This window comes from Marmota flaviventris, chromosome 6 (genome assembly GCF_047511675.1).
Source record: "Marmota flaviventris isolate mMarFla1 chromosome 6, mMarFla1.hap1, whole genome shotgun sequence".
NCBI lineage: Eukaryota > Metazoa > Chordata > Mammalia > Rodentia > Sciuridae > Marmota > Marmota flaviventris.
In genome coordinates, this window is record NC_092503.1 from 53,220,169 (window position 1) to 53,342,558 (window position 122,390).

The 122,390-nt window shown below is 38.8% G+C and overlaps 1 protein-coding gene across 1 annotated transcript; it reads left to right on the forward strand.

The window, feature by feature from the left end:
* The first annotated feature begins 11,708 nt into the window (after positions 1 to 11,708).
* Mettl24 (methyltransferase like 24) lies at positions 11,709 to 118,106 on the forward strand. Its single transcript, XM_027928011.2, has 5 exons — positions 11,709 to 12,099; positions 54,713 to 54,811; positions 61,756 to 61,895; positions 71,675 to 71,903; positions 112,360 to 118,106. The coding sequence occupies exons 1-5, from the start codon at positions 11,782 to 11,784 to the stop codon at positions 112,672 to 112,674; spliced, it is 1,101 nt and encodes a 366-aa protein (XP_027783812.1). The 5' UTR covers positions 11,709 to 11,781; the 3' UTR covers positions 112,675 to 118,106.
* Positions 118,107 to 122,390: the final 4,284 nt, after the last annotated feature.

Genomic DNA, 122,390 nt, shown 5'->3' on the forward strand with positions numbered 1-122,390 from the left:
CAGGTTTGGGAGGAGAAGTGCTCCCTAGGTGGTTCTATGAAACTGGCAGTGTTTTGGTCATTGTTAACTTAAGCCCCTTTATTGTCATAAAATCTAGGAATATCTCATTGTGAGAGTTAATGCCTGTAAATAAACCTTTCTAACAATGCCAGAGATGTGTTTTCCTGAACACACTCAGGAAAGTGTGTCCACGCACGCTCAAGTTGCATCTTTTGTCAGACTTACAGCCAGAGACTGGAAGGACAAAGGTTTAGCTCAGAGCCATCAACCACCCCAGTTTTCATCGTGTCTGGGCATGGCGCTGTCCACACTCATATCTTTAACCTGGGAGTTTTTTTCTGCCAAGGATTCCCGTGACACATTTCCTGATTCTTCCCAAGGTCGTGCAGGGCAAAAAAAAAAAAAAAAAAAAAAAAAAGATACCATGTTGGAGATGTTTTTGTGAGCCAGCCATATTTGTTTGACTATGATTTTTTTTTTTTTTTTTGGTTGAGTTAGATGAGCAACAGGAACTGCTGGAAGAACTGTGGTATCTTGCATCTGACCTCAGTAGGATGGGAGTGTGATGTCTGCTGTTTGTCAGTAATTCCTGAGACATGATTGAAACCCATCCCATGCAAGACATGGTTGGGGGTACCAGAGGAGTGGGGCCCTCATCTCTATGCTTGAGAAACATCCCAGGTAGGAAAAAGATAAAGCAAGTCCACAAATGAAAGATTGGGAGAACACCTTGGGAGGCAAAAGAGGCTCTCTCTCCAATGAAAGGCAGGACAAAGACATCCCCCAGGTGTTTCTCCATCAGACTAGTCTAGAGCTTTATTAGGTTGTGGAGTGGGCTCTGGTGTGGTTTTAGGCAGGGTTCCTAGCCTCAAGTAGCAGATCTTGTGTCTGTCGTTCTATTATAACATTATTCCTCTAGGAATGAGAGCTTCCATCTTGGTGAGTTTTTTCTTTAAGGTGGATGCTGCTGATGCGGCCATAAGTCATGTTGAGCTAGTATTTATTATTTAGCTACATCTCTGGAAGGGGAGGAGAAAACTAATGGACAATCCAGTGAAACCAAATCCCATTTGGGATGTGGCTTAGAAGAGAGGCATTTGAGGAGAGTTCAAAAGTGGATTTAAGTGCGGTGATGAAATAAGTGGGAGGAAAACAAACATAAACTTTGCTTAGTTTGTCCTATTAGGGGCTGGCTCAAGGCTATCCTTTGATGTTTCCCAATAATAACAGAGGAATCTTTGATGCTCTTTAAATGGGATTACAGCCTTGTTTGTTGGACTTAAAAATTAATAATAGTATTTATTATCAAAAGACTTAAAGTTTTGCCTTAGCAGTCCACTCTTAAGACTTCAATGTGGGCTGGGAATGTGGCTCAAGTGGTAGCGCGCTCGCCTGGCATGCGTGCGGCCTGGGTTCGATCCTCAGCACCACATACAAACAAAGATGTTGTGTCTGCCGATAACTAAAAAATAAATATTAAAAAATAAATAAATAAATAAAGCATGCTGGCTGGACTGGCATCTTGTTCCAGGGAGTTTAAAAAAAAAAAAAAGACTTCAATGTGACAAAAATAATTATAAATGCACACAGACTGGATCTATTCTTCACTCTTTAATTCAACAGTTATTTATTGAGTACATACCATATGCCAGCCACTGTTCTAAGCACCAGAATTATAGTAATAACAGAGATAAACAAAGTGCCCTACCTCAGGGAGCTTGCATTCTAGACGGAGAAGAAAGATAATAAACAAAGCATCATGTGATCAAACCTCACGGGCAGTTTTAAGTCCACAGAATATTAGACTTCTTCATTTTTCCTTCTAGAAATATTTTCTTCATTTGGTCTCTGGGATACCACATTCTCTTACTTCTCTGTGTATCTCTCTCAGTATCCTTTGTTAGATCCTCCTCATCTGATTTTAAATTGGTGAATACCAAAGTTGAGTTTTTAAATATTTCTTACCTCCTTCACATCTATATGCTGATGATTTAAATTTGTATTTCCAGCCCTCACCACTCCTACTAATTCCAGTTTTTTAAATGCAACTGCCTACTCACATCTCTACCTAGATTTCTAATAGATGTCCCAAACGTAACAAAATCAATCTCTTTATTTCTTCCCCCAACTACTCATACTTGAATCGTTCCCTTCTCTGATAATGGCAATGTCATTCTTCTAATTACTCAGAAAAAAACTTTAATTCTTTCTTTCTCTTATTCTCCATATCTGATCCTTTATATATTTAGCTACAAAGATGTCCATTACAGTATTATTTGTGAAAATGAAATCTTGAAAATGTTCTAATAATTCGACATTGGAAGAATGATTAAAGTATGGTACATGCAGTCATTAAAAATGATGTTGGGGGCTGGGGTTGTGGCTCAGTGGTAGAGCACTTGCCTAGCATGTGTGAAGTACTGGGTTCGATTCTCAGCACCACATATAAATATACATAAAATAAAGGTCCATTGACAACTAAAAAAAAATTTTTTTAAAAATGATGTTGGAATCACTCATCATCTGAGAAAGCAGGTTAAAACCACTATGAGAGATCACTTCTTACCGGTAAGGATGGCTGTTATCACAAAGATGATTTAACAACTGTTGATAACGACTGTTGGTGAGAGTATGGAAACCCAAATACGTTGTTGGTAGGAATATAAATTGGTACATCCAATATGGAAAATAGGATAGAAACTCCTAAAGAAGTTAAAAGAGCCTCCACATGATCCAGTAATTCCACTTCAAAGTGTACCCAAAAGAGATGAACTCCCCACCTTGTAAAAATATTTGCATTCCCATGTTCATTGCACCATTATTTACAATAACCAAGAAATCGAAATGTCAAAAAATGAATGAATAAAGAAAATGTGGTTCATTTATGCAGTGAATATTATCAGCTTTTTGAAAGGAAGAGATCCTGCCATTTCCCACAACATGCATTAGCCTGAAGGACATTATGCTAAGTGAAATAAGACAGAAAAATATTACAAGATCTCACTATTGATAAAATAACCCAAATACACAGAAATAGAGAATGAAACAATGGCGACCACTGGCTGAGGAAGAGAGGAAAGAAAAAGGGGAGATTTAAGTCAAAAGATATAAAACTGCAGACATGTGGGGGGGGGGGAGAAAAGTTTAGAGAGCTAATGTCTAACGTGAGGACTATAGTTTAATATAGTTCTATTGCATTAGATTATTGAACTTATGTTATTAAATAAGTCCAAAGCCATTGATTTTTATTTCCATGGTTTCAGTTACCTGAGGTCTACTGTGGTCTAAAAATATTAAATGGAAATATACCAGAAAATTTCCAGAAATAAACAGTTCATAAATTTTAAATTATATGCTGTTTTGGTAGCATAATGAAATCTTGTGCCATCCATTGTGGGACATGAATCATCCCTTTGTCCAGTGTGTATCCATGCTGTACATATGGCCTACAAATTAGATACTTAATTATCAAACAGATAGTCATGGTATTGGTGTTTTGATATAGGGTTCTATAGTTTCAGGTATCCACTGGAGATCTTGAAATGCATCCTCTGTGGATAAAAAGAGACTACTATAGATTTTGGCTACTCTTGTCTTCCTCCCACACCCCCAACACACACACACACACAAACACACATACACTATGTGAGATTAGAGATATGTTAATCTGCTTCACTATAGTAACCATTTTACTATCTATATCCTATAACATCATGTTGTAAATCCTAATATATATGATAAAGTTACTCCAGTCAGAATGGCAATCATCAAGAATACAGGCAATAATAAATGTTGGTGAAATTCCTCAATAGGACACCCATAGCACAAAAGTTAATAACTAGAATCAACAAATGGGACTTACTCAAACTAAAAAGTTTTTTCTCAGCAAAAGAAACAATAAGAGAGGTAAATAGGGAGCCTACATCCTGGGAACAAATCTTTACTCCTCACACTTCAGATAGAGCCCTAATATCTAGAGTATACAAAGAACTCAAAAAATTAGACAATAAGATAACAAATAACCCAATCAACAAATGGGCCAAGGACCTGAACAGACACTTCTCAGAGGAGGACATACAATCAATCAACAAGTACATGAAAAAATGCTCACCATCTCTAGCAGTCAGAGAAATGCAAATCAAAACCACCCTAAGATACCATCTCACTCCAGTAAGATTGGCAGCCATTAGGAAGTCAAACAACAACAAGTGCTGGCGAGGATGTGGGGAAAAGGGTACACTTGTACATTGCTGGTGGGACTGCAAATTGGTGCAGCCAATTTGGAAAGCAGTATGGAGATTTCTTGGAAAGCTGGGAATGGAACCATTTGACCCAGCTATTCCCCTTCTTGGTCTATTCCCTAAAGACCTAAAAAGAGCATGCTACAGGGACACTGCTACATCGATGTTCATAGCAGCACAATTCACAATAGCAAGACTGTGGAACCAACCTAGATGCCATTCAATAGACGAATGGATAAAAAAAAAATGTGGCATTTATACACAATGGAGTATTACTCTGCATTAAAAAATGACAAAATCATAGAATTTGCAGGGAAATGGATGGCATTAGAGCAGATTATGCTAAGTGAAGCTAGCCAATCCCTAAAAAACAAATGCCAAATGTCTTCTTTGATATAAGGAGAGTAACTAAGAACAGAGTAGGGACGAAGAGCATGAGAAGAAGATAAACATTAAACAGGGATGAGAGGTGGGAGGGAAAGGGAGAGAGAAGGGAAATTACATGGAAATGGAAGGAGACCCTCAGGGTTATACAAAATTTCATACAAGAGGAAGTGAGGGGAAAGGGGAAAATAATACAAGGGGGAGAAATGAATGACAGTAGAGGGGGTAGAAAGAGAAGAGGGGAGGGGAGGGGAGGGGAGGGGGGATAGTAGAGGATAGGAAAGGCAGCAGAATACAACAGACACTAGTATGGCAATATGTAAATCAATGGATGTGTAACTGATGTGATTCTGCAATTTGTATACGGGGTAAAAATGGGAGTTCATAACCCACTTGAATCAAAGTGTGAAATATGATATATCAAGAACTATGTAATGTTTTGAACAACCAAGAATAAAAAAATTTAAAAAAAAAGAAGTCCCCTCATAGACATCACCCCACTAGCTGATGGCAGTGCTGAGCCTAAGACCCATGTCTCTTCCTAAGTCCCAAAACCATTTCCATAACAGCTGCTGGGATCACATAAGCAGTCACTGGGCCGTGGGCGGAACAGGCAGATTCAGAAAGAGGGTCATCTTCTTGCCCATGTCCCACTTCCCTGTAAGGCTCAAGTGCTCCCTCTTCCCACACTGATAAGCCCAATGCAAGAACTATAATTAAAACAGTTAATGTCAGGTTATTTCCTCCATACCAAAGTTCTCAAACTGATTTTTTTATTCTCTTTAGACACTTTTATTAGTTTCAGTGAGAACTTCCTGGCTTTTCTCTATTTGCCCTTCTCCTTTAAATAAAAAGGAAAACTCTCAGTAGGAAAGGAAAAGTCCTGCAGGCACAAAACAAGGTGCTGGTTCCTGTGAGAATCCCCATGCAGTGGAAGGAGGAAGGAGACCTAAATTCCTGCCTCAACTATACCTTCCTACGCCATTGCAAGCAAGGCACTAAATAAATAAATAAATGTTGGTGAGGATGTGGGGAAAAAGGTACACTCATACATTGCTTGTGGGACTGCAAATTGGTATAACCACTATGGAGAGCAGAATGGAGATTCCTCAGAAAACTTGGAATGGAACCACCATTTGACTCAGCTATCTCACTCCTCTGTTTATACCCAAAGAACTTATAATCAGCACACTACAGTGATGCAGCCAGGTCAATGTTTATAGCAGCTCAATTCACACTAGCTACACTATGGAACCAACCTAGGTGTCTTTTAATAGGTGAATGGATAAAGAAAATGTGGTATATATGTTCAGTGGAATATTATTTAGCCTTAAAGAAGAATGAAATTATGGCATTTGCCAGTAAGTGGATGGAGTTGGAGTATATCATGCTAAGCGAAATAAGCCAATCCCAAAGATCCAAAGGCTGAATGTTTTTTCTAATATGCTAGTTCACAATAAGAGGGGTGGGGCACTGGAGAAGACTTAAGGTACCTTAGAGGGAAGTAAAGGGAGGGGAGGGGAAGGGAGGGGATGTGGGGATTGGAAGAATAGTAGAATGAAACAGACAATATTACTTTATGTATATATGTGACTGCATGACCAATGTGAGTCTACAGCTGCACACTCAGAAAAATGAGAAATTATATCCCATCTATGTATTATATATCAAAGTGCATAAATTCATTCTACTGCCATGTATGACTAATTAAAACAAATAAAATATTTAAAAAAGATGTTATAGTTAGCAGGCTACTGCTTAAGGACATTTTTATATTATGGAAAATTTCAAAGATGCTCAATAAGAGAGAGCTGTGAACCTGATACCCAGCTACAACAATGATCAACTCACAGACATTCTTAATTCATTTATACCCCCTCTCATGTCCCACCTGTCCTGTCTCTACAGGATTATTTTAAAGCAAATATCAGACATTGCATTATTTAATATATCCTTTATATAACACAATAAGCAGATCACAAGGAAATATGCTTTATATGATTTTATCTTGGTAAACTGTATGTATATAGGAAAAAGTCAGATAGAATAGTGATCTCTGAATGAAAATATTATGAATGATTATTGATATCTTCATTTACTTGTGTATATTTCCCACAGTGGACCTGTGAGAAAAGGTGATGGGGGTGGAGGAAGATGCTGACACTCCAGCTCCATTTCTCTTGTAAATTTGATTACTTTAATTCAGGCTGGGTACTTCACATTGTGAAACAGAAATAACCACTCAGCAGAGGATTCTTTCTGTCAGCCTGTTTTCTCCTTGGAGAGTCGGTAATTAAAATGAGCCACATTAGCTAGGTATGGTGGGGCATATCTGTTATACCAGCAAACTTGGAAGGCAGGAGGATCTCAAGTTCAAAGCCAGCCTCAGCAACTTATCAAGGTCCTAAGCAATTTTGAAAGATCCTGTCTTGAAATAAAAAAATAAAATGACTGGGAATGTGGCTCAATGGTTAAGCATCTCTGGGTTTAATCCCTGGTAACAACAACAACAACAAAATTAGTCACATTAGCATCTAACATTACAGCATGGTTTTTCAAACTTCAGCTCTATTGACATTTTTAGTTCGATGATTCTGTATTGTGGAAAGCTACCTGTCTCGTGGGAGAACGTTTAGTGTCTATCTCTTAAGTGTTGGTGTCTATCTCTTAAGTGCCAGTAATGCCTTCCCCCTCCCTCACTTGCAAACGTCCCAAGGGAGGCAAAATTATGCCTGGCTGGGAACCATTGCTCTATAGCATGTGTGCAAGTTGCAATGCATGGTGTCTAAAAGATTGCAGTAAAAAGTTCTGTTTCACTGGTTTTGTTGGCTGAAACCTTAAGGGGGATGTAATTTGTGCTCTGATGAAAGCTGTTATTGTGGTTAACTGACCCACACATTTAATTAACCAACCTATGACACAGCAATTAATGATCATCTGCATTTTTTGAAACATATCCAGACATGACCAAGATAAGTTCAACTCTATGAGAAAAGCAGAGGTCATGAATGAAAGATGGCTTGTCAGCCACGGTGGAGATCAGTTAGATTTGCCTTTCCAGCTTACCAACAGACCCATTTCACTATTCATTATTATCCAAGACACAGGGACATATTGTGTGGAAGTTAAAAATGGGAGATTTCTTTCCAGAAAATGAATGATGCTACATACAAACAGAATTTTTTGATTACTAATAAACACATAGACATAGTTGCAAAAGATAAGGGAAAAAGATATTTAAATATTGCATTTAAGTTTTTTTCCATAATGGAAACATTTTATTGGAGAACCATAGAAATGAGACAGGGAAAATATGAGCTCATCTTGCTCATTCTTTTCAAGAGCTGTACTGTTTTGTATGCATCATTGCTTCCCCACCCTGTTCTCCCCCCCAGTCCAGAGTCTTATCAAATACCCCCATTTTAATGATTTGAAATATTCCTCATGTTTCTCTTATAGAGAGAAACCCAACAATGAATGGAGGTTAAACGTTAGTAGTATCATGATCTTAAAAAAAAAAGATTATTTCTTTAGTACTATTGTTGATTGCATAGAATATAAAACTTCTAGCAAAGTCTACATCAGACATTGCTGATCCAGGTTTATAAAGCATTGTACAAATTGTGTCTTAAATAGTATTATGCAATTATAGAACTTAATAGAGTACATTTGTGGTTTATTGAGTCTTAATGGTTGTTTTCTTTTTTTAATTTTTATTGTTGGTTGTTCAAAACATTACATAGTTCTTGATATATCATATTTTACACTTTGATTCAAGTGGGTTATGAACTCCCATCTTTACCCCGTATACAGATTGCAGAATCACATCGGTTACACATCCATTGATTTACATATTGCCATACTAGTGTCTGTTGTATTCTGCTGCCTTTCCTATCCTCTACCATCCCCCCTCCCCTCCCCTCCCCTCCCATCTTCTCTCTCTACCCCATCTACTGTAATTCATTTCTCCCCCTTGTATTTTTTTCCCTTTCCCCTCACTTCCTCTTGTATGTAATTTTGTATAACCCTGAGGGTCTCCTTCCATTTCCATGTAATTTCCCTTCTCTCTCCCTTTCCCTCCCACCTCTCATCCCTGTTTAATGTTTATCTTCTTCTCATGCTCTTCGTCCCTACTCTGTTCTTAGTTACTCTCCTTATATCAAAGAAGATATTTGGCATTTGTTTTTTAGGGATTGGCTAGCTTCACTTAGCATAATCTGCTCTAATGCCATCCATTTCCCTGCAAATTCTATGATTTTGTCATTTTTTAATGCAGAGTAATACTCCATTGTGTATAAATGCCACAGTTTTTTTATCCATTCGTCTATTGAATGGCATCTAGGTTGGTTCCACAGTCTTGCTATTGTGAATTGTGCTGCTATGAACATCGATGTAGCAGTGTCCCTGTAGCATGCTCTTTTTAGGTCTTTAGGGAATAGACCGAGAAGGGGAATAGCTGGGTCAAATGGTGGTTCCATTCCCAGCTTTCCAAGAAATCTCCATACTGCTTTCCAAATTGGCTGCACCAATTTGCAGTCCCACCAGCAATGTACAAGTGTACCCTTTTCCCCACATCCTCGCCAGCACTTGTTGTTGTTTGACTTCCTAATGGCTGCCAATCTTACTGGAGTGAGATGGTATCTTAGGGTGGTTTTGATTTGCATTTCTCTGACTGCTAGAGATGGTGAGCATTTTTTCATGTACTTGTTGATTGATTGTATGTCCTCCTCTGAGAAGTGTCTGTTCAGGTCCTTGGCCCATTTGTTGATTGGGTTATTTGTTTTCTTATTGTTTAATTTTTTGAGTTCTTTGTATACTCTGGATATTAGGGCTCTATCTGAAGTGTGAGGAGTAAAGATTTGTTCCCAGGATGTAGGCTCCTTATTTACCTCTCTTATTGTTTCTTTTGCTGAGAAAAAACTTTTTAGTTTGAGTAAGTCCCATTTGTTGATTCTAGTTATTAACTCTTGTGCTATGGGTGTCCTATTGAGGAATTTGGAGCCCGACCCCACAGTATGTAGATCGTAGCCAACTTTTTCTTCTATCAGACGCCGTGTCTCTGGTTTGATATCAAGCTCCTTGATCCATTTTGAGTTAACTTTTGTGCATGGCGAGAGAAAGGGATTCAGTTTCATTTTGTTGCATATGGATTTCCAGTTTTCCCAGCACCATTTGTTGAAGATGCTATCCTTCCTCCATTGCATGCTTTTAGCCCCTTTATCAAATATAAGATAGTTGTAGTTTTGTGGATTGGTTTCTGTGTCCTCTATTCTGTACCATTGGTCCACCCGCCTGTTTTGATACCAGTACTTAATGGTTGTTTTCTTGAAATTGTTAGAGACTCCTAATTCCAAAGAAAACTGTGTAAGCTACTTGTAAATCTAAACTTTATTTACTGACTTTAAACTATGCTTTCTTTTTGTTTTTCATGACAACATTTGGGATTTTCTTTAATAATAAGTAATTTTTAAAATTACTATTGAGTATTTTTTGTGGACCAGGTATCATGTAGGTTCTAAGCATATAATAGTTTTGCAATACTTATAATCCTACTATATATGTAGGTTTATTTATCCACAGAGAAACTGAGGCTCAGCGAGGTTAAGTACTTTATCTACAAGCTTCACATTGCTGACTGGCAGGGTCCTGATTCAAATACAATTTCAAGTAACTAGTCACAAGACGTAAGACTGTTTCTTATAGTTTGTGTGCAGAAAATGTACTTGTTTGAATCCATTAAAACACAGCCTGTATGCAACTTTCCTGGGGACTGTATCTTAAAAAAAAAAAAAAAGGGTTAATCATAATGAAAGGTTCAGGAGCCTAAGGATGTGGAGTGGTCAGAGAATGGACTAGTTTGGGTCAAGAAATCATGTCAGATGTAGAGAAAGAGTGTAAGTGCATTGTTCAGTGACAAAGAATAAATTAGGTCTTTCTTAAGCCAGAAAGGAAAGAGAATTTTAGGGAGGAGAGCTCCCTATGGAAAATTCCCAAAATTCAAACGGGGAGGGGGCTAGGACTCAGTACTTGGTCTCTGTTGTCCATGCATAGACTTAAGGGAAAGAGAAGAGAGGTCAGCAGGGGCAACCTCACATAATAGCATGAAAAATGCAAGCATAAAGCCTCAGGGTGGGGGAGGACCTGGCTATGGTTTAAAAAAAAAAACAAACCAAAAATGACCCAAACCTAAACCTAATTCAAACCCACTTCAAACTGAAGGTGGGAAAGAATTCTACCGGCAACTGAAAATGGAACATGCAACACTGGACTGCAGGCTGTGAGCGTTCAGTCTGATTAATTAAGGTCAAGGTGATGATGGCAATACCAGCTGGGGAGTATTTTGCCCAAAGATAAATTTGTCCCTCTGTATCTCTGCAAGACAGCAGGGAGGTGTGTGTTTGGAGCTAAATTAATTTGATTTACATCATGCCATGGTAACTTCTGTTCTCTCTCCCTGCTGTCAGATGTCTTAGCTGGCTTTTCCCTCTCCTTCTTCACCCCCACACATTTCATAACACAGAGAGAAAGCACGGATTGGCTTCAGGCAGAATTTAGAAATGGAATAACTAATTTGATTATTCTGCAATGAGTGCTATTCTCTCTCCTCCTCTTCCCCACCCCCACCCCTATGCCTTTCTCAAGGGAGAGAAGTTGTAAACCCGAGCATAAGTATGATTTGTTTTTATATCTCACTTAGTGGCACAAACTGCTCGACAATCAGAGCTTGTTCCTTGTAGCAAAACCTGGCTGCTCACCTATCCGCCTCCCGTTTGTCTTCCAATAATACCAATACCAGAAAATGAAATTATGGCCAAGGATTCTATTAGAAACGAGCTTTTCCTGGCCTTGTGTCTTTCACCTCGGCCCGGCTCTGGAGATCAGGGCGGAGGTCGCTTCTTGAGGGTCCCCTGGTTAGTCCAAGCCGCTTGCAGCCCGGGGACCGCGCCTCGCCCCTTCCACCGGCCGGTTGCGCCCGGCTGGGCAGGATAAGGTTACGCTGGGGCTTCCCCGGTCGGAAGGGAGGGAGGCGGGTCCGAGCCCGTGCCCCGGCCCGAGGGGGAGTTTCCAGAGTTGGCAGCTCGGGCCTGCGGGGCCATCCCTGCTGGGCCAGGAGCTGCCTGCGGGACCCTGAGTGCAGTCCCGGCCCACCCCCGCCATGGTCCGGGAGAGGCCTCCCGGGAGGAGCTGCGGCGCCCTGCACCGGTGCCTGCTCGGCGCCGCGCTGCTGCTGGGCCTGCGACTCTGCGTCGAGCTGAGACGCGCCGGGTCGGGACCCTCAGTCCACAGCGCCCCGCGAGGCCACATCCCCCGACCACCCGGGCCGCACCTGCCACCAGCGCCCGTCCCGCCACGCGGTGCAAGCAAGAGACAGGTGACCTACGTGCGCAGCGGGCGCAGAGCACCGCCGGGGGGCGGCGGGAGCGGGACGCCGGAGCCAAGCTGCTGCGCCCCTCGCGGGCGGCCCCGCCAGAAGGTCAGTTGCAAACCCAGCAGTCTTGGGCCTTGGACCAGAATCCCCCACCCAGGCCCTGCTAAGGAGTTCTCCGCCCTGGGTATGGCAGCCCGCCCTACGGGGACCTCAGAGTCTTCTCTTCTGTGCTCACTCAGGCGACTTCACTGGTAGCATCCTTCAGTGCCCGATGGAATGAAGCGGAACTGAGTTTGATCCATATTCAATCAGTGTTTGCTGAACATAGAGGATGTGTGCCAGGCCCCTTTCTGGGCTCCAGGCATCCAGCAATGAAGGACGAAGCCCTGTTTACTTTAGTGAGCGAAGGCTTTGAGTGATAGGCAGGAAAGGGAAAGGAAGCAGTCGTGGTTACCATTACGGGCTTGCCTGTTTTCCCCATGGAGGTCTGATAGTGGGTGGGTATCCACAGTGAGTGGCTTGTCTCCCACCTTCATTGCAGCGATGAAGTTCCACCCCCTAGCCAAATTTCCCTGGAATCCCACCCCAGGTATTGATAGGGTGGCCGGACGGTGGTAAGAAGTCAAGCCCCCAGCGCCACTTAATGGCAAATTAATTGGATCTTCGAGGACCTAAGTAATAACTTGGGTTTGTCTTACAACGCTGTACTCTGTTGCTCTTCTTACCTCATTGATCTCTCACCGCACACCTCATTGAGTCGTCCAGTTTTAACCTCTGATTAAGCCTCTGGCCTCCCAGCCTTCTTCATGGAACTCAAGAGTGGAAAGGTTAAGAACTGCAGGTGTCAGCCTGCCTTGTTCTTGGGCACATCACTCCCAATCCCAACACCAATTGTATCCTCTGAAGCAAACTCTCTCCTGCCTGGTGTTTCCTCTGTTCTAAGTATCACAAACCCCACACCTCACTCAAACCATGCTCTCCCATTGGCTCTGCTGCTTTCTCCGGCTGCCCATTTCTATCTACCCTACTTTTCAATACCCTCCACCATTTATTTATTTATTTATTCTTTCTTTCTTTCTTTTCTTCTTTTTTTGTAGCAATTGGCATCTTTAATATTCAAGAAAATTAAGTCTATCATATGCATTAAAAATATAGGAAATTTTATGCAGACATGAAGCTTCCAATTCAGCCTTTGTGGCAACTTTTTGAAGGATAACTTCCTTTTCAGGCCTTGTCCTCTGTCTTCCCCCACCATTGCTGTTCCTTTCCAGGCCATCCATGTTATCTTCCTGGATAAACCCAGTTGTTGTTGTTGTTTTTTCTTCCTCTTTTTTCTATCTCTAAAACAGTACATCTTATGTAAAGTTTTAATTAGCTCTTTCATAAGAGAGCAGCCACTTCTTTCTCATGCTCCCCAGGTACTTTCCATGTCACTGTATTATGCATTCAACACACTTGCCAGGAGCTTGTCAGGTACCCAATTCTGGGGGCACAAGATGAGCTCAAAGTCTAGAAGGGGAGATGGTTAGTAGAGACATCTAGTGCTGTGAACAGTCTGCTAATTCAAATTTAGGCCTGGAAACTAAAGAAGGAAGAGTCAGGAGGGCAAACAGAGGAGGGGACGTTTGAGCCAGGACTTGACATTTCTTAAGAGTTTGGCTTCTTTTGTTCCTCTGTAGGTATCCTCAAATGTTGTATCCTTGATATACTTTACTACTCCCTGTCCCTTTTCTTTCAGATTCACTGTCAACATCTGTTGTTTCTGCTGTCACCTGTCCAAGAATTACTTTTAAGACTTTGTCTCTATTTCAGACAATTGGAGCCTGTCTACAAATGGCAAGGTTTGGAATGCATAAACTCAGAGTCATAAGGGGGCAAGTTCACATACATTCCCTTTAGTGGGATGCCCCAGAGATCCAGGCTGGAGACAGGAGTGGCTTAGGCAGGTCCATAGATGTGGAGGTGGTGAGCAGTGATGTGACACTGGATACATGTAGAAGATACATGGAGGAGCAGTTAGCTTCTGTTTGTTTTGCTTTGGTCGATGGACAGAAAGGAGAAGCTTGGTTTCAGGAATGTTAGGTTTGGGATATCCTTTAGACATTCAAGTGAACAATATCAAATAGGCAGTTGGACATATGAATCTGGGATTGAAGGAAAGGTCCAGGCTGAAGTAGTAATTTGGGGGTCATTCAGGTTCAGGTGGCACTCAAACCATGAGACTGAATGAGATCAACTAGGGAGGGAATGTGGCTAATAAGGACAAAAGACCCAAGTCTGAACCCTGGGACTCAATTTTATTAAAAATTAGATTAGAAAGAAAATAAAAAGGAAATATTTAGCATAGTGCCTAATGTGTCCAAGCACTCAATAATGGTAGCATTAATTTTCACAAATCTGACTCAGCTCTATAGCCTCAGCCATTCTTCAAATGTAATTTGTTAAAACCTATTTCTGTTCCGACTCATGCTGACTCCTTTTCCTGCAAGGTCCCCATCCTCCTTTCTTCCATCCTCCTGCCCTTTCCATCCTTGAATGCTCAGGTCAAGGTTTATGGCCTGGAAACCTTCCCATACCAATCCTATTTCCATGCTGATCTTGCCCCAGTTTGGGATGACAACAGCTATACCTTCTGTGAGCTGTGAGTTGTTTTGTGCATGTTGAGACCTGATAATTCATTTCAAATGGAATGTTTTGTCTCCAAGTTGTTCTCAATGGGAAGGATCGCATTTCCCATAGTGACCTCTAGCAAGGACTCCAGAGATTGAAGCGTAAAAATATAATCATCTTACTATTAGCTGATCATAGGTATGTCTTTGGTTATATTTGTTATATATTATATAAGAAAGAAGCAAATGGACTTAGTATTATTGTAAAAATATTAGGTTCTTAGCCACTTAAGGAAAAAGTTTCCCTGGATTTCCTTCTCTCTAAACATTTACTTACTTTCAGATATACATCTAACTTCCCCAAGTTCCTAGAGAGCTAGGATCTTGAATTTGTTTCATTTTCCCATTATATCACAGTTGAATTAAAATATTCCTCAAAACTGGAAAAACCAGTTACTAATCTGTCTTCCCACTTCTGAGAACCACACTTAATATTCTATCTCTCTGGGGACAAATCTTGTTCCTTTTGAGCCTCACATCAAGACATGGTGTAATATAAGCTGAATGCACCATTAAATAATTGAAATAACATTTGGCAGTTATTTTTTAGGCTCTTGGGATTTTATTTTATTTAAATTTTGCTTGTTGGGAATACTGATCAACAATGTTATGAAGTTCTTGATTACTTTGCCCCAGGCACCTACCAGACTGGTAAAGGAGAGCAAGTTCCATTCTATTTTGAGGACAGCTTTTTGGGTGGATGAAAACCTGCATGAAATAATTGGGTTGCCAGCGTTTCTTGTCACCATGCTTCCTTCGCAGGTGTGAGAGGCACAAAAATTCAGCAATTATATTGCCACTTTAATCATAGCTTATGCTACTCTTAAATAAAACATTCTGTTATAAAAAAGAAAAGTGTAGTCCTCATAAAATTCCTTCCCTCTTCTTGCATCCCCCTTTTTTCATCAAGCTGCATAGAAACTACCTGTTATTAAGTCCTCTTGTACACCAGGAGTTACAATCTTAGAACTTTATGAAATGAGGACAAATGAGAAATGATGGATAAATAAATTCTGCCCTTTTTGATTGTGACTACCCTGGAAGCTATATATTCTTGTATGTTACAGATTTCTTTAAGCATTCCATCAGAGCTCTTAATCTCTGAATTTTGTATACTGAATATTCATAAAAATATCACTATGATTATTTTTCTTTCCCTTCTCTCTCTTTTCCATCTGTGTATTATTATTATTATTATTATTATTATTAAACACATTTACTATAGTTCCCATAGGTGAAGTTCTTGGGGGGAGTGAATTTATAGAGGACTCAATATGGTCTCTGTGATTTATGCTTCTTCATGTAGCTCTTGGGTGTATGCTGTATCTCTTAGAGCCTGGAACTCCATCTAAAAGACAACAGCTTTTAAAATAGAGGGTTCATCATATGCACAGGAGAGACACTTGCTCAGGGGCCAAGCTTCCTAAAGAAATGTCTTCTCTCTTATCAGAGACACGTAATTTGACATTTAATATGTTGGCTAGGAGAGTGACTTCTGAGTCACTGAGCTGCAAAATCCAGCAATGTGCTGGCTTGGTTTGTGAGTTATAGCTCCTTTGGAACAATGTGTCAGGGTGGGGGTGTGTGGTGGGGGGAGAGCTGTTTCCTCTTCTTCTGAAAACCCATATGGCAAAATTTGGTCTTTCTCATTTCTTGTCATCCTCCTCTTAGTTTTCTAATTCTGATTGTCAGCAAGAAGAATGAGGAAAAGTGATATAGCATGCCCCCCTGATATATCCAACTGCATCGAGAGTCCTTGTTCTTTAAAAAATACTTGGAGGTAAGTTTGAATTTCTTGTGAAATATGGCTCAGCAGTAGTTTAGAGCCCCTCAGGTTTGCACATGTACCTACACTTCTGTTCTTCAGGAAGTAGCATGAATCAGTCCTCTCACACTGTCCTCAGGAGGCAAAGTATTTTCATTTTAAACAAAGTCATTGAGGGTAATTGAATGAGCTCCAGCAATATGTGGGTGTGAAATAGCAGTTGCTTAGTTTCATAAAGAAAAGCAGGTTTTTATTACAACTTTGATGTGCCTGCAACAGGGAATAGGGCTCTGCACTCTTTCCATACCCTGCAGTTAGTTCTCAGAGGGCACTCTGTGGGTAAAGGAACTGCTAATGGAGGCTGTATTGTTTTTCAACAACCGCTGGTTGAGATTTTAGGTTTTTGTGTGTAATTTGTCCAGTCCATTTTCTCTAAGGGAAAGAATGCCTTGTCAGTACTCTCAAATAGAATTAGATTTCCTATTTAGTCTGTGAAGAGAATCAGGGCCTCAGAGTTAAACTGGACACTGTCAAGGCTGGTAGGCGTTTGAGATTTTCCATCTGTGCAATGATACCTTTGGAGTTCTTGTGTTTATAAGGAGTTTGGCTCTCTGTTCTATGATTCATAGAAAGTAACAGGTGCCTGTTTAATTTGCTATGAGACATACATACACAGAGGAGGAGTCTACAAAGGGTTGATAAGCTTCTTTGAAAAGCAGCAGTAGGGTCCTCTGAATATCTCATATTGGTCCCCATTAATGGCCTGTGGAGTCTCTGCTAAAAGAGGGTGAGAAGATTTGCTATTCAAGAAGCATTTTTATCCTGCCAAATACCTGAAAAGAAACTGAGTTTTAGGAGCCTTATGATTCGGGGCCATATATAATTTAAATAAATAGCAAGCTGGGCTGCTAGTTGATGGTGTAGGAGGTAAACTTAGACTATGATTTTGGTCCTAGCCACATAGCATTTTATGTTTTTTGAAAGTAAATATCCCTTTTTTTTTTTTTTTTTTTGGTACTGAGGATAAAACCCAGGGCTTTATGCCTTCCAGGTAGGTGCTTTACCACTAAGCTACAGCCCCAACCCTGTCTTGAATATCTTTAGGTGAAGCATCTAGTGGGATCCAGCTTATCATTTTTTCCATTTATATTACCTGTCTGATCTCTGAAGGCATTTAAAGTTACAACCATAAGCCAGATGTTCTCAAATTAACAGTTGTTCTTCCTAAAAAGTGACAAGCAAGATTAATGCTGCTCAGTGGCAACTCTTCACATAACAGGTAAAGAGAAGCTCAAGGTCCATTTGAACTCTTCCTATTAAGAAAGACAGTCACATTAAGACTGGAGCTGCGGCTCAGTGGTGGAGCACTTGCCTAGCATGTGTGAAGCACTGGGTTCGATTCTCGGCACTGCATATAAATAAATAAATAAAATAAAGGTCCATGAGCATCTAAATAATACATACATATAAAAAATTTAAAAAGACTGGCGCTGGACATTGGGGAGGGTTAGTTTGAAGGGAATATACAAATATTATTAATATTAATGTTAATATAATATTAATATGAATTAATATTAATACAATATTAATGTAACATTCTTTTGATTGTGGAGGAATAGGGCTAGTCTGGAAATCCTGGCTTTCTGAGTTCTTTCTCCTTCTCCCTCCAATGCCACCAGAGTGACTAACCTGACTCCACTCCAGGGCCTTGGGTTGACTGGTTCTGGCCACTTTCCCCAAACATGGTACAACCGTACCCCTCCCTGTGTTGGGCACCCATTTTTAGAGACAGGGAAACGTCATCTAATTTACCCCAAAAAGTCAAGGCCTTGGCATTCCCTAACTATTGAATATTATTTTTTGCACAGTATTTTATTCTCTTATTTCAACTAGCCCATTTTGGAAATCTTGGACCTGAGCACCTAAAATAGATTACAGGGTTTGGGTTTTTGTTTTTATGTTTTAATAATCCCAGACCCTAGCATATGTGTGAGTTTGTATATATATATGTACCTATTTATCTTTATTTCTTAATTACTTCTGTCGAGATGTTTTCTTATAGATAACCTTATTTCCAAGTAGAATTTGGCAATAAGTTGGTACCTTGAATATATATGATTGTACATGATTTTTTATTCAGTGGTATATGCCTACAAGATCTATGTATATGTAATTCTGCCCCCTTGCTTTTTTAAAAAGTAAAAAGTTATATGTGAAGATTTTTAGTAGAGAAAGTAAATATCAGTAATTCAGTCTATGATCCCAATTAGAGTTCTCAAACCTAAGTTATAGTCTTACATTCTTTGATTTTCTTTTTCTGTCAATGCAGAGTTACTTTTAAGAAAAAAAAATCATTCAAATAATTCTTCAGGCATCTGCTTATTTACAATCCCTTTTCCAACTGACTAGTTTGGGATTCCAAAGTGTATGTTACTTCTATACCAGTTAGGACTCTCCAGGTTGTAAGTGACAGACCCAACTAGATATAGTAAAGCCAGAGACTGATTTTCAGGTACTAGATGAAAAAGGAGACCTGCAGAAACCAGGTCTCTGGGAACCCAATTATGAACTAAAACTAGCCCTGAAGAACATAGTTATATAATACCATAGGTTTACTGGGTACTTACAAAGTGGGTACTTTTCTTGGCCACATCTTCCCTTCCTTTATTTGAGGAATTCTCTACCTTTTCAAGAAAAGAGCCAATCCTTCCCCGCCATTTTCCCTTGCACTTAAAGTGCATTCATGACTGGGTATGGTTGTACATGTTTGTAATCCCAATGACTTGGGAGTCTGAGGCAGGAGGATCACAAGTTCAAAGCCAGCCCCAGCAACTTAATGAGGCCCTAAATAACCTAATAAGACCCTGTCTCAAAAAAAAATTAAATAACAGGCTGGGGTTCAATTTCTGGTAAAGAAAGAAAGGAAGGAGGAAAAGAAGGAAGGAAGGATGGACGGACAGACATGCATGGGACCTAGGCACATCACTATTCAATATACCTGCATGAGAGTTTGGATTGCACCTCACAGATGAAAGAAGTAGATGGTATGAGGACCACAGAATGGCTCAGTGGCTGGAGTTCTAGCAATGGTGAAGTGAGCTATGCGTGGCATCTGCCCAACAATGAGGCAGTATAGTCTACAGCTACGTGTCAGGAGGTGGTGTTCCTGCCCTGTAGATTCTGCAAGTTAATAAATCTTTAATCAATTCCTTTTCTGCTTAACTAGCCAGAGTGGTTTCTATTGTTTACAACTAAGAACCTTGACAGACCAATAAATTAGAACTGGCAGTTCGGAAGGTTACAACTGTAACTTTCCTTTTTCAATTTCCAATTGTAAATAGGTCTATTTAATTCAGATTTTGGAACATGATGGCTGGGGCCATGTGAACTGTGGGCTGAGGAGCCTTTCCCTGACAAGATAATAACATTTAGCTTCAGATACTAAATTACACGGATCTGCTAACTTATCTCTAGAGTCACCAAGCCCTTTTCATGATACCATTTGCCTGAGGTATCAGGCAGGAAAAGGCCAATTTATGCTGCAGTCATAAACAAAGCTCATACTGACATAGATTGATTTCTTGCTGGTGCTCTGTATTCACTGATTCATTGAAGGTTGGCTAGGGGACAGGTGCCTATCATTGTGCTATCATTGGCCTCTCTCCAGGCCCCAAGCTGGCAGCACAGCCACCATCTGGAACATTTCTCATCACCTTGGCAGAAGAGGGAGTGCTCTGGAGGGTCTTACATGGTAGTGTTAAAAGCCCTGGCCTGGAAGTGATGCATGTCACACCTGTTCTAGATCCAATGGCCAGAGTCTGTTTCTCTCCCATCAAAGCCAGAGGTCCCACCCTGCTGTGTGCCTGAAGTCAGAGTTGGAAATATTTGGTGACAAGCACCTAGGGCTATCATAGTATGGTGACCTTTCAATCATCCGTATGTAAATGGACATTGTGTAGGTCATGTTTCACATTTGTGTTTTGATGCCTCACTGAATCTGCACACTTGACAGTATTGGATAAAGCCTGGTTGGCTCTTTTCAGGGGGCTGAGATCTAAAATGAAGCAGACGTTTGAATTTAGCTGCACACTAAAATAAAAACCAGTCTTGATTTACATCTTATAAACAGTGCTGGGGCACATCTTGGAGTTTGTTAAACACAATGATTCTTGTTGACATTGTTTATCTTAGGTTCTTTGCACAGGGCAGTAATGGAAGGATGGTCTGCCAGTCTTTTTTTTTTTTAAATCCCCCTGGGGGTGGGGAGAAGCAGCAAGTTATTTGAATAAATAAAGCCATGAGTGTAAATGAGCCCAAGGCCTCTGATGAGAGAGTCAAACTCTGTGTCTAAATCCATCTTCATGGCGATCACCGCCTCATTTTTATTCGAAGCTTGTTGAAAGACTTCCAAATGTATTTTCAGAATCTAACCAGAAATCAGAGGCAATACTCGTGTTGAATAGCATTTACTCTTATGCACAATATGACAGCAAGCAATTTTAGTTTATATTTCATCTACTTTGAGTGGAGCACAACAAATCACTTAAAAATCCTAATTAGCAAAATACAGGCTCGTTGAGCTCAGCTGATGAGGCTGTGGAAAGCAGCTTCTTTTGTCAGCAGTTTTGGGGGTAGAATATGGGAGAAGCCAGTGAAGGTAATACCCGGGATCTTTGGACTCGTCTTTATGTGGAGTTACAAATGGCATGAAAATACTTGAGCATGTTGCAGCTTCACCTGTAAGATGAGCTCATGTCTGTTGTTTTGTTAGTTTGCATTGCTAGGGATGGACCCTGGGGCCTGGCACATGCTAGGCAAGCTCTCGGCCGCTGAGCCTCTCCTCCAGTCCTCTTTTTACACTGGAGGTCGCAAGTTTAGATGCTGCTCCTCTGCTCTCTGAATGTGGACACGTGGCATGCCTCCCTCCTCTGAACCTGAGTTCCTTCCTCTGTAAAAAATGAGTCGTAATAACTCACAGGATTGTTGTGAAGATGAAATGAGAGCATAGAGGTGAAAGCACTGAGAGTGTTCTGGAGCACAGAAACAGTCCAGCAAATGAGGGTCATCTATGTTCAACCTGGTGTGTCACCACCTGTGACACTGGTTTATGAGGATCTGGAAGTTATAGGCACATGGGCCTGTGGTATATAAAGCCCAGTATTCTGAGATTGAATCCAGGGGTGCTTAAGCACTGAGCCACATCCTCAGCCTTTTTTGTATCTTAGAGACAGGGTCTAGACAAGTAGCTGAGGGCCTCATTAAGTTGCTGAGACTGGTTTGAAACTCTTAATCCTCCTGCCTCAGCCTCCCAAGCTGCTGGGATTTTTAATATTAAAATATTAACTATTTTAATATTTTATTCTTCTTGAAATTTAAAATATATGTAATATACTCAAGAATCAGAGGAGCTGGTATATACATATGTGTGTATAATATATACGTATATATATATATTTTATAATATAAATATATATATATTTTAATCTGAAATAAAGGCTAGAAGTAACTAGGACATTTTTGTTAGTGTGTGTATTATACATTTGTTCCCCATATCACTCACTTGTGAAGTTGTAAGTCTTACCTATTTGCATCAGTTTGATTTCTTTTTTCCTTAAAACTAATTACAAGTATCTTTTACAAAATGCTGTTAAATAATTTTGGTTTGAATAAGGATTGACTGCATAAATGTGATTCCAAGCTCTTGAGAGAGAGTTTTCCCTCAAAAGACTGTTTGCAAATCTCCCGTAACTACCACTGTTGTGGGTCACCTACTACCACTCCATTACTTCTTTATTTTTATTTAGTTATTTATTTTTAATTTTTTATTGTTGGTTGTTCAAAACATTACAAATTTCTTGATATATCATATTTCACACTTTGATTCAAGTGGGTTATGAACTCCCATTTTTACCCCATATACAAATTGCAGAATCACATCAGTTACACATCCATTGATTTACATATTGCCATACTAGTGTCTGTTGTGTTCTGCTGCCTTTCCTATCCTCTACTATTCCCCCTCCCCTCCCCTCCCCTCCCCTCTTCTCTCTCTACCCCCTCTACTGTCATTCATTTCTCCCCCTTGTATTATTTTTCCCTTTCCCCTCACTTCCTCTTGTATGTACTTTTGTATAACCCTGAGGGTCTCCTTCCATTTCCATGCAATTTCCCTTCTCTCTCCCTTTCCCTCCCACCTCTCATCCCTGTTTAATGTTAATCTTCTTCTCCTGCTCTTCGTCCCTACTCTGTTCTTAGTTACTCTCCTTATATCAAAGAAGACATTTGGCATTTGTTTTTTAGGGATTGGCTAGCTTCACTTAGCATAATCTGCTCTAATGCCGTCCATTTCCCTGCAAATTCTATGATTTTGTCATTTTTTAATGCAGAGTAATACTCCATTGTGTATAAATGCCACATTTTTTTTTATCCATTCGTCTATTGAAGGGCATCTAGGTTGGTTCCACAGTCTTGCTATTGTGAATTGTGCTGCTATGAACATCGATGTAGCAGTGTCCCTGTAGTATGCTCTTTTTAGGTCTTTAGGGAATAGACTGAGAAGGGGAATAGCTGGGTCAAATGGTGGTTCCATTCCCAGCTTTCCAAGAAATCTCCATACTGCTTTCCAAATTGGCCGCACCAATTTGCAGTCCCACCAGCAATGTACAAGTGTACCCTTTTCCCCACATCCTCGCCAGCACTTGTTGTTGTTTGACTTCCTAATGGCTGCCAATCTTATTGGAGTGAGATGGTATCTTAGGGTGGTTTTGATTTGCATTTCTCTGACTGCTAGAGATGGTGAGCATTTTTTCATGTACTTGTTGATTGATTGTATGTCCTCCTCTGAGAAGTGTCTGTTTAGGTCCTTGGCCCATTTGTTGATTGGGTTATTTGTTTTCTTATTGTTTAATTTTTTGAGTTCTTTGTATACTCTGGATATTAGGGCTCTATCTGAAGTGTGAGGAGTAAAGATTTGTTCCCAGGATGTAGGCTCCCTATTTACCTCTCTTATTGTTTCTTTTGCTGAGAAAAAACTTTTTAGTTTAAGTAAGTCCCATTTGTTGATTCTAGTTATTAACACTTGTGCTATGGGTGTCCTATTGAGGAATTTGGAGCCCGACCCCACCGTATGTAGATCGTAGCCAACTTTTTCTTCTATCAGACGGCGTGTCTCTGATTTGATATCAAGCTCCTTGATCCATTTTGAATTCACTTTTGTGCATGGCGAGAGAAAGGGATTCAGTTTCATTTTGTTGCATATGGATTTCTAGTTTTCCCAGCACCATTTGTTGAAGACGCTATCCTTCCTCCATTGCATGCTTTTAGCCCCTTTATCAAATATAAGATAGTTGTAGTTTTGTGGATTGGTTTCTGTGTCCTCTATTCTGTACCATTGGTCCACCAGCCTGTTTTGGTACCAGTACCATGCTGTTTTTGTTACTATTGCTCTGTAGTATAGTTTGAAGTCTGGTATCGCTATACCGCCTGATTCACACTTCCTGCTTAGCATTGTTTTTGCTATTCTGGGTCTTTTATTTTTCCATATGAATTTCATGATTGCTTTCTTTATTTCTACAAGAAATGCTGTTGGTATTTTGATTGGCATTGCATTAAACCTATAGAGAACTTTTGGTAATATCGCCATTTTGATAATGTTAGTTCTGCCTATCCATGAACAGGGTATATTTTTCCATCTTCTAAGATCTTCTTCTATTTCTCTCTTTAGGGTTCTGTAGTTTTCATTGTATAAGTCTTTCACCTCTTTTGTTAGGTTGATTCCCAAGTATTTTATTTTTTTTGAAGATATTGTGAATGGAGTGGTTGTCCTCATTTCCATTTCAGAGGATTTGTAGCTGATATACAGGAATGCCTTTGATTTATGCATGTTGATTTTATATCCTGCCACTTTGCTGAATTCATTTATTAGCTCTAATAGTTTTTTTGTAGACCCTTTTGGGTCTGCTAGGTATAGAATCATGTCACCTGCAAATAGTGATAATTTAAGTTCTTCTTTTCCTATTTTTATGCCTTTAATTTCTTTCATCTGTCTAATTGCTCTGGCCAGTGTTTTGAGAACTGTTGAACAGAAGTGGAGAGAGAGGGCATCCCTGTCTTGTTCCAGATTTTAGAGGGAATGCCTTCAATTTTTCTCCATTCAGAATGATGCTAGCCTGAGGCTTAGCATAGATTGCTTTTACAATATTGAGGTATGTTCCTGTTATCCCTAGTTTTTCTAGAGTTTTGAACATAAAGGGATGCTGTACTTTGTCGAATGCTTTTTCCGCATCTATCGAAATGATCATTTGGTTCTTATTTTTAAGTCTATTGATGTGGTGAATAACATTTATTGATTTCCGTATACTGAACCAGCCTTGCATCCCAGGGATGAATCCTACTTGATCATGGTGCACAATTTTTTTGATGTGCCTTTGTATCCGAGTGGCCAGAATTTTATTGAGGATTTTTCCATCTAGGTTCATTAGAGATATTGGTCTGTAGTTTTCTTTCTTTGAAGTGTCTTTGTCTGGTTTAGGTATCAGGGTGATGTTGGCCTCGTACAATGAATTTGGAAGTTCTCCCTCTTTTTCTATTTCCTGAAGTAGCTTGAAAAGTATTGGTATTAGTTCCTCTTTAAAGGTTTTGTAAAACTCTGCTGTATACCCATCCGGTCCTGGGCTTTTCTTAGTTGGTAGTCTTTTGATGGTTTCTTCTATTTCCTCAATTGATATTGGTCTGTTTAGGTTGTCTATATCCTCCTGACTCAATCTGGGCAGATCATATGACTTAAGAAATTTATCGATGCCTTCACTATCTTCTAATTTATTGGAGTATAAGGATTCAAAATAATTTTTGATTATCTTCTGTATTTCTGAAGTGTCTGTTGTGATATTGCCTTTTTCATCCCGTATGCTAGTAATTTGAGTTCTCTCTCTTCTTCTCTTCGCTAGCATGGCTAAGGGTCTGTCGATTTTGTTTATTTTTTCAAAGAACCAACTTTTAGTTTTGTCAATTTTTTCAATTGTTTCTTTTGTTTCGATTTCATTAATTTCAGCTCTGATTTTAATTATTTCTTGCCTTCTGCTTCTTTTGCTGTTGTTTTGCTCTTCTTTTTCAAGGATTTTGAGATGAAGTATGAGATCATTTATTTGTTGGTTTTTTCTTTTTTTAAGGAATGAACTCCAAGCAATGAATTTTCCTCTTAGAAGTGCTTTCAATGTGTCCCATAGATTCCGATATGTTATGTCTGTGTTTTCTTTTATCTCTAAGAATTTTTTAATTTCCTCCTTGATGTCTTCTATAACTCATTGATCATTCAGTAACCTATTGTTCATTCTCCAAGTGATGTATTCTTTTTCCTTCCTTCTTTTATCGTTGATTTTCAGTTTCATTCCATTATGATCAGATAAGATGCATGGTATTATCTCTACTCCTTTATATTGTCTAAGAGTTGCCCTGTGACATAATATATGATCTATTTTTGAGAAGGATCCATGTGATGCTGAGAAAAAAGTGTAACTGCTTGATGTTGGGTGGTATATTCTATATATGTCAATTAAGTCTAGGTTATTAATTATGTTATTGAGTTCTATAGTTTCCTTATTCAACTTTTGTTTGGAAGATCTGTCCAGTGGCGAGAGAGGTGTGTTGAAGTCTCCCATGATTATTGTATGGTGGTCTATTAGACTCTTGAACTTGAGAAGAGTTTGTTTGATGAACATAGCTGCACCATTGTTTGGGGCATATATATTTATGATTGTTATGTCTTGTTGGTGTATGGTTCCCTTAAGCAGTATGTAGTGTCCCTCTTTATCCCTTTTGATTAACTTTGGCTTGAAATCTATTTTATTTGATATGAGTATGGACACTCCTGCTTGTTTCTGAAGTCCATATGAGTGATATGATTTTTCCCAACCTTTCACCTTCAGCCTATGTATGTTTTTCCTATCAAATGCGTCTCCTGTAGGCAGCATATTGTTGTGTCTTGTTTTGTGATCCATTCTACTAGCCTGTGTCTCTTAATTGGTGAGTTTAAGCCATTAACATTTAGGGTTATTATTGAGATATGGGTTGTTCTTCCAGCCATATTTGTTTATTTCTGTTACTAAACATGGTTTGTTTTCCTCTTTGATTATTTTCCCCCTCTTTACTGTCCTACCTCCCACTGTTGGTTTTCATTGTTATTTTCCATTTCCTCTTCCTGTAATGTTTTGCCGAGGATGTTTTGAAGAGATGGTTTTCTAGCTGCAAATTCTTTTAACTTTTGTTTATCGTGGAAGGTTTTAATTTCATCTTCCATCCTGAAGCTTAATTTCGCTGGATACACAATTCTTGGTTGGAACCCATTTTCTTTCAGTGTTTGAAATATGTTATTCCAGGATCTTCTAGCTTTCAGAGTGTGTGTCGAAAGATCAGCTGTTATCCTGATTGGCTTACCCCTAAATGTGATCTGCTTCCTTTCTCTTGTAGCTTTTAAAATTCTCTCCTTATTCTGTATGTTGGGCATCTTCATTATAATGTGTCTAGGTGTGGATCTCTTATGATTTTGCACATTCGGCGTCCTGTAGGCTTCTAGGATTTGGGCTTCTGTCTCATTCTTCAAGTCTGGGAAGTTTTCTCGTATTATTTCATTGAATAGACTGCTCATTCCTTTGGTTTGGAGTTCTGTACCTTCCTGTATCCCAATGACTCTTAAGTTTGGTCTCTTAATGTTATCCCATATTTCTTGGATGTTCTGCTTATGGTTTCTTAACAGTCTTGCTGAGCTGTCTATGTTCTTTTCCAGTTGAAATACTTTGTCTTCATTGTCTGATGTTCTATCTTCTAAGTGTTCTACTCTGCTGGTAGTATTCTCCATTGAGTTTTTAAGTTGGTTTATTGCTTCTTGCATTTCTAGGATTTCTGTTTGTTTGTTTTTTATAACCTCTATCTCCCTGTATAGTTGATCCTTTGCTTCCTGGATTTGTTTGTGTAATTCATTGTCGAAGTGATTTTTCATTGTCTGATTTTGCTGTCTAATGTCTTCCTTGATACTCCAGATCATCTGAAGCATGTATATCCTGAATTCTTTATCTGACATTCCATCTGCTGCAGCTGTTACCTCTTCTAAAGTTGAGTTGACGTGCATTGCTTGTGGTCCTTTCTTTCCTTGTCTTTTCATACTGCTTGCGTTTCTTTCTGCTTGGTGAAACTGTTGTGTTTTTGAAATGTTTTTTTTTCCCCTATATATTTATATTGCTCTTGTATAGTTGAAAAGTCTCCCTTGCAGGGTCGGGCGGCGGTCTGCCTACCTTGCAGGCGCGGGCGGTGGCTCTGCTCTGCCCCTCCTCCAATTGGTGTGAGGTGTCTACCACGCCCGCGGACCCCTGGGCCTGTTCTGCCAGTCAGTCGCAGGTCTGCCTACCTTGCAGGCGCGGGCGGCGGCTCTGCTCTGCCCCTACTCCAAATGGGGTGACGTGTCTGTCGCATCGGCAGGCCACTGGGCCTGTCCCACTGGTCGGTCGCAGGTCTGCCCACCTTTCGGGCACGGGTGGCAGCTCTGCTCTGCCCCTACTCCAATTGGGGTGTCGTGACTACCACGCCGGCAGGTCGCTGGGCCTGTTCCTGGCACGGGCGGCGACTCTGCTCTGCCCCTACTCCAATTGGGGTGACGTGTGTACCACGCCGGCAGGCTGCTGGGCCTGATCCGCCGGTCTGTCGCAGGTCTGCTTACCTTGCAGGCGCGGGCGGCGGCTCTGCCCTGCCCCTCCTACCATGCCCGTGTACCACTGGGTCGCAGGTCTGCCCACCTTGCGGGCGCGGGTGGCGGCTCCGCTCCACCCCCTCTCCAATTGGGGTCACGCAACCACCACGCCGGCAAGCCGCTGGGCCTGCTCCGGGCGCGGGCGGCGGCCCGGCTCCTCCCCTCTGGCTCGACGACAAAGCGAGAGAGACTCGGGTGTCTGTGACTCACCCTCCCTACCAGGAGACCAACTGTTTCTGTCGCCGCTGGTATTGATGAAGTTCTCTCCTCCGCCGCTTTCTGATGACATCAGATCTCTGCCATGTTGGTATCCTATGCGAATGGCAGCATTTCGTTCCCTTTGCCGGGTAACCAAAGCAACGGGTGAGTCCTGACCGGCCCTCACAGTCCTGTTGCCACTGCCCACAAAGGCTCGGTTGGTATTTACCTCCACAGTACTCAGCAGGACCCGGACTGAGAAGCAGTTTCCGCGGGCTCCTTAGCCCTGGGCCAGAGCAGTTCCGGGAGCCGGAACTCGGCCGCTCCGTGATCAGTGTATGCTCTGATAAGAGCAGGCTCCAAGAAGCAGTTTCCGCGGGTTATTTAGCACTGAGCCTGAGTAATCTGTCTGCAAACCGCAGGCGAATGGCAGCCTGAAATTACCTGTTCTATGGCTGAATGAGCTGCGGTCAGTCGAAAACAGGGATGGTGACGTCAGCTCTCCAAGATGGTGGCCACTGGCCTCCTCTGTGGTCTGACCGGTGTGGAGAACCGAATTGGACCGCTTCCTTCCCCCGTCTCGAACCCAGAATTCAGCACTGAGTACGGTGCTTGCCCGGCTGGCAGAAACTGCAGCGCTGTATCCCTGTGTCGCTATCTCCTCGTTTCCCAGCGCGCGCTGCAGACTCCAGCCGCGGGGCGATTTGCTGAATAAGCAGTGTTACCCTCCGTGCGACAAATCTCTCGCGTTTGAGTCCCCGTAGCCGATCCTCGTGCGATGGAAATCCTTCCTCCAGGTTCCGGAGCACCCCACTATTGCTGGAAATTCCTAACAAGATAGCCTTTAGCCGTCCTGACTCGTCATACTCCCACACAGTGACGCGGCACACGGGGGCAATGCACTCCCCTTGCCGCCATCTTCCTCTCCCGGGAAGTATTTTTCACCTCCATTACTTCTTTAATTCACAGGAGGCCAGTTGGAGTAATCATGTATTAAGGAGCTAATTAATAAATGATCCTGTCTTCCATGTTTTAGTTAAATTTAAGTGAATATTATTGTAGTTGGTATTTTATATGCATTTTAAAGGAAAATTCATTTTAATCAACATAGTAAGCAAAATGTTAAGTATCAATACTGCACCTGGTATAATGGGGAATATAATTCCTTTAAGAAGCTTGTAATTTAAGTGGACTTGGAGGATACCATAATCCTAGTTCATGTATTCTCTAGTTCTCAGAACCAGCCCATGAGGTAGGAATTGTGCTCATTTTTTCAGACAAGGAAGCTAGGGCTCAGGGACATTAATAAATTTGGATAAGAAGTGGCTATAAGGGATGAAATGAAGGCTTCAACTCATAATTCATGCCTTTTTCCATCTGCCTGCTGAGACAGGCAGCCAACAACCAATTTTCACATACAGCAGATTATTTACCAGATAGAAATGAAAATCTGGTAAACAGAAGACATTACAAAGTTAAAAGACAAATCAGAATCTAGGGGAGGATGTTTGCAATGCATATCACCAATAAAGGAATAATACAAAACTTTTAACAAAGTAAATAAGATAAACAGAAAATAAACAGGGAATCACCAGGAATTAACAGAAGAGGAAGGTCAAAGAAAGGTCGAAGAAAAAATGTATACATACATATAAAGTTCAAGAAGGGAAGCAAATCACAACACAATGAGATTCAATTTTACCTCCATTGGCAAAAAACTTAACAGGTCTGGTAAAATAAGGATTGATAATTATGTGGAGAAAAAGGAGCTCCTTATTACATTTCTTTACCCAAAGTAGCTCCCTGTCTCCATTCTTTCTCTTATTTTCTCCATAGCACTACCATTTTTTCTTACCATTTTTCTTCAATTCTTGTTTTTATTGTTATCTCCCTTAAAGGCAGGTGGCTGATCTGTCTTGCTCACCAAAGTATCCCCAGTGACTATAATACTGGCACATAGTAGGTGCTCATTAAGTAATGGCTAGAAGAATGGTCATATCTATCATTTAGGCACCAGAAAAATGGGTTTGAGGAATATCTGAATGTTTCAAAGGCAACACCTAATTCCCTTCAAGATCTCTGATTTCCAAGTAAGGGTACCGTAGATTTCGGGCGAGAACACCCAACATTCACTTTGCTTCAGACAATGGTGACTACAAAACAGAGGGTGAGAGCCACATTGAACCTGCACCTATTTTTGTATAGCTCATGAGCTAAGAATGGTTTTTACAATGAACATTTACAATCAGTTGGATGTTAGAAATATTAACTTTGAACTTCAGTGAAACAAAATAGTGTAAAAAATCTCATCCTTCTCACTATAAAATCTGTTACTAAAAATTGTGTGAAATTATTATTTTTAAAATTTCATCATTAAAAACATTGTGGAAATTTGTCTTCTTTCTTGTTCTATAAGTACCCACTTAATTTCCTTGACTTTGCCTCTTTTCTCACAGAGTCTAAAAATCTGAAAAGTGTTTCATTCTTTCTTTTTTCTTTTCTTTCCTTTTTTTTTTTTTTGATACAGGGGATTAAACCCAGGGGCACTTAACCAATGAGCCACATCCCCAGCCCTTTTTGTATTTTATTTAGAGACAGGGTCTCACTGAGTTGCTTAGGGCCTCACTGAGGCTGGCTTTGAACTCAAGTTGCTGAGGCTGGCTTTGAACTCACGATCCTCCTGCCTCAGCCTCCCAAGCCGCTAAAGAAATGTTTTCTTATCTGGCTCTTTGGAGAAAATGTTTGCCCCCCGCTGCTGCAGAAGTGGCCTCAGGTCCACCTGAATGTGACTATTTCAGATGGGGGTGAGAGAAAACTTCAGTGAACTCAATAAAGTCCAGGAGACCTCCATGCTTGAGTTTCCTATCTGTAATCGGAGAAAAATGGTCCTAGACTTCCAACAGGTGCTGAGAAGATGTTCTGGTACTGTTTGAGCTTTCAGGGCAATGCTACCATGATGTCTTGAGGTCTTTATCATGTGCCATTGCCAGGCAGTTACTATGAAGGTGGTTTGGACCTTAGTTTTGCCTACTCTGACCTGCTACTCCTTTCCCAATGCAACAGTAGGGTCATTGAGCAGATTATGATGTGAAAGTCAGCTGATCCCATCGTGTCCAGCTTTTGAAGTCACTTTTCCTTTAATACTAAACATGAGAATGGCTTGAGCCATAGAGTCGGAATTTATACTTTTCCTCCCATATAATATTCTGACATTTCTGGAGGTTACAGTTTCTGCTCATTTGTCTCTGAATTCCTGTGGCAAGCTTAGTGTCTCACCTCCGGCCTGCACTGCCCACCTCTTTAATCCTTCAGAGTGACACCTACAGGCCTGATCAAAGGTCTCATAGAAATAGAGGGAGATGTCAATGCAGTTCAAAACAAATACCAACGTGACACGGATTCCTTAAAGTTTTCTTGGCCTTTGAGATATCTTACTGGCTGCCTTTCTTCTCAGACTCCTGCTGCATTGTGCCTGCCTTCTCATAAGCACCTCTCTTCCATGATCAAGCCTTTGAACCCTACTTCCCACCCAGTCTTTTGAGCTTCTGGTAAACAAATCCTAAAGATATGCCTTTATTTTATTTTATTTTTGCTCGGGCATTTTGCTTCTTCTGTTTTCCCCTCTCCCTCTAGGTTCTGGCCTAGGGATGAATTATGCTGCTTTAGCAGAGGGCAGACTTGGCTGCAACCAGAGATTGCGATAATCATGTTTTCCCCATCCTCTCTACTATTAGACAATCTACATAATGTGCTCGACATAGTGCTTCAAAGATAGCAAGCACTCATTATGAGTTCACTGGTATTATTAAGAAGACTGTGCCAACTGAGGTCCAGCACTGATCCTCTCTTTCTGGCTATGGCCACTGCTGTGTTTTGGTGTAGGTGAAAGATATTATTCATGGTGCTTTGTGAGCATCAATATTTTGCTTCATGCAGAACCCCTTTATTCCTTCTTTATACCTGTCTACATTTCCTTCTTTGACTTTTGGAGTTTCTTGTGAACTCTATTTCCTTCTGGCTACTGTGGAAATGGATTCACATAGAAAGTGCTGGCATGAATGTTAGGGTTCAAGAGACTCAGCAATCGCACTCCTGGAGATATACTCAAGAGTTATTAATGACATGTTTATACAAAATTTGTGCAGGAATGTTTAGAGCAACATTATTTATAATTTCCAGAAACTGGAAACCACTCAAATATCCAAAATGTGATAGAGTCGTACAATGGAATCTTATTCAGCTTTAAAAAGGAATGAAGTAATGATACATGCTAAAGTGTGGATGAACCTTGAAAACATTACTCTAAGTGAAAGAAGGTAGTCACAAAAGGCCACATATTGCATTGATTCCACTTTAATAAAATATTCATAAGAAGCAAATCTAGAGAGGCAGAAAGTGGACTAGCAGTTGCCAGAGGCCTAGAGTAGAGTGACTGCTCCTCCAAAGTTTCTTTTTTTAGGGGATGGAACATTCTGGAATTAGTTAGCGGTGATTGTGTGTATACCAAAATTCACTGAAGTGTACTCTTTAAAATGGCAAATTTTACAGTGTGCAAAATAAAAAATGCCCAGAAGTCCATGAAGTGAACATCAGTGAAACCCTATACTTTGCTCTGTTTGGATAAAGCTAAATGAATGGCGAGAGAGCCCTGGCACCCCAGCCTGGGATGGTGCTCACTGATGGGCACTGTCGTGCTTGTGTAGCAGAAATGTGGAGCCCATTGTATTTGCTTGTGTAGGTAGCACCTGGTTTGGCCTTTCAGGACTGATCACCTGGTTCCTAGTGAGCTTTGTGGTGCTCACTCTCCCAACAGCTCCCCAAACCTGGCAGGCACCTGGCAGAAAAATACATCCACAGCCATGTGTTATAGGGACCCAGGAACTTGCTAACTTATTAGATAAAGGAGAACCTCAAGCTGCCATCTTTTTGCCCTTGTTGGACTACTGGTGTGTTCGTGTTTTTTGCCAAAGCACTGACACAGAGCATCAGGATTTGTTAAAAGAAAGAACCAAGCATCTATCAGTTTATTGCATCTCTTAAGAAAGTGGGTTCTTTTCTTTTTTCCTTTATTCCCTCCATCTTCCTCCATTACCTTCATTCTCATTTGTCTAATTCAATGAATTTCTGCCCCACCCCATTGTGTGTTAGCATCCACATATCAGAGAGAACATTCAGCCTTTGGTTTTTTGGGATTGGCTTATTTCACTTAGCATGATAGTCTCCAGATCCATCCATTTACTGGCAAAAGGTATGAAGTCATTCAGTTTTATGGCTGAGTAATATTCCATTATGTGTATATGCTACATTTTTTTTTATCCATTCATCTGTTGAAGGACACCTGGGTTGGTTCCGTAGCTTAGCTATTGTGATTGAGCTGCTATAAACATTGATGTGGCCACATCACTGGAGAATGCTTATTTTAAGTCTTTTGGGTCTATGCCTAAGAGTGAAATACCTGAGTCAAATGGTGGTTCCATTCCAAGTTTTCTGAGGAATCTCCATAGTGCTTTCCAGAGTGGTTGCATTAATTTACAATCCTACCAGCAATTATGTATGAGTGAACCTGTTCCCCCACATCCTCACCAACATTTATTGTTACTTATAGTCTTGATAATTGCCATTTTAAAAATATTTATTTTTTAGTTATAGGAGGACACAATGTCTTTTTTTACTTCATGTGGTGCTAAGGATTGAATCCAGTGCCTCCCGAATGCTAGGTGAACATTCTACCTCTAAGCCACAACCCCAACCCAGATAGTTGCCATTTTGACTGGAGTGAGATATAATCTCAGTGTAGTTTTGATTTGCATTTCTCTAATTGCTAGAGAAGTTGAACATTTTTCATATATTTGTTGAACATTTCTTCTGTGATGTGCCTGTTCAGTTCCTTTGCCCATTCATGGATTGGGTCATTTGTGTTTGTGGTGTTAAATTTTTTAAGTTCTTTTTCTTTTTTCTTTTTTGTGATGCTGGGGATTAGAACCCAGGGCCTTGTGCATGCAAGACAAGCACTCTACCAACTGAGCTATATCCCCAGCCCAAGCTTTTTAAATTCTTTATATAGTGTTTTAAATTCTTTATACGCTCTATCTGAGGTACAGGTGGCAGATTTTTTCCTATTCTGTAGGCTCTCTCTTCATGTTCTTGATTGTTTCCTTTGCTGTGAAGAAGCTTTTTAGTTTTGTACCATCCCATTTATTGATTCTTGATTTTACTTCTTGCCCTTTAGGAGTCTTGTTGAGGAAATTGGTTCCTAAGCTGACATGATGAAGATTTGGACCTACTTTTTCTTCTAGTAGGCACAAGGTCTCTGGTCTAATGCCCAGGTCCTTGATCTACTTTGAGCTCGGTTTTGTGCAGGGTGAGAGATAGGGATTCAATTTCATTCTATTACATATGGATTTCCAGTTTTCCCAGTACCTTTTATTGCAGAGACTATCTTTTCTCCAAAGTATGTTTTTGGCACCTTTGTCTAGTATGAGATAACTGTATTTATATGGGTTTGTCTCTGTGTCTTCTATTCTGTACCATTGGTTTACATGTCTGTTTTGATGCCAGTACCATGTCATTTTTGTTACTATTGCTCTATAATATAGTTTAAGGTCTGGTATTGTGATGCCTCCTACTTTACTTTTCTTGCTAAGGATTACTTTAGCTATTCTGGGCCTCTTGTTTTACCAAATGAATTTCATGATTGCTTTTTCTATTTCTATAATAGAATCTTAAGAAGAACTGCATTAAATCTGTATAGTGCTTTTGATAGTATGGCCATTTTGACAATATTAATTTTGCCTACCAAAGAACATGGAAGATCTTTCCATCTTCTAAGGTTTTCTTCAATTTCTTTCTTTAGTGTTCTGTAGTTTACATTGTAGAGACCTTTTACCTCTTTTGTTAGATTGCTTCTCAAGTATTTTATTTTATTGTATTTTTTGAGGCTATTGTGAATGAGATAGGTTTCCTAATTTCTCTTTCAGCTGATTCATCATTGGTGTATAGGAATTCAATTGGTTTACAAGTGTTAATTTTATATCCTGCTACTTTGCTGAATTTGTTTATGAGTTTTAGAAGTTTTCTGGTGGAGTTTTTGGGTCTTCTAAATGTAGAATCATTTGTGGTTAAATAGGGATAGTTTGAGCTCTTCTTTTCCTATTCATATCCCTTTAATTTTTTTCTTTTGCCTAATTGTTCTGGCTAGTGTTTCAAGGACTGTGTTGAATAGAAGTGATGAAAGAGGGCACCTCTGTCTTGTTCCAATTTTTAGAGGGAATGCTTTCAGATTTTCTTCATTTAGAGTGATGTTGGCCTTGGGTTTAATTGTACATAGCTTTTAAAATATTGAGGTATATTCCTACTATTCCTAGTTTTTCTAGTGTTTTGAATATGAATGGATGCTATATTTTGTCAAATGCTTTTTCTACATCTATTGAGATAATCATGTGATTCTTGTCTTTAAGACAATTCTTACATTTATTGATTTCTATATGTTGAACCAACCTTGCATCCTTGGGATAAACCCCAAGCAAGTGGGTTCTTATTCTGCTCAGGACTTCAGCTACCTTGTTTTGTTTTTACCCCCTCACTTTCATTCCCACCCAAATGACCATTGTCACTTCACTCGCAATGACCTGTGTGCAGGGGGAATTCTGTTATATTTTGTGGGGAATTTGTGTTAAAGAGAAGAGCAGTGAACTTAGACTACTTTTCTTAGCTTATAAAGGCTGGCTCTGTTGTTATCCCAAGTGGTTCTTGTACTAATCTTATTAATGATATGGACATTGTTTCCTTTCCATCAACAGGGAATCTGGTCACATTAGTTGGTCAAGATAAATTGATATTATAACCCAGGTCAGCTGAGGTCAGTCTTAGTGTTGTTTCTACTCTATGTTATAAGTACTCTATGCCAAAATCTAGATCTCAGAACAATGTTGATTACTATAGATTTTAGGTTTGATATTAAGTCTTCGTAGATATTTTCCAAATCAACTAATATATTTTAGAGCTTAGTTTTAGCTATTTTTGTCAGGTTAGAATTTCAAGTGTGCCTTACATTGCTTAAAAACAAATTCAAACTGATTATATAATTATGATAGGGAATGTTCTTTTGAATTGTGAATATTCATTTTGCACTGAAATAGTAAAAAATAGCTGATTTAACTAATGTGCACTTAGAGGAGCCTCAATCAGGAGGAAAGAACTACATCAGTTATGAAACTGAAATGCTTGAATTTATTTGGGTACCCTGGATACGAGAGTTGTTTTGGAAAATCCAAGTGCCTGGGCCTTATTCCTGGACTAGGAATGTTCTTATTTATAAAACCAAACCACCAGCACAGATTGGAGCCTGCTTAACACATACAACATCAAATCCTTCCTTATTTATAGTGATGTGTTAAGACAAGAACAGGAAAGATGTACTATCTATATGTATAATTTGTTGTCTTAAAAATGTAGGTAAGCCATGATGCATAGAATTGAAATAAACACATGCATATTTGGTCAAGTCATTAGCTTAATAGGAAAACCAGAAAGTGCCCTTAAGGGTTTTTTTTTTTCCTTTAATGTTTTAATAATAAAATCATACAGGAATGGGAGAAGTGGGGCAAGGGAAATTGGAAATTCAATTTTCTGTGTCTTTTATCCAAGGAATTCTTAGATTATAGTTATTTTGAAACCAAAAGTTTTTTCAACTTAAAAATAGAAGTGAAGAAATAGGAACAGATTGGAGTCTAGAGGGGAAAAAAAATGTAGAAAGAGAAAGAGAAATACGACAGGAAGTCTCTGTACAAAAAAACACTTCTGTTCAGCTCTTCTCGGATTTCCTCAGGACTATGCAGATAACCAGGCGGGTAAGACTTGAACTGAGTTCACAACAGGGGTTCTTGATGTTTTTCTGATACAAAAATTTGATGAAAACAATTTGCTCTGGGAGGCATTGCAGAATACTGAACATCTGCACATAAACACATTCACTGGTAGTGGATTTCAGAGGGCTCATGATCCTCATGAAGCTAAATATGTGAGAGTGAATCGGAATCACTTATAGCAGTTTTCAGAATATAAATACCTCTCCTGACCCAGGCTTTCTGTGAAAGGCCACTTCTCAGGGAGGCAAATACCTGCTCAAGACATGAACAATTATTTTTGGGAGGACCGATTCCTAAACTTGGGGTAGATGGGTTCAATAACTAGTGTTCACTTTTCACTGAGAGATGTCACAGTGTCATGAGCTTTTCTTTGCTGGAATCATCTCACTGTGAACTGAGCTGAGTCATCCAAGAGGTCGAGCCCAGTATTGTGGACTGGAGAGTAGGGATCCTCCCCACAAGGCCTGGCCTAGTTACCTCCTCTGGGCACTGTGAGGTGCATCTTATAGTCAGCCAGGTCTGCTTTTTCTTGGCTTCCTTAAGCTTCAACAGGAAGCGCAGAGCCATGTTTTCTCTTCAGAATAGCAGCCATCCCTACCATTGATTTTTTTGTGTTATTTCATTTGTAAACAAGCTCTTGTTCTATGCTCTAAAACTGGTCAATGCTAAACAAATTTTTGAAGGTGGAAAAATTTCTCGAGAAAATAAATAAAAGGAAATTGTAGGTCATCTCTTCCATCTTATCCACATTCGGATTTATGTTTCTATTCCTATAGCCACACACTGATACTAGCCTAGCAGCATTCTAAGTTGACCAATAACATTGCACTGTCTCTGACTATGCACTTGTGTAATCTCTACAACCATTTAATTAACAAGTTGAGTAGAAGCCTCATCCTAAAGTCACTCATTTGTAATAATTGGGTCAGTTATATAAAAGATGGTTAAAGCAATGAATCACAAAAACATGTACACGCACAGTCTGTTTTAATTGAAAAAATATGCATGTATATTCATTTGCCAATCTTGTGTGTGTGTGTGTGTATGTGTGTGTGTGTCCCCCAGTTGGAGTTCTGGTCTTTCTTGCAAAAAATTCATCTAAACTGCATCACCCAACACTTTCTAGTTTTGGTTTCTAAAAAAAAAAAATGGAGCAAGAACATGACACTTCTGAGCAATTTGAGTGCAGAACACTCTGAGATTTTAGTGATTTTGTTCTTTTCTTTTACAGTTACTTCACCCATACCAAAGACAACACCATTTTAAAATAGCACCTGTCTTTTATGGACTTGGCTTTTATAGAAGAAAAAAAAACTGTTTTCTTCAGTGCACACACTTCATGGATTTACCTAATTTTCAATTAAATTATGTCATTTCAACTGAGATATATATATATATATATATATATATATATATATATATATATATATATATGAATGAACTTGTTTGGGAACAAACCAAGTGACTCCTGGTGAAAATACATTATTCAGGTAGCAGCAGGAGTGCACAGGGAGAGAAATTTTGAGTTGGTTTTGTAGAGATAGATCAAGTGTATCCCATAAAGTATGTTGAAGAAAATAAAAAAGCAAAATTGTGTACCATGTTTTAAAATATGTTGATTCTACTTTACCTGTAAAATAAATTCCTACAAGGACTACACTTACACTTAGTGAACTTCAAGAGAGTCTGCCCAGCCTTGCTGCCCAGTATGAATGATAAGAACTAGACCAGAGCAGTCGGGATCAGAAGGTTATCTCTGTGATGCCTTGGGGATCAACCTTTGCTGACAAGGATAGTTTTATCTTTTTCCTGAACAGCTACATTTTCTGCATTTAACAAATAAAATTTACAGTAACAAGTATTTGTAGTTTTCAATTCTTTGGAATTATGAAAATAAAACTTTCAATATTATAGAAAAGCTTTATGCTCTCCTTAAGTCTGTAAAGATTTGGACAAAATCTATCTAGCATGTTTTCAAGGTGTAGAATGTGTACAGATTTAGCTTAAAGTTTATAGTAACTGACATGTAAATATTTAACTTTTTAAAATCTATCAAAACAAATGCTAATATTTAATGGAGTGTTTTGAATTCTCAGAAATGCTTTTTTTTCAGTTTCAGTGTTTCTGCTAAAGCACTTGTCATTTTTAATTTTTTTAAAAATTTGAACAAAGCTAAATCAAAGACATTTAGGATTTGTGTTAGTCAACTTCTTGTCTCTGTGAAAAAACACAATTTAAAGGAGCAAAGATTTATTTTGGCTCATAGTTTCAGAGGTAGAGGATCCGGTCTATTATTGACTGGCTCCATTGCCTCTGATTTTTTGGTTCCAATTAGTTATACATATGGCAGAATGCATTGTGACTCATTGTACATAAATGGAGCACAACTTTTCATTTCCATGTTTATCCATGATGCAGAGTCACACCATTTATGCAATCATATATGTACAAAGGGTGATAATGCCCATCTCATTCCACCATCTTTTCCTCCCCATACCCACTCCCCTCTGCTTGATCCAAAGTTCTTCCATTCTTCCCTTGCCCCTGCCCCCACCTCATTATGGATCAGCATCCACAAATCAGGGATTGGCTTATTTTGTGTAGCATGATAGTCTCCATTTATCTGCAAATGCCATATTTCTTTCTTCTTTAAGGCTGGTAATATTCCATTGGTTATCTATACCACAGTTTCTTTACCCATTCATCTATTGAAGGGCATCTAGTTTGGTTCCACAGTTTAGCTATTGTGAATTGAGTTGCTATAAACATTGATGTGGCTGTGTCACTGTAGTATGCTGATTTTAAGTCCTTTGGGTCTAGACCAAGTTGTGGGAGAGCTGGGTCAAATGGTGGTTCCATTCCAAGTTTTCTGAGGGATCTCCATTCTGCTTTCCATAGTGGTTTCACCAATTCAGTCCCACCAGCAATGTATGAGTGTACCTTTTCCCCCACATCCTCGCCAACACTTATTGTTGTTAGTATTCTTGATAATTGCCATTCTGTCTAGAATGAGATGAAATCTCACTGTAGTTTTGATTTGCATTTCTCTAATTGCTAGATATGTTGAGCATTTGTTCATATATTTGTTGATGCATTGTATATCTTCTTCTGTGAAGTTTCTGTCCATTTCCTTAGCCCATTTATTGATTAGGTTATTTGTTTTTTTTTGGTGTTAAGTTTTTTGAGTTCTTTATATATTCTGGAGATTAGTGCTCTATCTGATGTACATGGTAAAGATTTTCTTCCATTCTGAAGGCTCTCTTTTCATGTTACTGTTTGTTTCCTTTGTTGAGAAGAAACTTTTTAGTTTGAATCCATCCCATTTATTGATTTTTGATTTTACTTCTTGCAGGGTCTTTGGTTTAATGCCTAGGTCCTTGATCTACTTTGAATTTTGTGCAGGGCGAGAGATAGGGGTTCAATTTCATTCTATTACATATGATTTCCAGTTTTCCCAGCACTATTTAATGAAGAGATTATCTTTTCTCCAATGTATGTTTTTGGCACCTTTGTCTAGTATGAGATAACTGTATTTATGTGGGTTTATCTCTGTGTCTTTTATTCCATACCATTGGTTTACATGTCTCTTTTGGTGCCAATACCATATCATTTTTTGTTACTATTGCTCTGTAGTATAGTTTAAAGTCTGGTATTGTGATGCTTCCTGCTTTACTTTTCTTGCTAAGGATTGCTTTGGTTATTCTAGGTCTCTTATTTTTCTTTCTTTCTTCTTTTTAAAATATTTTTTTAAAGTTGTAGATGGATACAATATCTTTATTTATTTATTTATTTATTTTTATATAGTGCTGAGGATCGAACCCAGTGCTTCATAATGTGAGGCAGGTGCTCTACCACTGAGCTATAGCCCCAGCCCTAGATCTCTTATTTTTGCAAATGAATTTCATGATTACTTCTTCTATTTCTATGAGGAATGTCATTGGGATCTAATACCTCTATGTTCTCAAGTCCATGGCCTCTTGTCACGTGGTAAGGCAGAGCATCATGGCAAAAGAGTGTTGTAGAGCAAAAGTCACCTAAGAAGAGAAGTAGAAAGAGACAGAGAGAGAGAGAGAGAGAGAGAGAGAGAGAGAGAGAGAGAGAGAGGCAGGGACCAGAGACAAAATATACCCTTCTAGGGCATGCCCACAGTGACTTTCTTCCTCTAACTGGGTCCTATCTTTCAAAGTTCCTACCAGTTCCCAACAGTTCCATCCATTTCTGAATCTGTCATTGGGTTAATCCATTGATGAGATCAGAGGCCTCATGATCCAATCATTTCCCAAAAGCCCCACCTTTGAACATTGCTGCATTGAGGACCAATCCTTCAGCTCATGACTTTTGGGAGACATTCCCAGATCCAAACTATAGCAGGATTTATAATAATTTATTTCTGCCTAAATAAAGAGTATATTTAGTTAGATTAAGATATTACTATAAAGCTCACTTAGTGAATTTCCCTACTTTTTTCAAAGTCATAAAACAATTATCCTCATTCCCAAGAGTTATAGCGTGTTCTTTCTTCCCTGGCATTTAAGTCAATGTAAAAATGTCCCTTGGAATCAGTTCTGTGGGGGATTGTGAAAGAAGCAAAACATTTGGCAATTTCATAAGGCTTATAGTTCTGGTTAGTTCAACTCACTTGAATCAGATTATGCAAACATTTGATAAGTATAAAGGGAGAAGTAAAATAGATAATTTCTGAAGTACTTCATTTGCATAGTCCATTTTGCACCTGGGGGAGGCCTTAAAGACTAGGGTATTTAAGGGTAATATGTGGGACTAAAACTGGACCTCAAAGAATAAGTGGAATTTGAACTAATTAATGAGTAAGCAAGAGAATTCTAGGTAGGAGGAAAAAGGCCTGGCACAGTATGTTAGAGCTAGAAAATAGGCCAGACAGTAAAGGATTTGTAACCAGAATTTCCTTATGGTCTCTTTCTGAGGACCTAACTTCTCTGAGTCTAAACTTGACACTGAATTGTCTTTGGTTACATATTTTTTTTCTTTCTCTAATCAACACTTTCCAGAAAATAATTAAGTTTTTCATTTAATCTTTGATGGTGTGGAATTGGGAAAATTCTGTGTGAATGGTGGCAAAATAATGACAACCATCTTTTACCGAGTACATTTTAGGTGCGTGCCTCAGTCAGGATTGGCTGGGTTATGCTACAGTAACAAACATCTATGTGGATGTTTGGATTTCAAATGGATTCAATGGATTTCAAATGGAATTCAGTGGATTCAAAGAACAAAACTTTTCTTTCTTGTTCATGCTGCATATCCAGTGTGGGTTGATGGGTATAGTGAAAGGCAAGGTCTCATTCAGGGACTCATACTGACTCCTGCCAGGACTTATGTAAACCATTACTATTCATCAAAAAGGCCTGAATCCTTTCACCTAGTATATTATAATCCTTCTCTTTAACTCCCCAAGAATTCATCAGCCATGACATTTTTAGCGCCACAGGTAAATTTCTTAATGTGTTTCACATCTTATGGATAAAGAACTTAATGTTACCCATTGCATCAATGAGTCTTCTAATACAAGGCAGCCATTGTGGTTTTACCTGGGAGTAAATTGATATTAGCATGTCATGTCTTCATGAACAGGAAAGCTATGTGTGGGGAAGATAAATATCTGAGAGATGGAATGGAGTCGGCCCAGTGTAGCAGAGCAAGTATGGAACTATCTGCTTGAATCTCATCCCTGCTATTTCCTACCATGTGACTTCAGTATGTCATTTCATTTCTCTGAACTTTATTTTCTTCAATTATAATATGAAGGGGGTGGTCTAGATTATCTTTAAGTTCTCTTTCAATGCACTGATTTTCTATAAGTATGACACAAGTAAAATTTAAAGCTAGAAATAGTTTGTATCTTCTGGATTCTGTTTCTTTTTTTGTTAGTTTGTTAAGTTCTCCCTGTGGGAGGAAGTGTGTCTGTTTTTCTTTAATGCAAGCAATATTAATCCTTTCTCATGCCATTAATAAATATGTTCAGAATTTCATCAGCTGAGACCTGCTTTATTTGCAGAGTTTTTCCCCTTTGCTCTTGTTATTTCTAGTCTGAAATGGGGAAAGGGGACTAGGCCAAGGTTATCTGCCACTTCAGCAGCTTAGCTTCCAACCTTGGAGATTCCCACTCCTATTCAGCAAAGAACCCTGATTCCAGAGAGTCACACAGCAGCAAACCCAATAACAATTGACTTCCAAACAGGTCTGCTTCCTTCAGCAATTTTCTATGTTCCTGAAAAGGACCACTTAGTGATAAAGATGGTAGGTTTTTCCCTTCCATTTAGATTTGAGGCGTAAGTGCTTTTGGTGCTAGAGGAGTCCAGCCAGCTCTGACTGCCTTGATTTACACTGCTGGCAGCTTCCCACAGATAAAAAAAAAAAAAACATTTAGTGGGATTCTTCTAACTTGCCAGGCACTATAACTTACAGTGCAGTTAGACAGAAAAATGTTCTATAAATATAGAATTATGCAAGGAATGTCCCAGAACCAGAGCTTTATCTCTAATTGTCAGGTAGGATTTACTGAGGCAACCAAATCGTATCACTGTCTAAGGGTCATATATATATATATATATATATATATATATATATATATATATAGAGAGAGAGAGAGAGAGAGAGAGAGAGAGAGAGAAAGAAGTATGGACAATATGAAAATGAAAAAGTTAATTAATATGAATATGCATGATTAAAACTGAGAAATACACACATGCATACAGTTATGTATAACCAACACATTTTCAGTGGGATGCAACAGCCTCCTCAGGAACCTGGTGCTACTCTTTAGCTATGTGGTAAATGCTGTGAGGTGTGGCTGGGCATCTGGGACCCGGTTTACTCTTTTTCTTGCAGCCACCCCGGGCTGTCCACCTCATGACAGGGCACCTGTGTCTTGTTTGTTCATGCCCTTTCTCAGGACATCATTCAAGCATCATCCAGCATTGTTACGGTTTGGATGTGAGGTGCCCCCCAAAAGCTCATGTGTGAGGCAATGTAGGAAGGTTTAGAGGGGAAATAATTGGGTTATAGCCTTAACCTAATAAGTCAATTAGTCTCCTGATAGGGATTCTCTGGTAACTGAAGTGGTAGGGTGTGGCTGGAGGAGGTGGGAATTGGGGCGTGGCTTTGGGGTATATATTTTGTATATGGTGAGTGGAGTCTCTCTCTGTGCTTTCTGATCACCCTGTGAGCTGCTTCCCTCTGCCACACACACACTCCGCCATGATGTTCTGTCTCACCTTGAGCCCCAAGGAATGCAGCGGCCTTCTATAGACCAAGACCTCTGAAACCATGAGCCCCTGGATAAAGCTTTTCTCCTCTACAATTGTGCTGGTCAGGTCCTTTAGTCACAGCAGCGGAAAAAGCTGACTAAACAAGAGGCTGACGTCCAGGAATTCATTGCTCCCATCAGCGTACCATGAAATACGTGGCTGCCACCCCACCTGTCAACCTTCGGGTGGCTGTGGGCTGCTGCTATTTCAGGTGCTCCGTGTGGCCTCTGGGATGCATTCTTTCTGCCACAACTCCTGTCCTCCTACCCTTGGTGACCAGGGGTGAGGCATGATTATTTTTCTTGGTGATAAAATTGCTTCTTGTTTAGAGTCTAGAAGTGAAACACTCTCCTTGGTTTGGATGAGATTTGAGGACTGAGGTGGGTTGTGGGCTGAGAGGCCCCACAAAAGGGCCTGGGAACCCCACTGTGGCCACTCTGGGTCCCAGGTGAACCTGTGGGGAGAATGAAGATCACTGTGCAAGTACTGAGGGCAAGCCCCTTTACCCTCTCTTCCCCCTCATGCTCCTTTTTCTCTTTTTCTTTCTCCTCCCTCCCTCCCAGTGGCTTTTCTGTCCCTCCCCACCCTTAGCCACCTCATTTTCCTTTGGCTGTGACAGCTGCTCAGGATTCTGTATCTTCAGACCTTCCATCCCAAGAGTCTGATGTGTCAGGAACTGGTGACTATTTGGAGGAGTGTTAACTAATCAGGGTTTTCTTTTTCTTTCTTTTCTTTTTTTTAATTTTTGGTACTGGGTATTGAACCCAGGGGTGCTTAACCACTGAGCCACATCTCCAGTCCTTTTTATATTTTAGAGACAGGGTCTCACGAAGTTGTTTAGGGCCTCACTACATTGCAGAGGCTGGCTTCAAACTCAAGATCCTCCTGCCTCCACTTCCCGAGCCACTAGGATTTACAGGTATGCACCACCACATCCTGCCTGAGTTTTCTGACAGAAGTAATTCCATGAACATAGCAGATAGATACTGATGCAGATAACATTAAGCTCCTAAGATTCTGGGCCCCAGAAAGGCCAGGTATTGTATATATTTTGAAGAGGTTGTGCATGCCCTGGAGGGAGGTGTGTGTGTGTGTGTGTGTGTGTGTGTGTGTGTGTGTGTTGGTGGGGGAGGGATGACAGAGACAGACAATTGGAGACACAGAGAGGTGGAGAACCTTTAAAAATGTGGCTAATGCTTTTCTAAATTTCTATTTGTTTTCCTAGGCAAACAGTCTTATGTAAAGTTATTTTCATAAGACAAATGCTATTCTCCTCCTCTTTCCTGGTTGATGGGCCACCTCAGTGAAATCCCTGATTTGACGTTTGAGTCCCTACTATGTATGCAGACACCGTGTGAGCATCTGCCTCATGAAAACAGATGAGAACCTCTGGCTTTCACTGGATCTACTTCAGGCATTTGTCTTCTCATTTTACTGCCTATGAGAAAACCCCCAATACATGATCTTTTATTTTCTTAGCCATCCCTTGGAGGAGGGGTGGTTTCTATCTCACCCAGGTTTGAACCATTCTGACACACACAGAAAATGTGGTGAATTTAAAGATGTCAGCTTCAGAACAAAACCCCTACTTTAATTGGCTTGGCCTCTCTTTTTGACTTACCAGGTAGGAAAACGTAGATAATAAATCTTAGAGGTGAGTGCTTATTCCTCCTTGTCCTGTTTTCTTCTTCTTCTTCTTCTTCTTCTTTCTTCTTAAAAGTTATCAGGGCCTGCTTGAATTATGGTGCATTTTTTCTTGTCAGAGTTGATTTGATTTCTGGCCCCCTCACCTCCCAGCCTCCACTCTGGGTAATGATGCAGGGGTGGCAGATTGATGGGGAAGGCATTCAAAATGCTGCTCTGGACCTGGATTTCAGCATGCGTGCTGTCTGCCACCAGAGACATTTAGCAGATGGGCTTGGAGAGGTGGGATTGGGCCTTCACAGGAGGGGCCTGGGGGAAGCCGTTCCCTGGGGGACAGGGCTGGCTCTGCCCTTTCTCACCTAGTCATTTTGGCCCTGGCCCATGTCCCATTTGCCACAGCATCCATGGACGCAGCTTTACTATTTGTTGTGTTTTGCTTTCAGTGTACGGATGTGGAATTCTTTGAGTGTTTCTCTTAATTTGAGAATCTTCTAGCCATTATTTCTTTAAATATTATTTTCTACTTTGCCTTCTTTCTCTTCCTCCTCTGGATGTAAATGCGGTAAACATTCAACTTCTTGGTATCATTGCATAGGTCCCTGAGACTCTTTTTATTTATTTTTTCCTCTCAAATCATTTTTCTCCCTGTGGTTTAGATGGATACTTTTTATTATTCTATTTCCAAATTCACTGACTCTTTCTTGTGTCAAATTCATTCTTCTGTTGATTCTGTCCACTGAGATTTTTATTCAGTTATTATATTTTTCTTTTCTGGTATAGGGGACTTTTTTTTTCTTCTGGTACTGGGGATGGAACCCAGGAGTGCATTACCACTCGCATCCACAGTCTTGTTTTTTTATTTTGGAACAGGGTCTTGCCAAGTTGCCAGAGTGTCTTCCAACTCGTAATCCATCTGCCTTAACCTCCCGAGTTGCTGGGATTGCAGGAGTGTGCCATTGCGCCCAGCTGGTTATTATATTTTTCATTTAAAATTTCTATGTGACTCCTGTGTCTTTGTTGAGACTTTCGATGTGTCCATTGGCTTCAAGAGTATTCACCTCTATTTCATGTAAAGAATTCTTATAATAGTTACTTTTAAGTCTGCATCAAAAACTATCGTCATCTGTGTCATGCCTTCATTGACATCTGTGATTGTCTTTGTCTCATACCAGTTGGGATTTTTCTGATTCTTCATATGCTTGGTAGTTTTGGAATGTTTCCTGAATATTTTAAACATTTTATTAGGAGACTCTGATTTTTGTTTGAAGACTAGGGATGATAGTGATACGTTTGTTTTAACTGATAATTGACCTGGTTGGGTTCAGGCATTGACTTCCTGTGGGTTGTGATTTCTATTAATTCTGTTTCCAAAGCCTTTGCAGTGTGTTTCAGGTCTGTTCCTTTGCCTGTGTCTAGTGGCTAGTCTGGGACCTGGGCAAGGGTTTGTGTTAGATCAGTTCTTTTTTTTTTTTAATGGGGTAGATATTTTCATTATTGCTCATTTGTTCTGTTTATATAAACATGACAGTAGAGTGTATACATGAAATATAACTTACGAGCTCATTCTTGTGGTTGTACATGAGGTGGAGTTATACTGCTCATGTATTCATATAGGAACATAGCAAAATTATGTCTAATTCATTCTACAGCCTTTTCTATTCCCATCCTCCCTCCCCTCCCTTCACAGTCCCCTTTGTCTAATCCAATGAACTTCTATTCTTTCTTCCCCCTCCCCTTATTGTGTGTTAGCACCACATACTAGAGAGAACATTCAGCCTTTGGTTTTCTGGGATTGGCTTAATTCACTTAGGATGATCGTCTCCAGTTCCATCCATCTAATGGCTGAGTAATATTCCTTTGTGTGTGTGTGTGTGTGTGTGTGTCACATTTTCTTTATCCATTCATCTGTTGAAGGGCGCCTAGGTTGGGTCCATATTAGCTCAGTTCTTAAAGTCTGAAATACTGGCCAGGGTCAGATCTATGCATGTACAGTTCTAGGGGAAGCACAGCTCTTTATGAGTCACTTTGTGGGGTTACTTCCCTGAGCTCTTCTGCAATTGCCCCAGTATTATCGAGTTCCCTGAAATCTCTGAATCTCTGGACAGATTTGGGCTTTTTAGGTGCCCCTGCTCTGCCCATGCTTTCCCACACACTTCCTGTACTTGTGGCTGAGCCCAAGGCTAAACTCTGAGAGGAGAAAGAGAAAGCAGGCTTTATGCCATCCTCTGGGGTCACAGCCTCAGATGAGACAGGAAGATGGCTTTTCTTCAGAGCCCAGGGGTTGGGATGCAAGAATGGAGAAAAAGGAGGAAATGGGAACATTCCCCAGTTTCTCTTAACATTAGAAGCTGTGTAACTGATGTGATTCTGCAATCTGTATATGGGGTAAAAATGGGAGTTCATAACCCACTTGAATCAAATGTATGAAATATGATATGTCAAGAACTATGTAATGTTTTGAACAACTAATAATAAAAATTTAAAAAAAAAGGAAGCTGCCTCCCACCCCGTCTCCCCGATTCTGAACTGAAGGGCTGCTCTGGGGCTTTCTGTATGGGCCTGTGCCTCTGCCCCTGCCAGGCCACCTTGAGTGGGGGTGGGAGGTGTACCAGAGGGAAAAATAATGGTGAACTCACTGCTGGCTCCAGGGTACTCAGAATTCTGGTCTTCTTCTCCAATCTGTCTCCTTATGTTTACTTTTCAGATTCCTCAAATAAGTGTTCCTTGCATTCCATCCAGGTTTTATTGCTGCATTCAGCAGGAGACGTGGGGTAGAAGGGAGCTTGCACCTCTGACCCAGAACTGAAACTGATGTTCTTTTTATTTTTATGAGATTTTTGACAAAGTACCTGAATTTTAAGCAACAACACAAAACTGACCCCTGCTCTTTTTGAAGCAGGGCTGTCTGAGGAAGTGGGGGGGGAGGCGTGAGCTGCACTCACTCCATCTTGTGCCTCCCCCTCCCCCAACTCCTGTGAGCACCCCCTTCTCTTTCTAAAGAGGAATAAACAATTTCCTGCAGTCATTGTTCCCTGCCCACTAACAGATGCTCTTAATTAGGACAAAATTGCAGCAAAATTACCAAGTAAATGTATTTAGCTGTTTTGGTTTGTTTCTTCCAGAAATCCTTGGCTTTCCCAACATCCACCCAACCCACACTCAGCATCTTGTTTAATTCGAATCAAGAACTTACAACCTTATTCTTCTCCATGGGCACAACCATAACACAGAGACTCCGTTGCTAGATATTTCTCCCACAGGAAAACGGCTGATCCTGAAAACTTTCAGAGCTTGATAACAGTGGCAATGTCTATTTGGGAGTATTGACATTTTATCAAAATTATCCCAAACACTCTATCAATTCTCTTCCACAATAAAGAAACTGGTCATTTAAATCACGTACACAATTTCATCTCCCCAAAGAACTATAGCATTGAAACACAAAGTAATTAACCATTGGAAGCTTTCTTTCGGTTTATTCTATCATTAATTTTTATATGCCCTCCCCAAAAAAGTGTAAAAAAAAAAACTTTCATAAAAATTGCTTGTAAAGCTGGTGATGGCAGTATTCTTAGTTTGACAATTTCTTCACGGGCTGCATGAGATCATTCATGGGTGTAAGGGAACTGCCTGTGAAGAAGAATGCTGTTCTTCCAAATTTTGAGACAAAGACAGCTTTTACACAAGGCAGAGATGGCCCTCTTTTCTAGGTCATGATTAGGCCTGCTTTTTTCCTTTAACATTTTTTTTAATGCAACAAGTTTTGCTTGGGGCTATGGTTTTGAATTAATATGTGTAGGCAAAGAAGTATTTTTTTTAATTGCTTTCTTTTTTGTATGATCTATTAGGAGCAAAATCTTGGAATTCAGCTTCATGACTTGAGAGACTCAGTTTTTTGTTGTTGTTGTTTTTGAGTTTTTTTGAGAATCAATTTAATGCTGAGATCACAAATGATAAAAATACATAGAAATCTCCTGGCTGTGCTCATTGCAGTCTCTTTGAGTCAGATCCATTATGTCTATTCACTGAATGACTCAGTGGTCACCTTTTTATCCTTTGGGAAGTAGAATCTCAGATATCTGCAAGATAGCCACCATGACGTGAGTTGTTGGATATAGAAACTTCTACTTCCTTAATCTCAATTTTTTATTTTATAATTTTTTTCCCTATGTTACGAAGACTTTTACCTCGCTAGAAAAAGTCAGCTAGCTTTGCAGTGCACAATCCCTAGAGAAAGTGCCAGATAAGATCTTGCAAAGCAAAAAGGGGGCTGCTTCCTTTCCTAGGAAATCCAGGACTCTGCCTTCTCTGAGGAATTTGTCTGTGATAAGGGAAGGCTTTTATGTGTCAATGTCTGCTGTTTTGGGAGCAGGACTGGATTTAAAAAGAGTAGAGGAACTCTCATCCCTGCAAGGGAGCAAGTAGGTCCCTTCTCTATGGCAACTCACTGAAATACTCCATTTGACATTTCAGTGCAGGCCTTCTGGGGACAGAAAGACAGACAAATCCAAAATAATGGTACCTCCAGCCACCTTCTGCTAAGATGCTGTTGTACTTGCGTAAACAGGAAGTTTGATGGACATATAGGACTGAGAATCCATATTTCTACCTCCTGGGAGAGATGGGGTAGCATTGTTATAGCCACCTGATACTTGAAACACATGGATGATAGACATTTAGTAGACCCTGTATTTAGAAACTGTTTGAGTCAAAATCATCATAATAAAAAATTTTTAAAGAAAAAGATGGGTTTTGCCCTTTTGTGTTAAAATCTGCCATTGGTGTTTGAAGATGCACAAAGAATTCTGTTTGTGGGAATTTGGAAAGGGCAAATGTTGATGTATACACTAAAAAATTAAGACAAATGATAATTGAAAGAGATGGTAAAAGCTAGTGGTTTCCATGGGGAAATAATCATGAATTGCTGTCAGACAGATTCCAACAAGAAGAGTGCTTTATGTGAAATGTTTTTTAAACAGCTCAACCAAAGCATCAAGCGAGAGCATCCATTTGTCGTATGTTTCTATTAGATCCCCATCTGAGACTCCTCAACTTATAGTATTCACCGGTCCAGCTGCTGTGTTTGGCTTTTTTGTGATCAACATTCAGCTGGAGCCAAGGAATATCAGATAGCAAAAATGATAGTATTTGTGGATCCTTAAGGTAATTCTATTGTTTCACCATATTGATTCTTCAGATGGATTCAGAGTTATTGATCTGTGAATTTACTTTTGTGTGTTAGCCTTGTTAAATGCTGCTATTGTACTTAAGGCATCCCTTTAATGGTGCTAGAAAGAACTTTGACTTTTGAGCTTTGAAGTAGTGAAGACTACTTCCCATGGACTATATTTGTAAATTTTTTGGCATTTATTATAGAAAGATCCTCAGGTGCTCAATTTCTTTGTGCCCCCTATTGTACCTTATAGAGGTTTCTGTCAGAGCCCCTGATCACTTCATTGCGTTTATTGGCTGACACAGCCATGTTCTATATTAAATCATAACACAGAGCCTGGCCTAAGGCACAAATTCCTGCTGAATGAATGAATGACTCCTTGGTCAAACTTTACCTCCTCTTTCCAAAGAAAGCTGCCCAGGAGATCTTCTATTTGCCCAACCAGGTCCGATCTCCACCCTGCTCCTCCTTCTCTAACCTTGGGAAGATGACTGCATGAGCCAACCACAGCCTCCCTCTGGTCTGTGTTCCCTTTGGGTTTGGCCAGCAGAAGGCAGGAGGCAGGGGATTGGCAGGTGAGATAGACAGAACACAGTCTGTATGGACTGGCTGTGTTCCTTTGTGAAAGGCTCTTTCCGTATTGTTCTCCCTAGGGCAGGTAAAGGCTCTCTGGGTTACCAGCCACAGGTATAGCATTATTCTTTCTTGGTTTCCTTAACCCTGCCCACCCCTTTGTAAGTAGTCTCTTTGTGAAATTCTCCCCAATTAGCCAGTTCACAGGTCTCCAGTACCCTGCTGGGACTCTGATATTTGCCCAACTCACCCAGATGAAAAAGTTGGTTTAATCTAAGTATCACAGTCAATCTCCCTTGCATTATTTCAAATAAATGCTCTTTCCTAGGCCAGCCAACCTCCAAATTAGAATCAACTGGAGCAGGGGTCAGCAAACTACAGCTCGCAGGCCAAATCCAGTCTGCGGCCTGTTTTTATAAATGGAGCTTTATTGGAACACAGCCACGACCATTTGTTTACTTACTGTCTGTGGCTGCGTTTGAGCTATGACAGGGGATGAGGGGTTGCAACAGAATCCGTATGGCCTGTAAAGTTTAAAATATTTGCTATTTGACCCATGATAGAAAAAAAGTTTGTTGACCCCTGATTTAGAGAAAAACCAGACATGTGAACTCCATCATTTCCATCAAGAGGCTCCTGGGCCAGATGCTAGGGGCATTTGTGAGTGGCCCCATGACAGTGCGTGGGAGGCTTTTAGACCCCACTCTGACAGGCCTGTGGAACATTGTGTTGCTGTGACAACTGCTGTGGCCCTCTGGGTAGAATGTGACCAAGAAAAAATGAGGAGGCATTTGTGTTTAAATGTATTTATAATTTGTGATTTCAGAAGTCTAGAGTTTCCTGAATAGAATGACTCTCCTGAATATTTTCAAATTTCCTTATTGAAATTCTTTTGTACATATCTGACTCCCCCTCCTAACTGGGGTGCCTTTTTTTAAGGGTCCAGGTTTTATTCAGACCTGTATTTACCAGTGCCTGGCACAAAATGGCTGATGCTCAATAAATATTGTTTGAGATTGGTAATCAACATCTAATTCAGAGAAGGAAAGAAGAACGAAGGGGCTGGAACACAAGATACTCTGCCAAGACATTAGCTCTTGCTCTCTCTGACCCCAGTCTCTGCCTCTTCAACCTTCAGAGGGCCAGGAAAGATAAAAGACAAGGCTCTCCTCCCAGTAAAGCTACCCCTTGGAGCAGAGTGGCTATATAATTTGTGGAGCCCAATGTAAAAGGAGAAAGCGGGGCCTCTTGTTCAAAAATTATGAAGAATTTTAGGGCAGCATCAGCAGAGAGATAAACCAAGCACCGCGCTCCTGTGCCTGCACAGGGACCCGCCTATGAGGTCAGTCCTGCCTGTGGATCCCTGAGAAAAAGGCAGCCTGCAGGAGGCCAGGGAGGCTCTTTGGATCTAGAGCATGGTGCTTAGCCATGACAAAGGGCGCATAGGCCGAGAGGTCACAAAGGTTGTGGGCTCTGGGACTCTGTGATGACATGTGTCTAATGCTGCCTAACCTGGGCAACACTTTATCATTTCCAGAATGTTTGCAAGTATCTTGGACCCTCACATGGAAGAGGATTTCTCTTCCCTGAGCCCAGACACCTGGCTTCACACTGATGAACCTGCTCGCTCCTCCCTGACTTCTTGTTTTTAATTTAACCTCAAGTCACCTAGGCCACCCCCTTCATGGGCCACCAACCACATTTGTACTGACAGGCTGTGCAGATGTTTCTTTTTTGGGTACAGGCAGTTGCTGTCACAACACCCACCCAGAGGACAATGTGTATATGTGAGTGTTCCCCTTATCTTGTCCCCAGAACCCTCCCGTGCCCCTCCTCATCATAAAGGAGGTTTAAGTGGCCACTCTGCAGGAACCCCAGTGCCATGACCCCTGAAGATGTCCCTGATGCTGGACATCCATCCTGCCAGCTGCTGGAGCTTCTCCTGACCCCACAACCCTGCCCTGCCCTGCAGGTTGAACCCTCCCATCCCTTGGAATCACAGTGAGCCTCCTGGAGGTCTCCAGGTGGTGACAACTACAGGTGAGGAGCTTCAGGCTCTGTCTAGCAAGGACATCATCACCTGTGTGTCCTATTGACTGGAGGAGTTCCCACTTTTGTGGGAACTAAACCACTGCCACCCACCCCTGTCCTTCATCTACCTATCCTTGGTACAAAAGGGGGCCCTAGGGCTCATCCCAAACTACCAATTGTGGGAGAGCACCTTGTATTCTTTGCTAAAAGGTGAGGGCCACATCATAGTACTAGAAAGCCAAAATTCTGGTCCTGGTGGGGACAGCTCCTGGGTTCTCACCCCCATGTGCATGAGCTCAGCCACTAGGTGGCGTCACCCCATCTCCCTGGGCTGAGGAAAATGACCAAGTGCCTGAGTGTTGGTTCCCCACAAAGATGAGATTCCAGCCTTAGGGTACCGCCAACACAAAAAACTAGCCCTTAGGGAGCTCTAAGCTTAGGTAACCATAGTAGATTGGGGATTTTTTCTTCCAAATGGGGATTGGCATCAGATAACATAAAGTCACAGTTAAGGGACAAGTGGAGTTTGCTTTTTATCAGAAGCTCAGACAATCCCCGAGCTCTTGCAGTCTTCTGCTTACCTTTGGTACTGGGCTTTCTCAGGCTTCATTTGTCTCCTTGTGACTGATGTGGCCTTAATGGCAGCAGCTACAGATGACCCCCCTGCTGCCTCCGTGCACACGTGCTTGTTATGACAGCCTGATCATATCTGGTACTCTTCCCCACCCCGCCATGCTCCTCATTCCTTACACACTATGTTCTCTGTCTCTCACAGGGTCCCCGGTGGCATATAGAGCTCCAGCCTTGGGCAGGCCCTGCTCAGTCCCTGGATGAAGAAGCCTTGAGGTTCCTGCAATACATCAGCACCACCCAGGTTGTGTTTGAGGCTCAAATATTGATCGCCCCTTTGAAACCTAAGTTCCTGATGGGTAGGGAGGTTCTGAGTGACTCCTGATAGGGACTTGACAGGGACCTGATTTCTGAGGTGTTGCTGCTTAAATGTATCCACTCTCTTGGAGGAAGATGAGGTGCCTTCCATTTGCTCGGGCATCTTCTTTCCTCCAGGAGTCTCATCAACCTGAAATGTTCTAATGATTCATCCCAAAGTGTTTTAAAGATCCACTTTAGAAAATTGCTTTGGAAAACCATTTGAAGTGACAGATTCGTCCCTGTGAGTAGGCAGTCATGTGTGTCACAAAACAACACCATCATCTGGAGGCTCGAGCTTCGGTTTGCCTTTGGAAGCATTTGCCTTTTCACTTCTCTGCCACAGATACCTGGCAGCCAGGGATGAAGTAGGCAAGACAGCAGAGGAGTCTTTGAGGCAGAAGGATGAGAAGTTAATGAATCCAAAGTCTCCCTCTCCTCGGAGCACTTTAAATCATTACTGAGCAACAGCCTTTATTAGTGACTTAACACACAGTGGCAGCTCCAGCCTAGCTCCAGGCTGAGTCAGTGCCCCGAGCAGGCGAAAAGACTGTCCATTAAGGGGAGTCTATGGCTCTTGACACGTTAATCAGGAGGTTTCCGTTCTCAAGTTGCCTGATCCTGGGAAAAAAGGCAGATATAAGAGGAGATCTAGGCCCAAGAGACACTTAGCCCTGAACAATGAAGTGCTAGTAATTTAAGAACCCTGACTGCCAGGGAGCTGAGCACAGGGGGACTTCCCGAGGGTCTGGAGGTGGCCTGGGCCTGGGGATCCTGGATTCTTTTTCTTTCCTTCGTCCCACTGGCTCTTGGCACATTTCTCCTCCTCCTGAACCTCATTATCAGTAAAGCCTTTTTTTTTCATCTGTGGGAAGCAATATATTTCTTGGTCTTTGAGATGCTGGTTTAGGGATAAAATAAAGTCCTGTTTCTCATATGATGCAGTCAGACAATCATAGAGATTTTAATACCTGTCACCCAAACATGGAATTAGAAGCTTGTGGAATTAATTGTGGATGATGGAATGATGAATTAGTCCCCGTGCTTTACATAATTTCATCTTATTTTGCTGCTGCAAGTTAATTGGGTGGACTTATGCAGACTTAATTAAAATACTGAAATTTTAATTTTACACTTTGGCTTTACATGAAAGATAGGAAGCTAGACTTCTTAATGATGACTTTAAAAGGCTCTTAAAGGCCTCAGAGAAAAAGGAGAGGTGTTAAGTTTATAAATTGAATTTGAGAACGATGGGATTCACCCTCCAAAATTAATTTACTGAGTGTAAGACTCCAAATTCCCTTTTTAAGGCATCTTAACTAACTTATACAAGGCATATTTACTTAGAAGATGATCTTGAGGCATGCCATGGTCATTTCAGATTCCTCTCATGAGCCATGGTCTGAAAGAGGAAAAATTCGGGGGGGGGGGGGGGGGAGAGAGACAAGAAAAAAAAAAAAAGCAGTAATGTCCTCTGATGTGATGTAGTCTGATGCTGGAACCCTGGGCAATTTCCTTTTCCTTTGATTTTCGGGCTTGAAAAAAAATAGAGATTGGATTAAATTGGTTCTAATGTCTCTCCCAGTTCTGTGATCTTGTGCAGAGATCTTGTGTCCTGTGCAGAGAAAATAGGATTGTTATGAAGCAAGGGTCTCTGAATACTTGCAACATGTTAGGAACTGCATTAGGCCCTGGGAATATAATCTCTGCCCTCAAGGAGCTAACAAATGAATTGTGAAGGCAGATAAATGAGTGCATACTTATTATTCAGTTCGATGAGTGCAATAAGAGAGACTTGTCTGCTGATGCTGTAAGGAAGAGCTAGATCTCCTCCACCCACATGCACTCTGGTTCCCACATGCACTCTGGCTGGTTCTAGGATCCCGATTAATATAGGAGCTGATAAATAAGAGAAAAGCATAAAAGTTTTATTAAATTTACATGTACACGGGGATCTTCATAATAGAAGATCCCCAAAAATGACCAAAGCATGATGCTTTTTTCTTTAAGACAAAGAACAATAAACTTGTGAAGGAATGACAGGATAAATGGATATCTGGAATAGGGCAGTAGTTTCTCAAGATGCTTCCAAAAGAGGTAGTGATGGTAGATGCAAAAGCTGGTGGAAGATAGGGATTACCTTAAATAGTTTGTTTATTCCTTTACATTGCAGTCCCAATTACTAGCCTCTGGTGATCAAGACTCTTTTCTGGCCGTGGTATGGAAAAGACATCTTTCCCCAAAGAATCTTTATATCTTGCTGCATGTAGGAAAAACAGTCCAAATTCTCCTTGCTGAAGTTACAGTTACTTAAATGATTTCAGCTTGGAGTAATCAATATACCAGCTGGGCATATTTTGAAATAGCATGTCCTGAACTTATTCAAAGTTCACTAGAAGGATTTTTATCCTCTAGAAAGAATGAGATAAGATTCTAGACCACACACTGGTTTTATAATCAAGAGCCATTTTATCCAGGCAAAGTACTGTGCTCTGATGCACTTCTAGGTTATTAAGAGGCCAGGAGGTGGGAGCCATCAGAAATAACAGTAAGTGGTTCTTTACCTGAATCTTTTGCTAACTATTGCTCCCTCCACTTCCCTATGTAATGCAGAGCTTTGTGACTGGTTTTGTGGCTTATGCCTCATTTAGAGCTCATCTTGACAAAGAAATTCTGTAAAACTGGCAGAATATTAGAGTCACTGTTACTGAAAAAAATTCAGTTAGCAGTAGTGAGTCATAATGGGCTAGGAAAAAAAAAGTCTCTGAAAGTACTTAAAGTGAATTCCACCCCCATTCTCTTATGCTGCTTTTCAAAATTAAGACAGAAAATTAATTCCCTCAAATCCGTGTTCAAACTTCTAGAGTGAGGACTGGCATTTGATGTGTTCATTGTTGATTTGATTTATCCATGCATCAATGCAGCAGGTATTTGAGCACCTGCTCCTGGCCAGCAGTGTGCTAGGCTCTGGAATACTAAATACCACCCCCCCGACACACACATACTGGTAAACAGGAGGGTGGACAGATGAATGAAGAAGGCATCCTAGGCCAAGGGAACTTGGGAATAGAGACACAGGGCACACAGGACAGCATAGCATTAGATAGCCATAGGCATGATCCTGGGCCTGTACTGTGTACTGTAGTGACCTTGGTTCCTTTCTTCCTTCCTTCCTTGGTACCAGTGATTGAACCCAGGGGTAATTAACCACCGAGCCACATCTCCAGCCCTTTTTTATTTTTAATTTGAGACAGGGTCTTGCTAAGTTGCTTAGGGCCTTGCTAAGTTGCTTAGGCTAGCTTTGAACTTGCAATCCTCCTGTCTTAGCCTCCAGAGCCTCAATATTTCATTTTTTTAATGAAACACCAAAGGATGTGGTATTTGTGTAAGGTGTAAAACATCAAGTTCAGTCCAATTAGGCATATATATATATATATATAATGATTTATATGCAGGGTTCTACAGTCAATGATGATACTGTCTGCTGCTAACCAGAAATGGTTAAATCATAAATACAGTGCTCTGTTCTGAGGGAAGGCTCCAGATATAGCTTTTTATGGCAACCCCCAAACCATATGCCTCCAGGAAGCAAGCCTTGCTGTGCGAAATGAATCTAAGCAATAGTGGCTTAGAAAAAGAAAAAAAATATGTATTTTAAAGTTGACCTGTTTTTCTTTCTATTATTTATCTATTTATGTAATTATCTACACATATACTTACAAAGACAACCTGAGTTCAGTTCAGGCTCTGAATATTCAGACTATAACTTTACAACATCACAACAATGGCATCTATTATATTTACTGCTGCATGTGCATACACACACACACACATACACCAGAATAAAAACAACAGAAATACAATACCCTTGAGCCTTTTAAATAATGGGACTGTATATAAACATACAGTTGATCATTGAAGTGATTCTTGCTAAAAGTCTCCAGATTTAAGGGTTCTGCATTCTACTTATGAGTTGGCAAAAATACTATTCAAGCTTTTGGGATACAAAATGAAATGAAAATAAATTAGCCCTTTCAATTAAATAACTAAAAAAAAAAATCAAGAAATTTCTTTTCTGGAGTTTGTTTTCCCTTGTCCACGCCTAATTCTCTTTATATAGCTAAAATTAGAAGGGGTATTAGGCAGACAGAGAACGTAATTACTTGAGTTAAAGCTTAGCTTGAAGTTGCTGCCCTCACTTATTTTGCTTGCAAGAGAGTTTATTGAAGCCCTGGCCATAAATCTTAACTAGAAAGTTTGAGAAAATCAATATTTAATTAATTTTTAGGAGCAGAATTTATGGAGGACTCCTAGTTGTTTTCAAAAGCTCATGTCTGTCAATGAGATGGTTAATAAATGGTTAAAACTAGATAATCCCTGTGTTTTATTTTAAAGCTAAGAAAAAGAAGAGGGCACGTTATCAGAGTGATTGAATGGAAAAGAATCTCTCTCTTTTACAGGGATATGTCTGTGCAAGATGAAATCTTAGAATAAGAAGCAATGCTTAATTAGAAAAAGTATTATCTTCAATAAGATAAAATCCAGTTGCCTGGCATGGACAAAGGAGGAGCAGGGTGATCTCGAAGCCTCCTTGACCCTTCATACCTGACAGTTGGAGGCCTTTGACTAATTGTTGGTACCTACCTACCCTGTTGGCCCTTTGTTAGGGGCGAGGTCAGAAAGGTGTTGTTTGCAGATGAAAGCCTTGGCCCACGTATAGCTTCTTGCCTTAATTCACTAAGGCAAATGTGAGACCAATTTGGAACATTTCCCTGGATTTTACAAAAGGCCAAACCTTCCAGTAACCTTGCAGGACTGTCTGCATAAGAATCAGCCCAGGGAGCCTATTAGAATGCACGTTCCCAGGTGTCAGTCTCAAAGGTTCTTTTTGGCAGATGTGGAGTGGGACCCAGAAAACTGCATTTAAAAGTACCTCACAGGTGGTTCTGATGCAGGTGGACCACACCTTAGGAAACTCTGTGGAAGAGGCTAGGGTTAGATTTTGATGGTGTGGAGAAGGGAACTATATACAAAGGCCTGTGAACATCCATATCCTATCTGTCATTAAGAAGGTTCTTAGGGAGAAGCACCCACAAAGGACAATCGCTATGGGAATCATCCTACCACTTTAGGAAAAAAAAAAAAAAAAAACACTCCAGGAAGCTGTCCTAGATGGAGCAATGGCTCAGGCTCCTGTGGTAAAGGCATGGTATGTGGGGTCACACAGAACTGCCCTGAGCTAATCAGCTTCCTGCTAAATGCAGGGCATGGGGCAGAGCAGTAATGAAGATGCCCGTGTTTCAGGCATGGTAATGAGCCCACTAGAAGATCAGGGCTCGGTTAGCACATTGAGCTCTGATTAATTAGATTAGCAAACTTCCCTGCCTTTGGGTGGGTGAGTGGGGAAGAGGAGGGGCGGGGGCAAGCAGAAGCATAATTTCCATTTCTCTATGGGAAACTAGTAAAGATGAATTACACAAATTAAGATGTTAATGCACTCAGTTAATAAATGTATTCTGTAATAGTTGCTTGAGAGAAAATTAAATTCCATTTTGTATTGGTATTTTCCCCTTTAAACAGTTGTCGGAGAGAGAGAAGTAGAAAGGGAAAAAGAACACCTCGCGTTTTGCTTTTTCAGCTTTCCTCTGAGATTCCTAAATCCTCGTTGAAGATTCTGTCACAATGGCTGATAAATATCTCCAGGATGATTTTGCTAGAGCCCTCATAGAGCAAAAGCAGAGCAGCTGCTGCACTAGTTGAATAGGCTTCCCATGATATGCTTTTCTTAGATTAGAACTTTGGAAAATCAGTCAAATAAAAAGATTAGGCAAGCTTAGAATATCATCTAAAGAAAATCACTTGCTGTTATATTTTCCAATGAATTAAACCTGAAAGTATCCTTTGTGTCTGGAGTGGTCTGATTGTCTCTGGTGTGACAGCAGGAGCTGCTGTGTCATGGAGCATCTTGACAACTATGCGAGCTTTGAGGAATGGGAAGGGGGACACTGCTGCTCAGCAAGGTGCATCTCTTGGCCATTCTAACAGCTTCAGCCATGTAAACTGTACTGGCCTCAAACACAAGTCAGCATCCCTCATGAAGTACATTTGCTTAATGTGCCCTTGGAATTTGAGACTAACTTTTGCTTGACTTACACCCACATTGCTTTTGGTTTTCTTATCTAATTTTGATGGATGAGTTAAAAGAAATGCTTTGGTTAGCTGGGGAAGGGCCTTCTGCCTGGAACTCTTGCCCTTCTCTCCCAGGAGGAAGCTCATTAGGGCACCTTATCACACAGAATACCATCTTATCAGCAGGGACTGCCTATTAATTTCGCTTGACCTGTGATCAACTGTCTACCTTGGATAACACAGGCCGCCTTTCTGACCTTAGTGGCCCCACCTTATCTGCCTGAAATAAGGACTAGATAACCTTGCCAGTGTCCCTCTGAGGTCTGTGTCTGTAGTTGTATTGCATGTCTCACAGTAGGGACATTGTCTGCACCGTCCTCTGTGTCTGGAATCCTTCTTGGTCTGAGCTTCTCTGTCAACTTCTGTCCACTCTCCAAGACCAATGCACCTCTGCAAAGCCTCTTGACACCACTCCCAACTCTGCTTCTGATTTGCTCTCAAGACAAATGGTGACAGCAGTTCTTAACTTCCCTTCAAACCTGCTCTGAGTTTCCTTGAGGTTACTTATTATCTGGTATGTAATTGAAATTCCTCTGAACATTTTACAGCAGCCATGTAGTTCCCTGGGGAGTGGAATAGTGAGAAGTGGAGGACATAACTCTCCTATTAAGAATTTCAGAGACCAGGGAAGCAATAAGTCTCTACCTAACATTTATCATCTAACATTTTAAAATTATTCATATTGATTTCCAATCCTTACAGATTGCATGTGATCACATGAGTACAGACGGCTTGGCTACTGACTCCAGCTCTGCAAAGAAGCCCTGGTTGGTGTGTCTTGATGACAGGTTTGGCTTAGCTCATCAAATCCGCAGCAAGCAGTGCCGCCTCTATTCTTTAGGGTAAATACTTTTTTTTTTTTTAAATAGCAGAAGGAAATTTTCCTGCAGACATTCATGACTTTTTCAGCAACACAAAATTCTGACTCTGCAATGTATACAGGTGCTATGCTTTGCCATATGCCATTGTCTCAGGCTGATCTGTTGTAAAATTGTGGGCATAGGCAAATTACCAGGGCCACTTTCTCTCCCATTTTGCTGGTAGTAAGCTGGCAGCATGAGGATGACCCTCTTAATGAAACCAATAGTTTCCAGTGAGAATTAGACTACCTTAAAGTATAAAGAGAGAATATTAGTGAATATAGCTAGAAAAAGAGAGTATGTTAGAAATTTTATACACGGTTAAGAGAGACCCGAGATGAATAATGGGTACTGTTGGATTGGATTTTTATGTTTGGTTCCAATGAGTTAGTCAGCTTTTCATTGCTGTGACCAAAATACCTGACATAAACAACTTAAAGGAGGAAAAGTTCATCTTGGCTCATAGTTTCAGTCAGCTGGCTCCATTACTTGGCACCTGAGTTGAGGCAGAACATCATGGTGGAAGGGCATGACAGAAGAAAGCCGTTTGGGTTATGGCGGCCAGGAAGTAGACAGTGGGTGGGAAAAGGGGACAGGAACAAGAAATATCCTTGCGGGGCACGCCCCCAGTGACCTTCCTCCAACCATGCCTTGTGGCCTCTAGTTTCCATGGTTTCCAAATAGTTCATTCAAATGACTAATCAATCACAGGAATTAATCCAATAATGAGGTCAGAGCACTCATAATCCAATCATGTCCTAAAAGCCCTACCTCCGAACATTACTTCATTGGGAACAGTAACATATGAGTCTTTGAGGGATCCAAACTATAACAACCAATGATAAATCTAAGTATAGTTTTATACATTTTAAAAAATAAAGGAGACTCTTATGAAAACTATGTGATTTTGTCAAAATAGAAAGATGGATGTTCAGTTATTCAGGTGGAAAGTGACCTATATGTACAAATGAATTTAGAGGTGTTTGGTTTTTTTTTTTTTTTTTTTTTTTGTGTGTGTGTTGTTGTTTGTTTTGTTACCAGGAATTGAACCCAAGGGTGCTTAACCACTGAGCCACACCTCCAGTCCTTTTTATTTCTGATTTTGAGACAGGATCTTGCTAAGTTGTTTAGGACCTCCGCTACATTGCTGAGGCTGGCTTTGAATTCATGATCTTCCTTCCTCAGCCTCCCAATGAATATGGTGAATGAAAAATGAATGAAAAGGAATGAATATGGTGTAGCACACCTGGGATTACAGGTGTGCACCACCATACCTGGCTAGAGAGCTTTTTGTAAATGCATGAACATAAAGAAATGAGGTTATTTCATCAAATATATCGGTATGTTTATAAATGGTTCTGAACTTACAAATAATGTGTCTCAAAAGAAAAAGCAGGAAGAAATTATTTCTGCTAAAACACCTTTTCCAAAAGACTCTTTGTTAGGAAATATGTAGGTTCTCAGGCTAGACCATTGAAGTCCTTTTCAAAAAGTACTTGGGACACTAATATCACATGTCTGTTCCTCACTTCTGATTTTTATTACCTACCTCTATGGTGTACATTCAGATAACCAGAATCATAGGTGGTCAGGGTTAGGTACAGACAAAGGTAATGAGGAGGACTCTGCAAAGGTGCCGATGCAGAAAGGATCACAACTGCTATCAAATATAACAAACAAGAATTACTAGTCATGGTGGATTAAAAGAAGAAAAGATCCAGAAGGAATTTAGAGATATTGGATACATATGGGGTTAAATGAAGATATATTGGGGCTGGGGATGTGGCTCAAGTGGTAGCGCGCTTGCCTGGCATGCGTGGGGCCTTGGGCTCGATCCTCAGCACCACATACAAATAAAATAAAGATGTTGTGTCTGCCAAGAACTAAAAAATAAATATTGAAAAATTCTCTCTCTCTCTCTCTAAAAAAAAAAAAAAATGAAGATATACTGTAGGTGTCTATTGGTGGGGCTTGGCACACAGTAGGCACTCAATACATGTTTGCTATGTAAATGACAGCCCGAGGGGAGGAGGCTGGGGAGGGAAGCTCTTCGCTGAATTTGAAGGCTTGGTTTAGATGATGAGCTGCTGAGACAGATGGTTAGAATTGAGCTCTTTTCCTGAGAGTCCACTGGGCTCAGCTTTAAGACTGTAGGAAGAATGGGAAGTTGTGACAGCAGAGTTTATTTTATGTCATATTAAAGATGTATGAAAGTAGGTCAAAAAATAATTGCATAGTACTGCATGCAAATTGGAAATCTCAGCTTGGTCCTGTTTTCTGCTCTGAAATGCCTTTATATTTTACTTAGTATTTTACACTCTAGAATAATTTCATTTAAAGCATATCACTGAGTAAAATAAAACTTGAAAAGTTGTTTTTAGGGGAAAACATTAAATTTCTTTTTTTCTTATATTTCAAAACTGTGGGATTAAGATGGATCTATAGTCAGGTTTCAGATTAGTACAGATAAAAAGGTAGTTTCTTACTTTTCTTTCAATTTTTACCATTCAAAATCAACTTTGTTAAGAGCAGATGAGGGCATTTGAACTCCACTGAGAAAAGGAAGGAATAGACTAGAAGGGTCAATATTTGATGGAAACTAAAGAAAATATTTTTGATGGCTGAAAAAGGATGCTGGGATCATGAGTGATAATGTTGATTGGCTTGTGACTTAGGATCAGGATCCAGAAAAGCACCTCCCGTTGAGGTGAATCACATGCTGGCGGCTCAAGCAGATAGCTGGCTGAGGACATCTCAACTGATGCTGAGAAGACCTGGACCCAAAGTGGTGGTCCCAAAATCAAGGGCGGCGGCAGGAAATGTGGGCTCTATCCCAGCATCTGGGAGTGTTGGGACAGTTGCATGATAGGTGAGGAGGACAGGTGGTGAGTCATGTGGCCCCTACCTATGCGGGCATGTGCTGCAAACCCCCAAGGTGAGGCAGCAAGAAGAACACGCCGTTGTGGGCCCAGTAATTCCCGGACAAACTGAAGATGCAGGGGTGACCTTCCTGGAAGGAGGACACAGCAGTCAGAAAACAAAGACCAGCAGCCCTACATCTGCCTTTCCTCCACCACAATAGCTAAAGCAGGTGTCCCCCCTACTGTCTCTCTGGTGGTGAATTTTCCTCACCAGGAGTCAAGATGTTTTATTCCAGAATTAATGTGAAGGACATTTTGTCCAGGGAACTTTGATGGTGTTCCATTGAAAGTTAAAATAGGATCCCTTTTTGGCTTTGACCAGTGAAGACAGGGGAAGGGAGTGAGAAGAAAGGTAAATATTATAGGAAAGGAAAAGAGAAGAGAAATAAGGAGAGGCTGTGGATGTGGAGGATAACGTTGTGCACCTGGAAACCTCAGGTGGCGTCTTCCCTGCAGGTCTTCATGTGTCCTTGGTGCAGGAGAGATTTCAGGCACTGGTGGGGAGGGCCGGGGAGGAGAGTAGATAAAGTGGGAAATATCACCTATTTTACTTTTCATGTCAAAGATTATATTTTAGGGGTAGAGCTGGATGTGAAAGGGAAAAACTGAGATAGCACGGGGGTGCTCCATCTCTTCTTTAGTTCTGTGGTAGGTGGTAGTATTTGTTTGCAAGACATAAAATTCTTCGCATAAGACAGAAGATTTCATAAGTGACACATGCTTAGGCAATAAGAGCCAATATTTTATGTAGAAAATCTGGCTCTTCCGGTTGCTGTGAGTGTTTCAAGAGTGAATAAGCTTCAGAGCCAAACATTTTTGTCTTACGGTAGTTTAATTAAGACAGCAGGAATGGTGTTAGCATAGTAAATGTGAAGGAGGAATCAGAAAATTGGGCACCCCAAATCTGTTTTTAGATCGTTTTCCCTAATCACCCTCCATGAACTTGCAAATCCATAGATGTACTGAATATCTGCCTATGCAAAATTATAATAGCTGTGCACTGTATGCAAAGAGAGGAAGATTCCCCCAGAATCCATTTCACCTCCTTAGAAGTGATGATGTCCTTATTGAGAATATGTTTCGGATGAAATCTTAGCGCTTGCTGCCATGTTATTTAACAAAAATAAATAATTACAAAATATTTCATACACTATTATGGGTCATTTATGCTTTGCAAAACCTATTTCTCCCCCATTAATAGTAGCATTGTGGAGATTAAGATAATCCTTTGGCCAGATTCTCTGGCTCCTATTGGGTTGGAGAACGAGTACTGAAAGCTCTGGGAAAATGGTAATTGCCTGACCTCTTTTAACCCCTCTTCCTTCAATGATGAGGGTTTAAAATTTTCCCTATATCGGCTCTGGGTTTCTGTTTTTTAACATTTAAACAGCTTTATGGAAATAGAATTCACATACTTAAAGTGTATAATCCAATGATATTCTAGCCACTACAGAAAATTTTAGAACATTTCATTATCCCTCAAAAGAAGCCCTATACCTCAGAGCAGTTACTCCCAATCTCCCTGGCAGCCATCATCTCCTGACCCCTCAGCCCTCAGTTTTAAACACTACTCTGTTTTCTGTCTCTGTAGATTCACCTATTCTAGACATTAATGTAAATAGAATCATAGGATATATGACCTTTAGTGACTGTTCTCTTTCACTTAGCATCATATTTTCAAAGTTCATCCACATTGTACCATGTGGATGTACTGACCTCCATTCCTTTTACATGTCTGAATAATACTCCATTGTATGGATATACCACCTTCTATTTATCCACTCATCAGCTGATGAACATTTGGGTTTTTCTGCTTTTTTGGTTATTATGAATATTGAGATGAACATTCATGTAGAAGTTTTTGAGTGGACATATTTTCATATCTTGGGTGTTTACCATTTTACATTCTCACCAGTGATCTATGAGGGTTCTATTTTCTCCACATCCTTGCCAACACCTATTATTTTATCTTATTGAACACAAAGGGGTATCTCACTGTGGTTTTGATTTGTATTTCCCTGCTGGCTAATGGTCTTGAGCATATCTGTTCAAGCTCTGAATTTTTAATTCCAAGGAATATAAAAGTCACTCACTTTAATGGTCTCAAGGATATTTTTAAAAGAGTGACCAAGGACCTGACCCAGTGCCACAATCCATCCCTTTTACCCTTCAGTGGTATAAAATGGTAGGTGGTTGCTAGCACCAACCAAAGCTAGTTCAAAGAATACCCTGGTACAGCTTGTGAAAATATACCCCTCTCCCAAGAGCCTTACTGCCATCTGCCAGGAAATCATTACTGGGTCATTCTGAAGTGAATGGCACCTCCTAGCATTGTTTAGTACACAACCCACACAACCATGTCCAGGAATCCTTATTTATTTATTTTTGTTGTTGTTGTTGTTTGCTTGTTTGTTTCTGTGATATCAGAGAAGAATGGCCAAGGTGATTACCCTGATATTCTACATTACCATTGAAAATCAAGTTGCCTCCTTCCTATTTCTTCAATAGCTCTTAGGGTTTTTTTTTTTTTCCTCTTTAAGATATGTAGTATTAGTTTTTTAAACTTTTTTTTTTTTTAAAGAGAGAGAGAGAGAGAGAACTTTTTAATATTTATTTATTTATTTAGTTTTCAGTGGACACAACATCTTTATGTGGTGCTGAGGATTGAACCCAGCGCCCTGCGCTTGCCAGGCAAGTGTGCTACCGCTTGAGCCACATCCCCAGCCCAAACTTATTTTTTACATACATGACAATAGTGGAATGTATTACAAGCTCTTAGGTTTAATGGCCTTCTTTGCTGAAAAGTTTGTTGTGACCTCCAACTCCACCAGTAATGTATGCAGAATAATATTTATTATCATGAGTTATACAATTTTACCACCCCAATGGAAAGGAAAAGCTGCAGTCTTAATTCAAAGTATGTAGCAAATGCTGATTATCCCCCAGTATCTATTCTCTTGTTGTTCCTTTGGAAGCAGAACTCCCAAGGTCAGCAGGGCATGTGGCCACCCTGCAGATGGCTGCATTTCCTGCCTTCCTTAAAGCTCTAAGTGGCCATGTGTAGGTGTGAGCAATGGGATATAAGTAGGAGTGATGATGTGTGCAACTTTTAGGCTGTAGCCTCAAGAGGAAAGATGTGACCGTGGCTTCCCCTTTACCTTTCCTAATAGCTGCAATACAGAAAAGATGGCAGAAAATGAAACAGCTCTCTTAGACTTTGAGATGGAAGCCACATGATCTATACTTCTTGCTTCATGGAATATATGTTAAGTAAAATATTTGTATGAATTAAAAGGAACAGTGAATTATCTTTCCAGTTAAATAACAGCAGAAAATGGTTTTCTTATAGACTAAGAATACTTCTTTTTAAAAAATACTTTTAGTCATAGATGACATACTACCTTTATTTTATTTTATTTTTATGTGGTGCTGAAGATTGAACCCAGTGCTTCACATGCTAGGCATGTGTTCTACCACTGAGCTACAATCCCAGCCCCTAAGTACACTCTTTGCTACAAATAATAGTTGTTGCTTTATTATAGTTATTTGTTCAAAAATCTTTCTTCATTACTAATTTATCTGTTTGTCCCTTATGTTCAATATAGTGCCTTGCACATAAGAAGTACGCTTTAAATATTTTTATTTACATTATTGAGTCAGCAAAATGTAGCCCACCACATATGCTATGTTTGGATATTGTGCTGTATATTCTGGCAATTTTAGAACATATCTAAAAGTCTTCTTTCACTCACAGCAGCATTCTGTAAGTCTGTGTAACATAATTTATCTACATAGCACTGGGGATTCAGAAATGAGCAAGCTTTTTTCTTCATGGAGCTTAACTGTCTAGTAACAGACAATTTTCTATACTCCTGAGGTTATAAATATTCCCTCCATGAACCTGTATCCTGTGCTCACCTGCTGTGATATAGAGTATACAGAGTACATGCCTTAGAACTATCAGATTGGATTTGACTCTTGGTTTTACTACTTTGGACTATATTTTGTGACACCTTTGTATATTCCATTTATTCTTCCTCTTGCTTTTATCTCTAGCACAAACTTGACTAATTTAAGCCTAAAAAAGTACCATTTCAAATAAATAAAAATAAAAAGTATAGATGCCAATTAAGTGTTGTATATTTCTTTCCAATACAAGTACATATTTATATTTTAAGATTAAAAGGATTGAGTGAAAGTAACATAAGTTAATAAAAACTACAAATTATAAATAGTTTAATGTTATCTAATGTATCATGCAAGATAGTTCCCCCACCATATATGTGTTTTCTTATAATAATTTATAATAGAAGATACTTGTGTATGTGTAGAAAATTTCTGGAAAGATACACAAATAACTACTAATCATGTTAATCTATGGATTAACTAGTGGCTAAAATTTCTCATAGTAGAAAACTTACTTTTCACTTATGTATTTAGTGCCATTTGATTTTTTTCTATGTGTATTTGTTATTTTTTAACTATAGAAATTAGTTTAAATTGTAAATGATAATATCAATATATAATTTTTTGCCTTGCCAAAAAAAATAGTTATAGTAGAGTATGTGACTTATTTAATGATTAAGATATTTTTAGGTCTTGATTTAAATCATATATACATATACATATGATTTGGTATATAAATATAAATATATTATATATGTGCTTTATACTTATAAATTTTATACTTAAGTATAAATATTTATATATATTTTAGAGTATAAAATGTTTGCTTGAAAAAAAATTCTGAAAATTCCGAGAAAGAAAGTATGCATATTTTTACACTAGAGGGCTTATATGCAAATTGTATTTAACAAGTAAATTTTGACATAATTGCAGATACAAAACTGTCCTTTTATTAACTTACCTATGATAATACTGCTTTGCCCGTCTAAGACTCAACAAATTTAATGAGATGAAAAATCATTTGGGACAGACAACTTTTACAATATTCTCACCTATATGGAACCAAATCTGTTAAGGAAAAATGCTTTGTAGTTTTAGCTGAAACTCTTGGATTCATACTTAATGTCAGGCATATCAAATAGCTATTGCTGTGTAACACATCACTCTAAAACTCAGGGGCTTAAATATCACTGTTATTTATTACTGCTAATATGTCTTCAGGTCATCGGGCTTCAGCTGACCCAGGCTGGGCTCAATTGGGAGGATTTATTTCATGATGAAATGGGTAAGGGCAGTTCTGTTTTTTATGGAAGGCTGGGGGGCTAGCTGGGGTTGTCTGTGCTCCTCATAACTCATATTTTCTTGAGACCAGCTAGCTATCCAATGCAAATTTTTTTATCACTGTGATGATACCTGAAAGTAAACAGAAGCACTCAATTTCTAGGATCACAAATGGTTTATTGTTACTTCCTCCCATAAAGGAAGTCACATGATCAAGTCAAAAAAAATCAAGGTTCAGAAAGGATAGATGAGCATGGCCTTAGCATGGATGAGGGAGGGGTAAAGAACTAAGGCCAGCGAGTCAATCTGCCACCCCAGATTAGGTCATAGAAAGTATGGGAGGAAACTTGGGTAGAGTAACAGTGGTCTGAACTATGTGGATTCATAAGGAAATAGAAAATAGGGAGGATTGCACAGTAGAAGAAATGGGCATGTTTGAGAGGACTATTGAATCTTTTTTTTTTTTTTTTTTTTTTTTTTTAGCCAAAGAGAATTGAAAGAACTGTAATCGAGAGACATCAGAGAATCCTCTAATTCTTTAACTGACACATCATGGATCCCAGTGGCAGTAGGGTGAAGGGGGAGGATGAGGCCAATAAGACTACTAAGAATGTCTAGTGGAGAATGTCTACATTGAAGGTTTATTAAGTAAAATCTGGAGAATAATTCTTACCCACGAACTTGTGTATTTCCAAATTAGGCAATAGTCTGAAATGGAATCTAGGAGAATAAAGTATTTCTGTACTGGATTCAGGTTTGGCCAATGTATTGTGGATACCCTGTGAATTTTTGCTATCCTAAATCACATGTAATTATAGTATTTTGGGCAGAGAAGCCATAATCACGATTTTTTAAAAATCACCCTTTCTGGCTTAATTTTATGCATTTCATTCAAATCAGTGCTTTAATCAAAGTGATGATTCTTATGCCATTAAATAAGAAATATTTCTGAGTAAATTCAAATATTTGTAAGTATGTTGTAAGTACCCAATTGGGTACTTAATTCTAATTAATTCATGATTTCTTTTCTTTGTGGATGTGAATTGAGGTAAGGAAACACTTCTGCTTCTTGTGTCCTGGATGTAGTAGAACCACATATATTTGCCTTTTTCTTTAACCGTTTTAAAATACACACCATTTCTAAGAAAATTTATAAGAAAACAGCTGTTGTCTTTAAGCCAAATTGCATACACAGCTCTTGGGTCATTAGAATGGAGACAAATTACCTCGTTAGTAGAATGCAAATCTCCTCAAGGAACTAATATGGGGCCTATATTTTTGTCATATTCTGAGCAAAATCTCAAGATTAGTGAATATTCTTCTTTGTCTCATTGCTACTATGATTTACATCTTTAAAAAAAATCACTCTGTTATGCTTCTACACGTTTAAGTACTTGATTTTCTGGTCTGTTTTGAGCAGATAATTTCTCTGTCTTTTATCCAGAGGCTTTGAGCTGTAATACTTTTTTTTTCTTTTTGAAAGAAAGTTTATTTCATGTTTTCATTAGACACATATTTTTTAAAAAAAGAGAGAGAGAAGGTTTGATATGACTAAGAAAATTGGCCTTGGATCTGTCATTCTGGTAGTCTGACAGTTTGCTTTACTATATTTTGTTGTTGTTGTTAACTGGTTTCTACCCTCTTCCTCTCCAGGCTGGGAAGCGATGATACTCATTTTGAGGTGAGCATGGCCAACGAGGGATGTGAAGTGCATCGTTTCGATCCTAGTGTCAAATCAGCTCACATTCTGGAAAGTCAGCGCCTCTGGTATCACCGCTTGTCCATCGATTGGCGGGATCCCCATCCAGCTGTTGCTGCCCCAAAATTACATAGCAACACCAGAAAACTGGGAAGCATTTTGAATGAATTTGGACATCACAAGGTGAGGCGTTTCATTTGGTTTCATAGTTCAGTAAATTGAACAAACCCATAAACTCTTTTCCCTAAAAAATGCAAACCACGGATAACATCGAGATTGCCCAGTTGAAGGTCCAGTTTGAATCTTACTGATCACCCACCATTATTTATAGTCAGCTCCGTAGATAAAAAGTTTTGGCAAGGATAGAGATATTTAAATTGATTTGAAAATTTTAGTTGCTGTTGAGTAATGCTAAGATCTTGGCCAAGACTGGGCAAGAAGACTAAGAGATCTAATGCTCAGGCTGGAGTATATCTTTTCTGTTTAGGAATGGATTTAAAATTTCCAGAAAGACCAAACTATTTATGTTGCCCTCATATACAAAAATATAATCAGAGCCAGGCTTATGCTTATGTTTGATAAGAGATTACTCATGTATAGTATTTCTCACTATTATAACATGTTTCTCACTATTTTGAGCCTCCAGGCTCTTAGTATTCAGAAATCTGTGTAACTTTGATTAAAATTTGCTTTATGAAATTGAACAGACATTCTGTATGTGCTATTTATATAATTATGTCAAAGGATGTCAAATTTCTGCAAATACTTATTTGTGAATGGACAGCAAAAGAGAAACTCGATCTTTGAACTGTGTTCCTTGAAAGCAATTTCTAGCATGATATACCAGAGCTAATTGAGCTAATGCTCAAGAAGTTCTGAGTGCAGCTAGCTGGTATTTGATCTCCAGCCCTTCTTAGATTTGGCCTGTCTTCACCTATCCTTCCCAATCAGAGATGCCATGTGATTTAGAACATGTCAAAATGATTGTCTATCTGAAAAACAGGATGTGTGGGACTCAAATTTGAACTTGAGTTGGCTTCTTGATCTTTAGTAAAAGGGTTATTTCCCTGCTTCATTCTTTCTCCTTTTCTTTAAAAAAAAAAAAATCCCTTGAATTAGACAGCTGAAGCTTCTTTTCAGAACAACATCAAAGAACTTACTGTTCTTTTAACATGTGATTAACTATTGATTTGTATTTTCCTTTGCCACCGAGAGTAATTAGCATTTAATAGTCAGGAATCTTAATGAAACCTACATAGTACTTTTTGGGTAAAATCTCTGAACAGAATTTTTTTTTATTCATATGCTATGAATTGTTTAGTAAGTGTGAAAAGAAGCAGGAGCATTCTTTTCAGAATTTTATTTTTTGCCGTTTCTTTGGCAAATGATTCTCTAATATGTCAACTCTAGATTATTCAAAGATCTAATACTTATTCTCTGTATTCAGTGAGGTGTCTCGCTGGTCCTCCTTCATCCCATTTATTTCCTGGCCTTCTCTTCCCTTACTCTTCAAGTAGACTGAAAAGAGAAAAGAGGTGAAATCCAATGCCATTTTGCATTTTTTTCATTGTTTTAGTAAATTATTTGCTAAAAGTGAGGATAGAATAAGGCTTTGAAAAAGTGATCTGTGGGATATAATTGATGTAACTACATTTCCAACCGAGAATGTGTTTTGGGATAACAAAGTACATACCTGAATTATGTTTGCTCAGCTCCCTGGGAGCTGCAGCAAGCAAAACCTTTATAATGGGGATAAAGTCTGAAGCCTTTTTGCAACACTGCCCCTGAGATAGCACAAGTATTTACAATAATACCCAAAAAAGGGAAAAGGCTTTAAAGGATTGTTTATATTCCTAAGGTTACTCGTTTTTATTAAAAACATTAATAACATTGAGAGTGATCTGGCTCAGAATTGCCAGGTAAGAATTTGTCACTTTAAAAATGTCCCTCATTGAAGAAGAATTTAAGGAATACTTATCTTTTCTCATAGAGGGTGTGTGTGTGTGTTTGGTTGAAATGCTTCAAAACAAAACAACAAAAACTAAATTCCTTGGTGAGTGATTTCTTCCATCAGGACCTTGCTTCTAGGAACTATGCAGTGCCAGATAAAAGGAAACCTTGTTTGTGGCCTGTAGCAGGCCTGGTCTGTTTTCATACAGACATCAGTAAATAGGATGCGGCTGTGGCAGGAGAAGCAAATAGAATACTAAAAAACATCCTTGTGTTTGTCTTGCTTTCTTTACTCACTGATTCTGATAGTGACTCTAGAAACCAAAGCAATTAAAAAAAATTGTTTTTTCCTGCATAACTTTTTTTTAAAATTTTTTATTGTTGGTTGTTCAAAACATTACATAGTTCTTGATATATCATATTTCACACTTTGATTCAAGTGGGTTATGAACTCCCATTTTTTCCTGCATAACTTTAAAATGTCTTGTCCAGTTTTGTAATAATTTCCACCTGGCTATTTTTCATCTTCTCTGGATCCAAACCTAGATCCTAGCCACTCAAGCAAAAAGAATGGCAAGATGTGGACAGAATGAAGGCAATAGTGACAGAAAGACACATGGGGCTTTTGTGTTGTTTTTAAAACTCTGCTAATTTTAACTTCAAACTATAAATCAAAAAAAAAAAAAAAAAAAAACCACAAACAAACAAACAAAAAAACCTTTCTAGAGCATCAAGCAGGAGCAGCTGTATCAGCAAAACCATGCGGACCAGCAGCCCAGCCTGTCAGAAAATAATATCTCCTGGATCCAGCATTATTGAGAATGATTAACTGTCTACTCTGCTGAAGTGGTTGTTGCTGTTAACTGAACATATGAATTTTTCCAGAACGTATAGAAAGTTTCTGCTTGCATTAATCATACTGTATGCTTCCCCACAATGTTATTACATCTTCAGAGTTTCCTAAATGATCCGGGCTTGTTAATGAGAAATTACAACTATTACTATTATTTTCAGTCTTAACTACACTGCTGATAATATGAATAACAGGGCTGCCCCAGAGTTCACCTTTGTGAACCCATCCATCTCCATGTGAATCATGAATCTGCTTATTAGAGTCTGGCAATAGGCAAGTAATTTAACCTCTCTGACACTCAGTTTGATTGTCAGTAAAATGAGGACAATAATGCTGCCCAAAGTATGACTTGTTTGGAGAATTAGATCTGAGAACACAGTGTAAAAGTCTCCAGCAGAAAGCCTGGCACGGATTAATCGCTCATTTGTTTTCAGTAAATTCAAAGAATTGTTATCATCAAATTCGGTAACCTTTTGCTAAATTTTATAGAAAATCCTGTCTCCCCCCCCCCCCCTTTCTTTGTTTTCAGGGAAAATATAGCAGAGATTTCTCCGGAAATTGCTAACTGCACCTAATTCCTGTCGAGTTTTTAATGAAAGCTTTGTGTGAAACCAAAGGGCAATTGGTCCTTCAGACTTTCTTGTAAGAGAATTGTTAAGTGTTTGTGCCTGGGGCACCCAACAGCTTTGCTGGTGATTGTATAGAACGTAAATACTTTGCTGTATAGAAATTAAATAAGCTGCTGAGAATTAATTGGAATCTGTTCCACATGAGCAGATGTCAACCTCAGGGGCAGGGACTCAGTGGTTAGACAACCTGGAAGAACTGGGCTTCCTGCTGGTCAGCAGGAAGGTTTCCTCCCTCCCTTACCCCTGTCACTACCCTACGGTGGCCCAGTGTCCCCTTGGGTCCTAAAAGAAGTGTTTCTACCTCCCTTGGCTGGGAGTTTGCCATTGATTTAAAACCATCAGCTTTGTTGTATGATTTCTGTGTTTGAGAGAGCATGGCTTCAAATTTAAACTATGAAAAGATCTTTTCTTTTTGTTTATCTAATTGACAAATAATAAATTATTGATACTGCCCTGTATTGGAATACTTTTGGGAATAATACTCAGGCTTTGCTACTGGAAATAGAACATGATATACTCTTTCAGGAAGGAAATTTGACCATATGTATATGCCACTTTTTATTTTTAGAAATCATTTTTTTTTGCCTAAAATTCTGTTTTGTTTGCTGTTCATTCAGTGATATCCACTTTCTTTTGATCAGTATATGAAATAGCATTTTTGGGTTCCTTTATTTTCCTTCTTTTGAAAGAGTTTTAGTTTCTGTGTAGCTTATAAGGGCAAAATATTCAATGTAAGTCTGGAGTGTTTTAAAATCTAATCAGATAATCTCTGTCTTTAAACAGGTATCCTTAATTCATTTGAATTTATATTTATTATGATTACTGATATAGCTGGACTAATTTCTATTCTTTCAAATAAATTGGGCTTTTGGTTTTCTGTACTTTTTTTTCTCATCCTGTCAAAGCTTATAATTTTGTTCCTCTGGGTTATTTATTTATTTATTTTCAGTGCTGGGGATCAAATCCAAGGCTTTGTGAATGCTAGGCAAAGGCTCTACTCCTGTTACATTCCCCAGCCCTATCCTTACATTTTAAATGTATATATTAACTCTAAAATTTTAAAACAACATATTAAAACATTCATTCTTTCTATATTCCTCCTAACCATGACAAAGATCCCCTGTGTTTTTATTTTCTGAAGTTTTACCATTCTTTTTTTGAAAATCATTTTACTTTGAGAAAAAAACCTTAAGTTACTAGAATAATACAAAGAACTTTCATATATTTTTCACTGAGATGCATCAGTTGTTAATATTTTGCCACATTTAGTCTCTCTCTTCAACAATTATGTTTATATTTAAAAAAAACACTCCATAAAAAGAAATGAATGAAAACTTCCATTGTAAATAAAACATATTTCTATGTATTGTTATTGGTGATATATTTGGACCAACTGCTTCTTAACTTTGTTATTTCTCGAACTAGAGATGGCATCATGATGAATGTGGAAACAATGGATATATCCTTGTGGAAGTCAGGGAAGAATAGGATGTCTGGTGGCATTATACCAGACCTTAAACTATACTACAGAGCAATATTAACAAAAACAGCATGGAAATTGGCACCAACATAGGCAGGCTGGTAGACCAATGGTATAGAATAGAGGACACAGAGTCTAATCCACATAACTACAGTTATCTTATATTAGACAAAGGCACCAAAAACGTACATTAGAGAAAAGATAGCCTCTTCAACAAATGGTGCTGGGAAAACTGGAAATCCACATGTAACAAAACGAAATTAAACCTCTATCTCTCACCATAGAGACCTTATACCTAATGGAAAAAAAACGAAGGCCCAAATCTCCATCATGTTGGATTAGGCCCCAACTTATTTAAATAAGACTCCCATAGTATAAGAATTAAAATCAAGAATCAATGATGAATTCAAACTAAAAAGCTTCTTCTCAGCAAAAGAAACAATCAGTGAGGTGAATAGAGAGCCTACAGAATGGGAGCAAATCTTTACCAGAAACACATCAGATAGAGCACTAATCTCTAGGATATATAAAGCACTCAAAAACTTTAACACCAAATAACCCAAACAATAAGTGTACCAAAGAACTGAACAGACACTTCTCAGAAGAGGATATACAATCAATCAACAAACATGAAAAAATGTTCAACATCTCTAGCAATTAGAGAAATGCAAATCAAAACCACTCTAAGATTTCATCTCACACCAGTCAAAATGGCAGCTATTATAAATACAAACAACAGTAAGAGTTGGCCAGGATCTGGGGAAGAAGGCATATTCATAGATTGCTGGTGGGACTGCAAATTGGTGCAGCCAATATGAAAAGCAGTATGGAGATTCCTTGGAAAACTGGGAATGGAACCAGCATTTGACCCAGCTATCCCACTCCTTGGTTTATACCCAAAGGACTTAAAAACAGCATACTACAGGGACACAGCCACCTCAATGTTTATAGCAGCACAATTCACAGTAGCTAAATTGTGGAACCAGCCCAGATGCCCTTCAGTAGATGAATGGATAGGGAAACTTTGGTATATACACACAGTGGAACATTACTCAGCATTAAAAGAGAATAAAGTCATGGCATTTGAAGGTAAATGGATGGAGTGGAGAATATAATGCTAAGTGAAGTAAGCCAATTCCAGAAACCAAAGGCCCTATGTTTTCTTTGATATGAGGATGCTGACTCATAATGGCAATGGGGGGTGCATAGGAGGAATGGAGAAACTTTAGATAAGGCAAAGGGGAGGGAGGGGAAGGGAAGAGGCAAGGGGGACAGGAATGATAGTGAAATGCATTAGACATCATTACCCTAAGTACATGCATGAAGACACGAATGGTGTGAAAATACTTTGTGTACAATCAGTGACTTGAAAAATTGTGTCCTATATGTGTAATATGAAGTGAATTGCATTCTGCCATCATGTATAACAAATTAGAATAAATAAATAATTTTTTTCTTTTTTTTAATTTTTATTATTAGTTGTTCAAAACATTACATAGCTCTTGACATATCATATTTCATACATTTGATTCAAGTGGGTTATGAACTCCCATTTTTACCCCGTATACAGATTGCAGAATCACATAAATAAATAATTTTTTTAAAATCTAAAAAAAAAAAAGAATAGGATGTCTATCATCACTTGAAAAAACTAGAGCATTTAAAAAAATATTTTGAGACAATTATAGATTCACATGCAGTTGTAAGAAATAACATGGAGATTCCATGTGTCCTTTACATAATTTTTCTGAGTAGCAAATCTGTAGTATAATATCACAACCAGGAGATTGACATTGATGTGACTCAGATACTGAACTTTTCTAGCACCACAAGCATCATGCTCCCTGTTGATAGCCACACCTGTATCATCCCCTTATCGCCTTCCCTAACCCCAGTAGCCACTAATCACTAATCTGCTTTTCCATTTCTATAATTTTGTCATTTTCAAGAATGTTACATAATTGGAATTATTCAGGGTGAAATCCCCATTGCTATTTAACATATTCCTTAAGGTTTTAGCTAGTATAATCAGAAAAGAGAGAAATTTTAGGTATAAAAACACAGAAGAGGGCTGGGGATATAGCTCAGTTAGTAGAGTGCATGCTCAAGGCCCTGGGTTCAATCCCCAGCCAAAAAAAAAAAGAATGAGGTAAAATTTTTATTATTATTTGTAGAGGTATTATTTTTTTTAAAAGAGAGAGAGAGAGAGAATTTTTAATATTTATTTTTTAGTTCTCGGAGGACACAACATCTTTGTTTGTATGTGGTGCTGAGGATCGAACCCGGGCCACACACATGCCAGGCAAGCGCGCTACCGCTTGAGCCACATCCCCAGCCCGAGGTATTAATTATTTAAGGACTTACTATTTGAAGATAATATGATTATATACTGGAAAACTCAAGAAGTATAACAAAAAATATCAAACTGTAAGAATTCAGTGTGTTATCTGAGTACAATACACAAAAATTTTTAAAAACTACACTTTTATAAATAAAAACCAGTTCAAATACAAGAAGGAAGAAAATAAGCCATTTTTAAAAGCAACAAAAAAGATTAAAATCTTAAAAAAGTCATGTATAGGATCTACAAGAAAAATTTAAAAGAAAACTTGAGCAAATTTAAAGCCATGACATATTCTTTGAGAGGAAGACTCACCATCATAATGATTTAATCTTTCTTATATTAATCTGTTTATTTAACATGGTCACAACTCATTTAATAAGGAAAATACTAATTTCACTGGCATAAAGGGGTTTCAATAAATCAATAAAGATCCAATGCACAACTTGATAGGAAATTGGATGAAGAAACAATTGATAAGGGGCAGGAGATATAGCTCAGCAGGTAGAGTGTTTGCCTAACATGTGTGAGGCCCTGGGTTTGATCCCCAACACCACACAAAAACAAAAAACTAAAAATCCTGATGAAAAAATAGTTCCCAGAAAAGAAAATCAGAGGACTCATAGGTGAAGTCACTTAAGCTTGCTCATATTAAGAAAAATTCAAATAAAGCTATGTGTAAACATGTTTTTTATCAAGTTATCAAGGATAAAAAGTAGCAGGAATTTAACTTGGTACAACCTTTTCTGCAGGACAGTCTGGAAAAATCTATCACATTGCAAATGCAGATTCATCAATTCTACGTCTTATGAAATTTCCACATAGTTGAATATTCTCATTTGTGTGTGTGTGTGTGTGTGTGTGTGTTATTTTCAGTTGTTTCTCTCTATAGTTTGAATCTGGAATGTCCCCTCAAAGCCCAAGTGTCCTCAGTTTGGTGTTTTGGGTTATTGGGATGTGGTGGAACCTTTAAGAGGTGGGGCCTAGGGAAATAAAGTGAGGTCACTGGGGGTGTGCCCTTGAGGGTAATACTGTGACCTCCATCCCTTCCTCTTTTGCTTCCCAGCTGCTATGAGGTAAGTAGCCTCCTCCACCATGTGCTCCTGCCAACAGTGTACTGCCATGTCGCAGACCTAAAAGCAATGGAGTCACTTGACCATAAACTAGAACTTTTGAAACTGTGAGTCAAAAACCTCCCTCTTACAAGTTGTTTATCTCAGGTATTTTGTCACAGTGATGGAAAGCTGACTAATACACTTCTCCATTTTCTTTTTCTTTTAGATAAATTTCTATTCCTTTTAGATGAATTTTAAAGTCTCTTAATCTTTCTTCTTTCTTAATTGCTTTTTCATATTTTAAAATGTCTCACTGTCTTACTTTAGGGTGAATTCCTCAGCACAAGCCTCCAATTCTTTAATTTTCTATTCAACTATATCCAGTTGAGAGTTTATATTATTTGTTGATATTTATATAGAGAAAGTCTACATATTTCACTTCTAAGACTTTTAATTGGGGTTTTTCCTGTCCATCCTTTATTTTGTAGTTTTTCATGTTTTATTTAAAAATGTATGAGTGTACCTTTCCCCCCACATCCTCACCAACACTTATTACTTCTTGTATTCTTTATACTTGCCATTCTGACTGGAGTGAGATGAAATCTTAGTTTTGATTTTCACTTCTCTAATTCCTAGAGATGTTGAACCTTTTTTCATATATTTGTTGATTGATTGTATTTCTTCTTCTGTGAAGTGTCTGTTCAATTCCTTAACCCATTTATTGACTGGGTTATTTGTTTTTTGGAGTTAAGTTTTTTGAGTTCTTTATATGTCCTGGAGATTAGTGCTCTATCTGGAGTACATGTGGTAATATTGCTTATACACTTGTGGAAATACATATTCTTTTTGATTGCTGTGATATCCTAAACCTACTATTCAATAAAATTAATTTAATCTTGGAATGAATTAATATTTTTGTTATTGTTTTGGTTGTCTCTTTCTCTTATCCTTTGATTTTTATGTGTATTTTGGAATTTTTGGTTTGCTGGCTCATTTTCAGTAGAAGGGTTTGTTTTGTTTTGCTTTGCTTTTTTCTTTCTTTTTTTGGCTTAACGTTTTCTGCCTAGTGATTTTATAATAGCCTTTGGGACCCAGTCTTATATAAGCATTTGGGAACTGCTACTCCCCCAGTGACATTGGGAATATTCTACCACTGAACCCTCTGGGGGCTGTTTCATTTGATATTTCCTTGGGTGTGTCTCTCTTTTCTCATTTCCTTAGGTCAATGGCTAGTTTAAGCCAAACTCCAGTGAGGGGTTATTAGCAGTTTACTTTTAGCTCCTTTCTGGAACTAGGGAGCTCTATCCCAGCCCCTAGCTTTGATCAATGAACCTGGCTCTGGCTCCTATCTCAGGGAGTAGCATTAATTCCTATTCTCTGTAGGACATGCAGCTTAGCACCACTGCCATCTGCTTTAAGATGGAAACCCAGAACATCCTGATTTTAGTTCTGCTTACTGTTCTGTATTCTGGTCAAATGAGATGTTTATCTCTTTTTGAATCCTGATTTCTTCTTTTTCTTTTTGTCTTTTTGGAAATATTTCTACCTTTTTGCTTTGTGTTTAACATAGGGTGGGATGCATACTTTCATTTAAATACTTTAAATTAATTCAAGTTTCTTAGAATCATTTGGAGAAATAATGTCCATGGGCTCATGGGTTAGCTGTCCTGGTTATATTTACTAGTACATATTAAACAAACCTAATAAATGAATGATTTTTGAAATGTTTATTTATATTGCCTCCAAACCATATTATATATCATTATTTTGAAATTTAATGTATATGTGAGCCAAATAGGGAATTTAATTAAAATGCAAGTGGTAATGCAAGATGTCTGGGGCAGGGCTGGGATTCTGTGTTTCTAGTGAAGTCTGAGGTGAAGCTAATGTTGCTAGTTGGGAAAATATGAGTAGCAAGGTCTGTACCACACTTGGAGAAACACAGGACCAAAGGCTATTTAATTGCAATTGACAATGAACTTGAACCAGGGTGGTATCCTCCAGAACCTGAGCCCTGGGCCACATTGTGTCCTGTTGATGTCTTCTCCTGCCCTCAGCCCTAGTCCCTGTCAAGGTGGTGTGAAGGGCAGATGCTGTGCCTTTCTCCAGAACATTTTCCCACCTGCAGCCTATTGCACAATATTTCTGTAGTAGCTATGATACTGGAACAAATTCGTCCTCAAGAGGGAATATATTTTATTTAAAAATGCCCCTTGCTGGCCTACCCTATCAGGTCAAGGCTCAGGCATACCTAATTTCTAGGTGATTAATGATTTATCCTTGAACTGAACTGAGGCCCTGCTTCTGAGATCTCTGTTCCTAACTGAGCTTGTGCCATATGGGCAAAGACCCCTGATCATAGGGACTTCCACTCCAGATTCCTAGTGAAATGCTCTAGAAACACATAGGATGCTTGTCAAGGTGACTTTCTGTCTAGCACATTCCTAAGTAAATTGTGTAAGGAACTAGGGTTTGAATACCTTATCTTTAGACACAACCTGCCCCAGAACTATAAGCAGCAAACTTGAGCATTTAGGAATCTTATGGAAGGTTACTGATATTTCAGAAGAATATTTGGGTGGGAAACTGTATGGTATAGACAAGGTTTCTACCAGAAGCTCATGGATGAGACAATGCAAGAAAGCTGAGAGGTGAGATGACTGGGTTATGAGAGCCTTAACCTAATCAGTGCATTGATCTACTGATAAGGATTAACTGGGACATAACTGTAGGCAAGTAGGGTATGATGGAGGAGGTGGGTCACTGGGGCATGTCTTTGGGGTTTATGTTTTGTTCCTGGTGAATGGAGCTCTCTGCATTTCCTAGTTGCCATGACCTGAGCTGTTTTCCTCCTCTGTGCCCTTCTGTCATGAGGTTCTACCTCTCCTCAGAGCTTTGGAGTTGGCCATCTATGGACTAAGACTTCTATAACTTTGAGCCCCAAATAAACTTTTACTCCTCTAAAGTTATTCTTGTTAGGTCTTCTGGCCATAGTGATTTTAAAAAGCTGACTAAAACAGAAATCTTATAGAAAACCTGATATGATGTGGTAAAGGCAGAAGCAGGTGATTCTTTTAGGTCCCAGTGTAATCTCCTATCCAAATTCATTTATATTCCTTTTTCAATGAGAGGTGTGTATCATTTAGAGTATTTGAAGGCAACTTCATCTTGTGGAATTGCTATTTAATCACGAAGGTGCTGTGTTTCTGTGAAATAAGCCATTGGCAATTTAGCAGTAATGAGTCATTCATGGTGCTGAATTGCAATTTGAAATGCAGAGACATCTTTCCATCCCCATCAATCTGCAGTGGACCCTAAGGACAAGCATCTTGGGAATGAGAGTGAGTCCAGAACTTCTCAACACTTAGGAAATAAGTTTTTTTTTTTTTTTAATCCCTTTTTGCTTACTCATCTATAATGGTGAGATTTGCCATGGAGAAAAATGTCTTGGCTCTTCTTAGTGTTTTTCAAACCATTTAGTATTCAGCTAACATGGAGCTACAACAGACTAGAAAGGCATCTAAAGAGAGAACTAAGTATGTCAGGATCTAACTGTGTTTCCTTTGATGTACTCGCCCATCTGTGTTCCTTGGGCAGAAGCTGTGACTGACAGCTTGTGTGTGAACAGTGTTCTGGAACCTAGAGACCCACTTCCACCTGTGTGACCAAGTGGTCCTCAGATCCTAATGTTAGGATGGAAGACACTGGATGATAAACCAAAATAATAACAACAGCTATACCACAAGTTAAGAATTCTAGCTAGAGAGGGAGTTGATTAAAATGTTAAACCCAGGACCAACCACAGAGATTCTGATGGAGTGGGTCAGGCATGGAGTCAGGAACCTGCATTTTTAACCAGCCCCACCCCACTCTAACCCAGGTGACATGAAGACCTCCTGTTATGAATGTCCCCCAGAGGATTACATGTTAAAAGTCTGCTTGCCAGTCTGTGGTGCTCTTGGGAGGTGGAGGAAGCTTTAGGAAGTGGACTTAGAGGAAGTGGAAGAAAGTTAGGTCACTGGGGCATGTCCTTGAAGGGGCTATTGAGATCCTTGCTCTCTCTCTCTCTATTTCCTGGCTGCCAGGAGGGGAGCAGTTTTGCTCTGTCATGTGTTCCTTGCTTTGATGTTCTGTCTTGCCACAGGCCCTAGAATGAGGGAGCCAACTGCCCATGGACTGAAACCTCTGAAACCATTAGCCAAAATAAACCTGTCATCCTTTTAAGTTGATTGTCACAGTGACAAAAGCTGACTCACACACCACTCTTTGAGGAACCTCAGGCAGGGTACGGTGTTCTTCCCAGGACTTGAGTGGTTCAGCCTTCCTTTTGTAAATCCCTACCTCTCCATGTACATAGAACCATGTAAGCAAGAAGGGGGCAGGGGCCCAGCTGTCAGTTTCTGCAGCATCTTCCCTGTCTTCTCACCAAATCTCTGAGTCCCCTGTACCTCAGTTTCCCCTGTTGTAAGCTGTATGGCATGAATCTCTGCTATTGGAGAGATTGTGCAGGCATATGAACTCACGTTAGGGAAAGAAAGGGGCAAGGAGTTTTCATGAGACCCAAATTAGGATTATACTTTTTGGAGAATTATGACGGTTGCTTCTTTGAGATTTTTGAAGGGGTCCAGAATTATTACCAAAGAGGCTTGGTGCAGTAGTGCACGTCTGAAATCCCAGTGGCTTGGGAGGCTGAGGCAGGAGGATCACGAGTTCAAAAGCCTCAGTAAAAGCAAGGTGCTAAGCAACTTAGTGAGACCCTGTCTCTAAATAAAAAACAAAATAAGGCTGGAGATGTGGCTCAGTGGTTGGGTTGAGTTCAATTCCCAGTATAAAAAAAAAATCTATCTATCCATCCATTGATCCACACATACATGCATACATAAGGGCCAGGGATGTGGTTCAGTGGTTACGCACCCCTGGGTTCTCTATCCCTAGTACAAAAAAAAAGGAATTATTACAAAGGAGGAAGCTTTCACATATGGAGGAAATTAGCCTCCAGGGAGTTGGCATTTGTTTTTCTTTGTTGCTCTGTACTGGAAGTGGGCAGGCTTGTCTGAGAATCTTGCCATTTTGGACAAAGTTTGGGGAATGAGAGCCAAGTGAATTCTGAGGGCGTAGAGAACTATAAGCTCCAGGTACCCATGAGTTCCCTGGGTTTCTCTTTGTGTGACTTTCCTCCCTAAAGGGGATTGTGCCTCCGTAGAAGAATGTCACATCCTGTGCTATACAGCTCAGATTTGCAGGGTCACACAGCTCTGTAATCCCTTTATGTGTGTTTAAAAAAAAAAAAAAAGATTAATGCCTTTTGACAATAAGAGCCCTGAGCACTCCCTATCCCATTAGTGAGTCCTCTGAGGGAGTGTATTCCTGAGCAAATTCTTCCAGGTCACACCCATGCTGGCCACTTCTGCCCCAAGGAGCTCAGCCATGCCAGTTTTCATAGGTGCCTGAGCATAATAGACACACCCAGAACCAGGTTCCAAGTGCTTGGGGAAAGGTGGTCAAAATTTCATTTTGAGGTAAAACCTGATTTATTTTCCAGTCAGTGACAACACCAGGAAAAGAAGATTTCATTCACCACTTTTTAGTTAAAAACATAAGGACCTTTTTCAAAAACACAAATTTCCTAGCATGGAGTGGCATTCAACAGTTTTGCAATTAAAATGATAATGCAACATTTCTTACAAGAACTTCTCTTTAAAATCAGTGCCATGGGTTCACAGCACACCATTAGAAGGAATTATGTAAAACAGCCTCTCTGTTCCAAATTTTATTTTAAGGTTTAATTTATTCCAGATTCTGCAGGAAAAACTATCCATGTGACAAGCCTGCTAACAGATGTCAATTTAGTTTTATAGCACATGCCTGCACTTCAGAGTTGGAAAATGGAGATTATTCTTTTTGCCTGCTGTTTATTACACACAACAGCTTCATAATACTGTGCCCCAGAGGAGAGCTGATTAATAACCTGTGGGCAAGGAACTTACCCTGCTTTGTCTTTGGCAATGTTAAGCATAAGCTTTATTTCACATTGCCCTTTTGGATTAAGAGAGATACTGGAAAGAGCAAAGGTGACATAAAGTGCAATTTCTTTGTTTCGATATCACTTAGACAAAAGATTTGGTATAGTATAAGTGGTATAAGAGATATAAGATAAAAAAATAAGAATTACTTAACTAGACAATTAAATCTATATTAAATGTTGTATAGCATTGGTAGGTAAAATACAGTAACTCTATATGATAAATGTAATGTCAAATTTTAACCAAAGCAAGAAATCTTCATTTCTTCTTAACCACACGCCCATTTCCCTATGTTCTCATGGTAGAGTAATTATGGGTTTACATGTTGGACTTCTGTTCATATCTCCATGTGTCTGCCTATTCATCCAGTAAATATTTATTAAGCATATTCTATAAACAAGGTCCTATGCTTAAATAATAAAGATATCACGATAAACAATTTCTCTTTTAATTTTTCATTTTTAATTGTGGTAAAATACATATAACACAAAATTTACTATCTTTATCATTTTTAAATGTCTCCATAGTATTAAGTTAGTAGTGTAAGTTCAGTAGTGTTCATGTATTCAACATGATCATGCATCCAATCTCTAGGACTTTTTCTCAGGTTGTACCTAGTAAACAATAACTCTCCCTTTCTTGCTCCAAGTAGCCCCTGGTAACTTCTAGCCTACTTTTTGTCTATGAATTTGCCCATTGTAGGTAACTCATAAGTGGAATTGGCTTAATTGGCTTATTTAACAGAGCATAATGTTTTCGAGTTTTCCCCATGTTATAGCATGTGTCAGGATTTCTTTCCTTATCAGACTGAATAATATTCCTTTGTATGTATATGCCACATTTTGTTTATCCATCCATCTGTCAATGGACGCTTGGGTTGCGTCCAACTCTTGCCTATTGTGAGTGATGTTACTATGAACACAAGTGTACACATGTCTCTTTCAGACCCTGCTTTCAGTTATTTTGGATATATACCCCAAAGTAGATTATGGACCATATGGTAGCTGTATTTTCAATTTATTTTTGAGGAACAACCATACTGTTTTTCATAGTGGATATATAATTTTATATTCCCATACACAAGTCTCAGATTAACATGTCGCTGAAAAGATAGAAACGTGATCTCATAATGAATGCTAAAAAGTAAAAGTATGGTGAGCTACCGGAATGTTTAATAGAGAAATCCAATCTCAGCTCTTACTCTTGATGCCAAGTCCAGACAGGGACTTGATAAGAGTTTGGTTGCTGGGTGAATGAGCCCTTGGTGCAGAGGCCTCTCTCTTGTTTCCTTCCTGCTTCTCACTGTCCTAGGTTCTATAGGAATGGCACTGGGGAACAATGGAGTACTTGTTAATTGATTATTATTTTTTTTAATCCCTGGTTGCCTCTATTGCTTTCTGGTGACCTTATGGATAACATTTTTTCAGTATTTTCCTTTTCTCATTCAAATATGACCTAATATTCTATGATGCTGAAATATTTCCATCAGATCCCTGCCTTTTCTTTGGGGGTGGAAGAAGGAATCTGCCTGTGGATGTAAGATGAAAGTGTAGTGATGTTAGGAAGTAGTGGGATATTCAGGGAGAGAATGTTCTTTCTATTCTTAGAACATTGACTTTCTTCTCTAAAGAATTGTGTTCTATTAAGATAGCAAAAAGGCTTCTTGCTCATTTTCTCACTTAACTCAATCAGTAATATTTTGCTCTGTTACGTGCTATTTATAGCTATTTTAAATTGAAATTCAGTCTTGAGATTTTTCAAGAGAAATTCAGATATTTAAAATACATTGACATTACATTTGAAGACTTATCCTGCTTATTTGGTCCTCCAACTAATGAAAGGCATAGCTGTTATTCTGTCCAATTTTTAATTTTGCTAGCAATTGAGGCAAAGAAAGAAGTTGGCCGCAAAAATATTTGGCACCGTTCTTTCCTTGGAAATTTTTATTGGTTGTGCTGTTTGCTGGGTTGTTATTATTCTCATTAGCTAGAAAGATCAGTTGCCTGTCTGAAATGAGCCCTGGGGTTTCTCACAGTGGCTCTGGTCTTGATACTATTGGCACAGGAAAGAAAAGGTTGATGACATTTTCAGGATGTTGGTTTGGGGACAGATAGTAAATGTTGGTCCATGGTGCCCAGTGGAAGAGCTGCTGGCTATCAACTCAAGTGACCTGAATACCAGTGCTATAACCTGGTAGTTGTGTGAATAGACTGTGAATTAAGCCCCGTAAACCACATTCTATGTTTTCTATAAAATTGGAATAATTACTTTCCATGCAAGACTATTGGGGGGTGGGTACTAAAAACAGAGAACTATAAAGAACCTAGCACAGGGCCAATTGCTCTCCAGATGGAAGCTATTTATCAAATAGTTATTGGGTTACATTGATTTTAATTGTTTTGGGGCCAATATTCAAATTCTGGGGATGGAGCACTATAGTATGAACGATTCTGTATATTTTATTGCTCTTACTTTCTTAGTGATAGTAAGTAGCTTCTAGTAGGTCAATTATTTACTCAAGAAAATGTTGAAGGAGGTCAATATTCTGGATTGGATTTTGGAAGTATTTACGACAGTATCAGTGTGAATCTGATGTCCAGACATCCTGTTGATACACTTGGAATCAATTTTTCTGCAGTGACAACCATGGGCAGAATGGGTGTGTGTTTCAAATAGGTCACCTATTTCATGGCCTTGGTAGACATGTTATAATTTCATTCCATGTGCCTTTCTTGGGCATAAGTCCTTGAGTATAGTATTATGAAGTAATTTAGGTGGTGTTGATATATTTGAAGATATTTTATGTAGCAACAGTTCAAGACTTTTCACTGTATGAACTAAGTACTAAGAAATATTCTAGATTATTTAACTCATCTGACCAAATCCAGGAGGCTTTGTTGCTCACTTGTCTTTTTTGTTCCCCTCCTGTGCTATCTACTGTGTTTAACATGAACTTCTGTTTTGAAGTGCAAGGTCTGAATCCAATCTTTCTACCTGCACATTTCCCACTATTTTCCTGCAGGTATCCTATGCTCTAACCTAACTGGATGGTTTTACTTATAACTTGCCCAAACACTTTCATCCCATTAGCTTTAATCACATTTGTTATTAGCTCTAATATTTTCTCTGTACTTAAACAAGTGAAAAAAATTACTCATCTTTCAAGTCCTTTCCCAAATGCTCTCTCTTCCACAGAGTCTTTCTCAAAATCATTTAGTTAAATTTTTATTTCATAGATGACATACGTTCACTGTAGAAAATTTAGATAGTAGGGAGCACAGAAAGTAAAATGGTAAAAATTAAAGTCACCAATAACTCTACCACTGGATAGGTGCTATTTCCATCAGCCTTTTCACTGCTGTGACTAAAGGACTGGACAAGAACAATTGTAGAGGAGGAAAAGTTTATTTGGGGGCTCATGGTTTCAGAGGTCTCAGTCCACAGACAGCAGGCTCCATTCCTTAGGGCTCAAGGTGAGGCTGAACATCATGGCAAAAGAGTGTGGCAGAGGGAAGCAGCTCACATGATGATCAAGAAGCAGAGAAAGACTCAACAAATATATACCCCAAAGACACTCCCCCAATGACCCACCTCCTTCAGCCACACTCTACCTTCCTTCAGTTACCACTCAGTTAATCTCATCAGAGAATCAATCCACTGAGTGGATTAAGGCTCTCATAACCTGGTCATTTCTCCTCCAAACCTTCTTGCATTGTCTAATACATGACCTTTTGGGAGACACCCCACATTCAAACCGTAATAGGCGCTATTAGTATACATAGTCTCTCCTTACCAACTTTCCCCCCCATTATATATATATACACATACAAGAAGCAGAGAAATATGTATATACATACATATATACATATGTGTAACACATACATACATATACATATCTGTATCATGCTCTATTTAACCATTCCCCAAATGTATATATAGAGTGTTTCAAGTTTTTGACTAGTATAAACTTTTCATATGCATTGTTAAGGGATTTTCATATGCATTGTTAAATTACCCTCAAGAGAGTTTGCACCATTTTACCTTACTGGGATTCTTCAATAGATGTGATTGATTACTTCGTTGAATTCCCATAAAACTTTGTTTGCATATATTTCATGGAAGTTAGCTAGTTTCTTTCCTCCTTGTAGAGAGCTCTATGATATACTGTGTTAACAATCTATTTGATGTACTATGTATCTAGGCCACACACTCTGAAATTGCAAAGATAGTAACTTTGTCATATTCATCTTTTTTCTCCACTACAGCACACAGCATAGTGCCTGATGCATGTGAAATATATGGTAAATAAATATTAGATGCTTTGAAATGAATGCTTCACACTATTAATGAGAATCTTTTAAAAATAATGGCAGTAAAACTTGTCCAGTTGGCTGAGCATCCTGAGATCATAGTCCTCTTTCTAAACCACTATCTTATTTGTGGAATATCATGAAATACTAATGTTGGTAATTTAACAATTTGAGCTAGTATAATTTCACTAAGAGAAAACATGACTATTTATGTATGTGACTTAAAGTCATGTAACCATGCCACAGAACTAGGCAGTATTGACTACTTCAGGTTTTCTTATTAATAATTGGTTGTCACTTATCATTTATTTTTCTTCTATTGGCTCTTGGAGGCAGGCAATTAACTGTCAGCATGAGGCTTAAGAAACACTGATGAGTTTTGTCATGTGGGAAATTACCTTGATGCAATAGCCTCACATATACTACTAGGTAAGCTATCCCAGATGTTATGGATCACAAGTTAAGATGCTTGAATCACATGGTTTATTGAATCAATTAAAAAAACACGGTGGGAAGTAAGGGGAGGAAGCTGGGGTAAGTACAGAGTGTAAGGAGGACACTGCCTGAATCCTGATCAGCTGGTCAGCCTTCCTCTCCCTCCCTCTCTCCCTCAGCTTTCTTTTCTCCCTTCTCTCTTCTTCTCTTAAGCCTCCCCTGCTGCTGGTGTGGCTAGTAGGACCAGAGTTAAGGTGTAGATCAAGGATGCCCAACTGGAGGGATGCAGGGATGAGTGCTCTGGTCATAGCTGTGAACTCACCAATTTGACTATGAACAGCTATGGATTTTATCTGTGGGGCTAGAATGGATGTCACCCATGGTGGCCAATTGGTGACCTCATGACTATTGAGTGACACACATATCTCATGTGTATTTGATGTTTAGTAACTACTTCGGTGTTTTAATCAGCATTCCTATCACTTTCTATGCTTAGCACACATATGTACAAATAAAGCTCTTCAACAAGATCTTATTAAGTTTTAAACTGAATTTTAAGTTTTAAATGCAATGTGCATTTGTTGTCTTTGAGAATATTTCTTTGCAACATATGTTAAGAATAGAAGGGCTGGAGTTGATCAGCTGGTCAGCCTCCCTCTTAATTTTAATTTTAGGTAAAATTAAAAAGTAGCAAACATATGTACTACTTTTTAATTTTACCTAATGTCTCATAAGTTACTGACTTTTCTATTTTTTAAATTTTTTTTTAGTTGTATACAGACTTAATACCTTTATTTGTTTTTATGTGGTGCTAGGATCAAACCCAGTGCCTCACACTTGCAAGGCAAATGCTCTACCACTAAGCTACAACTCCAGCCCTTCTATTCTTAACATATGTTGCAAAGGAATATTCTCAAAGACAACAAATGCACATTGCATTTAAAATTTAAAATTCAGTTTAAAACTTAAAAGATCTTGTTCAAGAACTTTATTTGTACCAGCAATCCACTTCTGTGTTCAAAAACCTTGATAGAGCCTTTATAGGAACCTAAATAGGCTCTTATGAATAAAATAGAGTGAGGAAAGTAAGATATTTGACAATCCTGTAGCATCATTATGAGCTTCACTCTTATGGCATAGAAATTAACTGTGGGAGACAGAACTGGATATGCACTGATTTGAAGATGTTCCCTGTTTTCATTTTTTAATACAAGATTTCATACATGAAACTGTCATGTAATAATTCAGCTCCCTTAAAATGGACTTGCAGAAAAAAAATGTTTTAACATCTTTTTAATTTCACAGTGCCCAAGACAGTGTTCAGTATAACAAATAGGAATTCTCTTCTTCTTGTTCAATTCTTGTTAATTAAGATTTACAGATGTCCTACTAGAGGGCACGAATTTGAATCAGAGAGTCTCTGGTCTCAGGCATATTCTGGCCAGGCTCTTAAAATTTCACAGAAAACTAAAATAGGTGATTGCCAAATCATCTGACTCCCTCTTTAGCTTCTTGTCTCAGTTTTTTTCCCCAACTAAATTTTAGCACAAACTGTTTTAAAGAGGAATGTGCAGAGATAAAGTTCAGGATCTTCTGGCTTGTAAAAAATGATAAGGTATAGAGAAGCCAAAAGCATTAGCAAGGAACATAAGCAGAAGGAATATTCCACCTGCTGGAGGGTTGGCTCTCAGACTGCCCTTTATTCAGTTAACACGAAGGAACCAGAAACGAAGGACTCAGCATGCCTGTGAAATAATTACCTTGGCCTGAAAGAATTACCGGAAGTAAAAAGGATAGAAATTCAGCAAGTAGTGTTGTTTTTAAACATCACACACACACACACACACACACACACACACACACACACACAGTTGATGGCACTTCCAAAATGCCTGCCCATGACAGATACCCATATTTTCTCTCTGGATTGGGTTTATAGCAGACAAAATCTGAAGAAAATTTATCATATGAAGACAGCCAAACATCACTCTTTCAGCTTCCTACACATTCTGTTATCAACAATATCCTTTCTTGAATGTTTATAGGAAAGGCAGAATAATTTTCTATACTTTAGTTCAGACTAGAATATTCCTACTTATGTTTTTTTGAAGTGCTAAGAGAAATTATTTTAGTCAAGATGAATTCACTTATTTATAAATTTCACACATCCAAGAATCAAAATGAAGAGTAAGATATTATGGGTAAGAAAATCCTATCCAAGTAGAAGAATGTGAATTTATTGGGACAGCAAAAAATATTAACTGAGGTTTAGCTTTCCATAAGATTTTCCTGACAAAGATTCTTCTACTATAACTTAAACTGCACTCTTTGAAGAGTTTTCCCATTTAGAGTGAATTTAACAACCATAGATATAATATAGGATAGCAATTTCTAAGAAATTATTGGACAGCAAAGGATAAATGGATCCTGTCTCCTAGGCAACCACAAGGAGGGTATAACATTCCTCAAGCTCCTAAAATGAAGTTTAAGGTTGCTCCTATTTTTGGTTTCAGCTTCCTCTGAAAATGGTTTTTTTATTTCTTTAAATTATTCTTTTATATAATGGAGTCTGAGCCCTTTCTAACTCTTCTCTCGGTAATGTTAGTCTTGTATGTGTCAGCTTCTCCATCCTTTGATCTCAGCATGTGTGGCCATTAGAGGGAATGGCTTCCCTGAAAATAAGATCAAATTGAGGAAAGAAACTATATCATGAGAAGTGAGTGCAGAGCAGAGACATTTCCAGCCATTTGGAGGGTTTCATAAATTCATGAAGAAAAATACTTGAAGTTTTCTGACCCACTCAATCTTTTTGCAAATTCTGCCCCTGTTTGTTAAGCTAATATGGTACAGGGCATTCAGCTTTAGATGAGAAACGTTTTAAAGAAAAATTGATGGAGTGGGTGCGCTTCTGATTCTTTCAGTAAGCTTTTTGTGCAAGTGCCATCTATTTGGGAATGGAATTTTCTAGGTGGTTCCCCCAATATTCTGATTCTTTCTCATTTGCTATACTGTTCTCAACCCTCTTTTCCTACCTGTTTTTCTTGCCTAAATTCTATTTGTCTTTTAGTGACACTTTCTGTGGGTCTGGCAATTTAGTATATATATTGTGGACAGTGTATATACTTGGTGTATAACCACTCACAATGGGACAGTGATTGTGACTTTCAGAGCACTGATCCCTTAATGAGCGTACACTGGGAAGTCCTGAAGACAGGCCAGGCATTGACAACCTTTCACAAACGGGGGTTCTGGTTATTGACACAATGTTTTCAACACCTTGGGGCTGGTGGCATCTTGTGACCCAGAAAACCAAAGAAATGTCCATAAGGTCTCCCAATGAGAATATCTCTTAAGTTTTTTCTACTGGTAGATTCATTAGTAATATTTGAAAAATATACTCCTCTCTAGGAGGTTGAGCTAGCCCAAATAACAACTACTTAAATCATGTAATCTTATTGATGTCTCATGTAGGTGTCTTATGATACTTGGCTATGGGGATGGACATTGGCCAAGGTGGAAAGGGAGAAATTTTTATATATGGCTTGGTGCACATGCTATAATAAGAAATTTTGGCCAAGAGGACATCTTAAGGTGAATGCTGTGGGGGTGAAGTCACAAGAGGTGGGAAAGGAATGTAGAGGAAGGGGAAAGGAGAAACACTTGGATGTAGTTTGCCTTCTTTGCATTTTGGCTGATGCTGTGGAAATACCAGCTGCAGAAATCAGGCATGCTTTCACTGAACTGGCCAGCCAGAGGTTGGGAATGCTTGCATGCACTAATGACTATCAAGTATTTCTTACTCCCTGCTACGCATGAAGAAGAGACTGGATTTGGGTTATTGTTTGTTTTTGCAGGATAAGATTTAAAATGATTTAGTGTTATACACACTTCTTGAAGGTCTCCTGCCAGTTAGGAACTCAATCAAAGACAGGCAGTCAATGCCAAAGGGTCCTGGCCCTCAGACACACCAGGGTCTATAGGGGGAGATAAACACTTGCACAAGAATTATATAATAGTGTGCTCAGTGCCCCTACAGAGCAGCAGAACAGGAGCAGTTTGTTTTTCTTGGAGAGTTCAAGTATAGACCACAGGGGAAGTGATATTTCAGGTGGCTTTTGGTAGTTGAAGAGGCATTTATTCAAGGTAGAAGGAGGGAGGGAAAATAGTAGATGCAGGGTATAGAGGTGAGAAAGAGAATGGGGGATTCTGAGCGAGGTAAAAAAAAAAGTTCAGCATGGTTGGTACAAATGGTGAATTGAGGAAGGAGAAAGGACACGAGGCAAGGAAGGAAGGCTGGGCTGGTGAGCTCTAGAACGGGCTCTGGATTTCATTAGGTAGCCTCTGGGAGCCAGCAGAGTTTTTAAAGCAAGACACTTAAATAATGAGAATTTAAATTAAACCGATAATTCTATAAGTATTGCAGGAGGGGGGACAATTCAAGGTTGAGATCTCTTGAGAGAGTGGACTTAGTTCATTAAAAATATTGGGTGAACAAACATTAAAAAGATTGATCACAGTCAGCGTTGATCAATCAGGCTTGACATTTTAGCGATAGCTATTAGATCTATCAATAGGTATCGAAATTTAAAATGTGGCCAGGCATGAGATTTCTCTCTTAATTATATTTTTATAAACAACTTTGATAGGAACAAATATATTTCTGAAAAAGAGGAAAATCAAATCCTAATGCCATAAAATTAAAGCTACGGCACAAAATACTTAAAAGCTCTATTTAATAATTCATTTAAAATATTCATTGCTAAAACACTTAAAAATCTCTATAGGGCTTGCTATTAAGAAATTTGATTTTTTTTTTTTTTTTTTTGGTCTACGGAGAAAACAGACATATATCACATTCATCAGAAACAATGAAAGCTGTTTTTGTACTATCAGCAATTCATCATCTTCCTCCAGGGATCCTGTTCATATAAGTTGTAGATAACTCCGAAAAATATTTAGCTATGAACTGTGCACTTACTTATAACTGCTTTTGAATGTGGGTTTGGGAATCAATCCATAGATGACTGAGAATTGGTTTTTCTTTGAAATGAAGACTGTGTAAGTTTTTCACATGCACTAAAAACATGCTTTTGTTGAACCTTCCCTGAGAATTGTTTTCAAGTTCAAATACATATTGGGGTAAACATTTCCAGCACATAGATCAAAAAGCTCACAATTGATGTAGCTAGTTCATCACACTCAGTTTTTTTTCTGGAAACAACAAATTGAAAATGTATCTCTTAAGCGAGAATATGAGGAAGCTGTCTACAGCATGAATTTATTGGTTAAATGTCCTGTTAGTGCAGTTAAATAATCATATTTGGAAACCACACTTTACAAGAAACAACATGGAGCTGTTTTCTATCCCCTTGTGTAAGGCACAGTGATAAGAATACATTTGTCTCCTTTAAGACATTTATGGAAAACACTGGAATGAGGACCTTTGGTAGCTAGCATAATGTCTTATTAGAGATTTGGCAGTCCAGGAACTTCAAATGTTATTAGGGTATCCAGGAAAGAAGCCCCTAGGCTGGGATGTGACAGTTCCCATTCCATTTAACATGAGCTTTCCTTGGTGCCTGAAACATATCTGTCTGAAATCACCCACTGCCTGAAATACAGAGCATACCTTTTATTTAGGGAAGTTCATGGCAACAGGTCAACAAAGGACTGGCTGCTGAGCTCCATAGATGGTGTCTGCACACTGGGGAAGCTGCATTCTACCCTCATTGCCAATGATAAAATGCCATTTGGAAAACTCCTCCAGCTCCAGTAACATTGCCTTGCCTCATGACTGATGCCTCCAGGCATCAGCAATTCTTCTAACAAAGGAAGATGAACAAAAGGATAGAGAATCCTGGGGACTTTCAATTAAAAAATTATAGAACCACCACGACCACTGAAATTAGACCAGATGACAAAGTCCTTGGCTGACAACCCATAAAGCAACGATGATTACTTCCCCTTCCTCTGTTCTGGGCCAACATACATACTTTTTTTAAAAAAAAATCCATTATATATATTGATCTTTTTGATTCAGTTCGAAGAGGATATTTCTGGATCATTTTCAAAAGGATGAACTTTTGCCAAAACTTCCACATGTCAGCTCAAATCAAACAAAGTGGTCAAAGTATCTCTCTACTTTAACTGTTAGGCAGCCATCCTACTGGTTTTCTTATTGCAGGACTGAAAAGTAAGAAAGGTTTTAGAAAGTAAGAGAGGACATAGCATAATCTGAAGTCCTGAAGAACACTTCTTTTCCTCTCTTCCTCCTTCACATCTTCTTTCGTCTCCCCCTTGGCAGACGAATGGGGCTCTTAACATCAAACTGCTCAATGTGTCTCTTCCTTCCCTTTGAATTTGCAGTCTTTCCTGCTTGTGCAATTCAAAGATCGCCAGGTGTGAAGCAGTGGATGTTATGAAACATGAGAAAGTTAAAAACTTTTTTGCTAAATTCAGATTAGGATGAAAATACAATGATAATCATATTTTCCAGGAAGGTCAGCTCTCATGTTGTCATGGGATCCTATGTAGTTAAAATGTATAGGTGCATCTTCACTACTAGGGGATCAGAAAGTCCCAGGGCAGCGTACTAAATTGCACTTATGAGAAACTCAGGCTCTTTGTGGATGTTTCTAGAAGTTACACAAGTTAACGATGTTGAAATGATCTTTGCCTGAAATATAACAGAATTGTTTGTGAGCATTAAACAGATGACCTTTTAAAGAAAACAACAGCAAAACTCACTAGAAAGAGATTTCAGAGTTATATACTATTTGATCTCAATTATTTTGGGACAGGGATTTGTAACATTTTTTTCTTCTTCCCAGAGCCTTTTGTACTTTCCTAATTTTTAATAATTACCATGTCTTGTTTTTATCAGCAGAAACAAATGTTTACCTTCCCAAATTGGTATCTCTTTCTGGGGTGGGTTGGGATGTCATGTAATAGTCTCTTTGTATGTGAGTGATTATTTTTCTTTTTAACAATGTAACACATGATATACAGTTGGCTGAGGACCTGGTACCTTTCAATTGGACTTGAACCTGAATTTAGGAATCGAAGGGAATAACAATTTGTGTGTGTGTGTGTGTGTGTGTGTGTGTGTGTGTGTGTGTGAGAGTAGGGGGTGAATTAGTGGAGGAAAACTTCTGTAGCAGGAACAGGGACTTTGCAGCAGTTATTCCAGCATCTATAGATGAAAATGGTGACTTTCTTATTATGTAATCACATAAATTTATATGGAACTTTATAATACAAGTGACAAAGAAAATGTCCCAGCCCCATATCATGCCATGGAGAGACTATGAAATTAATATAAATGACAATGCCATAAATCTAGAAAACGTACATGGAACAGGAGGTCAAGTTCTAAAGATTAAAAAACAAAACAAAACAAACAAAAAAACCTGACAGTGTGTGCTCAATGTCTGAAGTCAGGCCTGATTGTTGCCTTCTGCCCTCAAGTGGACCACACACACATTAGAAGCTGAACAAGGACTTATTAAATTTATAACTACTTCATGTTTGCTTTTCTCCTGTATGTGGTTTTTGCAAAAGGAACCAGAAAGGCAGAAACCATTAACAAGGTTGTTCATGATTTTGTCCTTTAGTATTATGAGAATGTGAGAATACCTTTTTACAGTCAGACCCTACTAAGAATCCTGACTCTGCCTCTGAGTAACTTTTGACTTTAACCTCTCCGAATCTCAGGTTTCTCTGGAAACTGCTTGGAATTGGTCTTGGTTTTCTCTCTCACAAGCTGTGTAACAAAAGTGCCTATTTCATTTGCTTGTTTGAGGATTCATTGAGGCATTCTTTGTAAAGTGTTAAACACGCAGCTTGGCTGCGCACTCACAAGTGCTTTACTAAAGTTAGCTGTTAGTTTTGTCATTACCAGTAGATACAAGATATGTTCTGAGGGATGGTACTTCAAAACTTTTAAACAAGACCCACTGAGAGCCAACGAGTGGTTATTTCTGAAAATCATTGTCTAAACATTTTTACTAAGATGAATTTTTTATATCTAACTCATATCTGAGTCTCTAGCACATTTGTTTGTATGGAACCTATGTGTATCTTGCAGGTATTGATCTTTTTGTGTATAAATTACCCTCCCATTCCAATTGCTACATAAATTTAACAGGAAGTTAAAAACTCCTACTGGCTGAATTTTTTTCTTTTCTTTCTTTCTTTTTTTTTTTTTAACAGTTGTAGATGGTCAGCATGCCTTAATTTTATTTATATTTTATATGGTGCTAAGTATCAAACCCAGTGCCTCACACATGCTAGGCAAGTTCTGTGCCACGGAGCCACAGCCCAGCCCTGAATTTTTTTCTTGCAGGATTTTTTCCCTTAGTTCACTTTCACTTAATCCTTTCTTTTCTCTTGGGCCGAGTCTTGTGTGTATGTATATATATGTATGTATATATACATTATATGCAAAAGTGACTTTACTATACTATGAAGTTGATAAAACTCAGGTTTTAGGGCCTCACACGTGCATGGGCCACAGGCCCCTTCCAAGACCTGCACTTAATTCTATAGTAAGTATAATTATAATTTTGTATTTCTTCTTTCAAAACTAAGACCCCTTCAAATTAAATAAGTTTCAAACTCCACAAAATCTAAATATGCTCAAATTACAAGTTAAATTGGTTTTGCTGATGAAAGACTTTACCCTTTCAACTTAAAATTGTCTCAAATGAAGGTCTGGGATGTAGCTTAGAGTTTTCAGACTAACGGAACAGACCAAGCATGATTTTGCAACCCGGTTTGTGATGTATAGTGAATACACATGGGTTCCATAGAAACAAATGTGCTAGAGACTCAGATATGAGTTAGATATAAAAAATTAATCTTAGAATGTGTGCTTAGCTTGTCTGAGGCCCTGGGTTTGAACCCCAGTACCAAAAAAGAAAGAAAGGAAGGAAGGAAGGAAGGAAGGAAGGAACATTTGTGATGGTTTGCAAAATTATCTAAAGTGATTATTCTTTTAGGAGCATTTTGAAACTAAGAATATGATTATTTTATTGTTTCACTTGAAGTCCTAATAAAATCTTGGTCACTTCAAAGGTGAAAAAATATATGTGCTTTCATCAAAAATATACAGACATGTAGAATCCGTTGGCTGGTCACAATAAATCAGTATCTGGTGTCTTAATTGTATCCTAGAATTTCATATATAGAGAATAGAAAGGAAAAGAACTAATTTCATCAACATTATGCCTCAAACTTAGAGTTTTAAGACTAATGGAACTGACCAAGCATGATTTTGCAACCTGGTTTGTGATGCATAGTAAATTTCTAGATAGGAGAGGAAGGAGAGTGTAGTGCGGAGGTCATGGGAACTCTGGAAAATGAATTGTCAAAGGTCATATGTTTTCTCTCATATGTGGAAGCTAGAGAGGAAAAAGGAAAAGAAGTGTGGGGTGGAGGATGGGATCTCATGAACATCCAAGGGAAATCAGTAGAGGAAAGGGACCAAAAAAAAAAGAAAGAAAGAAAGAAAGAAACAAATTTCTATGGTTCTGGAGCAAAGCTGGAGGAGGCAAGAAGGAAATATGTAGGAAATCTAGAGGAAGAGTGGGTATCCCAGGATTAGAAAGTTACTAATTCAGAAGTACTGAAAAGAACAGTGAACCTCTAGTTTGGACCTGTAACTCTCAATAGACACTGATTGGTGGTCTATTGCTCTGCCACTCAACACTTCCTCACAGAAGTTTTAAACTCCGAGTAACTTTTCCAATAGGAGGCACCATTCTTAATAAGTAGCTGAGAATACTAGAATGTGTTAAATGTACACAAGATTAGGTTGAGTTGCATGTGAAAAAAAAATTAAAAGTAGCTTAAACCATCTCCCTCTTGCATAAAAGAAGTCTGGAAGCCATTTGTACCTATCTTACATGGAGATTCCATATCAGGGACCTAAGCTCCATCTAGTTCTCCCCTTTTTCACCCTTAAGGTATCGTCCTGTCATCCTTTTCCTAATGGTCCAATATTGTTTTTGGAGTTCCAGTTATGACAACCTTACTCCAAGTAAAGAGGTGGGAGAAGCATTAAATACAGCCTTTTCTTTCAAGAAAACGTCCTGGGAATCCCCCATGACACTTTTACTTATATCTTATCTGATTTTAGTCACAGAGCCACACAGCCTAGAAAGACTAGAAAATAGTGTTTTATCTGAACAGCATTATGGTCAGCTATGGTTTTGTTATTGAGGAAGAAGGAAGAAAATGAATGCGTGGGCAAGCAGCAGCTCTGCTATGCTATGTTTGCCTTTAAACTAAACAATGGTATATATTGCTATTTTTCCCATTTTATAAAATGAATTTCTCAGTGCAATTTTATGGCATTTGAATTTTTATTAATGTACAAACTGGTATTGATCAGAAATAAATTTGGAAAACAACAGATTGTGCTTTTCTCTGTGTTTCTGGTGCAAAGAGATTATTGGCAGAGAGGGATATTGGAGAAGACAGGAAATGTGCTTCTTTCTAAAGTAGTATATTTATCCTTAAAGTAACCACCTGGCCAGTCCTTAAGTTCCAAAGAGAATGGGGCTTAGAATTATAGATTTACTGTAAAGCTGCATACGTATGCGGGAGGCGGGGGAGGAAAGAGAGGGAGAGGGAATAAAACTCAGAGCAAAGGAGTGATGTTTGAGATGTGGAATCCCTATCAATAAGTACTTTGTGATCTTGAACTTATCATTTTGCGTTATCTGCAAAATGAGGAAATTGGACCAGATGTTCACAAAGTCCTTCCATAACCCAGAATTCAAGAGGTCCATTTAATCATCCACTTTTCTGCCCATCACCAGTCTATCCATCTACCCTCTGTCTGTTTCTCCATGCATCCTTTTATACATACACCCATATATCAAATATTTTTGAGCACCTGCAAATTACATGGCAATGTGCTAGCATATAGGGATTCAGAAATAAATGACCAGCTCTCATGAAGCTTGTAGTCCAGTCTAAGGCTCAGGTAATGGACCTCTTTTGCCTCTTTTCAGATGAAAATGCAGTTAAGTGAACTGTTCCAGTTTCACCTGCCAATATGCTATATACAGATGGCTTTTGGCTATCATGTTTGATTATGTCTGTATTTTTCCTGTGCCAAATTTTAATTTCACATCTGAACTATCTCCTAAAATGTAGCTGCTGTGATACAAACAAGGCATATTTTGATATTAGTTTAAATCAGGTACTCTTTAATTTTTTTTTATTATAGACCTCATAGAAAATTAGTAAAAACACAGCTAAGACTGATAGAGCCCATACATGTTGTGCATTACCCACATTTCTTTTTTAGTTTCAAAATGACCCTACAATATGGGTTCTGTTGTTTTCCTCTGAGTCACTGAGAGGCTAAACAACGTGTTTAAGGCCCTTTGGTGGGGAAGTTCTGCCCCAGAGACAAGGCCCTCAGCCACCACACTTTTCTTATAAAAGTGCTCACGTACAAAAACACATTTTTGTACACAGTTCCAGGGACTACAAGCCTCACTGAAACTTTGGCCACATGCTTAGGAAACTCTGATGTGATGTCATCTTAATTAAGAAAGTAGTTGGTTAGAAAACCACTATAGACCTCCCAAGGCCAAGAGAGTATTTCTGAAGAGCATTTTATTTGGTGGCTCACTTGAGTATTTATTTGTCTGTAGATCTATTAATTTAGCCCTAACTTGGATCATTTGGTCAAGCTGGATATCTGGCCAAGAAAAGTCTTTTTAAATTATTTCCCCCTCATTTCCTTTTATGTTCTGTATGTTCATTTCTATAAATGTATATGTTTTATGTCCCATCTCTGCCCAGAAGGTGGGATAGAAAAATATAAACGCTGTTGCCTGGCACTGTCCTTGGTTCTGCCTCTGCTTTTCTGCCTGATTCTTCCTTTGGCCAGGTCCCTGGCGGCAACAGCAACCCTGCCCAAATCTTGTGCTGCTTGGCTCCTTGCTGGTGCATGTCAACAATAGCCCTGCTGACTGATGACATTTTGACTTGTCACCAGCTCTCCCATTAGTTGTCCCTGACTTAGATTTCTAGGACTACTCTCTGTGTCATATCACACAGATCAGAGTTTCTTGCTCAGCAGTCTCAGGTTGACTTTTTTTTTTTAATTGTTGTTGGACCTTTATTTTATTTATTTATATGTGGTGCTAAGAATCACACCCAGTGCCTCACACATGCTTGGACAAGAGCTCTACCACTGAGCTACAACCCAGCTCTCAGGTTGAATTCTTTGGTCAAGCTAGATAATATCTGGGGAAAAAAAAATAAAGTAGGTCTTTGGTTGTAAATGTTTCCCTTATTTCCTTTTAAATTCATTTCCGGAGCATTGCTCCCTGCAGAGGTCATTTCTGTGAGCTGATTACTTCATAAAAAAATTTTTATTTCATTATTAGTTTAAAATTGGTCTCACATTATCTTAGAGTGACCCTGCGTGCTTCTCATAATGTGCAGAGCAGACCTCATTCTGTTCCCTACTGATAGCAGAAACTTTGTGATATTACATATTTGCCAGTTGACAGTGTTAATTAAACATGATTCAGTGTGTTCAGAGTTTAAAACTCTCAAAGAGACTTTTGATCCTTTTGTTCATTTAAAATAGATTAATTTGTTCTATTTTTTTCTGCAACAAGATCCCTTTTCTAATGCATGTAGCTCCCAGTTTTGCAGGTGCAGATATATCTTCCCTTAACTAGACTTGATATATAAAAACTTAGATTTGCACTACTTTATCATTAGATAACTGCTTTTCTTAATTAAACTAAAAAGTGGGAAGAAGTATTGATACAATTACTTTTAATTTATGGTTGAATATGGACCCAAACTGTAAAGAAAATAGAGAATGAATATAGCTTGATTTGTTGGGATGGCAGGTAACTGATGATAATTTAATATTTTAAAATATACATGAATACTAGATGATGAGTAAAATAAACAATAATTTTAAAAATATGAGCTCAATTGCAAAACTCAATTTTCACACTTTCTTTCATGAAAGGTAAAGTACATAAGTAAATGCCTTCTAGTGTATAACTCTGGCCCCAAATACGGACAGCTGATATGGTAGAACTTATTCAACAGGGTTTGCAGGTCAGGTAAAGCCTGGATGGAAATGCCCTTTTTCTTGGCCAGATAATCAAGAAGATGGACAGTCGTATGGATATTTCATTGGTGTTACTTATGTAGGTTTAGCTCTTAATTAGGGATTTTGATTAACATAATGATTAGTTATCCTTATAATTATGGTAATAGCCAATTTTAAGCTATAATATGCATTTTCCAGGTGGAAAAAAGAATCTATATCCTTTTAAAGATTTCATGTTGAATAATGGGTTAAAATATTTTTATTAAAATGATTTAAGTAACAAATTACATAAAGGCAATTTTACATATATTTAGTTAAAATTGATTTGTTTTTCTGCACTTTTTAAAAAAGAGCATTCTGTGTGTGTGTGTGTGTGTGTGTGTGTGTGTGTGACCTACTGAATCATTGAGACATAAAGGCAGAGGTAGGTTTAAGATGTTTCGGAATGTCACATGGCTTGAGGGTTAAAAAAATGAACTGGGTGTTAACCTGGCTGCTGACAAGTGGAAGAGCCTTATGTGATTCAGGGCTTTCATACTTAATACAACCTAGTCTGTCCTCAATGTCTCAAGTGCAGGGACAGGAAGGGGCTACAGGTTAGTAAAATTATTTAAAGTTGTAAACGGTATCTGTCCTCTGAACAACCTATTCTACTTCTGGGGATTTATTTATGTTAAGAAAATAGTAGAACTTGTTCAAAGACTGAGATGCAATTTGTTAATCATATCAGTTGGTAACAGCATCTATTATAGATGGATGCTTTCAAACTTAAGAAACAAAATAGGAAAGCTCTTTTCCCAAATGAACTTTTTGAGGAATTCAAAATATATAGAAGAAATAGAGGAGGAACTGCTCTTAGTGAATTGGAGTGAAGATCTGAACCTTACCCATCACCTATACCTTTGCTAAGGCCCCTCTATGAAATTCTTGTGAAGTTCTGTGGGACTCTGTTTGAAAAGATATTTTAGGTGAAAACTTATTGACATGAACATATATTCACTGTCTATTATATTAAAAAGTATATTTGAGTCTAGGATGTAGCTCAGAAAACAGTTAATTCCAATTTTATAAAAATATGTGTTTCAGTTATGCTTGTGCATATTGCAATCTGTATTGTGTGGGGGGGGGCATGTGTGATGTGTGTTTATGGCAAAGAAAAATTCTTTGGAGTTCAGGAGTGAATACTTTGAACTCAGAATTATAAGTTTTAAAATTCTTTTTATTTTTGCTTATTTATAAGTTTAATTTTAAATTTATTACAATTTATTTTATAAGAAAATATGTTTGGTTAAATATGTTAATTTCTAGAAATCACAGCCTTGGAATATGTAGTATTTGATACGATATAAATAACTTCTACCTTTTATTTATTTATTTATTTATTAATATTTATTTTTTAGTTGTAGTTGAACACAATACCTTAATTTTATTTATTTTTATGTGGTGCCGAGGATTGAACCCAGGGCCTCATACATGCTAGGCAAGTGCTCTACCGCTGAGCCACAACCCAAGCCCCAACTTCTACCTTTTAAAAAAAATATTTGCATAAATTGAAATTGGCTTCTTTTGTAATTATTTATTACTACATAATGAATCATCCCCAAAATTTAACTTTTAAAATAACAAGCAAGGTGTGAGGTTGCACACTTGTAATCCCAGCTACTTGGGTATCTGAGGCTGGAGGATCACAAAGGCCAACCTGGGTTATATGGCTAGACCCCATTAAAAAAAACAAAACAACTATTGATTATTTTATTATCTGTCATAGTTTATATGGACCAGAGTTTTGGGAATGGCTCTGCTGGGTGATTTTGGCTCAGAGTCTCTCATGTAGCCAGGGGTTGCTCTCTTCATATGGACTCAGGCCTCTTCAGGTGGTCTCTCTTCAAAGGCCAGTTGGGACTTGCTCAGAGCATGGCAAACTCTTGGGCAGCCAAACACCTGGACCCATCAAGATTCAAGAGGACCAACTACATAATTAGTGGGGCTCAATGTAAAATGAAAATGAGGGTTTCCTTGTTCAAAGCTAATTAAGGATTTCAAGACAGTGACAACAGAGCATTGAAGCAAGCATGAAGCTTGCTCATATAGCTCAGTTGGTAGAGTGTTTGCTTCACATGCAAAAGGCCCTGGATTCAATCCTCAGTACCACAAAAAAAAAAAAAAAAAAAAAAAAAAAAGCAAGCATAAAGCCCTTCTGCATGCAGGGCCCTGTGTGACTGATCCCTGGTTTCAGGGCCATAAAGTTGGTCCTGGGGAGGGAAACTTAACCTCATCTCTTAATCAGGTGTAGGAAAGCATGTGAGACAGGAGATAATTATGTGACCATCTTTATAAAATAATATTTCCTACAGTCTCTGTGACTCACCCCCAACTAATTTGTTGGCTTCTTACACTTTTACTACCTAAAACCATGGTTGGCCATAAACCACAGAGAATAAATTTCAGGCTGCCATAACAGTATTGGGGATGTATTTTACAATTCTTTGTGAACATAGTGATTGCCTCAAAATATAGTATAGCAACAGTACCTGTTTTGTGTCTGTTAGGAACTGAATTGTGTCCCTCCACAAATCATAGGTTGAAACCACAACACTCAGTTTGACTCTATCTGGAGGTAGGGCATTTAAGGAGGTAATAAGCTTAAGTGAGATCGTAACCCCTAATCCAAAAGGGCTTTATAAGAAAAGGAAGACATGCCAGGAGTTTGCACATAGAGGAAAGGCCATGGTGACAAGACAGTCATCTGCAAGTCATGGGGAGAAAACAAACCTGCTGACACCTTGATCTTAGACTCCCAGCCTCCATAACTGTAGGAAATTTCTGCTAAGTCATCAAAGTCTGCAGTGTTTTGTTATAGCACTCCAGTAGCCAATATAATATCTAAGACTTACCGTACTTCAGTTGCCTTTGTTAATATTTTCTTAATTACTGATCCTAATCCATTAGGGTCTCTGTCAACTTCCAAGGAAGTCCAAATCTAATAGTCCCTGCTTTAATGATATTCTGATGAATAAGGGCTTTATTATCTATTTTTCCTAAATATTGCATGTTCCTAGGAGAGGGTTATGGCTCCTGTGATACTGTAGATCATTTTTGGATTTGTATGAAGCAATATTAGTTTGAATCACTGGGACTAATTGTCTGCAAATGTGGCCATGAACAACTCTCACCCAATTATGCCACTCCTCTCCTCAATGGACTCTATTTTGCCTTCCTTTTTTTCTGGGATGGTTTTGTGGTTTGCTTCGACCAAGAGAATGCTGTGGAAGTGATGCCGCATGACTTCCATACTAGGCCTTACTTAGAAAGATGTTGTGGCATCATCAAGAATTCAAATAATAATAAACACTGGTGAGGAAGTGGGGAAAAGAAGCACTTAATTATACACTCTTGGTAGGATTGTGAATTAGTACAACCACTATGGAAATCTGCATGGAGGCCCCTTGAAGGGTGAGAAATGGAACCACCGTATGATGTAACTATACCACTCCTCAGTATTTATCCTAAAGAATCAAGTTATCACTGTATAGTAAATACATACATACCCGTGTTTATAGCAGTACAATTCACAATTGCCGTATTATGGAACCAGCCTAGGTGTCTGTCAGTGGATGAGCAGGTAAAGGAAATGTGGTATATATACACAGTGGAGTTTTACTAAGCTATAGGAAGAACACAATTGTGTCATTCATAGAAAAATGTGTCGAACCGGAGGACATCATGTTAAATGAAATAAGCCAGACTCATAAAGTCAAGAGTTTTATTTTTATCTTATGTGTGGAAGGTAGAAAAAAGCGAAAAAAAAAAAAAAGTAGGGGGAGTTGATGGTGGGTGGTAATCGCATGAAAATAGAAGGGATTTTAGTAAAGGATGGGGGGTCAGGGAAGGAAGGAGGAGAAGGAAAGGCAAGATACTAGGCAATGAAATTGACCAAATTATTTTATGTGCATGTATGAATATATCACAGTGGATCCCACTATTATGTACAGAATGTACCATTAAAGATTTTTTTAAAAAAGAAAGGTGGGGCTGGGGATGTGGCTCAAGCGGTAATGCGCTCACCTGGCATGCGTGGGGTGCTGGGTTCGATCCTCAGCACCACATAAAAATGAAATAAAGATGTTGTGTCCACTGAAAACTGAAAAATAAATATTAAGAAAATTCTCTCTCTCTCTCTCTTAAAAAAAAAAAAAAAAATGGCCAGTCATGGTGGTGCACATCTGTAATCCCAGCAGCTCCAGAGGCTGAGGCAGGAGGATTGTGAGTTCAAAGCTAGCTTCAGCAACACAATGAGGCCCTAAACAACTCAGCGAGGCCCTGTCTCTAAGTAAAATATAAAAAAAGGGCTGGGGATGTGGCTCAGTGGTTAAGCGCCCCTGGGTTCAATCCTCAGTTCAAAACAGGTGGTGCAGCTCTGTTTAGCACTCTTGGAAGCCAGCCAACATGTAACAAAATTTGCCTGTCCTGTGGGACAGCCCTATTCAAGAGGGAAAGTCTTGGGTGAGGAGCTGAAGATGGGAAAATGTTGAGTGCTTGAGTGCTTGTCCAGAGGGACAAGAGGGATGCATGTAGGGAATGGGAAAGTGCCAAAGACAGGCTGTAGCTGCTGCATAGCGCTGTGTGGCTGGGGAGGAAGCAAGGAATGAAGTACAGGGCTTTCACAACAGGAGTGTCAATTGGCCTTGGAGGCTTGTTGACTTGCTCTGAGTTAGGTACTTAGCAAAGTTGGAGTTTTCAGTATTGGCTGATGTAGGGACTGGCGGGGTGATTCCATGATTGACTCAGAGAGTTGTCAGTCCTTGGATCTCTTTAGTAGGGCAGCTTTTCCAGCATTGGCTCTGGGAATTGGCTCCTGAACACGTATTGCTTTGGAAAGGCCCACTGAGATAGCTGCCTTGAACATTGTTATGGTTGAATTATGTCTCCCCAAAATGAATACGTTGAAGTCGGAGCCCCCAATACCTCAGAATATGACCTTGTTTAAATAAGGTTGTTATAGATGTGCTTAGTTAAGAAGTCATAGTGGAGTAGGGTGGGCTCACTCCAAGATGGCTGATGTCTTTATATGAAGGGGACATTTGGACATAGAAATGGACACAGAAAATACTATCTATATAAAGATGAAAGCAGAGCTCAGGTGACACAGAAGCCCAGGAATGCTAAGGATTAGCAGCAAACCTCCCAAAGCTAGGAGAGAGGCATAATCAGTTTCTTTCCCAGGACTCTCAAAATGAAGCAACCCTATTGACATTTGACCTTGGGCTTCTGGTCTTTACAACTAGGAGACAGAATGTTTCTGTTGTTTAAACCATCAAGTCTGTGGTACTCTCTCAAACACCCATCCCCCTTCCTCCCTTTTCATCTCATCTGCAAATCTGGGTGCATGATCACAGGGAAAAACTTGTGCCCAAAGGAAATCTGCCAATCACATCTTAATCCAGTTAAAATTAAAATTCTCATTTCTTCAAAAAGTTTTGTGAAAGGCAATCTATTGGCTATTTCAGGTACAAGGAAAAGGAGATAATACTTGATAGGAGAACCCCTTTAATATCTTGGAAATAAAGCCTCTCTAACATCAAATAAGTTGTTTGAGCCCCTTCTACCCAAAATATGTCTTCACTTATTCCAGAATTTATAAGGATTTTTAACACTTGGTTGTTTTTCTCTAGAAACCTGATTTCATCTAATCTAACTGTATTAGGATTGGCACTTGATTATTCCAATACAATCATTTGCATGATTTTTTAGTGCCCTAATTGTTGGAAGCTGATACTAGAATCTTAAAAGTGGCATATCTTATTCAGAAATGTTTAGTGCTTTATAATAACAATAATATTGGATGCATTATGCAGTAATAATGGAAATTACATTTGCAAAATAGTAATGGTAATGGAACATTCTGAAATGCAAGAAATAGAAAAAGCACAGCAGGAGAGAGGAATGTTTTATTCAATGCATTTTGGGTGGCTGTGATCTCAGGTTGGAGGACAGGGGAGAGCTTATGTGAGCCTCAGGGTTGTACCACCCCTAGGCTGAGTGTTGTAGATCAATCTGGACAATTCTGACTGAAGTGGGAATTTTTGGTCACTGGGATCAAACAGGGTGGGGATTGTCATTATTGAAAGCACAAAAAGTGATTTGCATTTTGTAAATAAAATTGGATTCTAAAGAAAGTTTATGTTTGCTATAGTTTAGTCTATTAATTTGATTTTCTTCTAGTTGTTCATAACTTCTGATTGCTAGTTTTATTTTTTAAATGTTTGGAAAAAATCTAGAAAGTATATTCCCCTATACCTTACTAGAATCGTTTTTAGGTCAATTTTAAGTTGATTAACTTTACCCTGTCCTTTAACACTCTGATTTATTGATGACATTCATCAGATGCAAACTCACAGAAAACAATGTCGAAAATAAATCTGTAAGGAACCAAAGAAATTCTTGGCTCTGTGGATTGATATAACAAATGCTGAATTTTGAATTTTGGATGTATTCTGTACCAATTAGAACACTTTGTGAGATTTTGATTAAATATTTCTTTAGGCAATTTAATTACTCTTAATCCAGGAATATTCTGCTGAAAACTGCCAAGATTAAACAAAGCCATGGAAGTGCCAGGGCAGCAGAGAGGAAAAAAAAAAAGGATGAATTAATTCCTTTGTGTCTAAATTTCAAGAATTAATTAGCCTGGTGTATGTTCCCACGGTACCTGCCCTTGCTCAGTTACTTTCACAAAGAGGTTTTTCTTTTTTTACCTTTTCTCTTTGATTTTGAAACCATTTGCCCCCAAGCTGTTTTAAGGTCCTAAGAATCCCCAGTAAGTTCTCTGGGGATTTTTGGGATCTTACCATTGTTCTTTTCTTGGTGGACCAGGAGGTACTGTCCAAAGCAAGAAGGTAAAACCTTTGCCTGCAGGTCCCAGGTCACTAGGCAAAACCCATTTTCTTGGAGCAATTGTATGTTAGTTCTGCGTACCTTCTCCTGTACCCAACTCTGAAGTCACACAAGGAATGTTTCCATGGCATTGGGAGCCTCACATTTCAATCTCGCATGAGAAACTTATCCAACAGACACGTACTGAGAGAGAGAGGAGAGGCTGGGCAGGATCTGTCTTGGAGTTTAGCCATCCTGAACCAGCAAAGATATTTTCACTTCCATGGGACAGGATACTGACTAGTGACTTCAGTCGGCAGCTTCCTGAAGGGCTATTTGCTGTTCTGCTGTCACCTCTTGGGACTACAGCCGTAGTTCCTTTGCATGATTCCCTCCATTTCAACTGTCCCAACTTGTTTCTGAATGCTGCCAGCTTTCCTTTGTGTGGTAAAATGATCCCCTTGAAAAGTGCTTTGCAAATGTCAAGCAGTGATAACTGATAACAAAATGCTACTTGCTGACCATATATTCATTCTCCATAAATAGCATCTCACTTTCCAAACCCAAAACCTCTTTGGGACTTTGAGTTACCATTTTTTCCATTTGTGGTTTGGGGGCAGAGGGGGGGCAACATGGTGGTTAAATTGCACCACTGCCTCTCCAGCTGTGTGACTAGGATGGGTTACTCACTGAGTCTGATTTCCCAGATGTTAATTAGGGATCCTGATAGGATTACCTTTGCAGCACAGTTAAGATGTGATTAAATGGATATCACAAAGGGAAGCAGTTAGATTGGTGTCAGGCATATATACATAATTTCATTGCTTTTTATTTATTTTTTTGAATATTTTGGTGCTGGGGAGTGAACCCAGGATCTTGTGTATACTAGGCAAGTGCTCTATCACTGAGCCACACCCCCAATCCTGCTTTTATAAGGTGTTGAGAGGTCCATTATTCTAATGGATTGTTTGCAAAGCCAGCAGAAAGGAGCTAATTTTTATAACTTGATTAATGGCAAAATATTTCTCTCCCATCCTAACTTCTTGCTGTACTCCATTTTACCTGGGATATAAACTGGTATTCAGTAAATAGGCAGATGATTTTTTTTAAAAGGATGCTGTATTGGCATTTAGAAATAAAGAATTCATGGGATAATAATTTTTCTGTATGTCCAATATTCAGAATTTGGAAATCCTTTCCTTGATTTCCAGGCCTGATGAAGTTGGAGGGGGACAATGCTTGAGATGGTCTCTGCAGGCAGTGGCCCTCAGTCAGTCCCTCCCATGGCCATCATTCTGTCAGGACTTGGCTGTGTTTCTTGGACAGGCTGTGGGGAGAAGCTCCATGATACACATGATCCAGTTTCTTTCTGGGTAGCCATTTGCATTGGACAGAAAGCAAGAGGGTCCATTATGAGTTCCACCTGGCATCTTGGTAGCATCATGTCCCCTTGAAAATGACCTTTAACTCTAAAATTTTAAAAATTCTGCTACCTTGGGAGGGGGTTATGATGTGAGACTCCTGATAGGAAAATGATATATTTCATAGTGATTTCCAAATCTTTTAATCTCATCTCATTGTTTAACTACAGATTGATGTTCTCAAGGCAGATCTGGAAAGTGCAGAATGGAAAGTTTTGGAAAATCTTATTCTGGAAGATGTCCTTGAACAGATTGGACAGCTCATCTTTGAGATTCATCTCCACTGGCCTGGGTTTGAGGTCAGCGGCAGTGACAGCAGCGTCGTGCGATTCTGGTACAGCCTCCTCAAAGAGTTAGAACGGAAGGATTTCAGGCTTTTTTACAGTTATAAGGATTTATCTAAACCTCAGCTATTTCTGAAGAAAGACATTTTCAATGCTAGTAGCTGTTATACTCTGAGTTGGGTGAATACAAGATGGAAATAGGATGCAGGACCTCATCCAGAATCCAAGGAAATATTTGCAAAATGGAGCATGTCTGTGCTTCTAATCCCAGATTTGCCCAACCAGCCTCCCACTGACCCTTTACCTGCTCAAGACAGGGATTGTGGTATTGTCTGTGCAGTGCATGTACCCTGGTGCTTGGCGTATGATAAGGGCACAGTTGAAGGGATGGACAAGTTTGCTTAAACTCAGACTCTTTGCCTTTGACAGAGTGTAATCCCCCACTCATTCCCAAGAATCGTCATGTATCTATAGCCCATGAGTTCACCAACATTAAAATGAAATTATGTAAATTTTCCATTTTTAGTAGGTTGATGATGAGAATTCTTAAGTTTATTGTCCAATGTTTAAAAGTGACTTTGACTCACTTCTTTCAAGGTTTCCTTTGTTGACTTAATCAATCATATTTTTTGCAACCTGATGGATTTCAACCATTGTTTCTCAGCCTTTGCTGAGGCTTGTTGTGGCTTTATAAGAACCACTGATTCTGGTTTCTTGGAATCAGATGCATTAAATTCTGTCACTGAGTTTAAAAAAATAGACCATCAAGGGCTTTGATCGAGATTCTCAATCTCAAATTCCTTTTGCTTCCTACAAAATTTAGCATATGTAGAAAACTGTTGCCTCTTCTGTCTATGGACATGACTGCTCCTCCCCCCAGACTTGCCTATACTGTTAAATCTTTTTTTAAATACACTACCTTGAATGTAAAGTACATTTTTCTTTATTGCCAGTGGCATTTTTTATAAGACTGTAGCTCATAATCTGTTTTTCCTAGAATAGTATTATAGTGTTTCAGTGTTTCTAAACTTTTTTACATTTTTAAAAATTAAGTAGAGAATGTAGGCTCTCCATTGTTCATATAATCTCCATCATCCCTATATGCAGGAACAGACTCTCCTATGAATGATTTTTAAAAATTCTCTTTTGAATAAAGTGGTAGTATAAAAATAAACCAAATTATGCCTTATTATAAATTAGGAATTTTTTTTAACATCCTGAGAGGGTGTGAAAACTCTTATGTATATTGTTTGTTCAAAAAATTGGCAGCGGGGGAGTAGAACACTGAATATTGCCATGGTTTTTCCTTCTTGCAGGTTTTTACTTGCTTCTGCCTTCAGATTCCTTGGTTGGATTTTTCTTTATTGCAACAATTTGAAAATACCATTCCTCAAGTGAGAACCAACATAGAATAGAACGATCTAACTTGAGTTCAAAAGAGAACAGAACTTCTGAATTAATTGTGACTATTTTTAAAGGTATAAATGAAGTTTTGATTTGAAACTCACAGTACACTAATAAAAGTTGTTGGATTGAGAGGAGCAGCTTAAAGAAGTATAATTTGAAATGGCAGCTCAGTCTCTTTGATGTGCATAGGTATTTCAAATGTGCAGAAGGGTCCATAAACTATTAGTTTGTATGCTGTCCTCTCCTAAGCAAAGCTCACTTTATTCAGTCCAGTTCCACTTGAATTATGTCAAATTTTTTTCTTCATAAAAATTTTATACACTTAAATACATAGTATATATTCTTATATTGTACAGTGTGGAGTATGCTAGTTTTAAGTATGCAGCCTGATCAACTTTAGATGTATACACACCCATATCAAGATTTTTAATTCAAAGAATTAATTTAAGGCATTACTGAAAACTGTTTTGTATAAGGCCAGTTAACCATTTGATCAAGATTGATGGTGCAGACCATCTACTTCATCACTCTATATCTGAAGTAAGAATGGATGTAATGTTAAAAAAAAATCACAAACACACCAACCTATACCCACTACTAGGCAGCCTGTTCAATAGTGATCCATACTTATTTATGCTTATTTCCCTTCATGGATAGTGGAAAATTACAATGAATATTCTGATGCCTGTCTCTAGAAACCCTGTCTCTAGAGTTGATTATGTTTGTCATGTAGACCAGGTTTTCCTAACCTTTCCACTATACTATTTTGAGCTGGGTAATTCTTTGATGGGGATGGGAAGACTATACCATGCATTGTAGGATTTTTAGCAGCATCCTTGGCCTCTACCTACTAGATGGCAGGAGCAAAAACCTCTTCCCCACAAGCTATAACAACCAGATGTAGTTCCCAGACAGTGCCAAATGTCTCCTAGGGGGCAAAACCACTCACTGTGGAGAAGTACTGGTGTAGGTCATGAGAAGGGGATCAGGTTACCACAGCATAGTGTTTGCTTTTAAAAAACCGGCAAACACAACATCCTCTTGGAAGGAATAGACAAAACAATAACCATCCCCACCAGAACCACCACAAAAGCAGCACAAACAAAATGCAGCAAGTGAACAAAAATCAAGAGTTAATTGCCAAGATCTTACAATATGCCAGGTACCTTGCTTAGGTTATTTCAAATTCTGGCCACAACCCAAAAAGTAAGTATAATTTCCCCAAGTGTATGGACAAAGAAACTCTGAGCCTGGCACAGTGGCACATGCCTGTAATCCTAGTGGCTAGGGAGGCTGAGGCAGTAGGATCTCGAGTTCAAAGCCAGCCTCAGCAACTTAGTGAGGCCCTAAGCAACTCAGTGAGACCCTGTCTCTAAATAAAATACAAAATAGGGCTGTGGATGTAGCTCAGTGGTCGAGTGCCCCTGAGTTCACTCCCTGGTACCAAAGGAAAAAAAAAATTGAATGTTACTTAGCTTATTCCGATTATTCTACTAGTAGATGGTAGAACAGAAAACTACCCTTTGGTCTATCAGATCCCCACAAATACCATGCCTGTTTCCCACCATGATCTTTGTAGCCATTATCAAATGCAAAATGCCACATTGGAAGGCACTTTTTTGCCTGTTAGTGGGAAAAAAAATGGAGGAGGGAGGAGTGTGGATATAATTTTGCAGCATATAGATAGATTTCTTTAACTTGAATCATCTATGTAATCAAAGTATGCTCATCAAATGGAGGCTTACTGAAGAAATATGGAACCCAGATTCTCTGTTAATATAGTTAGACTGCCGGTAAAGCTCTTTCCAGGCCTTGGAGGGTCTCTTGCCCAGGCTTGTTCCAATAATTGGTACTTTCCTCCCAGGCTTTAGAAAGGGCACATATGAATTTGCTGCTTTGTTTAAAACTTGTCTTTGACCTGCAAATGAATGAGCTAAGTTGGGAACATCTGTGATATGCATGTCTTTAATTAACTCTTACCAGCGTAGTGTATTTCATAAATGATTCTGAAAATACAAATTTAATGATGTTCTGATCAGATTATTTTTTAAAATTTGCACTTTTTTAGGGATAAGACATATGAGGATGTAAGAGATTCTGAAGTCACCTTTTAGCACAAACTCTGTGTCATGATTTGAGCTGAAAGTCAAGGAAAAATTTTCCCCTTCCTCTTTTCTTATTGTGATTCCATTGGTGCAGTTATAATAGGTTATCATATAAATATTTGTAACTGTTTGACATGTTCACATGAAGAGAGCCAGGGAAAGGTGAATGAACTTCTATTAGAATCGACTAATATTTACATAAGGGCAGAACAAAAGTAATGCATGAATTTACCGTATTTAGTCCAAATCTGTTATTCATGTAAGCATTTCTGCATTAGTTATAAGATCTTTTAATAAATACAGTCCAATATTTGAATTTCTTAAGTATTAAATGTTTGGATTTTGCAAAGCTTGGATTAAGCCAGGAAGTCAGGTTCATAATATTTTGCCAGTTGAAAAATCAAGCCCTTGTATGAACAGATGATTTTACTTGACAATACAACAATACCTCCAAATCTCAATTAATGTAATTGTTCTTTTCTGCTGGCAATAAATTTATGTTTGCTTTTCATGCAATAATTCTTTTCATGCTAGCCAATTGCTGGCACTTTGGGAATTCAATAATTGCTTTATGCTCAAAAATTTTCCTTTTACTTACCTTGAAAGAGGTGTTTTAATTTTATTTATATGAAATCATAACCCAAAGAATCATCTATATTTTTAAACCTATCTAAATTTAGAGATTATTAAATTTTTAAAAAATAATTTTGTTAAATTCCTGTCCTTAGAAAAATAAATCAAGCAGACTTAGTGTCATTGCACTTGCCTAGCATGTGAGAAGCCCTGGGTTTGATCTTTAGCACCACATAAAAAAAATCAAATCAAATAAAGGCCTTTTGTCCATCTACAACTATAAAAAAATTTTAAAATACTATAACTGTCTTAGTGATTGATTTTGTACAGTAAGCTTGGATAAGGGACTTTTTTGTGGGTGGCAACTTCAAATTCTAATCTAGACTATTTTAATAGAGAAGCCAAGACTGATATCTAATCTATATGTAAGCAGAAAAGATCTATTGAACAACATGGTGATTACAGTAAATAATGATGTATTGTATACTTGAAAATTGCTAAGAGCAGATTTTAAATGTTTTCAGTACCCCAAAATGATAAGATGTTGATGGCATGATTGAGTCATTCTTCAATGTTTATGTATACAAAAATAATATCTTGTACACTATAAATGTACATAATTTTTACCTGTTAATTAAACAAGTATGTCCCATGAAATACTTTGGATATATTGTTCATGCAAAATGAAACAAAACCACCAGTAGAGCTATAGAGGTTGATAAAAAGGCTGTGGTCCTGAGTTCTACAGTGGTCCTTCCATTGTAGGTCTCTCTCAGGATGCCTGACCTCTCCATAGTAGAGCAATTAAAGGTTAATGCACAGTTAATGAAACAATTAGAGGTTAATGTACAGGCAGCCTCTAGGACCCTGACTCACACTGTGGCTAGGGTCTATTCTAACTGGTTTGTCTTCTATCTTACTTGTTATTGGATATAGGGCATATCAATATTTACTCCTGGATGGACATTAGAAAGATGTATAAGAAAAAAAGTTCAAATGTGTTCTGCAACATTGATGAGAAACTACAATTATGTATGAATAAAATATTATCTGTATTATTATTTCTCAAGGATTGATGTCAGATCAAACATCATTTGCTCAGGGACCCCCTCCTTAAGATCTTCAACTATGTGTCCCCAGGGACCTCTATTCTTTCTATTTTTACTCTTGTTGTTCCTTAATGTTATCTGCTTGTATTATGTTGTCTTGCCCAGCAGACTGTAAGCTCCATGAAGGTAAGGGCCATGTCCGTAGTCCCAGTGCCTATTATGGAACCTGCTAGTTAAAAGGTGCTGAACAAATATTTGTTGAATATAAATTTTAAGAGCTCTTTCATATAGAATTTTCCTATGAAATTATTTCACCACCGTTTTCTATTGTTTTTTTCCTCTAGCATTAAAAATGTTTGGAAATTAAATGGATCAGTGTCTCTCATTTTGTTTACTTAAATTTGGACACATTTTGTTCTTTTCTTTTTCTTGACATAACTGTACTGCATGTGGTAGTCCCTGTTCCTGATTAAAACTTGTTAACGGAGATCTTCTTGACCTTGGGGAATTGAGAGCTATGTAATGACTGAACTGAACAGATTAGATATAATTGAAGGCTCAGTTATTATTTGAAGATATATCTATGTCCTATGATATTAAATCTCAATCTTCCTTTCTTATTTCTCATTGTCCTTTCTTTGTACCAATCTCCAGCAAACAACCTTTTTTAAAGAATCAGTATAAAATACAATACAGTATATACAATTCACAGTAGCATAGAGCATATTTTTTGTTTAATGAGACAAGGAATGTGTGATGATGGAAGGCTATTTCTACCAAAGATAGGGACTGGTATTTTTATAAATATGGTTATTCAAGTCACATTGTTTTTATAGGACAAAATGGATAATAAAGACAATAGTTGAAAGAGTAAAAGTCAAGGTGAGAAAAGGTAGATTCTAAAGACTGAAGTATGAATCAAGAAAATTTCCTTTTGGGTACAGAGAAAATGATGGGGGTCCTACTCTAAAGGAAGGAACCATGAGAATGTCTTCAGGTACAGACTTTGTTTTACTAAAGAATGAAACATTATCTAAGTAGCTGTTTTTTAAAAAACTACCTAACAGAGATAGCAAGCTGGAAGCCGCAAAGATTATGACACAAATTGGGTTGTAAGAATATACAATTAAATGGCATATGTCCAAGTAGGACAGTAAGTTGAAAGAAAAAGGAGATCTTGACAGTGCTGCTAAGCAGCTGCATTATATTAAGCAAGTCCTAGCCTTTCTAGGACTGCTATCTTATAATATTTAATTTCTAAAGTTCCTTCTGGCTTGAACATCTCATAATTTTGGTTTTGTGATCAGATGAGACTTAGACAATAGGATTATTTCTCAATTTGTGTGCTGCTAGGGTCTGAATGCTTGTCCCTTTAAAATTCATATCTTGAAATCTAATCCCCAATGTTAGTATTAAGAGGTGAGTCCTTTGTGAAGAGATTAGGTTATGAGGTTGGAGCCTTCATGGTTAGAACCTTAGGAAGAGGGAGTGTGTTTCCCCCTTTTACCCCGTGGGGATGCAGCAAGAAATTACCATCTTTGAAGCAGAGGGGAAGCCCTCATCAAACACCAGATCTGCTGACACCTTCATCTCGGACATCTAGCCTCCAGAACTGTAATACATTTGTTATTTATAAATTACTCAGTCTTCAGAATTTTTAGCAGCCCAAAAGGACCAAGAAGTCTGTAAAGAGAAGTCTTCAGATAAATTCAGAGGAATCCAAATGGTGTGCTTATGCATAAGAAAAATCCCAGAGCCCAGATAGTAAGGAAATCCAGGATGGGTAGTTCTTCAGTCATTGAGTGAAGTGCCTTTGGTAAAAGTACTTTTTTGGATTATGTACTTAAACTTATGGTTCTTAAAACCAGAATGGAGGTTTCACAGGCTGCACTAATTTTATACTGGTTTTAAACTGTCCCAACAACATGTCTGCATCTAAACATATCCTCCCAAAGATCCTTCCATATGTGTATGTGATGTAACATGTGACTAAATTAGTCAAGCTCACTCCAGGTGAACTGGGCTGGCATGAAATAATCACACAGACAAAATCCCTTTTTCTTTGGGTTCAGTGACAGGTCCTCAGCCACACATCCCACAAGGGGGGCAAGGTAGGCAAGAAAGAGAGGAGCACATTCTGGAGCCCTTTTATTGGGGGGAAGACATTCGAGAAAGTTCCACCCCAAATGAGGCAAGGGGTCAGGTTTCAAGGGGTTGACTCCAGCTTCTTGATGTCTTGGGGTCAGTAGATTGACTGACATCTTGGAAGGCCACGCCTATCTCATTGGGTAATGCACACTCCCAGAGCTGCACCTCTCTTGCCCAGCACAGGCAAGTCCACATGCATTACAAAGGGTGCAATGCCTGTCCAGTACCCCTTTACTCCAGACTTAAAGAGGTGTGCTCAGTTGGTACAGTGCTTGCCTCACATGCACAAGACCATGGGTTCAATCCCCAGCACCACCAAAAAAAAAAAAAAAGGTATGCTCAGCTCTTGTTCAGGGCAGCCCCCAACATGTATGAATGTGTGTGTGTGTGCGCGCACGCACACCAAGTGTGCTTAAATGTCCAAGAAAGAAAAATCTTCAGATACAAAAATCCCAGAGGGAGCCTAGAGCAGGGGGTATAGAAGGAATCTATATGACAGCCTCCCTAGGGCTTTAGTTGAACAGAAATGGTTAGAGGCCTAGAGTGCTAGAGATAAGGCCTGGTGGTGGGGGTGGTGGGGGTGGTGAGGGGGGATTGGGACCTCTGGAGGGATACCATCTCAATGAAAAAATGAACTAAAAATTCCATACATAATTTTACTTCTTGTACTTTAGGAGTCTTGTTAATGAAATCAGTTCCTAAGCCCACATGTTGAAAATTTGGGCCTACTTTTTCTTCCATTAGGTGTAATGTCTCTGTTCTAATGCCTAAGTCCTTGATCCATTTTGAGTTTTGTGCAGGGTGAGAGATAGGGGTTTAATATCATTTTGCTACATATGGATTTCCAGTTTTCCCAGCACCATTTTGTTGAAGAGGCTGTCTTTTCTCCAATGTATATGCCAATCCCCCAAACCAAAGGCCTTTGCTCTGTTATGTGTATGCTAATTCACAATAGTTGCAGGTGGGGGGTGGGGGTGGAGTGGGGGTGGTTTGGAGGAATATAAGTATTCTGGATTAGACAAAGGGGAATGAAGGTAAGGGAGAGGGAATGAGAATAGAAAAGACAGAGAATGAATTGGACATTACTACCCTATGTGCATAAATTATTATATAACCAATGTAATTCTACATCATGTACAATCAGAAGAATGAGAAGTTATACTCCACGTGTCAAAATACATTCTACTATCATGTATAATTAGAATAAAAAAATTTAAAAATTCCATAACAGCACAAAGATGCTTAATCTCCACTTTAGCTCTGAGTCCAAATAAACGTTTCTCTTGAGAAACCAAAACCTCAGGCCTGTTCAAGTTCAATAACTGAATTTGTCTTAAATCATATGGTGAGCCAAACCATAAGCTGAGAAATTATGATAAAAACCTGGTTCTAGGGGTGATACCTCAAGGGTACATAATAGGAGCAGATGTAAAACCACTCTGAAGGGACATTTCACCAATCCAGGTTACAGGGATTTACTCAGAAAAGTAAGATTCGGCTAAGATGAGCTCATAACAAAACATTACAAGTGGTAAGGAAAGAAAATGGTCCCTCATGAGGTAGAGCTTACAAACATAAGGAATATGGGAACTTTCAGCCTCATACTTGAGATTATAAACAGTTTAACATGATTTTTCCCAAAAGACTACATAGAAACATTAACAAAATAAGACACTATGAAAAAGAATAGGTAGATATAAACAAGTACAAATAGACCTTCCAAAAAGGAAAATAGTTGCTGAAATGAGAAACCAAATGGATTATAGAGCAGATTAGATACAGCTGAAGAGACCTTAAAGTGAACTGGATGATAGATTTGAGGAAACTACTCAAAATATAGCACAGAAAAATGTGAACATTTATATTTCCTATAAAAAAGCTATTTTATGAGCTGTTTTAACCTTAGAATATCTTGCAGAAGATGAGGCAGTAAAATTGAATATCTGAGCTCTTCTGTAAAAAAGTGGCACTAGGATAATACCATGAAATATGGTAGCCATTAGACATCTTTGCTATTGAGCACTTAAAATGTGGCTGACTGAGGAACTGAATTTTACTTTGTTAGTGTTGGGATTTGAATCCAGGATCTCACATTTGCAAAGCATGTGGCTTATCACTGAACTCCACTCATTTTAAATATTTCCTTTGATTACTTTAAATTAAAAATTTTATATTTGATTTAGTTATTAGAAAAAAATTATATTTATAACAACTTGGGAGGTAAATATGTGTATGAAAAATAATTTTTTTGATAAAAATTTAGTGTCTGAATTGAGATGAATGTCAGTATAAAATATATACTAAATTTCAAAGACTTAGTATAAAAAATAGGTAAATTACTGATTTTTAAAATAATTGGACATGCTGAAATAAAACTTTGGATATTAAGTCAGACATATTAATAAGATTAATTCCCCATAAAAACTGCTATTAGGAAAGTTAAAATTATATATATGACCCACATATTTCCATTGGCCAGCACTGTACTAGAACATAAATTCATAAAACATAAAATGTTTGATAGTCCTCCACATCTAAAAATCTAAAATGCTGGATATTGGAGAGAGGCAAGTGGGGAATTTAAAAATTCATGTGAAGACAGCTCTTGCAGTTATAGGAAGCTACAGAATCAGAG

Excerpts from the sequence above, each read along its gene's own strand:
- Mettl24 (XM_027928011.2), top strand. The coding sequence starts at position 11,782 with ATGGTCCGGGAGAGGCCTCCCGGGAGGAGCTGCGGCGCCCTGCACCGG. Across the intron at positions 12,100-54,712 it reads GCGGGCGGCCCCGCCAGAAG|GGTCCCCGGTGGCATATAGA; the intron begins GTCAGTTGCAAA and ends TGTCTCTCACAG. Across the intron at positions 54,812-61,755 it reads AATACATCAGCACCACCCAG|ATTGCATGTGATCACATGAG; the intron begins GTTGTGTTTGAG and ends CAATCCTTACAG.